General features: G+C 39.6%; 14 protein-coding genes and 1 pseudogene across 14 annotated transcripts; 10 read left to right on the forward strand and 5 right to left on the reverse strand.

Annotated features, from left to right (window-relative positions):
* The first annotated feature begins 6,952 nt into the window (after positions 1–6,952).
* On the forward strand, positions 6,953–8,090 carry LOC121054786. The gene has a single exon (XM_040525491.1). It carries the CDS (start codon positions 7,013–7,015, stop codon positions 7,871–7,873), a length of 861 nt encoding a protein of 286 aa, XP_040381425.1. The 5' UTR covers positions 6,953–7,012; the 3' UTR covers positions 7,874–8,090.
* A 2,557-nt stretch (positions 8,091–10,647) lies between these two features.
* On the forward strand, positions 10,648–11,726 carry LOC102709373. Its single transcript, XM_015838529.1, has one exon. The coding sequence runs from the start codon at positions 10,990–10,992 to the stop codon at positions 11,314–11,316; it is 327 nt and encodes a 108-aa protein (XP_015694015.1). The 5' UTR covers positions 10,648–10,989; the 3' UTR covers positions 11,317–11,726.
* A 9,440-nt stretch (positions 11,727–21,166) lies between these two features.
* LOC121054677 lies at positions 21,167–22,571 on the forward strand. Its single transcript, XM_040524877.1, has 2 exons — positions 21,167–21,836; positions 22,543–22,571. The coding sequence occupies exons 1-2, from the start codon at positions 21,167–21,169 to the stop codon at positions 22,569–22,571; spliced, it is 699 nt and encodes a 232-aa protein (XP_040380811.1).
* Positions 22,572–24,851: 2,280 nt separating this feature from the next.
* On the forward strand, positions 24,852–25,614 carry LOC102709091. Its single transcript, XM_006656679.3, has one exon. The coding sequence runs from the start codon at positions 24,854–24,856 to the stop codon at positions 25,424–25,426; it is 573 nt and encodes a 190-aa protein (XP_006656742.3). The 5' UTR covers positions 24,852–24,853; the 3' UTR covers positions 25,427–25,614.
* A 6,814-nt stretch (positions 25,615–32,428) lies between these two features.
* Positions 32,429–33,307, forward strand: LOC102709653. The gene has a single exon (XM_006655827.3). The coding sequence runs from the start codon at positions 32,466–32,468 to the stop codon at positions 33,057–33,059; it is 594 nt and encodes a 197-aa protein (XP_006655890.2). The 5' UTR covers positions 32,429–32,465; the 3' UTR covers positions 33,060–33,307.
* A 3,503-nt stretch (positions 33,308–36,810) lies between these two features.
* On the reverse strand, positions 36,811–39,627 carry LOC102709934 (serine/threonine-protein kinase RIPK-like). The gene is made up of 4 exons (XM_006655828.3): positions 39,015–39,627; positions 38,727–38,862; positions 38,491–38,627; positions 36,811–37,781 (listed from the first exon to the last, which is right to left on the reverse strand). Exons 1-4 carry the CDS (start codon positions 39,366–39,368, stop codon positions 37,125–37,127), a joined length of 1,284 nt encoding a protein of 427 aa, XP_006655891.2. The 5' UTR covers positions 39,369–39,627; the 3' UTR covers positions 36,811–37,124.
* A 9,821-nt stretch (positions 39,628–49,448) lies between these two features.
* On the reverse strand, positions 49,449–51,612 carry LOC102710212 (annotated as a pseudogene).
* Positions 51,613–55,105: 3,493 nt separating this feature from the next.
* LOC107304328 (putative flavin-containing monooxygenase 2) lies at positions 55,106–55,760 on the reverse strand. The gene is made up of 2 exons (XM_015837999.1): positions 55,600–55,760; positions 55,106–55,427 (listed from the first exon to the last, which is right to left on the reverse strand). Exons 1-2 carry the CDS (start codon positions 55,758–55,760, stop codon positions 55,106–55,108), a joined length of 483 nt encoding a protein of 160 aa, XP_015693485.1.
* Positions 55,761–58,917: 3,157 nt separating this feature from the next.
* Positions 58,918–63,156, forward strand: LOC102710501 (fatty-acid-binding protein 2-like). The gene is made up of 11 exons (XM_006655829.3): positions 58,918–59,249; positions 59,875–60,486; positions 60,590–60,800; positions 61,217–61,292; positions 61,403–61,505; positions 61,917–61,985; positions 62,143–62,179; positions 62,267–62,341; positions 62,418–62,469; positions 62,567–62,611; positions 62,719–63,156. The coding sequence occupies exons 2-11, from the start codon at positions 59,966–59,968 to the stop codon at positions 62,811–62,813; spliced, it is 1,284 nt and encodes a 427-aa protein (XP_006655892.1). The 5' UTR covers positions 58,918–59,249; positions 59,875–59,965; the 3' UTR covers positions 62,814–63,156.
* Positions 63,157–70,759: 7,603 nt separating this feature from the next.
* On the forward strand, positions 70,760–74,059 carry LOC107304419. Its single transcript, XM_015838476.2, has 2 exons — positions 70,760–71,060; positions 73,100–74,059. Exons 1-2 carry the CDS (start codon positions 70,798–70,800, stop codon positions 73,563–73,565), a joined length of 729 nt encoding a protein of 242 aa, XP_015693962.2. The 5' UTR covers positions 70,760–70,797; the 3' UTR covers positions 73,566–74,059.
* Positions 74,060–76,164: 2,105 nt separating this feature from the next.
* LOC102709377 (LRR receptor-like serine/threonine-protein kinase ER1) lies at positions 76,165–83,793 on the reverse strand. The gene is made up of 27 exons (XM_006656680.3): positions 83,416–83,793; positions 82,468–82,597; positions 82,302–82,373; positions 82,125–82,196; positions 81,972–82,043; positions 81,801–81,872; positions 81,647–81,718; positions 81,316–81,387; positions 81,161–81,232; positions 80,985–81,053; positions 80,814–80,885; positions 80,649–80,720; positions 80,356–80,427; positions 80,206–80,277; positions 80,044–80,115; positions 79,892–79,963; positions 79,679–79,750; positions 79,527–79,598; positions 79,379–79,450; positions 79,225–79,296; positions 79,066–79,134; positions 78,913–78,984; positions 78,753–78,826; positions 78,543–78,671; positions 78,015–78,362; positions 77,445–77,818; positions 76,165–76,936 (listed from the first exon to the last, which is right to left on the reverse strand). The coding sequence occupies exons 1-27, from the start codon at positions 83,495–83,497 to the stop codon at positions 76,568–76,570; spliced, it is 2,940 nt and encodes a 979-aa protein (XP_006656743.1). The 5' UTR covers positions 83,498–83,793; the 3' UTR covers positions 76,165–76,567.
* Positions 83,794–105,687: 21,894 nt separating this feature from the next.
* On the reverse strand, positions 105,688–114,535 carry LOC102710791 (choline/ethanolaminephosphotransferase 1-like). Its single transcript, XM_006655830.3, has 18 exons — positions 114,162–114,535; positions 113,295–113,304; positions 113,168–113,218; positions 112,925–113,002; positions 112,655–112,730; positions 112,550–112,572; positions 112,346–112,446; positions 111,297–111,391; positions 111,108–111,182; positions 110,865–110,934; positions 110,458–110,521; positions 109,012–109,052; positions 108,592–108,676; positions 107,212–107,274; positions 107,054–107,112; positions 106,903–106,955; positions 106,263–106,335; positions 105,688–106,189 (listed from the first exon to the last, which is right to left on the reverse strand). Exons 1-18 carry the CDS (start codon positions 114,296–114,298, stop codon positions 106,168–106,170), a joined length of 1,176 nt encoding a protein of 391 aa, XP_006655893.1. The 5' UTR covers positions 114,299–114,535; the 3' UTR covers positions 105,688–106,167.
* A 7,473-nt stretch (positions 114,536–122,008) lies between these two features.
* Positions 122,009–123,061, forward strand: LOC121054678 (growth-regulating factor 2-like). The gene is made up of 2 exons (XM_040524878.1): positions 122,009–122,302; positions 122,394–123,061. The coding sequence occupies exons 1-2, from the start codon at positions 122,098–122,100 to the stop codon at positions 123,059–123,061; spliced, it is 873 nt and encodes a 290-aa protein (XP_040380812.1). The 5' UTR covers positions 122,009–122,097.
* An 8,196-nt stretch (positions 123,062–131,257) lies between these two features.
* LOC102711073 (ubiquitin-like protein ATG12) lies at positions 131,258–133,155 on the forward strand. The gene is made up of 5 exons (XM_006655831.3): positions 131,258–131,536; positions 131,649–131,707; positions 132,368–132,436; positions 132,512–132,574; positions 132,821–133,155. The coding sequence occupies exons 1-5, from the start codon at positions 131,512–131,514 to the stop codon at positions 132,878–132,880; spliced, it is 276 nt and encodes a 91-aa protein (XP_006655894.1). The 5' UTR covers positions 131,258–131,511; the 3' UTR covers positions 132,881–133,155.
* Positions 133,156–138,009: 4,854 nt separating this feature from the next.
* Positions 138,010–139,483, forward strand: LOC102711354 (anthocyanin regulatory C1 protein-like). The gene is made up of 2 exons (XM_006655832.3): positions 138,010–138,383; positions 138,507–139,483. The coding sequence occupies exons 1-2, from the start codon at positions 138,121–138,123 to the stop codon at positions 139,054–139,056; spliced, it is 813 nt and encodes a 270-aa protein (XP_006655895.2). The 5' UTR covers positions 138,010–138,120; the 3' UTR covers positions 139,057–139,483.
* The last annotated feature ends 3,966 nt before the right edge of the window (positions 139,484–143,449 follow it).

The following is a 143,449-nucleotide window of genomic DNA, read 5'->3' on the forward strand; positions in this document are numbered from 1 at the left end:
CTCTTACAAAGATCTAGCAACACCCTCTTGGCACCTACTGTAGTTCCAAGTTCAATTGAAACCCACTGGAAGTAGTATATTCGATGTATATTCTAACAAATATTATAAGTTCTGGTAACTATTATTATCTGAGATACACCGCTGTGCTTGCATTATGCATCTAAAGTTTGTAATTTTGGTACATATATGTATTTTTCAAAGACCATAAATTTTTTCTAGGTTGTGGTGCAATTGGATTTAATATACATCATTTGGTATTTGCTTCCACAAGTATAATTATACTTTACATACAATTGTATTGATCGATCTTCACGTTATAAATTTGGAACATCAATTGTATTGATCCAACCGTCAACCATATCTTGGAAGAGAAATTTGTGAATGGATCTTATTCTACATTTACCTAGGCTAAATGATGCACATCAACTTATTGTACAAACATGGATCAACGCTTTATAACCTGATTTTTTTGGTCTTCTGACCCTTTTATTTATAAAATCTCTTTACCGTGGGGGCTTCCCCCACTGTCTTCCGATAAAAAAAAAAAGAGAACTTGTAAGCCTATAAAGCAGATCTGGTGTCTTCATTTTTGAATATACGCTGTTGTTGGTTTTTGTATATCATTTGATCATTAGTCTTACTAGAAAAATTGTCCGTGTGTTGTAACGGGTAGAGATAATTTTAATTATATATAATTAGAAATGATCTCCTCGTCACTTACATCGGAGCAGAGGTTTGATGTGATTTGGCTTTGATTTTATACTTTCCACAACAAAAAAAAAACAATTCAAGAAAAAAAATCAGGTATCATCTATTAAAAACCAATTAAAATCTAAAGTGAGGCTGCGTTCTGGTAAGTTTTCCACGCCTTGGAAAGTGCACGTTACATTGGGAAGTTTATAAATAATATAAAAATGAGAATGAATGTGTAAATAAATAAAAATCTACACAAAAAATGATAATGTGTAAAAGAAATAAAAAAAATCTTTGTTTACAAGACTCGAGCGTACGACCTGTGAGTTATTAGGGTTATTAGAGCCTTAGAGGTGCTTGGTTCGTGTACGAGTTGGTTTGGGTTAGATCTATCCTAGATTGTATGATGGGTTGGTTCTATTTTTCTATTTAGTTAAATAGATGGGTTGGACCATATTTTTTGTTTGGTGGGAGGGATGAGATGGGATAGGTTGGACCTGTTTTTTTGGTTCAAAGGGATGAGATGGGATAAATGTTACCTCTTGTATCAAAAAAAATATTAAATACTAGGATTAATATATGAATAACCTAAATTACTTGGATGTATATTTATACAAGTAATATATTTTAAATAAATTTAATAAATAAAATAAACACCCCTCTGTGCGTCATGGTCGTCCTAGAACGGATTCGTCTCACCGTTTTGGTGAGATGGATTGGACCTGGATCTGAGAGGAATATTTCTCTGCTAAATCCAACCCATCCCACCCATCCACCAACCAAACAGACTTAGGGATATGTCGGCTCTATCCTAACCGTTCCATCCCTGAAACCAAACGCATCCTCGCTTTGGTTTGAGCTATCGACAACTAAGGCACAAGTATTTTCTCATGGATTAGGACACGACCCAGGAGGTGGCAGGCGGGGCGGCCCAGCACGAGAGGCCGAGACTGGCCTGCCGTGGACGGCCCACACGGAGGTGGCGGCGTGGGGGGAGCAGAGCGGCCCAGGCGCTCGGTCGAAGAATTGGCCCACGACCGCAGTGAGGCACGAACGTAGCAGGCCCGAACGGACGAAATTTGTTTGGTGGGCTGACGTACCATAACTTGGCAGATTCGTTACTGATTTTCTATAATATAGATATAGATTAGGAAAATTATATTGGTATCATTTCCTTATATTTTCATATTTTCACCAGCCGGCCAATAAAAAATATTTTCACCAAAATTATTAATAAGATAAATGGTCTAAAATCATGTCCAAAAGTTACATTCAGAAAATGGAGGAGGTAATAGATAAGATTGTATTTTGATTCTAAATGTCTAAATGTATTTATTAAGGGATCGAGATGACTAACCACCTCATCTTTTCACTTATATTTATTATAATCAAAATAACTTATTAGCAATTAAAAAATAATTTATGGATAAGACTTTCATATATATGTTCTTGAATATCTAAACACAAATGCACTAAGATGAACTACAATTAAAAAAAATCTAAAATCAACTCCAAAATTAAGGTTTAAAATTCTTTTTTCAATGCTTATAGGTTATAACCATTTGACAAAACAAAGAGTAAATATCAAATCTCAGCACAACTTCCCCCTCTAAACTCTTGATCATCTTCTCTCAAGTTCCAAGATGTTATACATATACTGCAAAGTTTTGATCCTGATCATGCTAAAAAGAAGCATGTAATTGTACGGACAAATCCACAAAGTTTTGTTAAGCACCCGTTCGTATATATAATTTCTAAAGGACTGTACTTAAATCCTCGAACAGGCCTACTCTAGTGATGCCCAAAACAGCCTATCTTGGACCCAATAAAGCCCATAAACATCCTGCACGATAAACCTTATCATTTGTGCTGCCCACATTGCTGGCCGAGGATCGCCTGCATTATAAAGCCCATAAAGGTTCTGCACAATAATAATTTTGCACAAATTTCAACCCATAATAACAGTAGAAGTGAGTTAATAGAAATACATGTCTACATCAATATATAATAATCATTTTAAGAGGTTTGAGTGGATGATAATTTTTTAATATGTTTTCTCTTCGAGACGAGAATTTCCTTTGATTTTTCTATATTATATTTCTATAAACAAAATGTTATCCATAAGAATAAATACATGCAAATCCAAATTGTTCTTTTTTTCTCAAACTGAGTAGTAGGCCCCAAGCCAATCTTTATTTGCGAGAGAAGGTCGTTGATGGCGAGGACGGGGGGTCGTTCTCGTCGCCACCAATACCTTCCTTTGAGATCGCTCGCCAGTTTGGGTGGTGCCTTATCCTAAAAGTGTCTTAACAGATCGTTTAAATTTGGTTATTCATATATTTATTCAGATGATATATAAAACACTTTTTTATATCTCTGGTACCAGATCATTCATATATGATATCCTCTGGAGGATAAAGAGAACATCCAAATATAGAGTTTCTCTCATGATATCTAAACATAGAGAATGAGATGGCTGCTGGAGTTTAATATTTATCTTTTATTCTCTATATAGAAATAGAAATATTCTACTGGAGTTTAATCTTTATCTTTTATTCTCTTTTTCCAGAGGACGGAAAGATGAATCATTTGGAATGCTCTAGGGGCCGGTGCCAGTGATATCTCTTTTATTTCTCTCGTACCGATTACCGAAACAAAACTCTATACTACAGATGCTCCAATAATCTAGTACTAGTACAAATGTCTCAAATGTAATTATTTCTAGGTTATTTAAGAGAGGTTAAGATTATAAAGAAAAAATAATCTTATGAGAAATTAATATGAGAAAAAGAGTAGTTGGGGGACAAAATGAGAAGAATTTTGAATGATAGGTGATCAATGAGACTAGTACCATAAATAATATTAGAAATATTTATATTTTGGTATGAAATTTTATAATTTTATAAAAAAACACTTATGTGTTAAAACGAAGTGGTACTCCGTTAGTTCGGTCCAGCTCTTCCCATCATGTGAACGTTGAGATTTTTATTTTGATCGATTGATTCCGCCTTGAAAATAAACAAATAACATCCTCATATTTAGCGGCAAACACGGCTTGTGAAATCACTGTAACTATTCTAACTTCCGAAGTGATAAGCATGAACTGGAGTGTGAACTTGCTTCCCTGAGTGCTCTCTCTCTCTCTCTCTCTTCTCTCTCTCTCTGTCTCTGCCACAGAATGGTCGGCTCCCAGAAGGAAGGCACAACAAAGCTTGGCTATTTGGCACATTATTGAGTTTTCCCGTGCAACCTTGATGTGAGTGGGGGCAAGTTTGCAATTACTTTCATAACTTAATTCGATTACATAACAAATTCGGTTATCAAACAGTTATAATCTAAATTAATTTTAAAAAACTAGGTTTCAGTCGTGACTGAAATTTAATTGATAAATTGAGATAGCAACACAAAGTATCATGAATTGAGAAAAGTGACAATATATCTCCTCTTTTATATCTTTCTTAATAGCATAGGCAGATAAACATCACTAATCAATTATATATTCAGTTCATAGAGACCAAAACACAAGCAAATGAACATTAGTAATTACTAATCATGGCCTATGTCCAGATATGCACGACTGTACTTTGTTTATACTAGTTTGCCTATTTTGGTTTCATATTCGACTATAGCAAAATTAACCGAATTTATTTTTTGAAGTCTCAAATGTCGACGGAAATATTTGAACGAATAATTCGATTTCGGCTAATTAATCCAGTTTTAGTTCTAATTTCATTCGATCCTATTTTTCCGTTTGGGTTTTTTTTTCTGCACACCGCTATCAGTGAGACTCGGGCATAGGAGGGTGTTAACGTCAGATTTTAGCAAATTGCCATTACAGATTGAAACGTAGCTAAAATACCGGATCAGACAAGAAAAGGGGAATGTTGTTATTTTCAGCATCAACAGAGGGGTGATAAGTTAACTTACCTGAGACGAAAAACATAGTAATAGATTAGTACATGATTAATTAATAATTAATTAATAAAAATATAAAATTGATTAATATGATTTTTAAAACAACGTTCATATAAAATTTTTTTGCAAAAAATAAACCATTTAGCAGTTTGAAAAGCGTGCACGCGGAAAACGAGGGAGTTGAGTTAAAAGCCCCGTTTAGTTCCTAAAAACTTTCTCAAAAACATCGCATTGAATATTTAGACACCTAAATAAAACATGAAATATGCATGAACATTAAAACTAATTACATACTCATGGGGGAAATCCTGAGACGAATCTTTTGAGCCTAATTAGTACGTGGTTAGTCATAAGTACTACAGTAACCAATATTTGGTAATGACGGATTAATTAGACTCAAGATTCATCTCGCGGTTTTTATGTAGAATCTAAAATTTATTTTATAATTAGACTGTGTAATATTTCAAATGTGTGACCAAATGTGTGACCTTTTATGTGTTGACGTAACCTCCCTCCGAATTTTTTTTCGCAACTGAACCGGGCCGGCGAACTCGGCCTCGTTCTTCCTCCGAGAAATGAAAGCGCAGCAAGCAATCAGGGACCTAAAAGCTTGCTTATGTCAACTGGATATGTATGCAGTATGGCCACAAAAGTCCATGCTTGTTTAGACCAAAAAGTGGTGGATTCCACCCTCCACCGAGCTCGGCATTGGACCGGACCCACATGGATCACATAAACTTTGGTATCTTGTCTTGGGTGAAAAGAAAAAAGCGGCCAAAAGGTCATCCATATCCGACACAGTAGCGCACATATTTGATGCAATAGATCGATTTGAAGAGAGTTCAAGCCGTCAATCTGGTAGAAATACTGGTAAAAGTAAAACTATGGGACGATGATGCCGCGTAAAGTACGACGGTAATAACGGTAGCAACCATCCAGTTATCCCCTGGATATTTAACAATTTATCACGGTTAGATTTTGCGACTCTCTAAATGACAATTTGTCACGGTTAGATTTTGCGACTCTCTAAATGACACTGTTAGTTTTGCTTTCATATTTTTACCATTGAAGACACAAAGTACTTGTTTATATTTTACCATTTTTATGACACGTTGGCCTTCCAGCTTGGCAACACTTGTTGAGCCCACCTGTCAGATATCTTCTTCCTCACGGCGCTTCATCTTCATGAGCGCACGCACGCACCGAGGGCGGCAGGGTCGACACAGCTTCTACGAGGGACACGCGTTGGCGACCATGGCCAGTGCGGCGTCAGCGTGCGCGGTGGGCGTGGTCGTCGGAGATGAAAATAATTAGTAAAAACAATTGAGGTGAAAATGAATAAATGATTAGCTCATTAACATGTGTCTTGGGCAAACCAGCAAGTAATTGGTTGCTTACATGAACGAGACAATGCTGCCGATGAAGCCATGAAGGAGATCTAGACCGTGGCGTCCCATGCGGTGGTGAAGCTGAGGACACCAGCCATGGGGCTGGCGCTGAAGCGGACTAAAATGCTGGCAAGGAACGCACATGTTAATTAGCTAATCATTTTCAACTCCGACGGCGATGCCCGCCATGCACGCTGACGTTGTGCTGGCCATGGTCGCAAACGCCTGTCCCTCGCAGACGCCATGTCGACCCTGCCGCTTGCGGTGCATGCGTGCGCTCGTGGAGCTGAAGCGGCGTGAGGAAGAAACGTTCGACAGGTGGGTTCCACAAGTGTTGCCAAGCTGAAAGACCAACGTGTCATACCATATGGGAAAATGTGGCAAAATCTAAATAAGTGCTCTCTCTCCAGTGACAAAAATATCCCGTTATCCCCCACCATCCCACCATCCGCACGTATGTGCACCGATTCGTTATTACGACTCAACACGTTCCAGCTGGGGAGCATGCGTCACGGAGCGGAACGGGGGCTAAACGTTTATCCTTTTTATAAAAAAAATAAACAAAAAATAATCTATGAGTAATTTAACTACGGAGTATCTAAGAATAAAGACTGATACAAAATAACTATATAAAATTTAAAAAGTCTAAAATTAACCTTAAATTAGAGGTTTTTAATTTTAGTATAAAATTATGAGATACATTATAACTAACTTAAGGTATTAAATTTTTATACTAAAAATATAATATTTCAGATATTTTTTGAAAATGATAGATAAGCTCTTAAATTTGTTAAACATTTTTGTACTGTTGGAGCCAGGATACGTGGGTACACCACGCAACGGATCGCATCGCACCGGACGGAGGCATCACCGGAACGGGAACGCGCGAGGCGCGACCGGCTCCCTACAAATCGCCCCGCGGCCGCCACAGAAGCAAATCACTCGAGGGAAGAAGAGCTAGCAAGAAACAGGGGAGGGAGTGTGCGCGGGGTGCTTGATCTCCAATCGATTCCCCAATGGCCGGTCTTGTTCCGATGATCGTCGCCGTGGCAATCGGCGGCGGGGCGGTGGGCGGGCCCGAGGCGCTGCGGCTCCTGCTCACCGTCGCCGGCAGGAGCCCTCTCCTCGACATCGGCATCGTCCTCTTCGTTGTCGCCGCGGTCACCGCGCCCGCGCTCGGCACCATGCTTCTGGCCCGCTTCTTCCGCAAGCCGCCGGGCGCTCGTCGGGCCAGCGGACGCGGCGCAGTGGCTGCGGACGGCTTCGCTATGGTGACCCTGGTGATCTCCCTGGCCGTCGTGTTCACCGTCACCGCGTGCCTCCTCGTCGAACAGTTCGTCGTGGCTGGCGGATTCGGCCCGTTCCCCCTCGTCGCAGTGGCTCTCGCCGCCGTCGTTGTCGTCGCCGGCGCTGTCCCAGGCCCGGTACGCGACGCCGTGCAGCTGTCCCGCTTCTTCCGAGGTGTCTCTGGCGCCGCCCCTGCCCCTGCCCCTGCCACGCCCGCCACGAATCGCGTCGCCGACGCGGCCATGCTGGTGTCTTGCGCCGTCGTCTCCTTCGCTGCCGCCTGCCTCCTGCTCGTCCCTCACGTCGCGGCCGGCGGCCTCGACGCGCAGGGCCTCCTCTTCGCCTTCACCGGACAGAGCCGGCCCGTCCACGCCAACGTGCTCGTCGGCTTCGCCACAGTCATCGTCAGCGCGCTTCTCGCCCTCCTCTCCCACAGGGGACATAATGCCACCGCCGCCCAGCCGCCGGCGATGGGGCGCTTCCCCAGCATGATCTCGGTGACGATTACAACCCACGCCGTCGTCCTCTTCCTCTCTGCCTGCCTCCTCGCCATCCCCTGGACCAATCGCGCAGGCGCTGGTGCTGCCTGATGCCGTGATGCCATGCTCCTACAATTCGTAGATGGAAGAGCGATTCATGTCCTCAGCTAGGTTGATGATGTTGAACTGATGATTCTTATGTATTCAGATGAGATTATTAACGCCATGAAATTTGAAAAAAAATTTGAAAAAACTGAGTGAAATGGCTAAATTTGAAGGAACAATTCATTGTTGCGGTGCTAAATTGCTTATAGAGTGTAAATTTTGCTGGTGATCTTTGTGCAATTTTTGTCCTGTTCCAAACATGACATCTGGAAATTATGGATAGCTACTAAAAGAGTGCAGACTAGACCAGGACAGCATTGCCCAAGTGGTCCACAGCCCTTCGAACGATTATTTAGCAATGAAAAGGCCCAGAGCCTTTTGATTTGTCACTCGTTTCCTCGGTCTTTTGCTAGACAGTGCTGTGGAAAAAAAATTGGTGGGCTCATGGTGCAGCGGGTATGCGGTACGTCTCCATCCTAATTTTGGACGTGTGTGCCCACAATGGATTGGACGAAGAACAAAGTGCGGAGCCGTACAGAGACGCGTCTTCCGTCCAGTCGAGCGGAGAACGAATCGTGGAGCTGTGCAGTCGAGTGGACCCGAGAATTCTTCCATCCGATCCATTGTGGGGACACGTCCAAAATCAGGATAGGGTGCATGGCGAGTCCGCTGCACCCCGCCCCCACCAAACTTTTTTCCGTATCTTTTTATGTTAATCTGTGGACTTTTGGTGGTTTCGGGTCACCAGTGTGATTCTATCAGCACCACTTTTCAGTTATAGGTTCAACTTGTCGTGCCGGCCTGGCCCCAGGCGCGAGCTTAGTTGGTACGATGCGATTGTTGGAGAGCGGATCCAGCACACGTTCGTTTTCAGTATCATGTGATGGTAATGTTTTGTTTTCCTGTAGCATGTTGCAGCCGGGCAGTCAAAATTTTCTTCAGACATGCCAATTTTTGAAATAATGACAACATTCATACCAGTCTTTGCTTCAAAGAAGCCACACTCAATTATTACGAAGTTTACTGTTCAACTGACTATAAATTACAAATGATAACCAGAAAATTCATTAACTAATAGTTAATTAGCATACACATATGCAAATGTAAAACCATATATGTTTTTACACTTAACAATAGCTGTATTCAATAAACATTAATCAACATGCTGATCATATAAGTAAATAATTTGCCTATGTTACCGTGGAATGCGCGGCATATCATCCAATGATTTTATATTGGAGAGGTAGCAGCAGCAATACAAATAAACTTGGCAAGGAAGGAATAAAATGATGATGCCATGATGCGACACGGAACATGAAAAAATATATAAATTGGCGTATGATTATTATGTATTAGTTATTAAAAACTTAAAAATAATTTTATTCAAATTTTTAAAAATATTTTGCACAAACTTACCGCCCAACCGTTTAATGAACGAGTTTTTTTTCCCATCCTTAAGAAGTTACCATGAGGTACTGTTTTTTTCTATGTAAAATTTAATATCTTCTAGTACTTTTACATAGAAAACCGTGATACCTCTTGTTACCTACTTAAGGATGATAAAATTGCTTATAATGAACTGAGTAGCTGCCGAAAAGAATGGGCAGACTTCACTCGTTTGCACATGGTAGGCTGGTCACAGGTGGCTAGGGTGAATGGGATGGTTTGTTCCTTCGAATTGAAACCAAAATTGACAGAATGGATCTCTGCAGCAGCATGTGCTATTTAGGAGGTGGACATTATCGTGGATTTGGACTGATTTTTAATCGTTGGCTCAAAAGTAGATGGACCAGGTTTAAGTGCTAAAGAAATACTACAGTGTCAAAACTTTAGTATTTGTGTCACTGTTTATGATTTTTTTTACTGTTGTACTCACGTGAACAACATTTATGTGCCGTAATGGAGAGGATCTGGACCCAAAATTGACGGTTCGACAGGTACTGTGCTACTGCCCTCTTTGCTCGTCCATGAGTTGCAAGTTCTCACTTGCTCTCACGCATCTTCGCGGTTTTCGCCGAAAAAACGGGTCCCGCTCCCGTGTCGGGGACAGGATGAACACAAATCGCCCACCTGCGCACTCATCTTATCTCGGCTAATCTGTACGCCTTTTTCTGACCACGACGAGATTCGACTGATCTAATCCTGGGCTAAACCTTATTTTAACAAAGAGCAAAATCCTGGGCTGTAATCAGGCCACGTCCACGCCGGACGTAAGGTGTTCATCATGTGGGTCAGAGGCGACGACATTTGTTCCGTCCAGGCGGCGATGATCGAGCGACAGCGTCCGCCGGCAGATTAGCACGTTGGCCGTGGCGCCGCAGCGAGAAGCGTGGCGTCCATGCGTGTGTGCATCAGTGCCCCGATGGCGGAGGCGGTCATAAAATGTAACTTAATTAAAGTAAATATTTATTTATTATATTTTAATAAAAAATCATGATCAAATATAGGTTTAAAAGACCATGTTGTTACCTAAAAGCGGAGAGAATATGAGGTGGATGGAGAGAATACATCTCTACTAAAGTTTTATAATGTTTGGCCTGAAAAGTCGTATAGTGGATCGAGTTAACTTTAATACAGTATTGTTGAAAACTTATCCGATATAACTTTATGGCTAACGCGGCCGTCGCTTTCATTGTGGAAAGTGGGCAAGTGGTCACGAACACAACGATTCCGTCTCGCCGTGTGGCAACATGCTCTCTCATCCGTTCATTACTGCACCACTATACACAAATGCACACTGTGTGGACCATGGACTAATCGTACTCACCATGACACTGTCACTGAGGGCGAAAATTCCTTATGTTCTGGACGTTGTCTTGGACTCACCGTCAAAATACGCACGAGTGCTCTGCACTACTCCTACCCCGTTCAAGATAAACGACAGGCCGCTGACTCTGTCGCTGTCCCAACAAATCTATGCTGCGATGTGATCATGCCCTATCCATGATCGAACATTCAATCCACTAATCCAGTCGGACAATCATCTTCGATCTGTTCATGCTGAATAGCTGAAGAGGGAAGAGAGGAGGCGAGCTTGGTCAGAGCGAAGGCGGAAGAAAGGGCTCTCGATCCTTGTTCTTGCAGCCACGAGAGGTTCTCTTCTCTGTTACGTGCTGATTCCCATGGCAGGAGATCTTGTGACGGCCATTGTTTTCGCCCTGGCCGCCACCGCGCTGGGCGGCCCGGAGGCGCTCCGCCTCTTGCGCGATCTTGCCGGGAGGAACCCCGTCGCCGACGTCGCCATGTTGGTCGGCGTCATGTGCGCCGCCACCGCCCCCGTGCTCGGCGCCATGCTGCTGGTGCGCTACATCCGCGTCGCCGGCAACGCCCCTGACCCGTTCACCCGGCTCTTCGCGCGGGTCACTCTGACAGTGGCCGCCGCTGCCATCTTCCTCGTCGCCGTCTGGCTCGTCGCCGTCCCCGACGCCAAGTTCGCCTGCTCGGCCTGACGCGGCGCGGGGACGCACAGCTCGGCGTCGCGCGCCGGCGGATGGATGCTGCGGCTGCCACCACGATGCTGCCCGCGCCGCCGCTGGTGCTACTCAGTGATTCTCGGTGAAATAACGAATCGGCGATTCCGTGTGAGGATGCGTTGTTTGTGACTTGTGATTGCCGGATCCGCTCTTACTGCTTTTTAGTTTTCACTCGATTGATGGAGGCGATTTCAGTTTCCAATCCATCAGCTGTGTGTTTTTTTTTACCGTTTCTGAGCAGTTATGCGACAGTTAATTTCGAAAGTGCGTGATCTTTTGTTGCATCATTAGCGTTGAATGTGTCGAAACAGTTCGAACAGAGCCTATTGGTCTTTCTTGCCTGTCCGATTAACTTAGTTGGAAATGTCAAGAGTAACTGAAACGGTGTTTTTGCCATTTTTACCTCTTCCTCTTTTTTTTTCGTTGTTGGGGATCTGAATCGATGCTTCGGATGTTTAGATTGCCAGATACTCTTGTTTAGATTGGTTGTATTGCCAGATACTCTTGTTTAGATTGGTTGTATTGCCAGATACTCTTGTTTACATCCCCTCTTAGGTTTAGTATTTAGAGAATTAGAGGACGAAAATAGTACATCATAAGTACATTCTTGGATGATTCAGAAGAACGATGTTCCGTTCTCGTATCTGGTTTGTCCTCCCCTTCATATCTTAATGTTATCATAGGTTGGGGTTTGGAGTGGCCGATTCTCTCTCTATATTTTTATACCTATGCTTCAGCCATTTGTATATGCTAATTTGACAGTGACATATCACCAGTTAACCACCGTGTGGAAGGATTAGGGATTAGTAAAACAAAAGAGTTGGACAAACCGTCTCGTGTTCTTTCAAAGCTGCCCAACCTCCCAGTCTTTTTTTTGGCCAGGGTTACAAAAAATTAAAGAATGGGTTAGTAGAGGTTCCTGTTGGAAGCTGTCTATTGGTAAGCATATTTGGTCCTGGAAAGATGTTTGGATTGGAGATGTTCCTTTAAAAATTTCTTTTCTCTATCTTTTTTAGAGCTGCCAACAACAAGATATTTTAGTTCAAGAGGTGAGAGAGGGAGAGAGAGGGGTATTGTTTGTTTAACTTTTAGGAGATCATTCTGTCAAATAGTGTTGCAAAACTGGATTGGGCTTTGTGATATTGTTGCCCCTCTCTTTGAAACTATTAGGGGTGATGGAGCTGACGAGTTAGTTTGGACAATAGAAAATACACGAATTTTTTCTACTAATTCTATGTACAGAATGCTGACGTTTAGAGGAATTGAGGATAAAGAGTTGCAACTTCTATGGAGGTCGCCCATACCTCTCCAACTCAAACATTTTCTTTGTTTGATATGGAAAAACAAAATTTAATCAGCTAGTCAGCTGAGAAAAATAGTTTGGGATGATTCAGAGAGCTGTCAATTATGTGGAGAGTGTGAAGATGCAATCCACATCTTTTTCTCTTTCCCTGTTGCGAACTTCACCTGGAACTTGTGTAAAGATGCTTGGAATAGAGTTCCAACTTCTTTTGCTGACTTTGTTGATTGTACTTTATGGCCATACCGTTCTAATTTTCCAAAAGTTCGCTTTTGTATTCTAGCTGCTAGTTGTTAGCAATTGTGGTCAGTGAGGAATGATATGATTTTTAGAGATATTCTTTTCAAGTCTCCTGTTAACATTATATATCGTATGGTTTGTTGTCTTATGCAGTGGAGAGTACCGGTGAAAAGTGAGAAAACATGTATTCTGAACATGTAGGTTCAAAATCTACAACCTATGGCAAAAGTTTTTTTTAGAATGCAAGATCTGGAATAGCCTTAAGTTTATCTTCTAGCAGTAGTTTATTGAGGCTGTCTGATATTTTCTCTCCTCGTTGTTTTCTATCGTAGCTATGTTTCAATCTCTCTGGTGCCTTTCTGGGCTGGCACAACTTGTATAGTTGCTTTGGCTGGCATTTTTTGTCGTTCTAGCTCTATTTGTTTACTTGTAAAACCGATATCCCAGTATTTTCAAACTTTTGGCTTTAATGAAAAGCGGGACAATCTGACTGTTGTAAAAGAAAGAAAAAAAAAAAAGACGTCTCGTGCACACACGTGCAAGTCTCACACCCAATCGGTGCCCGGTGCACTAAAAATAGTACTGTACGCCACTCTGGCTTTTCAGCCTCCCTGATTTGCATGCCGCTGTTGCCACGGAGCACTTCTCTGTAGTAGATGAGAGGTGGATGCGTTTGTGCTGCTGCGTGGTCCCACTGCAAAAAAAAGGACAGCTTCGCAGACAATTTTTGCGAAGTTGCAGTTTTGCAGATGACGGCGAATAGCACCACGCGTATATGGAAAGAGTGAAACGATCTGTTTGTAAAAAAAATAATCAAGTTATAGGTAAAACTTTGTAAGATGTGTTCAAAGTGATTCAAAACTAAAAAGGTTTATATGGTGAAAATATTTCCATCGAGATTTAGTAATAAAATTATTTATTAAAAATGTTTAGAAAATAAAAATATCTCTTTTCATTTATACTTATGTCTATACATTAAAATTTAAATTTAGAAATAATTTTAAATTTTTTTCGTCTTTGCTTTAAATCACCAAGAACACACGTATAAAACAATAGGTTATTTTATTTATGCTTAATGCAAGACTAAAGATGAGGCTTGGCATCAATAAGCCATTTTTAACTCTCTTTTTCTTCTCTTTTTTCCCTCCATTCTTAACATAGGGCATCGGCGTCATGAGTCATCTCTTACGTCATACTGAGTTTTCTTTCACACAAGATGATGAAAAGGTTAATGGAATCCCAAAAGTCAGGATCGACCCATTAATCTAATATATCGCCCACGGAGAGAATTATAGCGGTACTGCAGCGATGGTCAAGTCTTCCTCAGTTCCGGGCCGTTCCGGCCATGTGGATTATTGTAGATAGACCCGCGAGAAAACCACCTGCTTGGACAACGACCACAAGAGTCCACTTCTTCTGTCCACACTTCACTACAGTTCGAGAGCCAAGCTATTGTACTGTAGACTGCAGTAGTTTTGTACTACTATCTCCGTTCCATAATAAACTTATTTTTTGTTTTTCCGTGTCCAATGTTTGACCATTTGTCTTATTTAAAAAATTTATACAAAAACTTAAAAAAATTAGTCACGTATAAATTGCTATTCATATTTTATAATCTAGTAATAATAAAAATATTAATCGCAAAAAAATTTCAAATAAGACGAATGGTCAAACGTTGGACACGAAAAAAACGAAAATTGAGGTTATTATGGGACAGAGTTAGTATGTCTTTAAGTAGCTATTATCTCATCCAGATAGATATTCTCCTCGTCCCACAATAAGTATACTTTTACACTGATGTTTTACGTTTGATCGACCATCTTATTTTTTAAAAAATTATGATTAGTATTTTTCATTGTTATTAGGTGATAAACATAAATAGTATTTTATTTGTGACTATTTCTAAAAAATTAAATTTTTTAAATTAAGATGAACGGTTAAACGTTGGACACGAAAATCCACAAATGCAGTTATATTAGAACGGAGGTAGTCTATTTTGGATGAAAAAAGTACTATTTAGTTTTCTCATAAGATCCTAGAGCATAGACAGGATAATTGGTTAAATCTCATCCTAGATAACCACATGTTGGATTAAGGGAGTAGTATTAATTTTTGTCTTGAAAAGCCTATTTGATTTGGAGTAACTTTAGCATATAAAAATAGGAAAAGTAGAGCAAAAGAATTGCATGCCCACATCAATCTATATGATTCTTTTTGAGTTGTTTGAGTGGATGAAAATTTTCTTACATTTTCTCTTCACAGCTTGTAGGAAATGATTTTTTTTTCTTTAGTATTTCATATACCTCATTCCTACCAACCTTATTTCCCTACAAACCGAATGTGCTGTAATGGACTTCTAGCGATATTAACTGATACAATGACATAATCAACTGTACTTATCAATACTGCACACAAATGGCAGGAAACTCAACTGAAAGATTGAGGAAGTTAAGACAAGGATGACAGTCCACTGAACAATCAGTTGTCCATCGGCTCGAGACTCGTAGTAGGTGTGGGCAGTAGGGCAATGGAATGTGAGAAAATGAATACAGTAGTCCAATGCAACAGTTGTCTGTTCATTCAGTGCCACTGTTTCTATAATCATATGCCGGCAAACTGGCAAAATTTACTGTAGTCAGTACGGTCTGACTGCTGATCAGATGCCGAGGGAATTTCAACTGGATTCAGAGCAGATTCAGAGCAGTGTTGGTAGCGGGATCCTAACTGATATCAAATGTTGGTGATTTCATACAAATCCATTAAGCATGGCATGAGATGGCTGCTTTCAAAAAAAATAAAAAATTACGGCCACACGATAAGGAATCTCTTTCATTTTAACTACCACAATTGATGGAAACGGGACTCTACAGATGGTTTTCCTTGCTTCATTAGCTGCTATTTTCCCTTATGTTTAATACTTATCTTCAGCGGTGGAATCAAGGGTAGCACAATTAGGGCTTAAGCTCTACTCTTAGCTATATAATCTCCCATTTATATCTTATCAATTCACTATGTAAATTTTACAAATGATAAAGTGCATCATAAGTTAGCTCTATACCTGATTAGTTTTTGGTGTTGCCCCATGCTTATCTTTGCTGAGTCTTTTGGGTTGGGATCGTGGAATCGTTGTGTGTTACCATTACACTACCACTGCCTTTTTTATACACGTTTAACTATTCGTCTTATTTAAAAGAAAATTTAAAATATGTAAAGCTATATATGCATCAAAGTATATTTGACAATAAATAAAATGATATAAAAATAATTAATAATTATGTAAATTTTTCGAATAAAATGGATAGTCAAACGTGCATAAAAAAGTCAACGTCGTCAAATATTTAGAGACGGAGGGAGTACCTTTTTATAGGATTGAGCAGTGTACATCATTGTGGGAGTTCACCCGAGCGGTAAGTGCCCGCAGCCGGTTCACACATAGTACGGTCTTTTTTTAAGAGTACAACTCAGGACGCACATGGACACACCACAACACACGTAGACACATTATTAGAATTTTAAGGTGAGTACGTGTGTAAGAGAAAAAATTCTCGGGTTAGCTCGCGCGCCCGCGTGGCTATCCAACCGAGCACCGCTTGGTCCTCAACGTACCCTCAACCCCAGCCACTCACCCCAACAGAAGATTGCTACGACTGTCGTTCGAGCCATACGAAAGAGAGGGGAAAAAAAAACTAAAGGGACCGGCCAGCCCCCACAGACGCCGCCCCAACTTGGACCTGGTCGGCAAGAATCCAGGTGCGCCAGTAATTCGCATAAAAACCCGGAGAAAACGGGGCCATTTGCATCACATCCGCCGCTCTGCTTTTCGTTACCACATGGGAGAAGTTGGGTGCACGGATTGCCAGAGTGGACGCAGGCTAGCGAAACCGGCCTGCCGGGAGTGAACATCATCGGCATTCGCAAGCCACCCGACCGGTCGGAATTGCTCTGACATGCGTGTTCATATCCGTGCATACACACAAGTTGGCAAAGGTACTAGACACGGCAGCACGAACTGGGCAACCGTTGATTCATACTGCTTCCGTCCCATAATAATTTTATTATTTATTTTTCCGTATCTAATATTTGATCATTCGTCTTATTTAAAAATTTTGTTAAAAAACTTATAAAAATTAGTCACGCATTATTTATGTTTTATTATCTAGTAAGAATAAAAATATTAAACACAAAAATTTTTTAAATAAGACGAAGAATCAAAACATTGTATAAAAATAGAAAAACGATCTTATTTCCACGGAGGTAGTATATTTCTATATTGTCGGTTCTTTTCGGTGATAGAATCGGAAAGAACTGGGCATGACAGTACTGTTCTTTTCAGTTGGAGATTCCTTCCTATTTTAGGTTCTTTTCGATGATGGATCGGAAGTTCTGAATTATACCGGCCGTCTCCAGTTCCAGCCAGGCCGTGGCTGTCCAACACTAGCCAACGGGGTTATTGTATTGAAAAAAAATGATCAAACAATATATTTATAAATAAAAATTGTGAATAAAAACTTTTATATACTTATTCTAAGTGATCTAGAAACCAATTCTTGGAAATAAAAAACTCAAAATTAACTCTAAGTTAAAGATTAAAAATTTAAATTTTGGCTTATAAAGATAAGCATAAGTGAAAAGATAGAATTTTTTGTCTGTAAATATTCCTCGCTCCTTTTTTTTCCCTACGCACCGACCGACTAACATCCACGCCTTGCACCAGGCAGGCACTGCCACACTGTTGGTTTACGAATCGTCGGTCACCGTGGTCTCCATGAGCTCTAGCTCCCTCCATCTTAAAATAAACTATTTTTTTATTTTTTACATATAATTTTTGACTCTTCGTCTTATTCAAAAATTTTTACGATTGATATTTTTGTTTTATTAGATGATAAATCATAAATAGTACTTTACGTGTGATTAATTTTTTTTCTAATTTTTTGAAATTTTTTTAAATAAAACGGATGATAACACGGAAATCGGGAATTAATTTTGTTTTTTTTGACTAGTAGAGACGTTGTCGTCGTACAGCGACGTACGTGTGCCTACCGACACGCGAGACAAGGTGGACCAGATTGATCATCTGTTAACGTCGCTCGCTATCGGCGCCTGGCGGGCGGCCGGCGGCTCGCGACGTACGTGGGGGACCACACGCGACTACGCGAGCACAATCACAAAAATTGGCAGGGCCATCCAAGCCAACCACAGACGTCAGTGGGACAAGGATCGTTTGCAGCAGCACGTGAAGGAAAAAATCCAGTTTTTTTGATAAAAGATATTATCCTATTTTTATAGTTATTTAACGATATAAATGATAAAATTAGTTATCATAAATTTAAAAATCTATTTAGAAATGTGAAATAATAAACTTCTATACAGAAACAACACAGTCATACAACTGCTTAAAAAAGTTAGACTATGGTCTCGTTCGTTTGGAGGGGTTACTGGACAGATTCACTCGTTTTTCACGTGCACATTTTCTGAGTGGTTAAACGGTTTGTGTTTTGTAAAGAAATTCTATAGAAAGTTGTTTTAAAAATTCTTATCAATCATTTTTCAAATTTTTATAGATGTAATTAATTAATTAATCATATGGCCATAATCAATTAATCATATAGCCAAAAAAGCAGGGCCTACATCTCAGTAGTGGACGAAAAGGAGCTAGATAGACCGGAAGATATGCATAGGAGATATAGATAGGGATAAAGTGTTTTGCTTTCTTATTCAGCCGACTCACCAAATAACTATTAATCGTCTATTTTGTATTATAAAATATTTTGACTATATTAAGATTTCCCTGTTGATCATGTATTCAGCATATGCATGAATCAAAACAAATTTATAAAGTCTTATGCAGTAAAAAAGAATTAGCATATTTGTTTTGCTAGGCCATATATATATATGTATATATATGTATATATATGTATATGTATGCATTGATCTAGAACATAGTGAGTAACCTCTAGAAAGATGGCAATTGGCAAGCCAAAGTGCCAAACTTAATTACAGATGATTTCCTTCTTTCCTATGTGGGGTTACAAATAAAGCGGACGTGTCCAAAATGTTATAAGTGATTAAATGCATGTATGATATCCGCAGATACGGGCTTGCAAAGAATCGACAAAGCAACAACATTTTTCTTTTCTGCCGAGTGGGCGCGCGGGCGTGTCTTGCCCGTTGGCACTTGTGTGGTGACGGCCACGGAAAGCGGCGGCAAAGACTGCGCTTCAGTTCTGTCCGATCTGTGGATGATAGCTTGGGACCGAAGCTGGCTGCAACGCAATCAGTACGTGGTTGTTCAATTCGTGCCGCCGTGACATGCCTGGTGGTCAGCAGCGAGTTATGCTATCACTCTACCATTTTGATGATCAGCAACGAGTTGTGCGATCATTTTGATGATCCTGCGGACAGATCAAACTTTGGGAACCAAAGAAAAAAAAGTGTCTTAAGTCTCTCTTTCTATATGATAATATGACACTGGTAAGTCATCTTTTCTTTGTTTGAAAAAAAGTCAAACAATATATTTACAAACAGAAAATGATTTACGAATAAAACATTTATATACATGTTAATAGTGAGCTAAACGCCAAGGCTAAAAATAAAATACGATGAAAAAATCTCAAAATTAACTGTAAATTTAAGATTAAAATTCAGAATTTAGCTTATAAACATAAACGAAGCAAAAAGATGGGTGTAATTAATTTATCCAAATATATCCTCCGTGCTTTAATATATAACATTGAGTTTTTGTCATACATTTGATCATTCATCTAATTTAAAATTTGTGTACAAATATATGAAAATATAAGTTATAATTATAATATATTTAGTGTTAAATCCAATCACAATACCTAACAACTTATACGCTGAGCGAACGAGCTTAAGTAAAGAATGCACATATATTTTCAAAAAGAGTAAATTTCATTAAACTCCACATACTTTGAGTAAATTATTATAAAACTACAGTTTAGCTCGTATATCACAAAATTATATATTTAGCAGTAAATTTCTCATAAAACTACATGTTTATGTTTAAGGTATTGTATTACAAAACTAGATATTTAGCAGTACAACTAAAAAAACTCTTAAGTTTTAGAGTTCCACGGTTATCCTTTATAAATTATAAAAATTATATATTTTTTTGATAAAATTGACGTTACATTATAATTTTGGGATACAATGTCTTAATTATCTAGTTTTGTGAAAAAAAAAATAATGTTACATAGGTAGTTTTATTATATACACCATTAAAAACTGTTAAACGGCTCTGGAAGGCGCGAGGCCTGCAAGCGGCGACGATGACCGACGAGACGTGCGTGCAGTGGCGTCACTGCGAGCGGAAGGTGGGGCAGCGTTGCGCTGCGCCGATGTCTGCGAGAGCCAACAGGGAGGGGCGGCGGGCGAAGGACGGCAGCGTGCGACGTGCGGCGGGCGGCGCTGGGGTAAAGTTGTGAGTGAGACGGTGAGATGCAAAGAACGTGACAGGAGAATCAGAGGCAGAGGCTCAGGGTTGAGAGAGATGGAAACCACGGTTTACCGTTCAAATGGACCAAAGTCCCAATAGAGTTTGTATCAGCAAGACAGCAATGACAAAAATATTTTTTTCTTTAAAATTGCAAGGACCCATGGAGATTTTCATGGATAAATTTTGTCCCTCGTCCCGTCCCCAAAAAACGAGGACCCAACCCTAAATTCCTATGGAAACGGTTTTGGCCCGGCCGTGTTGGGGCGGGTTCTCGTCGGGTCGCGTCACCGGCAGAGATTTGGGCAAGCCTAGCCAGTGGGGATTAAGCGAATCTTTCAGTTAGCACACGGTGGAAAATGAACGATTTGTTTAATTGCTCAATTAAGACAAGTTTACTTCCAAAAACTTTTTATAAAAACATCAAACCGAATATTTAAAAACCTAAATAAAGTATTAAATATATATAAACATTAAAACTAATTACACAGTTATGAAGAAAATCATGAGATGAATTTTCTAAGCCTAATTAGTATATGATTAGCCATAAGTATTATAGTAAACAATATGTGCTAATGACAGATTAATTAGTCTCAAAAAAATCATCTTACGGTTTTCAAGCGAAATTTGTTTTGTAATTAGATTAATGTACGACCGTACGTGTGGATACGACGTTCCACCCAAAAATTTTTGGGATCTAAACGCTGCCTAAGCGATTTAATTTAACACCAATTGCTGACCGCACGGCGCACCTGGCGTCCTCGCCGGTGAGAATCGCAAATAAAACGAGGCTACGGCAGGGTGAGACAGAGGCGTTGTCAATTCTGAGCTTCATGGCGGGAATTCTTCGGAATACCATCGTCGTGGCCATGGGCGCGGGGGCGCTAGGCGGGCCGGACGCGTTGCGGCTCTTGGTCGCCTTCGCCGGGCGGAGCCCCGCCGTCGATATCGCCATCGTCGTCTTCGTAATCGCGGCGGTCACCGCGCCCGCCCTCGGCACCGTGCTTCTCGCCCGCTTCTTCCGCAAGGCGCGCGCTGGGGGCGGCGCGGGACGCCGCGCGACGTGGCCGACGGTCGCTGACCCCTTCGCCAAGATGACGCAGGCGGTGTCCCTGGCCGTGGCCGTCCTCGTCTCCGACTCCCTGCTCCTCCTGCCGCCGTTCCAGTCCGGTGACCTCGGCCCCCTCCGCTTCCTTCTCGCCTTCGCTGGAGCCGCGCTCGTCTTCGGCGCCAGCGCCGCGCGCGTCCGCACCGTGCTTCTCCCGAATGGGCACGGCGCCGCCCACGCCACGGAGCGCTCCATCAAGGCGACCCTGCTAGTGTCCCCTGCCGGCGTCTGCTTCCTCCTCGTCCCTTCCGTTGCAGTTGGCATCCTCGACGCGCCGGCGCAGCGCCTCCTCGCCTTCACCTCCAAGAACCCACTCGCCACCGTGCCCGTCGGCGTCGCTGCCGCCACCGTCATCAGCGCCACGCTTCTGGCCCTTTTCTTCTGCAAGGCGCAAAGTGCCCCGCCCCCCCCCCCCCCCCCCCCCCCCCCCGCTTCTGACCCGTTGCCGGCCACGGAGCGAATCACTTCTTCCTCGCCGCCGCACCCGTCGCCTGATGTCCGAGTACCGAGCCGTGCCAGCGCCTGAAGATTCACACTAGCAGTACTTTCTTTTTTTTCTTCCCTTTTTCTTTTTCTGTTTTCTCGAGGGATACGTAGTAATAATAGAAGGATTAAACGACTAACCAAGTTGCAATACTTTTGTATTTCAATCGTTAGCTAATTAGCTTATACTATACGTTAATCGTGAGCTGAACTAGTACATCATCGTTGAAGTAATCGACTAGTAATTAGTACTCCAATAATAACAGAAGTAGTAACCATTATTGGACTACTAGTGCAGTCTGCCATTACGTTTATAGAAGGACAACGCAAATGAACGGAAATCTTTGTACTTTAAAAAAATTATGAATAAAAAATTTATATACATATTTTTAAGTCAAGGCATGAAAATAAATGAAGAAAAATCCTAAATCAATTTTAATTTTAAGATTAAAATATTTAAATTTTAACTTAAATATAAACACAATCGAATTGTATGTTGGCTCCGACGGTTACGTGATCCGACATACTACTATCAATTTTCAACGGGAAAAAGGGAGGCGGTCGATCGACACCATGCAAACCTTATAAGCGCACGCATTCCAAACCTTTCAACCACAGTTCCACTCCAGTACAACTCTAAAGAATAGCCAGCCACAGGAGTGACGTAACGTCGACAGGGCTAAACTTTGGGTCGGACCGACCGAAAGCCACACGTCCCACCAAGGCACCAAATCGTGCACCACCCCACCGCTGGCTGGTTTGCTTCCAAATCGTCGATCACCGTCGTCTCGATGAGCTAGCCAAGCATGTCGCGCGGCCGTGCACGCGGGAGCCAGCCACGGATTACCGATATGTCCATCCCTAGTGGTGCGCACGTCAACGACACGTGCAGGTGTACGGCAAGTACGTCAGATAGCACAGTACACGACGAACCAACCATTGTCACACCATGCAGGGGGAAGCACGTGAAAATAGAGGACGCGATCGATTCGTGCCGAAAAGCCGGTGCGTGTATGCATACGTATACTGGAGTTAGTACAATACAAGTGGCCGAAGTGCGTCTTCGCTTTACACGTCAGCCTTAGTGGCGCCTAGCTGGGTCTGAAATCTGCAACGCGATCTATCTCTGTTCAACACTTCGTTCCAAACAGCCAAAGTGCCATCTGTTGGCCCTCCGTTTTTGTCTTCCGTTTACGTGGTGGCACCGAGGAGCTGTGCGATCCGGCGATCATTTCGATTGATCCGAGATTTCAGTAACAATTCTAAATTATTTTTTTTTGAGAGGAAGAGCACAGGTTTACAGTAGAATTAAATAATATTTCCTAACCGTCACTCCAAATTAAATATTTAATGTAATAATATTTATAGAGGGTTAACTAAGATGTTTGCGGGTTTTATTAACGGTGTGTGCTCGGGCGCATTTGCAACTACAATGTACAATTTAGTTAATTAGCATACACAAAACGAGTAAAATCATTAATGTATAATTAATTAAGTATTAGTTATTATAAACTTATGAAATGAATTGATCTGATTTTTAAATAACTTATATATATATATATTTAGAAAAATATAGTGTTTAATATTTGAGGAAACCTGTACGGTGAAGGGGAAAAAAAGAAAAATTAGCCTCGGTTGGCATTTGCGAACGGCGCCCTGCGTAGTGATATTTCCCTCCATATATCCATTCGCTTTACTAAAATCTCAATTTGGGAGGCGACTTCAGGTCAACTCCCTGGCAGCTCAACTGCTCAAGAAAGCAATAGAGCTTCCCCTAGCTAAGCTGTAACCTCCATTTCAGATCTGCAGGGGAGCGGCCGGCTTCCATGGCCGGATCAGCTGCTCTAACCTCCATTTCAGATTTGCAGGGCTCAGCCGTCTTCCATGGCCGGATTAGCTGAGCTGAGCGTTCGTGCCCAGCTGCCCGAACGTGTGCAGCCATGTCAGGTCAGCTCAGTGTCGTTTTTCTCTTTGCTCTGAATTTCTGTACTCCGTTTTCCTCTGCATCTCCTGCTCCTTTTTTTTTTCTTTGGCTTCCGATAGCTTGCTCTTTCTGTTTTGGCACCGATTTGCCTTTCCTTTCTGCCGTGTAACACAATTCAGCCGAGGAAACCTGTTTCCTCAGACCTGGCCATTTGCTTTGACAAAACTGTGCTCTTTTAGTGCTGCTTCCATTATACGAACACAATGGTTTCCCTACTTTCTGTAGTTGCATATGTTTATAAGCCAAAAGTTAAATTTTAAAACATAATTTTGGTATTCATTTTGTGTTTTTTCATCATGATTTATTTTTACATGTTTTGTTTTTAATCTATATGTACACATATAAAAATTACTCAAAATTACTTCTTATTTGTAAAAACGTTGTTTCGCTCTTCCTTCAAAAATGCAAAACAATGAGAGCCAACCGTGTATCTGCAGGAGTAATGTTCTGTTCATGGACAAGAAAAAAAAGGAGGGGGGGGGGGGGGGGGGGCGGGGGAGCATGACTACATGAGCCGTCCGGATTTGGTAAATAAGTACTATAAAAACCCAGTCCAACGAAACTCAAGTTTGGATGGGTTTCAAACCGGTCCAGCCCATATGCTTAACCACAAAATTTGGACAAAAAACCTAAAAACACACAAATGTGTTCCAAAAGATGCCGAAGAGAAACTTCCGCTAAATTTGTGTACGTCAACTTTCGTAGAAACTCCAGCAGAAATCTTAACCATTTTTTCACTATCCCCCCCCCCCCCCCTCTCCCCCCAGGCCCCCACCCCGCCCATCTTCTAGATGATCACCCGTTGTATATATGCTCTGATTGCTTTCTCGCGTGTGCTTGCTTCAACATCCCCGATTCATTCCACCGCCCTCCCCACCCACCCCTCCTTCCTCCCCTCTCCCCCGAGAAAGCAAACCCAAACCACACATGGAGTCGAGCGCCGCCATGGCCACCGCCTTCTTCGGGCTGCTGGTGGCGACGGGAGCCACCGTGTTCGTCTCCTTCTGCGTCGACCAGTTGGGTGCCGTGAGCTCCGCTCGAGCTCTGCGGCCACTCGATCACGTCGCTAAGGTAGTCATGGCGGTGGCTGCGATGGGTGCCCTCAATACGGCCATGGCATTCATCCACGTCCGTGTCTATAACGGCCGCGCCGCTGCTTCGAGCAGGCGGACGATGGAGGCCGTCAGCCTGATCTTGTGCGCCTCGACCGGCGTCCTCTTCCACCTCATCTTCTTCGTCCAGCCAGTCGCCGGCGACGGCGCTCATGATCTGCTACCTCTCGCCGTCGTCGTTGTCCGCGCACTCCTTCCAGCTTCTGCAGCGGCGACGTTCTTCGCCTCCGTCGTACTCATCTACGCGCGTCTCCGTGCCGGCCTCGCAAGGGGAGCTGCCAGCGCCGGGAGCATGGCGACCACGACCTCCGTCAAGCTCCTCACCATGATGATTCACGCGGTTGCACTTGTCACGGTTGTTCTTAGCCCCATCGCTGCCATCATTGTCTTGTGCTACTCCGAGTAAATCTCCCAAAGTGTGTCCAATCATCGAGAGCCAATCCTATACTGCACTGCTGCTGTCCGGGTAACAGAATTTTCCGTCGTTCGAGTTCATGGCTTCATCATGCATGTCTTGTGTTGTAATAAGAACAGATTTTGCTGTCAATCGTATATACTACTGTATTCGAATGCACCCGACTCTTTCCTGCCTATTTTCTTCTGTGGGTTTGATGCAAAAAGATGTTCAATTACGTGAAGTTGTGAACTCATGTGGTAGAATAGCAGTACGAGTTCGTGCGAGAGTGGTTGTGCCAAGGTGCCGGTCGGAGTTGGAGAAGACGAGGGTTTGGCGCGGCAGTCGAGCTGTTGCGCGCGCGCCTATCGTGGCGGCTAAGGTGTACGCGCGGAAGAAGACGACGGTGGATGTGGCCGTCGTGCAAGTGCAGTCAGTACCGGCGCGCCCGTGGCGCGACGTCGCTGGGCCTAGGAAGCGGCGGCGGCATCCACTGCTAGCTCTCCGTCCGTGGGGATGGGGGTGATGGCCTGGGATGTGCCTCGATCAGTTCCTGATGCTTATTTTGGGTTGGTTGACGATGGCGTCGGTACTTAGCACAGAGGAGGGCGATGGCCGGCGGCGGCGAGGTCGCCTGAGGAACCGGCTCATTCCAGCTTCTGATCGAGGACTACACCCGCCCGTCACCCGCGTCGACGGCACGTACGTGTGCTTTCGTCTTGTTCTGGAGTAATCGTCAGTGCTTGTCTGATTGATCATGAGTATGCTTGAGTCTCGAGGTTGGGTTGTCACTACTGTGTATGCCTTTAATTGATCCGTGTTACTTACTGTACATGCCGTTGCGATTTGAATATTTTGGAGATGGATTTTCGTCCCCGTGGATATCCATCCTCTCCTTTCTTACGTGCCCTATTCTCTTTCGGTTTCATAATATAAGATTTTTTAGTTCTATCTATATTAATATAAATGCTAATAGATTTATATATATATAAATTACATACATTTAACGATAGATGAATCTAGGATATGTTAGAAAATCTTACAATATAAAACATAGGTACGAGACAATTATTAGAAATTTAAAAATGATTAAATAGATTAATATAAGATAATCCCTCTGTTTTTTTATTTGTCGTCATTAACTTTTTTAGATCTACGTTTGACAGTGATTCTTATTCAAAAATTTATGATAATTTGTAAAATTATAAGTCACTCTCAAAGTTTTTTTTAGTAATAAATAAAATCATAAAAAAATAATTAATACTTATTTATTTTTAATAAGACAAATGCTTGAACGTACAATCAAAATTCAATTGCGTTATATAAAATAACATGAGGGAGTATACTACTGTACAAACATGAAATTTTGAAATTTTGAATAAGATGAACAAATATGCATGCATTAAATTGGAACTTTTATACGTTTATTCACATATAAATATGTTGTTTTTTCCAAAACTTATATAAGTTAAATTTAAACTTGTTTGCACAGTTTCTTATATTAATATATCTTATTAATTTCTTTTAAATCTTTTTATAAATATTTAGATGATAAGTAAGAAATGAGTGAGTATATAACTGACTGATGAATACTATCCCAAATATTTCCTATTTCACACACGCACACGCCCAAGTGGTATCCGCCACGAATGAGGCTACACCCGTAGCCGCCAGAGAAGATGGTGTTCACTGTTCAGGCGGCAAAAACACGTGGTGATAGTTGGAACCTGGAAAGTGGTAGCTACCATGCAACCACAACGAGAGTCTCACCTAGAGCAACTCGGCCAGTTTTACCCATGAATTTATCATCGAAAGCTCAGCAAGCATTGAGCCACCTATAGTAGCCTCTAAATCCGTTGCATGCTTTGATCCCAACTATCTATCTATATATGCTAGTTAATCTAATCTTAAATAGCCATTAATACTAGTAATTTTGGATAAGACTTATCATTTCATTTGTCGAATTCAATTTTATATTCATAAACCAATAAGATATATATATGTTTTTACCTTTATTATAGTTGCATTCATCAAACAGTAGTAATCAGCGTACTAATTTATAGTAGTAAGCAAGTTATTTATGTTATATGATTGTAGATTTTCGCAGCAATGGGTGAGGCATCATCTAGTTTCCGTATGATTGCAACGTTATGCTTCAGTACGATTGGATGAGGATGATGGACGGTTGCAGCTGGGAAAAGCGCCAGCCAGAAGTGAAGTGAAATTTTCCGTCAAAGTTTTGTCCTATGCGGGACTAGCAGTTCGTGTGTTCTGTTCACTGAAAACTACTACCCAAATCTGCAGGGAATACGACACAACAAGAATCTTAAAACACGGGATTGAAATATCACGATATGTTGAATTTTGCAGAAAATACATTGACAGGAATTGCTTAAAACATTTGTTTTAGATTATGTGTCACCTATATTCTCAAAGGAAATAAAATCCATCAGGTTGAAGCTCATTTGAAATCCTACGGAATTGATGTATTATGTATAGGATTTATTCCATAGAAATTTTGGGCATTCATATTTTTCCATCCAAACCACCTTAATTCGTACGAAAAACTCCTTATAACTAAATTCCTTTATTATTCTTGTGAAATTCAATAACCCTACACCTTAATTATGTTGTCTTCAGCTGCAATGTTCTTGCTGTATGTTGTCCTTAAATATATTGTATCAGGATCAGAGATAGACAACGAGCCAACTCAGGTGGTTAGCTTAGCTCATTTGGGTTCGTCATCTTAACGAGTTAGCTCGACTCGGCTCTTTAACCTTAACGAGTTAAAAGACTGTATTCTTAAGCTCATTAACGATATTGTTAGAGTATGTGTCGACGTAGTTGGTTATTGTTTTGGATTTAGACTTGTAATAGGTGTTAGGGTAGTAGTGTAATTGAACTCTACCCTAGTTTTTCTCTTAAATAATTAACGTGACATATATGTCGTAACCGCGCAACAATAAACAATTGTAGCATAGGTGAGGGTGTTATTGGTCAGCGGTGATGTTGGTAGGTTGGAAAGGATCATCCATAATTAGTCGGGGATTAGACTATAGCTAAGAATTATTAACAAATATCAAATTTCGGTGCCATCGTCAGTTTTGAGTATCTACCCGTGCTTCCATGTTACATTTCCATATATGTCCTTATGTTTGCCATTTGCAATGGTTAAGTCAATCACCTAGGAGTATTGTTTTCTTTGTCTATTGATCTCTTTGTGTATTGGTCACACTGTCACTCTATACAGCGGGTTGATCCATGTTCACATAACATCCTACTTCTACTTAAACTTTTGTTCTCACTTCTGTAAGAGGGTTAACTTGGAGATTCTATGCTTTGGATGAATTAAGTATATAAGTTGACACACATCTATCTAATCCAACCAACCAAACACTTGGGTCTAACGGACCGCAACTGACACTAAAACACAAAAATAGAACCAAACACTACTAATGAGTTGGGATATTATAGTTTCTTTGTCTTATGTTGTACTTACACAAGAATGTACCTTGATTACATCAGGCAACAAAATGCACATGTTCATGAGCTAAATGGTCAAATGTTTTATACTACTCCCTCTACTTTCCCCTATGTTCTCAACTTTCCCCTCTCCTCACAAGCATCGAATGAGGCATGACTCCTGAAGACATAGAGCAAGGCGTGGTGGGATTGGTGAGCTCTCAGTGATGCCTTCCCTGCGGTTTCCATCTCTTAGCTGATGACACCTCCCGTTCCTCCCTCCACAAGCAACACCTCCTCTCCCCTTCCCTCCCGTCTCCAGCATTGTCGTTTCATATTTGCCGACAAACCCTTTATGTGGATTCAGGTTTAGAGCGCACCACCCCTCCCCAGCTCGACAACGAGGACCAGGGTGAGGTCTGAATCCCATATCCTTGTCGGCATCTCTCACTCGCCCCCACCCTACTCTGGCCGACATCGGTGCATGTCTCTTCTCCCCGCTCAAGTCCCTTGTGGGGTCACACCTCCCTCTATTGAGTAGATCAAGTTATGCATTTTTAATATACCTAGCAGCTATATCACATTATGCAGAGGGCACGAAGATCCCTCTAAAACCATTTGGGACCACCCTCTCTTCTCTATGGTAGTCTGTCTTTTATACAGTGAGTTAAAACCACTTATCACACAGGAGCACCGTGAATACCCTTATATGTCCAGCGAAACTTGATGCATGATTGTCTCTGCTCCCAGCACGTCCAACATGCTTGCCTACAACTCGAGTGACACTAAGCGTGTTTCACCCAAATGAGATCGTTCTAGGTTCCAAACTTAATGACAGACTACTTAGGCCAGACCTAGGTCGCGTTCGCCCCTAGGGGTAAGTTAACTAAACTCTCTCGTTTTTCGCGCGCACACTTCCCGAACTGCTAAACGGTGTGTTTTTGCAAAAATTTTCTATAGGAAAGTTGTTTTTAAAAAATCATATTAATCTATTTTATATTTTTTAATATTTAATAATTAATAATTAATTAATTATATATTAACCTATTACTGTGTTTTTCGTACCGGATAAATTAACTTATCACCTCCTCGCCGAACGACGGTCATGGTGTACTACTTGGGACCTCTGTAACAAACAAGCACATCCGTTGTCACAGTTGTTTTCTGAGCTGTCTGCGTCCTCGATGGTGCCATGGTAGTATGGTACAGTGGGGTGTGTTTGTGGTGGGGACTAGGGAGTGATGCGGCCGATCTCTTCCTGTCCATTTGCTTTACTAAATACCTTAATCTTGGGAGGAGACTCCACTCCTTCAGGTCAACCACTGGGCGCTCAATTGAGCTTTCTCCAAGCTCTCGCCTCCGGCGGTGTGCAGCGTTGCAGATTTGGAGCAGAGCTTTCCATGGCCGGAGCTGAGCTGAGCTGAGCTGAGCGTGCGTGCCCTGCAGCAGCACGTACGTGTGGAGCTGCAGACATGTAAGGTCAGTCCACTGTCCTTTTCTCTGCTTTCTGGATTTCAGTGTTCTTGCTCTGCATATCTTGCTCTACCCTTGTGTTGAGATTTGATGAATACCGATTTGCCCTGCCTTTCTGGTTTTCTGTCGCTCTTTCCATGCGGCATGATTCGATGGTGAAATGGAGAGTTCTTGCCTTAGAACCGGTAGTTTGTTCTGAGAAAAATATCAAATCAAATACTTGTAAATAGTGCATACTGCGTCATTTCTCGGCGCATCAATTGATTTTTTCACACGTGGGAAAAAAAATGCTACAGCCATTGGAATTTAGCCTATATTGAATATCAGATTCCCCACGGGGAGAGGTGGAGACAGAGAGCCCTCAAGCCCTCGACCTTCAGGATGGGCATGTTCTTCAACAGGCCTGCCTGTATACATCTGAATAAGCCTATGTACTAGTAGAAAAAGATTTAGCTCTATAAGATTAACTGTTACTGTCAAATTTGGTTAATAAGTGGTTACTTAAAAAAGAACAATTTTATAGTGCTTAAAAAGTTATCAGGAGATACTATTTTTTTCTATGTAATTTTGACACCTTAGATACTAAAAGATATCAAATTTACACTAAAATTTTAATACCTCTTGGTATCTATTCAAATACTATAAAATTGCTTAAAAAATGTTGGTCAAAGATAGCAAAGCACAACTTAATCAACCATGAAAGATTCTAATAGAGTAACAGTAGTACTCCTAAGGTTTTAATAGAGCAACAATAGTACTCCCTAAATTTATCTTTTCGTTTATATTTAAGTTTATAAGTCAAAATTTAATTTTTTAAACCTTAAATTTGGAGTTGATTTTATTATTTTTATTATCATTTATTTTTTAGCCTTAGCTTTTAGATCGCTGAGAACACATATATAAGTTTTTTATTTACAAATATTTTTTGTTTGTAAATATGTTGCTTGGTTTTTTCTACAAAACAAAAAACCAACCCCTATGATTCTTGTTGTCGTAGATTGGTGCGAGTCAAACATTTAAAATTATTTATTTATTTTTACATATATTTTAGTATAAAGTTATAGTCAAAGTTAAATTTAAAGATCGTGTGATATCCAAAGCTATAAAAACTTCGAATTGGTGGGAGGATTCCATAACCTTTTTTCTTTTCAAAGAACATACTACTACTACTCCAGCAGAGTAAAGTAGTACAGACTAACAGACGGACACTCTGCACGGCCACATCGGTTGAGTGACTTACATGCGGGCCCTACCTTACCTGCTGTGCAGTTGCGTCAGCGATGGTTCCTCGGCATGATGCAAAGCTGAACACACACCAACTGGACGTAGCTTTTTAACACGTGAGTGGATATACGTACGTATGTTATCTAAATAGTCATAAACGAGTGTAGATATATTTGTTGCTTGTATGTTATCTAAATAGTCTAAAAAATAAAAAATATAAAAAAATTTAACAAGATAGTTTAATATGAGTTATATCACTCCAACAACATGCAAGTTTAAATTCAACTTGTACAAATTATAGCAAAAATAACAAAAAATAATTATGAATATGCGTATACTTGGTTTCAGTTTTGTTTGTTTTTTTGCTACAACTTGTATAAGTTGAATTTAAACTTGCATGTTTATAGAGTGATATAAATCATATTAATCTATCTTGTCAATTTTTTTATATTTCTTGATAATTATTTAGATGATATATAAGAACACAAATATACCTGCTTCCCCGCACCGCCTGCCTTGGCACATCCCTTTCCTGGCTTCAGGTCAATTGGCCAAGCCCACCACAATGCCAAAAATATTACTCGCCACCACGGAGGTAGTGCCATGATAGTAGCTGAGGTGTGGGTCCCATTATATGTGGGACCCGTGTGTCGGTAACTATAATGGTGAGTGACACGGCTGGTGCTTGGAAACTTGCCGTCTCGCGCGATTCCATCGCGAGAGTTTCCTCTTCGTCCATGAACCCATGAACCCAACCCCTCCTTCTCCGTCCTCGGCGGCCTCGTGCATCAACCCAGCCCCTCCCCTCCCCCACAAATCCACCCCCCCCCCCCCCGCCCACCTTCACCCCTATCTACAGTGTTCGATCCTCCCAACAAACCAAGCTCTCCCAATGGCGAGCATCCCCTCGGTCGCCGCCTTCTTCGGGCTGCTGGCCTCGACGTACGCCACCGGATTCTTCCCCAACCTCGACGTGCAGGCGGGCGCCGCCAAGAACATCGTCGTTCAAGCTCCGCCGCTCGACGCCGCTGTCCAGACGATGCTGCTGGTGGCTGCGGCGTTGGGCGCCTTCAACGCCGCCGTCCGGCTCATCTATGCTCGCCTCTACAACGCCGCCGCCGCCACCGCCTTGGACAGGAGGATCCCGCAGGTAGTTTACCTCACCCTGTTCGCTTCTTCCGGGCTGCTGGTGGTGGTCCCTCAGCCAGGCGCCATCGACGGCGGCCATGATCTTCTTCCTCTCGCCGTCCCAGTTGTCGGTGCACTCCGTCCAGCTGCTGCCGCAGCCACGTTCTTCCTCTCCGTGACGCTCATCTACGCCCACGTCCGTGCCGTCGGTGAAGGTGGAGCCGACGCCGTCGCCGCCGGCAACGTACCAATCCTCCCGATCATCGTGAGCCTCCTCACCAAGCTGGTCCTCGCTGCCGCGCTTCTCACGGTCGTTCTCACCCTCACCTCTACCGTCCTTGCCTCCTACGCCGGCTGATCAGCATGCCTCCATCCATGAGGACATGAACACACACACTGCGTGCTGGTAAGGGATCTCACCATGTTCTCAGGAGTTATACTTGGAGTCTGTGTTCATGGCCGGTTTGTTGAAACAATAGCAGATTGATTATGCTGTACGTGAGTTGTTTCTGGCATATTTGTGTGTGGCCAGCTAGATGCAACTCCTTAATACTTGCTAATGGTTCTGGATTTGATGGCGAACTGAGATTAATTATGGTATATTTGCACGCACTTTAGCTATGACTGTATTACTTGCATTGCGTGTTTTGGGATGCGACACTCTTGTTAATTCATTAGCCCCGCGCGACATGTGAGCTAAGTGGTGCTCTTGAGTCGATGGCAGCGGGACGACGAGTTAACGGAGACGAACTGGACCGAGGAATTAAGCAGCCTCGCCTGCTTATTCGTGTTCGTCTGTTTGATGCCCTTGTGTTGTTTGATTTGTTGCTTCATCGATCTTTTGGCCAGCGTACAGAGTCTCTCCTAAAGCAACTTGGCTGGTTTTATTTCCGAGAAGTTTTACGATTTCTAAGGGCTCAATCGTTTGGATGTTACCGGTGAGAAACCCGGGGAAATAGCTCCTCACGGGGAATATTTATGTGAATAGTAGGTTGTAGAACACTATAAAAAAACCATCAGATTTTATTACTAGATATAAACTCCTGATCGGGGCCTAGGATGTGAACCCGGTCCACGTGCAAATGATTGTAATTATATGGTTGCTATGGGTAAACAAGGAGTTAGCTCGGGTCTATTGTGAAACTTGGTTTATAAACGTGGTATAAAGAAAACATTACTCAAAAATAAATTTAAAATAGTTTTCTAAAAAACTTCATATAAGGAAGATTTATTAAACTTGTATCATTTAGGAGTTTAGAAGTATGTGCATAAATCCAACGACAAGTTCGTTCAAAAAGAATATGGCTTGAGCCTTGATATACATGAAAGATCAAAGCTTCCTGAAATGGACTTTTACTTAAGAGAACCCAATTACCGACGTAAAAGGGAGAGGGTCAATATATTGGGAAGAAATAACAAATTTATATAGTCATGCCTTGTTATAGCGTTATTTCTCAATGCATCAATCGATTTTTCCACAAATGGAGAAAAATGCCACAACTAATGTAGTTTTTTAGTCAAACTTTCAGCACAGTGCTTATATGAGTTTTTCTTTTATCTTTAAACCTTTTAAACTAATATTTTAATAATGGATTCTGCCAACTTTTATTTTCAAATCTTAATATTTTGACCACACCATGGTTCCAAAATGTTCAGATTTAAAAATAAAAGCTGGAAAAATCTATTATTAAAATATTAATCTAAAAAGGTTGTTAAACTAAAAGAAAACAGCACATTCCCCACGGGAGAGGGGGAGACTTGGAGTGTGAGCCAGTGAGGTAGAGATAGAGGCCTCAACCCTCAGGGGCAGGGAGCATGTTGTGTAACTCTCTGCCTGTATACAACTCAAATCTATGCCCTACCATCTTATATTTTTTTCTTATTCTTAAAAATTTAAAATTTAAATTATCAAAGCTATTTTAAGTCTTAATTTTAGATCGCTAAGAGTACATATATAAAATTTTTATTTATAAATTATTTTTTATTTTTAAATATATCTTTTGGTTTTTTTACATGAAACAACCAGTAGAAAAAAAATAGCTCTGCAATATTGTCTATTGCTGTCAAATTTGGTTTAAATCAAAAGGTGGATCCGTGGATATTACAAAAGTGTGGTCAAAGATAACACTATAACAGTAGTAGTATTCTATTTTTTCCCCCTTTTTACAGAAACCACTAGAGGTAGAGTAGCGCAGTTGGCTGCTGGCCTGACGGGCAACCTGCACGGCCGCACAGACGCACGGTCAACGGAAACCTGCACGTCCCTTTGGTGGTTCTCTTTTAACCTTAGAGAAAAATGCTCGTATATGTCTTAAATTTCAGCTCATTCTTTGTATGTTTAATTTTGCTTATTTTTTATATATCTAAAATTTATTTTTATCCTTTTCATGCCTAACGAAACCACATAATCTATTATAATATAAAAAGAACCATGAAAGAATGTTTCACGTTCGCTCTGAAGACTAGAAATTATCATATTAATTAGATAAAAGGAAAAAATATATCATTAGATCGTGGTGAGCCTATATTATAACAGTTGAGACTAATTGAATATATATAACTAAAGGAAAAAATAGACAGAAAAAAAGCAGTACATGGATACTACTGTGGCTAACCAGCATGCATGCACGTTATGTGAATATGGATTCGGTGACATTGTCCCGTAATATTTTCGGTGATATTAAATCACTGACGTGTGGAATCCATATATATTCAATCCACATGTGATTCTAACTCAATGTCACCGAGAATATCACGGGCTAATGTCACCGGCATCGTGTATATGTACCTGATGTTGTGCTAGCATAGTAGCATACCATGCACTTGCATGGGTCGTGGTGGCCAGTGCTCGGCCGACAACGAGGCCAGGCCTAGCTGGCCCGTTAGCCTGGCTGCGCAGCCACGTGAACGCAGAAGGCCGATGGCCCGGTCAGATGCGAGCCCACGCTGGCGTGTGCGGCCCATCTCGGCTAGGCCGGCCCAGGCGGCATGCGGTTGACCCCACACGCTTTTGCTATTTATCTTTGTCTAGGGCCGTGTTCTTACCCAATCAAGGTAATTTATCTCTCTCGTTTTCCATGCGCTTTCCGAACTGCTAAACAGTGTTTTTTATAAAAAAATAAAAAAGTTGTTTGAAAAAATCATATTAATTTATATTATATTTTTTTAATAATTAATAATTTATTTTTGTGTACTAATCTATTACTATGTTTTTCGTGCCGAGGATAAATTAACTTACCCCCTCCATCCGAACGCGGCCTATGTATTAAAAAATGCCGCTTTTGCTATTTATCAAATTTTGACACTGTCAGTCGATTTTTATTAGCCGCTGCCGCGTCGGACGATGTTGCGCAGCAGGTGGGTCTGGCCCACGCAGGAACGATGCGTGAGCGAACTCCCACCGGTCCAGATCGACCTTGCGGAAGCCCTGGCAGCAATCGATCGACAAATCCAAGCAGAATCAAGGCCACAGATCCAAATTACTTCACACTTTTCTGATTTTTTTTAGTCGATCACTTTGATTGTTTGATCTGAGTAGCTCGATCTATGCTCGTAGCAGACTTTGGCGTGTTACTAATCAAATCACACTGTATATTAAAATTGCACAAACGGTAATCTATAGTTGCACAATATAAAAAATAAGCAACTTTAGCATAGCCGATGTGTAACTTCAGTATAAACTAAGTGTAACCATAGTTTATATATATTTGGTAGAATCGATAGCAATTTTCAAAAATTTCAGTGGACTGACTCCTAGCGGACCCATAATGAGATTGTCTAGATTTCAGTTACTTGAAATCTTTAATTTTTTCGATCATTTTTTGGGATGACAATCCAATGGTTATCATAACTCTGCTATTACTTATTTAAACAAAGCCCTTTCTCCTTTGTAGATAAAAAGTTGGACTCTAAATTATTCTAGCCACGAGAAATAAACTTACAATTTAGAAACGTTTACAAAACTACGAGCAAAAGCATTTAAATATACTCCTTGTACGTACAAGTTTATCTAAGTTTAGAGAAAAGATAGCAACATGTATAACACTAAATTAAATTTTATTAAATCCACCATTTAATATAACTATATAATATATTTACTTTGTGCTGAAATAGCTACTATACTTTTTCTATAAATTCAGTCAAATTAAAGCAGTTTGACTTGAAACAAGTCCATACACGCCGTAGAATTGTCTTTGGTCAAATTGGACATTGCATAGGTGAAACGTACAAAACACTAATTTTCTTTCATGCAAGGGGAGTTTAAACAACTATGATTAATCAACATTTCTCTTAGCAAATTCTTTAGACAAAAAAAAAGGTCACGAACAGACGTAGCACAAAAGAATTAAGGAATATAGGGTATGTACAAATTCGGTTTGTGTGTTCTATGTACTCAAGCGCCGCCGTGCGCCGGCTCAGATTGTCAGATCACGCTGGGGGGGCTCTCCGGCCGCTTCACTCTGCTCGCGTACCGGCCGTCGCGCAGCGGGCTCTCCGCGTGCACCGGCGACGTGACGTGCTTCTTTCCCCGGCGGCTCACCGGCGCCGTCGCAGGCTCGTCGTCCCCGGCGCTGCTCCCCGCCGCCGCCGCATCGTCAGCGGCGGCGCCGGCGACCGTGAACACGAACGGGCCCATGGGCACGTCGTCGTCGACGGCGAGCAGCGGCTCGAGCGCGTCCACGACGTCGCGCATGCAGGGCCGCGACTTGGGCACGGCCTGCAGGCACTGGTGCGCCACCTTCGCCGCCGCGTGCGCGGCGCGCGCCGAGTACTGCGCGTCCAGGCCCGGGTCCATGATGCGGTGCAGCTTGTCGGCTCGCCGAAGGTAGGGCCGCGCCCAGTCCACCAGGTTCTGCTCGCGGCCGCGCCGCCGCTTGTCGACGGAGCGCCGCCCGGTGAGCAGCTCCAGCAGCACCACGCCGAAGCTGTACACGTCGCTCCTCGCCGTGAGGTGGCCCGTCAGGATGTACTCCGGCGCCGCGTACCCGTGCGTGCCCATCACCCGCGTCGTCACGTGCGTCGCGTCGCCCTGGGGCCCCTCCTTCGCCAGCCCGAAGTCCGACAGCTTCGCCGTATAATCCTGAAAAAAAAAACACAAACAAGGTCAGCAAATTATGATCGCCAAAGATTCTAATCGCTTGCAACTTAATCAAACTGTGAGCCAAAAAAGTTATGATTTTGTTGTGCATTTTGACTTCATCATCAAATCAATGTTGCGGTAGTGGTTGGCATGTACCGTACTGACACGACAAAACCAGTTTGGCAGTTTGGATCGTTGAATGATAAGAACTGTGGGGGTTTCCTAACGAACCCAGACAGAACTAACCAATTAATCATTATACGCCCAACGCCCCATTTCTGTAGTAAACAATGGAGGTTTGGCTGCTAATTTGTCGCGTTATCTCAACACAGAATCAGATTTGAGCACGGGTGTCTTCGTTTAGTTAATCTTATTGATAGAAGCTACGATTTGACCAGGCTGGAAACAGTTGACAAAAACGTGCGATCCATTCGCCTCACTGGCGTGTCGCGTACAAATTAAACTACTACAGTTTACAAGGATCCAGCTCTTAAATTGCGTTCTCAAATCGTAATTACCCCTAACAGCAAGCAAATTAAGTGGTCGGCACTATCGAATTCTGCTGTAAATTAAAAATTTAAAATTCATGCGTGATACTGCTTGCTGTTGATCGATCATGGCCGGGTGAGATGGGAGACCGATGACGTGCAAATCTTTTACGCGTTCGAGAAAAAAGACGGGAGACTGGAGCTGGACAGCCGAAGGTTACCTTGTCGAGGAGAATGTTGGAGGCCTTGAAGTCGCGGTAGATCACCGGCGTCTCGGACTCGTGAAGGAAGGCCAGCCCCTTCGCCGCGCCGACGGCGATCTTCAGCCGTGTCGACCATGGCAACGACGCGAGCAGATCTGCAGATTAGCCAAACCCTCAGTTAGCTAGCTATTCAACACGAGAAGAATTAAGCCCAAATCATGTGGTAATTAGTGCTCCCGAGCTACTGTACTTACTCTTGAACAGGTGGTTCTCGAGGCTACCCCTGGGCATGTACTCGTACACCAGCATCCGGTGGTCGTCTTGGTTGCAGAACCCGACCAGGTTCACCAGATGAGGATGGCTCAGCATCCCGAGATACACCACCTCAGCCTGAATCACGAATCGACAGCGCAACAAACACTCGATCAGAGCGGGATCAAAACGAATTATGAACTGGTACAAGTGATTAATTAGAACATCATCATCAGACGAGTTTGAAGGTGATTCGCCATGATCAGTTCATCGACAGTATAACGACGTACCAGCCACTCGCGGTGTCCCTGGACGCCGTCGCTGTCGAGGTACTTGACGGCGACGTGCTGCGCCTCGAGGCCGGGGCGGAGGCTGCCGTCGATGAAGCCCTTGTAGACCGGGCCGAACCCGCCCTCGCCGAGGAAGTTGCTGGTGGAGAAGTTCTTGGTCGCCGCCTTCAGCTCGTCCAGGGTGAAGGCGTGCAGGTTCGTCTTCGCCAGCGTCCGGGACAGGTCCTCCAGCGACAGCGACCGGAGGTTCACCGTCCTCCGCCGCCGCAGCACCGGCTTCTGCCTCTGCTCCTTCCTCGCTTCCGCCTCCTCCTCGCCGCCCCGCCCGAAGCACGCAAACATGCGCCTCGCCATGTCTTACGACCAAGCTGCTAGCTTTATCAATCAATCAAAGAAGCCAAGAATCGTCGCCGGAGTCGGGTTGGTGGTCCGTCCCGAGCTGGGAGAAGAAGACGAAGAAGAAGGCAAGAATCGTCGGCGGCCGGAGTTGGAGCCGATCGAGCTGGGACTGGGAGAAGAAGGCGAGACGACGCGGGAGTATATAAAGAAGTGTGTGGCCTTGGATCATTAGGCTTAATCCAATCAGCTTGTGAGGTGTGCGAGTGGCTTCCGGGTGGGTGCACGGGTTAATTCCAGCAGGTGATGCAATTGGAAAAGGTTACTAATTCACCATGCTAATCATTGCATCTATCGATCGGTGATGATGTGTTGTTCTTAATTTTTTTTCCAGTTAGTTAGTGGGCGAAAGCTACGTGAAATGGCTGCGTGATGGGGGCCGGGCGATCGATGTGATGCATTGGATGGAAGGCTTTGGCTTGCAATGGATGGTGACACACCAACACCACACTGAAACTTCCTTGGTGTAAAGGAACAAGCTAGCTAGACTACAAGAGTAGTGGTTTGTTTGCTCCTATCGGTTTACTGGAGTTAATTGCATTGGTGTGTTTTAGGTTGCTCCTGTCTGGCCCTTCTCCTTAATATACATGGATAAGATCATATTAGGTGATCCACTACTGATGTTACAAGTTCCAACAGGCAAGCTTGATTGGATGTGTTTATAGAATTGCAGGCCTCACCAATATTTCGTACATTTTGTTCTCTTTTTTTTTCCCTCGTGGACTGAAGTCTTTCTATTAAAAGAAAAACTAGTTGCAACTTATTTCTTAACATTGCTAGTTTTTCCCTGAGTAAATTGCAATATGGACGGTTAAATGTGTTCGAAATATAAATATTCCCTTAGGTCATGAATATACGATATTTTGGGCCAGATATAGTCAAATTTTTTGACTTAATTTGCCTATCAATGTGTTTCAAAATAGTTAGTTTGGAGACACAAAAAATGTGGTGTGTAAATTTGTCTTAAAAAGTACTCCCATAATGTCATATACTACATTCGTTTTATATTATAACTCATTTTGATTTATCATAAATCAAACATCTTAAGTTTTTACAGTGTGCAACCACTTATGGATATAAACCCCTGTCTTTCTTTTCGCTTATGCTTATAAACGAAAATATAAATTTTTAACCTTAAATTTGGAGTTTATTTTGGGGGTTTTCATCGTGATTATTCCAACATTGGCTTTTGGCTCACTATGAACACATAATTAAATGTTTTATTGATGAATTATTTTTAGTTTGATATGTACAATCACCCCCATAGAGACTCCCCCATGAAGACCAAATTTTTATCCAATATCTAAAAAACATCTTTAAGTTTAACCAAATTGCTAGAAAATATACTAATATTTACACCATCAAATTAGTTTCCTCACATTCACAATTGAATATGTTTTACTATATTTTTTGGTTTTGAAAATCTTATTGTATTTTTATAAGCTTAAAATATTTAATTTATGATAAACCTAAAGTGACTTATAATATAAAAATAGAGTACTTATTGTATCTTATATGCTTACTTTAAAAAAAGTGTGATCAAAATCGCACCGCCAAGATAATTGAGAGTCAATAACCATATATTTTCTTTGAGAGAGAAACTCATGAAACTCCCAAACTGCAAATTTATAATGAAATTATGGCTGCAATATGTCTTCGTATGAATTCTTTCACGACCAGTTCAAACGGATCACAAAGAATGTCCAGATAACTTAATTTAAGAAACAACGTGCAGTTGTTTTTTCTGTCAGAACCATGACAACTTGACGCACTGCACTAACACGTTCCATTCCACGACTCAACCCAGAGGCCGAGAGAGTTTCTTTCACATGCCTCTGTTCCATACTTCCGGCCATACGTGCTTTACTTTCACATATCTTTACTCATAAATATGTTATATGTAGACGGTTAGAAAGTGGTTTCCCACAAATAATAACAACGGTATGGAAATTTCCGTGCAAACGGTATGGAAATCTAGGACCCTACAGATCAAGAAAGTAACATAAATAATATGATTTTTCTTTTCGGATATTTTTCATTCCTAATTTTCTTTAATTTATGTCAGTGTCGTATTGAAGTCACAATCAAAAATAATTAAATTCATAATTGTAAATAATTCCTAAACATATTTGAGTTTAAGGTGTTGTTTTTTAGCCCTCGAACTAAGCCCAAAGTCCATGTATTTTCACTCTGAACTACAAAATCGGTTATTCTTTACTCTTAATTTTCAGAACGGGAAAAAACAGCTTACAATATATTTTAATGGTTTGTTTGAAATATTGGTGGTTTTTCTATTCACACCTGTAGTATACATAATTTGTTGGTGCAAATGTCATTTGATCAAGTCTAAAACAATGAAGTTTACCTAATTTAAGTTCATGCTAACAAAAACTACTATCAAATCATTTAAAACCACCAGAGAGTATGGTTTGTGGGGTTGTGCATGCGTTTTAAAAGTTGATGGTGAAAAATTACCGGTTCATATAGTTCAAGGTGAAAATTTTATCTGGAGCAATGTTTATGTACCAGACATAGACTCTTCTTATTTCGTTTATGCAACTGCTAAAGCCAATATTTGAATCTTAAAACGTAATTTTGGAGTCAAATTTATGTTTTTTCATCACAATTTATTCTACGATATTTGTTTTTTTTTTGTCACTATGGGCATATCTATAAAAACTTTTACACATATATTATTTTTCACTTGCAAGTAAGTTGTAGTTCGGTTATGTAAAGTTTGACACATGATAACTTATTCATAACTGAATTACAATTTCAATATGTTGTTTTTTTATTTTGGCACAGTCCTAATATTTAAAATGTGACGCGACAGTCTATTGCATCTTGCTTACAGTTTCTTTCCACCAGTCACAGTAAAGAACACATGAATTCTTCCACGACCGGGTCATACGGATCGTAGGAATATACAGTTTGCATTGCAGCTCTTTTTTTAAGAACAACAAGCGTGCAGTTTTTATTTCCTGACAGAGAAGTACGCACGACACGTTCCGTTCCATGACACAGACCAGCCAGAGTGTTTCTCACATGCCAAATATACCATGCCTCTCTGCAGCCTCCGTACTAATTTCACTTTCACGTTTTTCTTATCTGAATTCATTTATGAATCATATAATATATTATATATGTATTTAAATTTATAAGATAAGAAAACCTTATAACGTAAAACAAATGGAATAACTACCAGTAACATAGTCAGTAATATAATATGTTTCCGGTAGAAAGTGGTTTCCCACAAACAAGAAGAACAGAGGCGACCGGCTTGCTGTATTACGAGTTTTTGGCCACATCGTATTACATAGAAATAGCCTGGCAAGTGTATATGCTAACCCGTAAAGTTATGAAAAGCATGGTAGATTGGTACTATGTTTATAATATGAAACGGAGGGAACATGTTGTAAACTCTGATTGAAATGTCAAATTGTTCCACTCATGATTATTCTAATCTAGATTATTGTAAGCTAAATTATGATAAAATATATTAGAATAATATGCGAGCTATTTATTTTTTAATTATTGTAGATCTGGATTACTAGGTTTACAAGGCTCAATTCTCAAATATCCTCAAGTATTCTAGGGAATATATTTTAATGTGTGTAATCACTTTGAAGTACCTAAGTGTAATGAGGTTCTTTACATCTAATAACCTTGAAAAAGTATTCTTGATGAGTTTTTCATATTATAGTAAGATATCATAATAATATTTATTATTTCAAATTACTTTTACTCCCTCTATTCCATATTATAAGATGTTCTGAGTTCATTTATATTCATACATGTATCCATTTATATGTTTTACGTATGCGTCTGAATTTATTATCATATATATAAAGGGACCCCTTATATATGATATAAACACGATCAAAAAGTCTTATATCATGGAGCAGAAGGAATAATAATTTAGGTGGAAAAGAATATCCGAATCTTCTTGTCCTAGCAATTTATTATGCTGGCAGTAAAGTGTATGGTAGGAGCATATGCGGACGACAAACAGATCTTCCAAAGTGCAATTGAAGCGTGGACCGGTCGAGTTTTCGCCCCTTTTCAGGATGATAATCTTGAACGAATGCCTGTTCGATTCGAGACACGTGCGACCTGGCCGGCCGGTCCACAACGGATAATAAGCTTCGAGGCATGCATGCGACAGCATTCGTTTCGTTTTCGAAAGGGTTTTATTAAGAAACTCGTAAATTCGAAAAACCGATCGAGAAAGTGAAGTGCTCGATCGGCAGTAACCTGCTGCCCGGCCTACGCACGTGGTGGAAACTCGAAAACGAACGCCGTTCACACCTCGCAGTCACCGAGGAGGGGGACCACCCGTCGGTGATGTCGCCGAGAGCCGGCCGGCGCCGCACGCGTCGGCGTCGTGGTCCCCCCCGAATAGAAAGATCAAAAAAAAAAAAAGTGTGGTGTGGCTCCCCACGCGCAACGCAGCTGACGCCCACGCGGTCAATCCAGGCAGCCCAGACCTGCGACGCACACGCGGCGCTTATGATTATGATGAAAATTTAAATTTTAAATATTGATTTTAAAGTTTTTTATCTCAGTTTATATTTTACACGCAGTTACGTGAATGTTTTATATGTAAAGTAGTTTTAATTGTTAATAAATTGTTTTACTTACGCTGGTAAAAAGCAAAACTGATAAGCAACTAAATTAAGGTTATTTTATTTAAATTTTTAAGATAAAATATGAAGCTAATTTTAAATTTTCTTCAGCATAAATTATTTTTGACATATACTTTTAAGATTGCAAGAGACAAATATATATAAAAATTTTATTTATAAATTATTTTTATTAATAAATATCCCACCGCACCATCACCCGCGGGCATGCAGCCATGCAGGAGGACGGTGGCACCATGAGACAACACCAGGACCGGCCATAGAGGGGGCCGAGAGACGGTAGTTCTATACTCCCAAATAACAGGGACTCTTACACCGAAATTACTGTGGTAATGAGTACAATGTTTATATATAAATATTGTCTATAAATGTAATTTAAATATTTACAACAGTAATTTTTATATATAAGTATATATCTATTAATTATTATTATATATTTCATTTGTTCATGTTATGAGACTTTGGGAGTATAGTCTTGTTTAGATTATTTGTGTGCTAATAAATCTAGACATATATATACAAAACATATATATTACTACATCCGTCCCTAAATGTTGACGCCGTTGATTTTTTTTATGCACGTTTTCGTCTTTTTCAAAAAATTTACATAATTATTAATTATTTTTATATCGTTTTATTTATTGTTAAGTATATTTTTATGTATATATATAACTTAACCTATTTTATAGATTTTTTAATAAGACAAATGGTCAAATGTGTATAAAAAGATCAACGGTGTCAAATATTTTAGGACGGAAGGAGTATTATACGGATGAATATAGTTAAATAAAAAATTTATAATATGAAATGGAAAAAGTAGCGTTGTTTAGTTTTGTAGTATCAGGTAGTGAAAAGTCATATCTGTATCTGGACAACACGTACGTGGCCGGTGCTCTCCTCCGCGCCGGCGCCGCGCGCTGGGCCTCTCTCTCGCTTGACGACTTGACCGGCCGCACGGGCGGCGGGCGAGACCTTTGTTTAGCCCGGTCAGGCACCTCGCTGCTGCGGCTACGCGCAGGTGCAGGTGCTCCCGTCGCGTTTGTCGTGGTGTCCGGACGAACGCTTCGGTCGCATGCGCACGCCCGCACGCAGATTCAGAGCGGCGCTAGGACACGGAAGCGTTGGGGTTGGTTGACTTGCGCAAATGCCACGTTTTCTGCGTCGCTTCGACCGTGTTTTCAGAGCATTAGAGCAAGTGCAACATGAGAATACAAGCCATCTATAAATATATTTAAAAAAAATAAGAAAAGAGAGAAGATAAGTAGGCTATAAGTTTATAATAACTACAGCACAAACTCAACACAATATATATATAATAGGTGGAACATAAGGACAGTCCTAATGAAAGAAGCTCCCAATGAAAGAAGCTGACACATTTACCATAGTATAAAAAATCATCTATACAAACTATTGTTCACAATAGAGATGTCTTTAAGTAATAATTATTTTTTCTTTCTCTCTCCTAATCCTATATCTTACACATGAGGATGACACATGCTCCCTAGAAATTAGTGGTTTCCCCCCAATGGTGAATTCATGGTTTTTTGGTGCATTGGGTGAAGAGAAAACTTGGTTTCTCTATGAGGAAACTATTTCTAAGTTTTTTCCTCTCTTCCTTCATTAATTAGGCTGCCATGTCATCATTTTACTTATATGACAAGCTATTTAATGAGGATAGAAACCACCATTAATACATCATTGGGACTGCCCTAACCGTATATGTACAGCATAAACTCCAAGACACACAATATATGTATGATAGGTGAGATATAACCGTATATGTTTTGTAGGTAGTTATTGTATAAGTTAGCTATTAATTTAAATATAGATGAATTGGAGACCTTAGTTAGAACTCGCACCTAGTAGTTTCTTTTTTCCCTGAGCAAGGACAACGTGCGTTTGCTGTTGACAGAGGAAATAGCTTTTAAAAATTGGGGAGATTACGTGCTGAATTTAACACTGGGCGGGTGGGTTACGGTTGGTTGACTTCATGTGTTGCTGCTTTCCATCCAAACTCGCTTTGCTTCTTTCTGCTACCCGTTTTACATGTCTCTGCTTTCGCAAGCAGTGTTGTGTGCAGCTATTGAAACGATGACGAGCGGTTTTTTATGCGGTCAATCACGTACGGACATTCGGCAGCCCCTCTCCCTGGTTGCTTCGTACTCCCTCTCCCCTTTAGATCAATTTAAAGTTTAAATTTTATCCAAATATAAATTATCTTTTAGGGGTGATCATTTGTTTTTTACAGAAACCAAATAATATATTTACAAACAAAAAATATTTATAAATAAAAATTGTATATATGTGTTCCTACCAATCTAAACACTAAGACTGAAAAGTAGTAATCTGCAACGAGAAATCATAAAATCAACTACAAATTTTAGTTTAAAATATTTAAATTTTGACTTATAAGCATTGAAAAAAAAGTAGGCTATTATACTCTTATCCATCGTCGATTTGCGTATCAAGAAATTTTTAATTAATATGGGTGTTTTGGTTTTTTTTCCTTCTCTTCACGGTTGCATTGGAAATCTAGGAAGTAACCTTTTATTATGGGACAGAGAGTAATTTCTTACTGCCTCATCCCATGATAAGCACATTTGTTGAATTTAAATTCATTCATAAAAAAATACATTTCTAAAGAACCAGTTGTCTGATCAATCACTTTATATTTAAATTTCTTCTCATTTTACCTCTTTATATAATAAGGAACACTGAAGTTAGTTTTCTTCCTAACTAATTTGTCTCTAACGTACTGTAAATGTAATTATATTTGGACAGAGAGACTACAATTGGCCGGTACTTTTATAAATTTGACCACTAACAATTTTTAGATGATTAGACTATGATGAAAGAAAATTTAACATATGTTTAGTATGTAATACAACTAAATACTATGCCATCTATTTAAGTATCTAGGAAAGTCTTAGAAAATGTAAATTGTCAAAGTTGAAGTATATGGATTTTTTATAAAAAAACAAACGGAATATTTACAAACGGAAAATAATTTGTAAACAAAATTTTACATACGTATTCTCATTGATCTAAAAACTAAGGCTGAAAAATATACTCTAAAATCAACTCAAAATTTAAGGTTAAAAATTCTAATCTATTATATATATAAAGTAATAGAAAAAGGAGCCACCACGTTTACTCTCACGGGCTAGAAAATTTTAAGTTAATCGAAGAGAAATAAGAGAAAAAGGAAAAGATATTTTTTTGGAAACGGCCAAGGAGTTTTATAAGAGGAAGAAAAAAAAGAAAAGAACTGTTTTTTTGAATCGGACTATGGGAGGCCTGGAATTCCATGCTGCGGAGAGACTTTTTTTTTTACGGACAAGGAGTTTTATAAGAGAAAAAAAAGAAAGAATTATTTTTTTCTGGAACCGGACACTGTGAGAGCTTGAGGAGAGGTGGTGGCCCCAGGGTGCACAGACATATGGACGGCTACGCGTTTGAGGGTGCCCAAAATAAATTTAATTTTCAGTTTTTAATATTCTTAGTCTTATTTAAATTTTATATAATTAATATTTTTATTATTATTAGATAATAAAACATAAAATTACTATACGCATACTAATTATTTAATAAAATTTTTAAATAAGACAGATGATCAAACATCTAACGTAGAAACCAGACAAACAAAGTTTTAAAGTATGTCTTATCCCTACTCCAGTAAAGTAATTAATATTGCTGGTAGATCATATTATAATTAGATTTTAATGACCTAGATTAACATGGAGTCGTCCCCTACTCATGACGTTACGCGCATTTATCCGAGTATGGATACGTCTTCATCCGCGTACCAGCACAGGACTGGGTCCACACCAAGCAACTACATGTTACTCAGGAAAGAAAGGATTATTGGATCATCGCTGGCAGGGAAAAGAAGAAGAAAATCATTGATCGTTGCCAATCACATACTACTAGAAAAATAAAAAACAACTAGAAATAAAATTTTGAAAAATAAAGAAAAATGAAAAATAGTACAGGTAGAAATAATTTAAAAACATCTAAAAACAGATTAAAAATAAGTGTGGTTAAAGAAAGAATCCATATGGAAATATAATTTAGAAGTGTCTAAATTTTAATTAAAAATAAATCTTAAGAGCTTATCAAGGAGTACAATTAGAAATATTTAAATTTGAATTAAAAATAAATAACATAAAGAGGAAATTTCATGTGGACATATATAATTTATAAGTATCTTAGATTCAGGTTAGAAATAATTAATGAGAAAAGAGTTTATAAGAAATATTTCAAATCTAGATAAAAGTAGATAATATTGAGATAAGAGTAAATATTTTAATTATATTAATTGAGGACTCTTATAGGAACCACATACTAATCCTACAAAATAAAATTAGTAGAAATTCTCACGCCAAGTGAAAATTGTTAGAATTAGCGCCTTACTCGAAGAAAAATAAAATAACTAGATCATCTTATCCACATAAAAAAATTATAACTAACTAACTAACTAACTAACTAGATTGGATCTTCAAACCTATACCACTGCAATAACAGAATTACTGGCTAAAGTCCAAACCGGGAGAAACAATAACGAAATAAAATATAAGAAACCTGGTAATAAAATAATATTGATTACGATGGGCATCGTTTTATTCAGATCGAATTATAAGCTATCATGGATAAACTATATAATATGTCATCTTGGTGTCATTGGGACAGGGAGAGTAACTACTGTTATATTGTGAAGATAATTATGGAGAGAAAAAGATAAATAAATATACCATAATAAATATATATATATATCTCTTAACTTACGGTATTATTAAGAGAAATAGTAAAGCAGTCATCATATTTGTTTTATGCACATACGAATTACTATATTAATTAAAATATCATACATATTATATTACCGTGTAACATATTTTTTCATAAAAAATAAAAAAGAGTTAATGTGAAAGAATTTTATGTCGATGCTAGCCACGCAATCTGCACGGACCACTATGTTATATTTAACTTAAACAAGTATAAATATTAGCGAAAAGACGGTGTAGTATATACATTGGACGGATGTTTCCGTCGCCCCTAATACCGATCGACGTCACCAGAATTGGGGCACATCAGCGCCGCCTCTGCCGTTATCGACGCTGGCGACGGGAGAGCCAATGGTACGCCGCTGCCCACGGCGACGGGTTCGCCTGCACCCGAGCGACCGGACATGTCCGATTGGCCACCGTCGCCAGCGGCCACCCTCGCCGATGTCAAAAACCGGCAGCGCCGGCCCTGCCGTCGCCTCCACAAAGTCCCCGCTGCCACGCGCCAGCACAGCCTTGCCATGCCGCCATTCGTCGCGGCTCGGTCACGTTCGATTGCAGAATTCTAAAAGTTTCATCAAATCTTATTCTAAACGATAAATATGTTTAACCGGAGGGAGTACAATGTTTTGCAAACAAATGATGCGTGCTACACAATGTTTTAGATTCACCGTGAATCTACTTATTTCTGCAGTCTGTGCAACTTATTTTCTGAAAGTGTCACTGCACAATTTCTAGTGCTACACAATGCTCTAAGGAGTACATTTGAAACACATCAGTGAATGTGATCACTGATCAGTTCATTCCAAGCTCAGCGGATGGCAGCGTAGTCAGCTGATCCATGCGGCTTCAGCCACTCTGCAAGAATCGCCTGCTTCCTCCTCGGCTCGTAGCCCATGTCGCGGCACAGCTCGTCGTTGTACCAGGTGCTGACGGCGCCGAAGCACGGCGCCTCGACACGGCCGCCTCCGCGCTTCTTCACCACGGCGTGCTCGCCCCACTCCGACGCGCTCGCTTCCATGCGCCGGAACGCGCCGGCGAGGAGGTGCGCCACCCACTTGGCCATCATCTCGTAGGTGTAGATGCTCGTCAGGCTCTCGGTGTAGCCGATCACCGCCATCTGAGGGATCCGCGGGTGTATGATCTGCCTGCGCCACGCTCAGCTCAGCGACGGCGAGAGGCTCGGTGAATGGAGGAGCACGGCAGCTCGCCGGCGAACAGATCATTGGAAATGTAGTACCTGTACAGAGGAGCAGGGGTACCTGCGACCATCTGCTTGAACGTTGCCGAGACGAACATGTTCTTCAGCCTCCCGTCTCCACGGAAGCCGGTGGCGAGCACGACGACGTCCGCGTCGAACTGCTCGCCGGTGTCGTCGAGCACCAAGCCGTCCGTTCAGAAGCCGAAGGATTTGGTCCTCTTGATCAAGATGCTGCCCTCCTCCACCCTGTCGTAGAACCTGTCGGGGAGAACTCCGAGCCGGCAAGCCGACATTGATCCCGCGAAGCTCTCCTCCGGCACCATCCCGTGCTTCTCCATCGGGATCTGCATCTTGTAGTACGTCTCTGTCAGCTTCGACAGTAGCCACCTCTGAAAAAAGGACACATTTTCAGTATCAAATTTGGCACTTGATTCATCTCAAACGATGTCTCTGAACCTGCATATATACTCATCAGAATTCAGAAATTCAGAGCTAATCTCGTTGGTGTGGCGCGCACCAAAGGGGTAAGCAGCATTGCCAAGAGCGTCAGCGCGAGCCCCTCGCCGGGCTTGCGGACCATCAGCTCGGCGAGCCGGTTGGTGAAGAGGTGCCCAAGGCTGACGCCCCACACGAACCCGCCGTTCACCATCCACCTCCCGCTCCTGCAGATCATGGCACACGGGTACCTGGCACCTGATCGATCGATCGATCGATGATGCATGATCAGTATATACATCGTCAGAAAAAATTCCCTCGCAGCGAAATGCAGAAGGCGACGCGTTCCGGCCTCACCGTTTGCAGCGGCGCACTCCGCCGCCGTGTCGAAGGCCGACTTGCCGGAGCCGACGACGGCGACGCGCTTGCCAGCCCGGCGGCGGCCGCGTGGTCCATGTTGGTGTAGTCCATGGAGTGGAGCACCTGGCCATGGAACACCTGGGGACCTCGATTGGGTGGAAATGTCGGGGTGTTGGGAACTCCACCGAATCTCCCAATGCAGAGAGTATCAAGAAATCAAACCTGCAAATCTATGCACAAAACTACTCTGATTAAATTTCTAATTGCTTCTGTAATGTCGTGAGAAACCATTTGGAGTGGTAGGTAGCTAGCATAGGAATTTACCTGGGTCGCTTCTGATCCACGGTGCTGCACCGTGAGAAGCCACTGGCCGGAGCCATCGCCGAAGGTCTCGCCGTTTGCCGGCCACAGCTCCCACGCCGCCGCCTGCTCAGCCGGCGCTCCGGCGTACTCGACGGCGATCACCTTGCGGCCGAACCGGACGCACTCCAGGACGCCGTAGCGCCGCGCGTAGGCGGCGAGGTACTCGACCACCTGGTCGTGCCGCGGGAACACCTCGGCCACCTCCGGCGGCCACGGGAAGTCGGAGAACCGGTAGCTGAACGCCGGGGTCTGCAGGCTCGTCGAGGCCAGCGTGTGCCTCCACACGCCGCCGATGCCATCGTCGGCCTCGAAGACCACCGGCCGGAAGCCCTTCGCCAGCGCGTGCTTGGCTGATTGCACGCCGTCAGGCCGCTAGCACCGGCGCCGACGATCGCCACGGTCTTCTTGGTCGCATCCATTGATGTGGGGAAAGCACTGCCAGTGCTAAGTATACTTAGAGCAAGTTTAACAGCAGAGTTAACTGCTAGCTAGAGAGCTAGCATGTATAATTTACTAGCATAAATATATGCTAATACTTCGAGGAAATATTCTCTTGTTTTTACATATCATTTAAAAAAACAAAGGCTATACGTACAACCTGGACATACGATTCATATACAACCGAGACAAACACAGCGGATGGAAGCAACTGTGCCTACGCGCAACACAATGCCACCGACGAAAGCAGCTGGCCTTCCATCCCGATCATACATGGATCGTACGCGAAGCATTTTCGAAAAAAATGTGTGATGTATCACTCCATAATAGACAATGGTACTATGCTTATCCATATCATACATCGATGTTTTTATTTATGACCGCTAGCTCCATCCAATCGTTGAGAATGGATTCATGGGTGCACTTTTGAATTTTAAAAATATGATGTTATCTTGATTAAAGGCACCAATAGTTTATTTATACTTTGGGGCCGTAAACCAGTCATTCCTTTTGTTTTAGAGAACTGCTACAGTACGGAATGTAGCTACAATAACAGGGTACTTTAATGAGCAAAGCAGCAAAGGGCAACCGTCCAGAATGCAAGCAGCAAAGCAGAGAAGCTAAGCGCACATCATCAATTTAATTAATGATTTCGTCGAGAACGGGATACCGTTCTCTATACTTTCTGTTTGTTTTATGGCCCTAGGAAAATTCTTGCCACTCTTTTACCACAGTATGATATGAGTCACCTGAAAACCAGTCGATTTTATAGCCATAGGATCGCTTCAAGATTGATGCACTGATCAAGCTCAAACAAGCTGTTTCTTTTGTTTGGTGACGGGCCACATTTGCCCAGCCTGTTAAGTAGTTGGAGTGGCTCTCGTAGTTAGCGGGGCCATCGATTTCTCTACCGAATCAGCGGCGATTTGTCTACTCGGCGGTTCACCGGCGAAGGCGATGGCGGCGGCGGCGGCGGCGGCGGCTCCAAACGATGACGGTAACTGTGTTGTTTCTGTGGGACCCAATGGTGAGCCTTTTCGATTTCTACGTCTGTGCGTGCTCCCGATTGCTTTGATTTATATTTTTACGACCCATCTAGGGTTTTGTTTGGTTTGCACTATCGATTATCAATTTAATAATAATGTCTATTGGGGGACTACCACAAGCGATGTGTTTGGTTCAGTATGATATGAATACACTATATATGCTGTGTGTATTTGAATCTGATTTTTTTTTAGCTGTTGCTCACACAAATGCTATGATATGATAACTATCTCGTATCCGTGATAATAGGATTGGTTGATTTTTGTAGGAATATCTATATCTAACCATGCTTTTGCTAATCTTTATTATCAATTGCTTAGTTTTGGGAATAAATGTACAACTCAAGCATAGCTCTAACATAACTAAATACATAGTTGTAATGGAAAATATTGTCACCTTATATGGTTAATTAGCTTTTTAGGAGACATCGTAGAATCTCCAACAACCTCTCTAAATTTGGACTATCCAAACACCCGTATAGTCAACTCTCTATCTGATTTGGCTAATCAAACTAGATGGTCACTCCAACAGATGTGTGAATATGGAACATATGTGTGAATACGGTGTACGTAGTTCATGCCGTGTGTGTCGTGCGTCCTCCATGTAACAAAAATACTCTAGCAACGTTTTCTAGCATTTCTTAGTATTTAACTATTTATCAAAACATCCAAACATTCCTAATTTTGATGGAACGATATTTTAGCTAACATGACTGTTTTTCTAGTAAAATAGAAGCCACACTCTAGCTAGCATGAGATAAACTTGTCATACTTTTCTATGGTGTTGACAATATGACCTACGTGATGAAGAAGAAATCTTGTCACAAATATAGCATAAAACAAACTGGCATCTAATTTGATCAAACTCATCTAATATAAAGAGTGCTATGTTAGCCTTCGCTTCAATCAAGGAGGGGAGGGAAGACGGTATGTTAGACCATATTTCAAATGAGAGATATTCGTGAGGAGGATTTTACACCATATTTAAATTGGGACAATATACCATTTTTTTAACAACATGCTGTATAATTACAGTAAAAGTAATGAGTGGTATGTCATATATATTCCGATCCATCGATCCCTCTAAAACATGTGGATGATGCTCTGTTTAACTTATTCATGATATTCCTTGTTCCATGTTTCCAAAAATACATTTCCTCAAAAAAACATTATTCTACCACAATATTTATACAATTTTGTATTAATCTATTTGTTAAGTTTATTTCTTAAAATATGTAATTAGAGTATTTTTAAGACCATCGAGAATTTATTTGGATGTACCATATTTTCTATAGTAAAACTTGATAACTCCATTTACTTGTGTCCTATCAGAATTTAATACTAAAAAATGGTAGGTACTTTCTCAACGATCGTAAAATTGTTTAATTAAGAAACCAATTATAACTTCACATAATGCCATGCCGAGGTACAATTCCATGCATAGAGACTAAACATGTTCAAGTGCACCAGCTATAGAAAAATTAACACGTAGTGTCATAGCTAGCCTTATCAGCAAAAATTGGCTCAATCTCTTTTATGCATATAAATTTTACTCGGTTTCTTATGTGCCCTTCAGTTTTCACTTGGATCCCTTCCATATCCTCGTGTTAGGCTTCTGTTAGATCCGCGAGTACACGTCACTGTTAGCTTGTTAGTGTTTTCTAAAAGGATAAAAATGCCCATCTAAATGAAGAAGCGCCTAAGCTTCATTCGTCTTCCTGATTTCTCTAATTCTTGCTTGATTTCCTCCCTTCGTACTATGTGAATGATGCTAGCATTATTCCAGATTGATTGGTATAATTCAGTTAATTTGAGTAAGGAAAAATTGCATGAAGCTAGTATTTTGGTACTTTTTTAAACAGCATTTTTTTACCCACAGTTCAATGTTTTAAATTTGCTTTCCGAAAGTAATTGTACATTTGATATCCACTAGTAATTATTCAGTATCATAAAACAAACATACGATGCACTCTAGAATATTGAAATCTGTATCATGATTTCTACCTATACGGCCATCAAATTTCAGTTCTTCCATATTCTCAAGGGCATAACGGATACTATGGAGATCTAACTGGAGGGACATGAAAAGGACCCTGACTAAAGTTGGAAAACCTACAACGCATTGAGTAAAATTCAGGTATACGCAAGGGTTTAGGTAATATTTTAAGTGTACATAAGGAATTTTCTCCTTTATCAACCGTGTTAAAAAATCAAGATAATACACCGGTTTTAAAACAATTTCACATATTAACCTCTTTATATTATACTCAAAATTCCGTCATCGTTGCCACATGTTTGTCACCATCATAATTAATTCTCCAATTATTATTTTTGTTATTATTGGTTGTTATAGTATAACTAGATGTTCCACAACTTATAACATTATCACTTGATATCAGCGTAGTCAGCGGGTCCATAGGGCTAGCTACACTCACTCAACAAGGAGCTCTTTCTTCGTCCTTGGGACATACCCCATATCCTGACATAGTGGTCGTTTGTACCACGTCGTGATAGTGCCAACACATGACTTATGGAAGTAGTTGCCGCTACACCTCCTCATGTCCTGCCCCCAGCTTGTCCACTCCGCCACGCTCCTTTCCGTGCGCGTGACGGCGGGCAGGTAGAACGTGCTGTCAAGTAGGTAAGCCACCCACTTGGCCATCATCTCGTAGGGGTAGATGTTCGTCGTTTTCTCCGTGTAGCCGATGATCGCCATCTGTGGTATCTGTGGTATCCGTGGGTACACACACTGCCTAACAATGCACACAAGAAAAAAGATAGTAACGCTGGCTTTTCTATATGCTATGATACACCGTTATTATTGGTGAAGTACATCATCACCTGTATAGAAGCACGGTGGCAGCATCCAGAGATTCTGCGACGATCTTGCTAACACGTGGTGACCTGAATATGTCCCTTAGCTACCGATTCGCTTGGAAGCCGGTGGAGAGGATGACCACATCGGCATCGACACGATCATCGGTGTCGTCCAACACCAGCCCGGCGGCACAGAAGCTGAAAGACGGGTCACACCTCTTGAGCACGAGCACGACACTACCGTTGTCCACCCGGTCGTAGAATCTCATCGTGAGGATGCTGAGCCGGCAAGCTAGGATTGATGCAAGAAGGTATAGCGTGGCACCATGAGCCGGCAAGCTAGGATTGATGCAAGAAGGTATAGCGTAGCACCATGCCATACCTCTGCATCGCGGTGTGCCTCTTGTAGTTTTTGTTTAAAAATATGTTGTTTGATTATTTAGAAGTAAAAAACGAAAGATGACTCCATAGTCTTCTCCTAAGAATAAATTTAGGAGTTTCCAGTGAATATAATATTGTAATGCTAATGACATAATTTCCATTTGGATGTTGGAGAATGGGCGTCGGGAGCCTACTGATTGATGGGACCACCATGGATGAGTCCTTATAGTCTGCAACCTTCCAATGTTTTTCTTGGGACTGGTCTTCCAATGATACATGGGCATGTTGCATGTAAGGCCTTGTTTAGCTTCCAAAAAATTTCTCCAAAAACATCACATCGAATATTTAGACATCTAAATAAAGCATTAAACATAGATGAATAAAAAAACTAATTACACGGTTACGTAAGAAATCACGAGATGAATTTTTTAAGACTAATTAGTGCATAATTAGCCATAAGTGCTACAGTAACCAACATGTCCTAATGACAGATTAATTAGACTTAAAAGATTCGTCTCGTGGTTTCTAGGCGGAATCTGAAATTTGTTTTGTAATTAGATTACGTTTAATACTTTAAATGTGTGTTTAAAAACTTATACGATGTTTTTGCAAAAAAAATTTGTAAACTAAACAACCCCTGAGTAATCAAATGGAGCCCAAAAAAAAAAGAGCATGGTCCACTGGAATTCTGGAACTTCTGTTGTTCTTGTGTCATCTGGAACATCATCCCTGCTGTAGCCGCACTTGTAAGTTGTGATAGAGAGTACCTTCGATGCTAGTCGGTAGGTGTCAGCTGCAAAGCCTGGTCAGCATGTCAGTACGTACACGTTCAGACAAGCAGGAATGGGGTGATTGCATAGAGAAAGACAAATGTATATTTTTAAATGGAAACTAATTTATAAATAAAAAAATTATATATATATATATATATTGATCTGAAAACCAAGGCTAAAAATAAACTTTAGTAAAAAAATCTTTAAAATTAACCCTAAATTTAGAGTTAAAAATTTAAATTTTAGCTTATAAACAAAAGCGAAAAGATAGGGTCGAATCACTTATGCTCCACAGAGAAAAAGACAAGAACAATGATGCGCTTAACAATCAAAGCTAATATAGGAGGCTGTATTATATAGAGACTAATAATATACTAAATGATGAAACTAATGGTATAAAAATTATTACTACTAAGATGATAAATTTATATAGAAACTTTTTTAAAACATATTCTTTAGTAGTTCAAAAGTATAAGATAAAAGCCAAGAAATATTATATCCAAAAGAAAGTAGCCATCGTAATATACATGTTTTATTTTTTTTAATTCTACCCGTCTTATAAAGCCACCCTATCTAAATAGCTACTAGCATTTAAGTCTCCTTTGTTTTAACATAAATTTACTGGCTTCGGCTTTTAAACTTGTCTGTAAGACCACGTTCAATAGTATAGCCAACTGATAGAGCATCCTCAAAGTTTATCTATCCTATTCTCTATAGATGATAAAAGTTAAAGATTGAGCTCCAGTAGAATATTTATCGCATCAACTATTTTAGATGTCATCCATGTTTAGAGAGAAACTCTATATTTAAATGTTCTCTCTCTATCCTCCAAAGAAATATGGACGATGTCATATATGGATGATCTGCTAGAGTACAAAGACATATAGAGGATGAAATTGTTTTAGATGATCATCCAAATGAAGATATGGATGACCAAATTTAAATAATCTGTTGGGATGCTCTCATGAGTCCGTGCCGCAGCACAAATCTGTAGCTTACTACTTTTCTCTCTTCTCTCATATCGTCTCAAAATATATTTATAGCTAGTTTATAGTCTGCTATTGTACCTACTATAAGCCGCCTCAAGTTCATAGCTGGAATCATAACTTCAATGCACAAGAGAGAAAAACTAATACCTCTAGCTTTTTATTTAACATTTGGATTTACATTTGGTCATTTATCTTATTCAAAATATTTATGTATATCATGTTTAAAGTAATTTTAATGATAAAAAAAATCAAGATAATTTATAATTATATTTTTTAATAAGATGAATGGTCAAACTTACATCCAAAAATTAATTGTGTATAAAAATATAAATTTGCAACCGTGATATTATAATTTTGTAAAGTTGAAGATATGTAATTGGTATCTCACTAACACATAGGGTCAGGATAGCATATCTCTAGTTTAGCAAAATTATAATAACGTAATTTTTCTATAAAAAAAAAGATGCAGTGCTATTCAATTCAAGCTTTCGACTCAACGGTACCAAAGTGGCTTATATATAGCTTTAAAAAAACAGTCCAGCCAAAAAAATCGGTTCTTTGTTTAGGCTTTAACATTTTAGCTTATATAAGCTGGCTCGTCTAAACACAGATGGCCTAAGAAATCAGTAAAAATCAAACTAATAATAGTGATATATTAAATCGTAACAAAACAATCAATAATTACATACTCTTTTTAAATTAGATGAATGATTAAACGTAAATACAAAAGTCAACGACATCAATTAAAAAAATCGAATATCACATAAAATATATATTAATAGAGTAATATTCAATCGAACTCGACAAAATACACGGTCCACGAAAGGGAGAATACGTAAAATCGGATTACTGGTAGAAAGTCAACACGTGTCCGCGAGGAAGAGCCCAAAATAACGGTCCATTTTAAACGTGATTTAATTCAGCCGCTTCCCCGTCCACCTCCGTCCCCGCGGTCCACGCGGATCCACTCCCCCGCAGCCCTTCACATCGACGGCCGCCGTCCACCGTCGCCTCCCCACCGGCCGTCCGATCGCCGGAATATTCCCCCAGCTCCCCGCACCGCTCCTTCTCCGTAACCCTCGGCGAACACTTACTCCTAACCCCCTCAACTTCCCACAAACAACACCCCCACCCCTCGGTGCCGTTCGGTGCGCACGTGAGGAGGACCTATATGTAAATAAGTTTATGTTCTGGTACCCATGTGTAAAGTGGAAAGGGAGGGAACTTTTTATGGGGAGCTCTCTTGTCGCGCTCGCCTCGAATTAGGAAGAGCAAGGCAAAGAGAAGAGAAGCCTTCGCCTCTCGCCTTCACGGGAGGAGAGGAGGAGGAGGAGGAGGGGGGCGATCCGGGGAGGAGGCTGATCGAGCAAGAGGAGTGCGAGGCGGTTGCTGCTTGCCTGCTTGCTTGCTTGCCTGCCTTCGGTCCCGTTCGTCGCCTCCCCCCGCAGCTTCTCCTGCACTCCGTGTTGGTTGGTTCGGAATCGGCCGGTCGGTTGGTTGGTTGGTCCGAGCAATCGCGAGCGAGGTCGGGGATCGGATCGCCGCCGGGGATCGTCTCTTCTCCCGCTCCCCCCCGTGCGTTGATCTGGACGCGGCGCGATTTATAGTCGCCCAGGTTTGGGGATCGTTTCCCCTTAGCTTTCCTTTCTGCGTCATTCTATTGGAATTTTTTTGTTTTGCCCCAATTTGTTTGTTGTGAGAGTGCTTTTTGTTGTACGGGGATTGCGGGGGACGTAGATTTGTGCCTAATCTGCCGTAGTTACAGGCTCCAACTAGAATTGTGATTGAACGATACTGTTAATCACTATTTATTTGTGAATTATATGCATTTGATGTCATAGGGCCAACTTTTTTTTGTGTGTGTTGTTGTCATAGTTCTGTTTGATTCGTTTATCTACTTGTATGAACAGATGCAGTTTTGGTTTGGGTTGAATTGTTCCTGGTATCCCGATACCAACAAAATAAAAAGGAATTGTTCTTGCTGAAATAAGAACTAAAAGATCGATGTTTTCCTTTATGGTGAATGTAATCCAACTAATCATAAGCCAAAACTACAAAGTATCAAGGGTCATTTGAATGATAACTCATTCCTAGGTCTATTTTTAATAGATGGTGTGAAATTCATTTCTTTTATGTCACAAAATATGTACTATCTCCTTGTTAGATGCTGTTTCTACTATTTCATAGTGTGAAAGAAGCTGTATAGCTGACTTACCATATTTTTGTTCACATTTTTACAGATCACAAATTTTTCCTCGTCAAACATTCACAAGCTTTCTCAGAAGACTTTCTGAAACATTCCGAAGGCTGCATTAGGAGTAACATTTTAACATGAAGACCGACCGTTTAATTTTGTCCAATATGGATCATGATTTGGGATACCTACACAAGTTCCCATCAGATTTTCCAATGTCTCACGATCTTGGGTTGAGTTTGTTTACACATGTCGGTTCATTGGTGGGGAGCTCTTTGCGACAGCATAGGCAGATGTGTTCTTCAGGAAATTTGATGGTTCAGGAAGCATTCGGTCGCCTCAACAAGTTTGCCAGAGCTTTCTGCTACTGGCTTTATAGAGCGTATAATACCAAGAATTTACGTAGGCTGATTAGTACGGAAGGCCCTAGCTCTAGAGCTTGCCAATCACATATCAATCAAGTGAACTCCCGTTTGCAAAATTTGGCTGTATTGCAGTTTGGCTCTCTAGTAAGAGAAGAGCATGCTGTACAACTGCTTTTAGCTAACTTTGCAAGCACAACGCTTGGGCGATTCTGGAATGATTTTCAGCAGCAACATGCCTGCAATTTTCTTACTCTGGCTGGGACCATGGCAATCGTGCCACCTCTTGAAAATATGTAAGGCACATACTAATACACTTCATTTGCGCTTCTGTTGCTCTCTTTTGTGCTGTATGCTTATATCTCACTGACTGTTCATTTCATTCTATGAAATGAAAAGATCACTGAAGATGCTTGCAGAGTCGATGGCACTGGGAAATATTAAGGACTATCTGAGCAGGCCTATGGATCAGCCTTATCTGGAGGGAAAGTGCTTAAAAAGTAGATCCGTTGCAGTGCCAAGCACAATATTTCAAGAAGATGCAATTGAACCAAAAACTGGAATCAAGTTTCCTGCATTTCTTGAAGATGACTCCAGTCCATCTACAACGGTATTTGTGTTACTTCCCCGACTGCCTTTTGATACACTTGTTTATAATGTCGTAAAATTTATTATTATGAATATATTCTGTGTGTACCTGTCCTTTAATAGATGTGACAGGCTAGTCGTGTAACATCCATATACTTGTATTATGAGCTGGAAATGGAATCTTCTTGATTAATTCATCTGTGACAATTTTGAATGAAACTGCAGGCTTAGTTCCATTTTACATGTGTTGATTCACTATATGTAGAGTACACTTTATATTCCTTCATGATCTGTGGACAATTGAATTGTGTTAATTTAGTTTAATCTTCATGTTTAATTTAATGTGATAGTTCTCAACTCTCGACATATGTTTTTGCTCTGAATTCTTGGTTTTGACATCCCCATTGTAACAGTATTTATCGATAATTAAATTTGCAGGTCCTTGTTGGGATGGGTTTCAAAGGTGTGAAAGTAATGAGGGTCAAAAATTTGGATCTGTATGCTTTTGGTTTATGTGAGTAAACATTTTTAATACTTTTACTCTGGTGTTTACCTGTATATTCAACAGTGAAAATGTTACTCTGATGTTCCATCATTTTTATTGGTGCATTTTTTTCTCCATAGATCTACAACCAAATACAATTTCTGAGAAGTTGGGTCCTAAGTATGCTTCGGTTCCAACCATCAGACTGAAGGACCATCCAGAGTTCTATGATGACCTTCTGAGGTAGGACGTCAGTTGATATATATCACCCCTCTCGTCTTCTTGTTAGAGCTGTGTTTTTATTAGTCCTCAAAATTGCTTGTTATGCATATGTTAGCGCACATTAATGTGGTATAGTGGGTTAGTGGTTGCACCTTCCTTTTAGCAACTGTTTGCGCAAGTGTTAGTTTCCCTATCAAGTAAGATCCAGGGTGTATAAGGATTGTTCAATGAACTGTATATGTTATTATGCTACTTTGTTTGAGTGGTACCACAAACCTTCTATTTGTTGATGTGTCCAAGTTTATATCAATCTGCTTGTTATGAAAAGTGATTATTAACTTGATACTTCTTTTACACATGTCTCTTCTTTCCAAGAAGAAAAAAAAAACACTTGTCATGTAGGGCTAAAAAGGTTGTATCATCAATTTCCAGGGAAAACCTTCCTATGAGAGTCAGATTGGTACTTCACTACAACGGCCTTAGCATTGGTGCAGTGCGAGAGTAAGTAGTATGATTTTTCGTTTTTATAGAGATTTGATTGAATGTTTCTTTGATTGTTCGTGTATACAGAGATCTGTTTGAATGTTTCTTTCTCATAAAAGAATTTGTCTATAGTCTATTCAAGACTTGTTTCATTTTACCTTTTTGTTCTTTTCAGTGTATTTGAGAAGTCACTTGGCCTGCGCTTGCAGAAGGTATTTGGTTGTTGCTGCTTCAGCTGATAGTTTACTTCTTTTACGAGTTTTCCATACTGATATGTCTTATATTTGCATTATCAACAGATGAATCCTAACACTGATTATCGTTGCTTGAAGACATTTGGTTCATACTTCAAAGAAGACATTCCTATTCCTGCGGTAAGCCGAACACATCATTTGGTGATCCTAAGTTGCAACTGTTAATTTGAGTAAAAATATAATTGTATAACTGCAGGGTACAAAGATCGACTTCTGCCAAACTTCTGATGGCCAGCTAATTACAGAAAGTAAGTACTGTAAGGCGTAGCTGAATCTTCTGTATATCTTGTGGGGTGAGTTTTTACTGTCACGTCCACATTTTTGACAAAAAGCACTTCTCTGCAGTTGATGGCCGACAAATTGGTGCTGTTAAGAGCAAAGACCTTTGCAGTAAGTGTATACTTGTCACCCAATGGGCATTTTCTTGCCTAGTGCATCTTTATGGTCTGAAACAGTTCATTGTCTGTTACTGTACTTAACTCTTGCTTGGTTAACAGGGGCTCTGTTCGGCATGTACATTGGCGATTCACCAGTGTCACTGGAAGCCAAAAAAGATATTGCCCAAAACGTGGCTGGGCTCATGGGAAAATGATGAAAAATATCGAAAGCATAGTGCAGCTAGTCGGCGAATTGTTTCATTCTTCTATACAGTAAGAAGAGGAAGCTGACATTCAGGAAATTAGGCGAGGATCATAGTATGTATATACATTGAGTGATCTGTAAAATGTAAAGAGAGAAAAAAATACAAAATCGTAATGTACATATGGAGGATCAGCATCTGCCTACGGCGCAAGGGCACCCATTCCTTTTTTTTTTCTGTGGATGGATGGACCCTTTGCCATTTCATACACGAGTCACAAGTCAAGTTGTAATACATGAGGAAGTCAGATGCCTCTTCCATGAGTATAATATAAGATCTTAAATCTTTTTGCCGATGGAGATGACAAGTGAGTGGTTTTACTATGTGTGAAACCCAAGAGTGGTTTGAATTAATTGTGATAGAAAATTAGCAAGTGTTAGTAAAGCGTGTGTGTTGACTAACGAGGGTCAGGTCATGAAATCTGTGCCCGTAAAACGATGGTTCGGATTGTTTGTGTGCAGGTGCTTGGGGTTAATCTTGGTCAACGACAGACCGGGATCAAACTCAGGGAGAGTTAGGGTCTAGCACGGTCGAAGATGTCGGGTGACAAGGTGGGATACAGGCGCGTACATAAAAACGAACGTCATGTGGAAGCATTGCATATTCGTGAAGAAAATAGAAAAGGAGAAGGAGTATGTACATGGATGCATGCATGCACAAGTGTATATGGCTGCATGCATACCTACGTGCAAAGAATGGATGACTAGGTAGCTGGTTGGTGCAAGGCATGGATGGCTTGGATTGCTCGGTCTAACGTGCATGGCCTGGTCAACCTGCATGCATGCATGTACCGGTGCTAGCTAGCTTTTGGGCGGATGGCAAGCAATCGGCAGAGAAGTCGGAAGTGCGAGTGCACGCATGTGTTTTTGCTCACGGGAGGAAGCGGCGTCAACCGTTCGGTCCGTGGAGGAAGCGTCACTGGCAGGCGGGCCTAGCGAGGCATCAGGACGCGCGTGGTGCGACCGCGAGCGGTGTGCTCGGCCGCTGACGAGCGGGCCCAGGCCGCAGGTGCGAGGCGTGTTTGGCTTTCAGGTGGGAGGAGCTCTCCCGCACGGGACACGCGGCCTATTCTGCTTCGGCGCTCGCGAGCGTTCCAAACGGAGGGCGACGCGTGGCGGGATTGCTCTCCCGTGCGCGTGGGCTGGAGGCTGGATCTTCTACGGTTCAACGGATCAAGATGTGGCGAGCTATGTGGTGCATTCTGGAGCGCTGATTCTCAGTTCGACGGCTGTGAGGACCTAGAAGTAGCCGCCAAGTTTTGGGGGTATTTGTCTTTTTCAATGGAGGATCTGCCCTATAAATAGGGGTGAGATGGTTGCTTGAGTTTGTAACTTTGTAATGGAATGAAAAATATTTTTCGAGAGTGGTTTGTTACTCTAGCTTGTGTTGGCTAGATGTGACAATAACTCTCATGAATTGTTATTGTTAAGCTTGTGAATCAAGCTTTGTAAACTTCAAATGAAATTTGATTTACTTGTGAAATGAAATTTTATTTACCGTATTTAAATTTTACGCTTTCCGCATTTAAATTTCTGTCGATATTTACTGCTCTGTTTTATTTTTAATATCTCCATTCCTGTCCTTCTATTTTCACGGAGATATTTTTTGGAGTTTTGCGATCGAGTTGGAATTTTGTTCTTTTCGGGGATAGTTACACTTTAGCTATATTCACCCCCCTCTATAGCCAAATCCGATTTCACACTATACCTAAGGCCCTCATTTTTTGGATTTTTGCATCAAAAGGTCCATCGATATATGTATAAATGAAAATAATTTGTAAATGAAACTTTTACATACCAATTCTTAATTATCTAAAAGTAAAGGCTGAAAATAAACTACGATCTCAACTTCAAATTTGAAGTTGGAAATTAAATTTGGGTTTACAAGCACAAAGAATTTGAAGTTGGAAATTAAATTTGGGTTTACAAGCACAAACAGAAAAATGAAAAGATAAGATTGTAAATGCTTATTTTGACTAATGCACTTCCATTCAGAACCGCTCACACTATGACAACATAACCAAGGATACATTTTTAAGTTTTTCGTGATAGATATGTGTTAATGATTTGGATCGGTAATATATATGGGGTAGCTAGCGAGGTGTAAAGATCAATGGTTAGGATAAAGACATAGGGTTACTCAGATTCAGACTCTCGGTATACGAGATAATACCCTACACTTGTTTCGCGATTGTATTCGATTGTGTATAGGCCAACTACAGACTGGCCGATCTGAATATGATGTGCCCCATGAGAGGTGTCCATGTCCCCTTATATAGTGGAGGAATGCTCATGTTCCTCTTATATAGTGGGGGATAAGACTTATAGATATGGTAGAGTCTTAATCTAATAAGACTATAATCTATCCTATGGATATGGTTAGATCCGGTGTAGACGGCATGCAATTCGGATATTACCAAACTTCTAACTGATCCGATACAGATATAATTACTTTCCTATTCGGTAACCCCCACCATACGTATATGTATAGTCAATGGATATCCCTAGTACAAGTATTCTACGGTACATTTTAATTTTAATGAATGATACTTTTATCTTTTAGACTTGACGTTTGACCACTTATTTATTTAAAAAGTTATGTAAATATTCAAAAATATATATTGTGCTTAAAGTATTTATAGGGATAAAATGAGTCACCATAAAATAAATGTTTTTTCTATTTTTTTAATAAGATAAATAGTCAAACTTCATATCAAAAGTCAAAACGCCATGCGTTGAAATGTGAAAAAGAGTATTAACAATCTGTAACGAAGCATATGGCTATCACGAGCATGAGAGCATCGAGCAAGCTCGTCTTTTGTTTTATTTTTTTATTATTCGCCAACTCGAGCAACCTCGTAATTAAGTACAGCATTAATCTGAAAACAAGGACACTGGCATAAATAAGCATGTGCAGCTCGATCGTGTACATTGTACCTGCTCGTACGTCGCAAGGCGATTGATTGACGAAGTGACAAAAAATTTGGTTCAGCATCAACTGGATCAATCACCTGGTAGTCATTGCTTCCCCAGCATCTGTCGGCGGCAGAGGCGACGTGATCCGGGCTACCCGGCCACGATATACTCAGCAGTGTACTCCTCTGTTTTATTATTATTATTATTTTACGAGTTGATTTTTAGATAAATGTTTGTCTCATTTAAAATATTTTTATGAATATATAAAATTATAAGTCATGTTCAAAATATCTTTAGTAATAAATTAAATAAAAAGATAATTATATATTTTTTAAATAATACGAATGGTCAAAAGTAGACATAGAAGTTAATAATGCCAAATAAAAAATAGAGAGAGTACTCTTTAAGTTTTAAAACAGATTACGTCACTAACTTTAATATATATAATATATATGTTTGATTATTTGTAACCTGATGTAATATGACTTGATTCATTATTGAAGGTACCGTAAACTTAACTTACTTCTTTATGCATTTGCACACTTTCTTTAAATAAAATAAATTGTTAAGTTTGTGTTTAAAAATCATCGACATCATCGATTAGAAAAAAACAGAGTTAGTACCTACATAGATCGTCTTGGCTTGAGCAAATTAAATCCTCTTCGGTAAACGCTACAGTAGTATTTATGTTTGCATTCATTCAAAAAAAAGTATTTATGTTTGCATCGGTGCACGGCTGCACGTACGTGCGTACGGATCATCACATGGTCCTTGATAGTTTTTGTCCATGCAAAAGCTACACCTTTGTAATTTACTCGATATGTATGTGGCATGTGGACCTGAGGTCATCTCATCTGTCCAGGCAAAAGTTTTGAATGTGCAATCCTTGTGTGGGTCATCTGTCAGATGTGTGTTTGTTCTCATTTTTTTGGCCTCATCAGCCACTGCAAGATTATGGGTGAGTAGAAAAGGTCCGACTGAAAAATACCGAGACCAAGAAAAAAAATTCAATCCTAGATACTGAAAGACCGAATTTTATTCCGTCAATTCGGTTAGTATACCTGGTTAACCAAAAATACTAATTAACAATAAAATCTAAATACAACATACAATCCACTAAGTTCATCAGGATTAAACACCAATTTTCACATCCCTATTTCTTCTATTTATGCAACCCAACAAAAATCTTCGCTCAGACATGCTTAAGATTCTTTTTATGATTTTTGTTAGATTTTTTTAATAATTTATTTGTATATATGAAAATGTTGCTGAACTTTGGTCATGGCCGAGACGAGAACAAACTGCTCACTCCTCACTTTTTTTAAAGACCGGTCGATTATGAGTTTCTAATGACCAAATTTTACTTGAAGATCGAAGAACAAGACTGAATTAACCGAAATAACTGAATGTCCACCCTAGCCACAGATCTACCCACTTTGTTTCTAAAAATAATTATTCTGATTTAAAATATATACAATCTAATTAATTTTACATATTCAGATCAATGTACGGGAAACCAAGCATTTGTAGGTAGCCAATCAGGTATTTACGAGGATAATTAAGTAATTTAAAATTTAACTAATGAGGTGACTGAAAGAATATATGTCCCCTTAACCTTTTGCTAAACGCCGTACAAATACTGTACTTTTAAAATCCATCAGACAAGCCGGAAAAAATAGGTAGTGAGGTCTCATCTACAATAAATACTTTTAGAAAAAGAACGACTAGGGAACGGGATCCGTTTGGACGGAATAATTAAAACAAATCACGTACAGGCATTCGCGCGTCGTCTGCCTCCACACGTCGCATCTGTCCCGCCTCCGATGGACGTCCGTTACACAGTATTTCTGTTTTAGAAATAATTTTGTACGAATTAAATTATTTTTGTTGAAAATCCTGTAAATTTCCTAATTAGCTTCCGAAGCAGCCCGGCTGTCATGTCGATTCCCAAACGATGAAAATACCCATCAAAGTAGGATTACGTGATGAACAACGAATACCAAATGGGTTGGCTGCAAGAATAAGCTCATAATGTATTTTTCTTAGGATTTTTTGAGATAAAAGAGTATATTTACTCTACCTCTGCATAATATATACACTTAATCATTCATTTGACCAGTCTCAATGCATATTTCATGGCATAGTTATCAAGACGGTAAATTAAGTAACCGAGCCAGATAAGTTTCATGGGAATAAAATTCCTTTCTCATCTCATGAAATTCCATCGTTTAATGATCCTGCTAAGTCAGTAACTTTGCTAATATGATATACTATTTACGGAGTAATATGTATGACACCCTTATGAAACATATATTACTAGTATCGAATAATTTATTTTGGGATGCAGGATCCATGAAAGTGTCAGCTGATTTATCATGCACTGGTCTCCTCATTAACCACTCGAAGGATCGATGTTCTATCGTTGGTAGTTAGGTAGGTTAGTTAGTTGGTCGGTGGGTGTTTGGTCGATCGATGGGCCCATGGGAGACACGTTGATCGCTGATAGGCGACTATAAATGGACGAATTTAATATCTAATTATTTATTATCTTTAGAATTTGCTAGCTTATTTACTTATTTGTCACCCAATATGTGTAAGGCGGTGTTCGGCCACCCTATAAGATAACTTATCCTCTCGTTTTCTGCGTGTACATAGGCTTGCTAATGGGTTGGATGAAAATGGATTAAATGGGTTGGATTTTAATTTAGATTGTCTTTTGTTAGGTATAAATGAATTGTTCCTTCAAATGAATTGGATTGGGTTGAGTTATAGAGATAAATGGATTGGTATGGACTGTGTTTGGTTAGATGATTTTAGGTTTTAAATGGATTTAACCCGTGGAGAGCAAATGGATCCTTTAATTGGATAGCTAATGGATAAGAGAATAGACATACGTGGGACCCACATGTAGAATTGATCAAAATTTGCACAAAGTTGCTCTTACACATATTAAATCATCCCACCAAATTTTAGTTAAATTTGATAATTTTTTATAGTGTGAACGCGAGTTTTAAAATTTTAGATCCGAGTTTATACATAACAAATGGGCGCATCCATTCTAATAGAGTGGATTGGATCCATTTTAACTAAATGGTTTGGTGCGAGTTGGACTAAAATTGAAGTTGGATTGGTTTAGATTGGATCCTAATGAAAAATAATTAGGGTGGTTGGTTTGGTAGACTAGCTAGTAAAGAGATGGATTGCAGTGGATTTGGATTGGATCCAAATCCATTAGCAGGCCTACATGCAGGCTTTTCGAACCGCTAAACGGTATATTTTTTAAAAAAATTCTATAGGAAATTTGTTTAAAAAATCATATTAATCTATTTTATATTTTTTTTCAATAATTAATAATTAATTAATCATGTATTAATTTATTACTATGTTTTCCGCACCGAGATAATAAGTTACTTAGAGCATCCCCAACAGCTCATCTAAATTTGATCATCCATATCTTCATTTAGATGATCATCTAAAATACTTTCATCTTTCATATCTATTTGTACTCCAGCAGTCATCTATATATGACATCCTCCATATCTATTTGGAGGATTAAAGAGAGAACATCTAAATATAGAGTTTCTCTCTCCTAATATAGACATCTAAAAATAGATGATGGGATAGATGTTCTGCTGAAGCTCAACTTTTACTCTTCATCCTCTATTTTTATGATGGAGGATATGATGGATGAGCTGTTGGGATGCTCTTACTAGCCTTGAAACGAACCCGGCCTAAGATGAATTAGACGTGCCTGCGCGCACCGAAATGTATGAAGTAGTTTTTTTCTTTTATTTTTACTGCTTGGAAATGAATAAAATGAAGGTTCCAAAACTTAAAATTATTTAGTCATATCACTCTCGATGTTACATCGTAAAATGCCACAATATTATGCATTTTTCTTATATTTTGCCATTTGGGGGTCTTAAGCATATCTGTTTTTCAATTTTTAGTGATAATCGTTAGTTGATGTACACGTTACAATCACTTATCGAAGGGAACATATCCTAGACACAAGAATTCGTGCACGCCAGATAATAAATATCACCGATATTTTATTTAAAAAATCTTAAATCCACTCCCAATGTTATTACACATAGGTATGAAATCTCATCTTCGAATTTATCATATTTTAGCCATAACCAAAAATTAAAAGATTCAACGGTTTTAAAAGTACAAATATGTCAGGATTTTCTTTTGTGTTGCTCCCTATTTATAAAAAAATTGAAGATTGCTCTTTGTATACAAGTGTAAAACTATTGGAAGTGGATGTATAATTTTTCCGAAAATCACTCGAAGCTTGTGTGTTTCATTTGCCAAAGAGTACATCTACAGGGTTATTGTCCAACAACATATTTGAAAACAAAAAATAATTTGTGACCGAAACTTTTATATATGTATTATTAGCGATTTAAAAGCTAATGTTAAAAAATAAACTTTAGTGAAAAACATTAAAATTAACTATTTAAACATTTAAATTTTGCCTTACAACCATAAATATAAACAAGAGCGAAAAGATAGATTGTATTTGTGCTATACTTCCTGTATACTAAAATAAATAAACCTAGGAACCTACAACGTACATTATCGCAGTATTACAAATCTAAACAGGCCATAGGTATGCTTGTTTTAGATAAGAACGGTCGTAAAAAATAATTTTGGGCAATTTTTTATTTTATATATATAGTTTTCATTTTATTATATTATATATTTTTTTATACTTCTCAAATAAATATTTGAAAGTTATCTATCTTTAAAGTTTAATAAATTTGACCATTCTGATCCAAAACAACCAGCATTATCAAAGCGAAGAAAATAAGTATAGCCAGCCCTAGGTCCCACACGTCGGTGTGCCCCCCAAACGAAACGACCTGGCGCAAAGCCCCACGCGACTCGAGCCCCACCCCACCCCCCGTCTCCTTCTCTTCTCCCTCTCCCGCCGCGCGCGCGCGCGTGCGTGAGTGCGTGCGACTAGGGCAGGGCTAGCTCGCGCTCGCGAGAGGGGGGCCAGTGGCGGAGCCGCAATGCCGATCGCCATGGAGAGCGGGCGTGGGCACGGCGACCTGTTCGGCGGCGGCCGCGGGGTCGGAGGAGCTCTCTGCCCCGCGGCGCGCGGCGGCGGCGGCTCCTCGTCGTCGGCGGGGTGGGGAAGCGACAGCCGGGTGGGGATGGCGCTCTGCGAGGACGCGGCGGAGGAGAGCAGCGACGGCGAGGTGCAGAGCTCGTACAGGGGCCCCTTGGACGCCATGGACGCGCTCCAGCAGGCGCTGCCCCGCACCCGCGGCAGGTCAGCCCCCCATCCAATGCGGGCTTCCCCCATTTGGTTTTCGTTACGATCTGCGGGACGTTGAGAGTGCCTTCACTGCTCGAGTCTTTTGGAGCATTGCAGATGGAAAACCCTTTTCTTGATCGGCTGATATTTCTGTTCGGATTTTTTTTTCTGATTTATCATGTCGTTGATCCTGTGCTTCTGCCGATAGAAAGTTTGGGGATTTCGGGTGATTTTCTACTGTGTGGTAGTATATATATTTGGGAATTAAGTCCTGATGGTGTTGCTCCTAATTGGGAATTTGTTGGGAAATTCCTGTCAGTGCGGCATGATCACTTTGATGATGAGTGAAAAATAGTATGTGGATTGTTGTTCTGTGCTTAATTAACTAGTTTTCGATTGGGCATTGGGCAGGTGTTATTTATTTATTTTTGCTTACGTCTTACAAATTGGTTGGAAAATTGAATTCCTGAACAGCGCGAAAGTTTGACCTTTTGAAACTCGTGGTTGCCGATAGGAGCTGTTTAGCTGTGCAAGCTTGATGTTAGGTTGTTTCTTAGGTGCTTGCTAACTTTTATTTCCATCGATCCAGAGGATCACCACACGTCTGATTGTCAGGAATAACTGTAAAGCAGGGTATGCTTTGAGTGCTCAAGAATACAAAAACTTCTGTTGATGATGGTGATGAGTCCCAAATCTGTTGATATTGCCATAATTAGAATGTATATCTTTTTATCTTTGAACAATTTATTGTGTACAATTAGCTGGCCCTTCAGAACTCTGTAATGCTGCTTTTACGCATTGTTAGCTCAAAAGGTAATGTTTCCGAAACACGTCTTTGTTTATCAACAAATATGCAAAACTCTTGAACTGTGAATTAACAATTCAGTGTGTTGTGATTCAAATTTACAAACTTTATCGTTCAAAAAAAATTATAATTTTTCGAAATTAGGAACTGAAGAGAATGCATATGTCAGATGTAATCAGGTGCAACTGCGATGGATTATTGCTAGTTAGAACAAATCAAAATTGATATTTTCTTGGTTTTCTAATTAATCTTTCCTTGGTTTTCCATCTGTCAGTTTGTAGAGCTCGCTTGATTATTTTTCCTTTGACGTGCCACTCTGCAGTTTCCTATAATTTTTCAGTACCATTACTAATTGTCCCAGTCTTCCAGATGATATGATCGTGCTATTATTCCGTTGACATGTTACAGGAAACACAAGCCGTTCTACAATTCATTCAACATAAAAGCTCAAGTTTGCTAAATTTGGTACCCAACATATAAAATGGAATGCATGCAGTAATGAAAAAATATTGTCCAGGCGGAACTAGAAATTTATTAAGCCTAGGTTTAACAACGAAATATAAATTTTTTGCATAAATTTTAATTAAAAATAGTAGTTTCGCAATGGAATTTTTTGGCCAACGTGGGGCTCTAGCCCAAGCTGCCCCACGCCTGGTACCGCTCCGTCCATTACACATGTACAATATTATGGTAAAAAGTTTAATATAATCTATACGCATCACAATGAGCTTATTTCTTGATTCCAAGGATGCATACAGTAATGCTTCTTTGGTATTTTTACAGTGACATGAATTATCTATTGCTATTTTATATACATGCAGTTTTGTTTCCGCAGTTGGCACTAACACTAGCACTAGCGCCTTATAGGCTAAATACCTGCCAACAATTTTGTTGGCATGAAATTTTAATAGATCTTATTATGGCATTTTAATTATAAGCAGGAGTTCATCATGTGCTGCTGAACATGATCATGTGTATTTAGCTCGTAATTAGTGCGAGCACAGGATCAAACAGACAAAACCAACTTTCTTTCACATGCATTTGTTGGCCAGCTGGCAAAATATTGTTGATCAGCATCACTAAGTACTTAGAATTTTGGATGCTTGTGTTACGTTTTTTTTTTCCATTTCTTACAGCTGACTGAAAGCTTGTTTATCTCGGTCTAATAGCAATTACTGGCAGATCCTTTGTCATGTCTTGATAGAAGATATATGTACTTCATTCTACTGACTTGTTTTATTGTTGATAGGAGAGAGGGGACCAAATTTTCTTTGGTGGGTGCTGAGGACGCTGTGTTCTCATCTCAGCATACTAAAGAACTTGCCAGTCCTGATGATCCATCCCCTAGGAAGCGCAAGGGTTTTCTTGCATGCAGTGTCGACCAGAACAATTCACATAGTAAAGAACTGAGCCTTGTTGACGATGCCACCAGCAGACCATCAAGCTGCAGGAAGCTATTGTATCCAGTTGTTACAGGCAGTTCTCCAGTTAAGAACAGGGGCTACGCTGAACAGGCGAGAACAGAGTGCTGTAAAAACCTGCCTGGCTGTTGCCTGCAGAAGAGCCTTGATGCAACGGATGCCTTAGCTTCTCCACCTGCTGCAGTTCTACCTGAACTGACATCAGTTCAGACGAAATTTGTGGCGATTAGTCTCAGTGATGTGGCTGAGTTGACTGATGTGATTTCTCCTAGCGAAAAGCGGAGGAAGAATTAGCTCAACCAGTGTAACAACATTTTGATCAGTTGCAACTTCAACCACTGGTGTCCATTTTAGACTGCGGCATCCAGTGGTGCAAATTCAGAGAAGCTTCCGTCATGTATAGTTTTTTCAGGATTATACTCCTTATAATATATAATGATATTATGTAGAGATACGAATTTGAAGGGCTAGGGTGGTTCATGCCTCGATCTCCAGTCAGATGCCGTCAGCTGTGGCTACAGTCCTACAGATATTCTGAATCATCTTTTATTTGAAGATAGACTGGAGATTCTGACAGGTGAAGCACAAGACTTGGTCTATGCCAAGGTGCATAAGAGCCAGACAATTCCTTGACATGAGTACTTTCCTTTACAGGATTTGGAGAGTATCTGTGATGGATGAACAAAATGTTAATTAACATTGTCCTGAATCCTGTGATTTGTTTGCGATGGTCCTGAATCAAAATTGCAGTTTTTAGTCGTCTTGTCATGTTCTGAACTTCTGATTAGCTGAATCCAAACTGCAATTTTCAATCATCTTTGTCTTGTGCTGAGTTTGTTCTGTGTTCTAAACTGACGCTATTATCTCATCACTTGCTAGGCTTTGACGATGGCTCTTGTTAACTGTTTGGTCGTTGCTGTTCAAACTTGTTTTATTAAATGAGGACAGTAGATATGGCTACAATCCTGACAAGAACCGCTACGAGGACATGATCACTACTGGATTGCTGGAATGTTGGAAAATGCTCGTACTAGATGTCTGAAACAGTATTGATTACCTTTTTAAATTTCAGCAGGTTGTGACTCGTAATATGTTGCATAGAGAGCATGCTGCTGTAGTTGCCCCCAAGTCCTTCTCACATCTGGTGTATGGTGTCTGATGGTCTCACGAATCCCCTGGATCGATGCAGGAGCAGTTTAATAAGAGCAAGTTCAATAGTATAGCCAACTGCTAGCTTTAATTCATCTACGATCAATCTAATAGTCAATTTATACAATAGTTATCTACAAAACATTAATATATAGTCTTACATGTCATACATACTAAACGTCTTGGAGTCCGTGCTTGCTTTAACTAGCTATAAATTAATAGCTCGCTACTCTCTCTCCTCTTTTTTCTCTTTAAAATATATTTACAGCTGGCTTATAGTTTACTATTGTATCTGCCCTAAGGTCATCTTCAATGGCTATCTATAAGGCATGTTATATAATTTTTTAATAGAGGATAGATAAAAGCTATCTCTTAGCTAAGAGATAGTCTATTGCACATTTTCAATGTCATGTGAGAATGATTTGTGGGGCCATTTATAATACTAGCTTTTTGCTAAGAGCTATATCATAAAAAAATTATTTTTTAAGTGTGTTTATATATAGCAAACTATCTATATTGTTGAAGATGGCCTAAGGGTGTCATTCATATGATTGGATTAATTTTCTCAAAAAAAATTATGGTGGCTGCTAGAATGAATGTGATTGGATAATTCATACTTAGGAAGATTTTCTTTTTTTTTTGGCGGGAAAAGGGAAGACCAAGTAGCAAAGGAAAAAGGCTATGGCTATCAGCCTATAACAGTTTTGTGGACCAAGAACAAGCTCTTCTGTTGTGGGCCAAATTGGCCGATCATAGTTTCTTGGGCCAAGAAGTCGTGAGCTTATGAATTGTGATAGTGTCATGTGTGAGAATGTTAATAATTCTATAGTGTTAGCACTACCTGAAAAAAGGATAGCCTTTGGATGAGATTGTGGAGATGTGTTGGTCCTGCATTTTCACATGGCCGTTGTTATGGTAATTGTTTCTTTAGCAGCCGTATTGTGTTGTGGGAAAATATATGGTGAAAATCACAAGTGTAGGTTCGATATAAATAAATAATCTTCGAAGCTTTTCTATAAAGGCTCTTTAAAAAAACATTAAAAATCACAAATGTATGGAAGATATAATAAATAACCATATAAGGTTTCAAGAACGAACTCAAACTTAATCTGTTAGGTATCAAATTAACAGATGGCAACGAAAAAACACAATTACAAATTATGTTTCTCAATTTCACATTGTTGTTGCCTTTGCATGTAGAGCCATCAGCCATACATAATCTTGAGCCATTTAGGCTCAAGTCACAACTCACAAGTACTCACAGCAATCCTACAGTAGTAATTTCCCCATGTTGTTCATCACTCCATTAATCAACCTTCATTTCTTCCCGCTCTGACCCTACCTCTGGTCTACCACCTCCATTGCCATGACTCTTTTGAGCCCTGCACCCTACATACCCAGGCCCCAGCTGGGTTCAGTTCGGTACTTCAGTACCCTGAGTTCACGAGGACTGCATTGCATTGCATTGCACCTCACCTCTCTGCCCATCCTCATTGGCCCACTCATCAATCAATCATCTCAGCCATGGCAGGACACCTTCATCTCCTTCTGAATTCTGATCCCAGCTACTGTTCCTCCCACATCCGGTCCCAGCAAAGCTGCAACCTCGCATCATTTAAACCGTCCCTGACAGATGATGCATCCATGGGCTTGGCGACAATGGTACAATACATGCACATGGCAATGCCAGGCAGTGGGAAACCCAAAAGAAAATACTCCTACTAGATGTCACACTCACCAATTATACTTGCTCTCGATACCATATGATATTGCAACTGTATTAGATGCCATTACAGAAGTCAGTGAAGTGGAAAACAGATATGCTGAAACTGAAACTCCACCCTGCTAATTTGGCCAAACCGAGATACTATTCAGATTAGTACAGTTCCAGCATTCCAGCCCCAGAAATGTTACAGATTGTTCGGAGAGATTCATCACCACCACCTAAGTTAAACAAAAAGGAGATGGAGGAAAAGAAAGAAGTTCGTGGCATTTTTTACAGTAAAGAACAGCAGCCACACCCTTTGAGAATCCCATATTAATTTCTGGGTACCCAACATGTGGACAAAACGTGAGCTCGCTTCACTACCAGTCTTAGCTGCAGCTGCCGCCTGAATCCCAGATCGGATGACTATTTCTGCAATTCTCTACTCTGTGTTCTGAGATATTACCTCGCCAAACTTCAGAAAGAGCTCAGCATCCGATGTGCACGACGAGTTGGCGCAAGACAGCACACTGGTTCCTCTTAAGCTGACATACTCGTTGATGTAGCTCGGGACAGTAGGTGCCTGTGGCATGGCCAGCTGCTGTGCAGACTTAAGTGGCGGATCGGGGTGTACTAGGCAGTCCAGGACGCGCACAACCTCGTGCATTGTCGGCCGATCTGATGGTTGTCTCTTGGTGCAAAGAAGTGCAAGCTGGAACACCTTCTTGACCTCACCAAGATCCTTGCATGTGTCTGCGATGTCTGGATCAACTGTCTCCATGACGGCGTTGTTAGCCGTTTTTGATAAGATCTGCATTAACAGTAGGCCAAGGATTGTAGCAATCTCTTCAGTACAAGGAAAACCAATAATAAATGAAAATTCAGCATATATATATATATATATATATATAATCAAACAAAATTAAGGTTGATACTCCGAATCAGTGGTCAGTTAGATGTCACACAAAAGTGTAAAAATGTTAATTCCTGCAAGATAATTTTCAAGACACTAATCTGTAGCTTTCCATCTACATAATTGATGACACGGGACAAAAGTGGCAGGCTTTAGGGGACTTAAACACTGCAACTAATAATGGAGCTTTCAAGAGCCATATGCAATGGATCAGTCCACCACACGTACACAGTGCAAATAGATCTACCCACAGGAATGGTTTCATGTTGTTGGTCCCCATGTAGGAACACAGGCTAATGAACATCATTCAGCAATTATTGAGGACTACCAGAATCCAAAGCAAAATAAGCTGAAGAAAATGACAAATTAACAATAGAATCACAAGAGCATGGCTTATACTAGTTACCAGGTGATGGAGATTGCACTCGTTGTCCACTGGCTTTTTGCCGGTCAACAGTTCAAGAAGAACAATGCCATAGCTGTAGACATCAGACTTTTCATTGAGACGGGATGTGCGAGCATACTCAGGATCAATATAGCCAATAGTTCCCATGACATATGTCGATGTGTGAGTTTTTGACACACATAAACTCTTAGCAATGCCAAAGTCTGTAAGATGTGCCTCATAATCCATATCAAGGAGTATATTTTTTGATTTCACATCCCTGTGTATTATCCGTGGACTACAGTCATGGTGAAGATAAGCAAGACCTTGGGCTGCACCTAGAGCAATCCGTAGCCGAGTTGCCCAATCAAGTTTTTTCTTCTTGGTTGGACCTTCTACAATAAAAAAAAGGTTTTCCATTATGGTATGGAAATAGAGTTTCATTAACTATTTGGGTAATACAACCAACAGTTAAGCAGATATACAATCATGTTTGGAGAATGGCATGCCTGTGCTTGTGTCTGTGCTTGTGTGACAGATTGAACAGACAAGATACCAAACTGTGTCAATGAGTTGGCGGTCGGTACTTACCATGTAAAACATCCCAGAGGCTGCCATTTTCCATGTAATCATAGAAGAGAAGATTCCCAACAGGAGATAAAGAATATCCTTGAAGGCTGACTAGATTCCGGTGTTTGATGCTACCAACAGTCTCAAGCTCAGTTTCAAATTCCTTGAAACTATGTGGATAGTGTGCATACAGCTTTTTTATTGCCACTGGTTTGCGGTTCTTCGAAATACATTTGTAGACTGTGCTGGATGCTCCATACCCAATTATGTACTTTTCACTCAGGTTTTCAGTCATCGTCATTATGTCCTCGTAGACCATAAGGGAAAGGTTCATATGGAGGATAACCAGCTTAGGGGGAGCATTGCTCACTGTAACAGCAAATAATCAACCCATTAGTGATGCTCTGCCATTCAGTCAGATATCAGGTAAAAATAAATTGTTGATCAAATAGAATAATTACTACATGGGTGACATAACATTGAGCATGACAGGAAAGATATCAGTTGTTTTGTTGATCACAATTTCACAACTCGTTGCAGATGCATTACCTGGCTTACTAATAGAGACATCCTTGAAAACAGGTGGACTGTGAGGCCTGCAGACAGCTGCTAAGATCATCAGGAGGATAACAAGCCCACCGACAGCAATTCCAAGTATTGCAGCCTTCGAGATTAGTGCTGCAAAGAAAGTGTAGGGGGCAAAAAGGTGATTTGTCTGTTAGGTGTCAAAAAATTATGTTTGAAGAACAATTTTATTACGTTTCTGTTGATGGCCAGAGGAACGGCATGAAGAACCAATCCAATATCCACAAAGTTCAGGATTACCCAAGAAGCTAAGGAAAGGACAGTATGGTTAAACTGATGTATCAATGTCTGAGCAAATGAACATCATAGTGATGGAAATGATGGAGCACACTACCTGTCAGGCAAAAACCGCGAGAAGTTGTTCTCAGTAGGTACAACACCTGCCAGACTATTATAGGATACATTTCTGGTCACAAAACAGATGGACAATGTCAGCAAAATACAGATATGAGAGCATTCTTAAAAATTTTCGTGTTATTCAACTTACAAAATATTAAGGCTGAAGCAGTTCATCAGTGAAGAGACATCCCCAGTTATGTTATTATTTTCCAGTTTTCTGAAAGAACAATATACAGCTGTCTGATTACAGATTCAATGTTCTTATGGGTTATATATAAAGAAGGCTGACATGGAAGGTACTACTCACAACAATATCAGATTTTGCAGCATTCCAAGTTCTTGAGGAATCAAACCGCCAAGATGGTTTCTAGACATATCACTGAAAAACCACGTGTATGGGATATAGTATCTATGGCACTTAACAGTTAAATCCACACATAATTACATAAGAAAATACTTACATCTCCATGATACTCCTCAAGTTCCCAACTTCTGCAGGTATGAATCCTACTAGACCATTCTTGCTCAAGTTACTGAAGAAACAAAGTTGATAACATCAAAACAAGACATTATACTAGACATATACAAAATGGTGAAACCAAAGCTTACAGTCTTAATAGATGCTCCAAACTCCCAATGGCTGAGGGAATTGGACCAGTAATCATGTTACAGGATAAATCCCTGAAGCAGGTATCTTCATTAGATACATTAGCATAAAATAGATATGTTAAGAATTCATGCATGAAGCTAACAAGACTTACAGCGTGTCCAAATTGTTGATTCTTGATAGCTCAATCGGAATAGTACCACGTAGAAAATTTGATGACAGGTTCCTAAAAACAGATGAAAAAAATAGTACTAATCAAACATGGGAAGCAAGGAAAATTTTCAATGTGTAACATGAGAATTAAACAAGCAAGTAGGAAAGGAAAAATAATGAAAGACGTTTTAGGAATTAAAATAGCACAACTCACAAGTAGGTCATGCTCTCAAGTTTATGCAATGAAGGAGGAATGGTCCCATTTAATCTGTTGCCATATGCATTGCTGCAATGAAAACCCACATTAGATACATGTACCTGAAAATGCAAATGCCACCATAACGATGATAATTAACTCATGCTTACAAGCTGTTGAGATTCACACATGAGCTTATGTTTTCAGGAATTGGACCTTCAAGTTGGTTGTTTGCAAGGTTCCTGTGAAGTAAAAGTAAAATAAGCTGCTTGTTTTATTGGCGCCTTGTTGAAAACATAAGGAATTTTGAAAAGTTCCAGAAAAGTGCTTACAAGTCAAATAAGCCTGTTAACTTTCCAAGCTCTGGAGGAATGAATCCACTGAGTTGATTATCATTAAGTTCTCTGAAAAATTAGCCGACAATGACATAATTCAGGTTACACCGAATTAGAATATGCAATGGAAAAAATGTGGCTACTTACAAGTAATGAAGGGTTGACATATTTCCAAGCTCTGGTGGTATAGGTCCTGTTAAGTTATTGCCTTGCATATACCTATTGAAACAATTGTATGCCATTAAATTACACAAGAAATATATCTAAGTTGAACCTTCTATGGTTTTTTATCATTTAACTTTGAACTACCAGTAGAAAACCGATTAGTAAAATTTTCACAGCTTCAGTGTACGTTAAGTTGCCAAGTAGATTGTAACTCAGATCCCTGGAAGAGAAATAACATTGCATACATATTCCTAGTAGAAGAAAAGAGAACTTACAGCTTCTCAGTGTATGTTAAGTTGCCTAGTATTGACGGAATAGAACCAGACAATTGATTGTAACTCAGATCCCTGGAAGAGAAAAATAACAATGATGATTTGTCCTTGTGAGTTTCGTTTATCAATAAACAATTATATAATGCGTATCCACATCATTGTACTTACAATACAGCGAGAGCCTGCATAAGACCAATAACCGACGGAATAGGTCCAGTGAACATGTTCCCCTGCAAAGATCTAATCCAAAAACAATATGTCTAATTATGCGGATCAGCATGAATTCTATCAAGCAACTAAATTGAGTAGATTAGTTTTATCAAGAAAATCACCACATACAGTGTAGCAACTTGTAGGAAACCGATATTGAATGGAATTGAACCAGAAAATTTATTGTAAGACAAATCCCTATCATGAAAGAAATGTTAGAAAAGCATCACAAGCAGAGCAGAAAAAAACTTAGAGGGGTAAGCTGCATATACGTATTTATAGAGGGGTAAGCTGCATATACGTACAAAACCTGAAAACTCGTACAGTTTCCAATTGTTTCTGGTATTGGCCCTGTCAGGCTATTGTTCTTGACATCACTGGCCCAAATGATTCAGGTGTAAGAACAAGATTGAGGATGTGTGGCAAATTTTACCGAATAATGTTAATCATATGTACTCACAAGTACCAAAGACCAGTCAACTGGCATATATCAGGGGAGAGGCTTCCTTCTAAATTATTGCCACGTAATCCCCTGGGTACAATATTAAGCCACAATTAATAAAAACAAGAGAATTTTACATGTTATTATAAATTTAATAACATGCTTGAAAAATCATATATAGAAATTTTCATTAATTTGTCATGCCTTTGACAAGCTCTTAAATAATACGTTTAAATGATCTCAAGAATATGCATTCAAATAGGTACTACATAACTAAAGTAAAATAATACAAATACACTAGCAGTGCAGCAAATCTGTGAACTTGCGGCACTAAATAAGGATGACGTACAAGTATTGAAGAACCTCATTCCAATAGATCAGTCTTGGTATTTCTCCACTGAGTTTGTTCTGTGCCAAGTCCCTGTAGTGCACATAACAATTAGAAAAGTTGGAGTACGGTGATTAAATATACCTACCACAAAAGAAACCATTGAGCAACTTACAAAATTTTCAAATTTGGGAGCTGTGAGAGCGTTGATGGGATCACACCGATCAGCTCGTTGTTCTTCAATATCCTAGAAAATCACAAATATCGGTTTTAGATAACAGCACCAACATGTAGATGACGCGCATATATATTCAATAAATGAATTCCAACAGGACTAGGCACATACAAGCTCTCCAGATGCTTTAGCTTCGATACCGAGAATGGTATGTCACCATCTAAGCTATTGAAAGACAAATCCCTGAACCAAGAACACCATATCAACACACATTCTCTCTGCAGAGTTTGAATGAATAGCATCATCTACACCCACTCCTCTTACACAGTTTTAAGTGATGAACAATCGCCAATCTCATCAGGGATCTGCCCAGACAGCCCATTCAACTCTAAGTCCCTGCCAGCATGAACGCAAGCTCACAAGTTACTCAGAGTCAAGCTACCAGGGAGCTACATTCCAAAGAACACAAGAGGAACAGCGGCAACAGCACATCTACCATACATTGAAACGAGGTTCTTCAACCTGCCGACGGCCGGAGAGATCTCGCCTCCCAGGTTGAGCCCGGAAAGGTTGCTGATTTGCATCAACAGCCATGGTCAGTGACCAAGCAGTGGATTCGACAGCACGAAAAAAGGAGAGCACTTTGGAAGGGTGGTGTGCTTCTTACAGCGCGGCGACGGCGAAGGTGACGTTGTCGCAGAGGACGCCGCGCCACGAGCAGTAGTCGGCGCCGGCCCAATCGTACAGTACGTTGTCGACATTGCGGAATGATTTCTTGATCTCGAGCAGCGTCGACCCTGAATGTAACGCACCCACATTAGCACAAAGATGAAACGGCAACAACAGATTGCGGTATAGATTAGAACAAACTGCAGAGACGATTAAACTCCCAGAAAAATTTAGACGTTGGTTATGTAGTGTAGTATAAATGATTGTTTCCCTAGCCTTCAAGACGATGGAGGGTAAGAAAAAACAAACAGAGTTCAAGCACATCAGATTGGAAAGCACAAAAAAATCAGCACAACAGTAAAGTAAAAGGTTGCGACTGAGATTCCTGACGCGGTAGCAGCATTCGGATCATCAGATTGGTACTCAAAATACAACATGAAAATAAAGCTCCGTCCTTGAACAATGAGCGCAAGATTCAAAAAATGTCAGACGATTTCTTTCCATGGGGAGCGTTTGCACCGATTAGTAACAGATTAACAGGACAGAACAGAACCAGTCATAGAACAAAATAGTAGTAGAAACTAAAAAAAAGGAGAGAAAAAACACATTTTTCAAACATTGGTGGATTACCTAGTGGCTACCATCATAAACAAAATGCAAGTAACTGTGCACAAGGAAGAATGGAAGAGAAGAAGAGAGCTGGAGTGGCACTGAAGGATTAGTTAAGTATTAGACTCTTCTTAGGGAGATCTTAGGCCAATAAAAAATAGGGCATTCAACACAAGAGAATCACCATGCCTCCAAAAAGGGAAGTACTTGCAGCACTAATAAAATACTAATCCCATCAAACCAAACACCCCTGAATCTTTGCTCCCCAGTACACAAACCACACCCCCCCTCTCCAGCAAGAAACCAGCCGAAAACGAAAAGGCTAGGAACCACCAACCATCGTCGGCGACGACGACGGCGACGAGAACAAGCACGACGAGAGCACGGGAAGCGGCCGCCAGCGCCGCCGCCGCCGTCATGGCCGCTCCTGCTGCTTCGCTGCTGCTGCTGCTGCGAGTGCGAGACACCACCGCCGGGGCGGCGATGACATTACAGGGAGAGGAGAGCCAGGAGCAAGTATGGACGGAGGATGGGAGCAGCAAAGGATTGAAGCGGCCGCGCCTTTATGGGACGCAGTTCTTGGTTGGTTTCTTGGGTTCTCGCGCTCCTCCTCCCGCTTTGCGCACTCGCTGCGGGCTACTGCCGCGGCCGCTGGCGCAGTGTGACAGCGAGTAGCTGTATGGCTGGGTCGATAGAGTGGCAGAGGCTACGTGGGGGGACGAAGCGAGTAGGAGTAGGGAGGTACTAGTAGGCTATAAACTTGGGATTAAGCTTTATACTAGAGAGAGAGTGATTTCTGTAGGGAAGACGATGGAGAGAGAGCGCGATGGACACTGAGATGTCACATCAGTGTCCTTGTTTTTTTTTCTCACTACCTTTCTGGTTGGCCTAGAGTTTGGTGTAGAACTCGAGTCGGGCATGGTCACGAACCTATGACATCTCTGGTCCACGGGGGTTTCAATGGTGGAGTTGCTCACAGGTGTGTTTAGAGCAATTTGAGTACTGAGACAGCCGGTTCCAATTTATCTATAATCAATTTAATAATTAATTTATATAATAACTACCTACAAAACATGTACTACTATATCTCAACTGTCATACACATATTATATTTAAATTCCGTGCTATATCTGGATATAAATCTATAACTCACTGCTATTCTCGCTTCTCTCTTATTTTCTTAAAATATGTTTATAACTAGCTTGGTCTACACCTTAGGCTGCATTTGGCACTAAGACCTCTCACCCTAAAATAACTTAGTTTTTCACGTACACGCTTCCCGAACCGCTAAATAATGGATTTTTTAAAAATTTTGATAGAATGGTTGTTTTAAAATATTGTATTAATTTGTTTTTCATTTTTATAATAATTAATTATTTGTGTACTAATTTATTACGATATTTTTTCGTCGGCTAACTCACCCCATCTTCCCATATGCCGAACGCGGCCTTACTACCGTAGGAGATTGGTCTTTGCCTTTTTTTTTATTTTCAGGTCATCTTTTGGCACATTAAAAGAAAAACAAAATGATATATCTATAAATGTAAATAATTTATAAATAAAATTTTTATGTATATGCATTTACAGTGATTTAAAAGTCAAAACTGAAACATAAACTTCGGTGAAAAGCACTCAAAATCAACTCCAAATTTAAAGTTGAAAAATTGAATTTTGGATTATAAGCACAACGCAGAGCCAGATGAGGTGTTTGCATTTTTTTTTGTTCAGCAAGTAGGATATACTGGGCATATATAATTTTTTCTTTAAAATATGCGTAATGAATCTATTTTTAAATTTAATATTGAACTCAATCATTTTTGTCTTCGATGTTATCACAAAATCATAATAATCCACCATCTACTACCCAACCTTATAACCAAACCTTGCCACTTTATTTTCTTGTAGAGGTTGTAGATTATTTCCTTAGTATGCAAATCGTGCAAGTTTTACATAAAATTATGTAAAAGTTTCTCAGGATATTGTTTTAAGTACCAATTTTGTTCTTACCCTTATTTTTATTTTGATCTATAGTATTGATTTTACCCCTTTTTAGGGCTTTTATTTTTATCTCTGTTTTTAAACTTAATCTACAGTCCCCTCTTGTGAATAGAGTACACTGTGTTGTGTTAAGTTAGTTGTTAAAGTATCATTTTACCATTTATCAGAAATTTTGTTTTTATCTTTGTATTTTTAATAGTGTTTCTGTTGATGTATAAATACTGCTGTGATTTAGAACGAATGGCAAAACCGCAAATGATAAAAAAATACATGAATAAAAATGAAATTTTCGACAAAGACTAAAATGGTACTTTAACGGCTGACTTAACACCGTTAGTCTCTCTATCCAAAAGACGGGCAGACTGTTGACTGAGTTCAAAAAACAATGTTAAAAATAAAAACCCTAAAAAAGAGAGGTAAAACCAATATTATATTGATCAAAACAAATGTAAGAATGAAATTGTCGCGGTTTTAAAGGTAATTTTTCTTTTTTCCACTTGGAAGAGTTACGTTCTCTCTTCCACCATCAAAATATGTGTTTATCACTTTTCCTAGTAGTGCTCATTATCTTTTCCCATGTTTTTTTACAACATCAATTGACCATCAAAGCTATCCTTAAATGATTATTATACCCTTATGAAGCATTAAAAAACATAACAAAATATAAAAATCTAGAGAAGTACAATTTATATCTTAAGCTTGTAAAGGTTGTGTGAAAAAATTAGGGTAGAATAATTTGAAATATTCCCAAATGTAGCTTAAAAATGAAATGTTTATAGATTTTTTCCATATTCATATATATATATATATATATATATATATATACAGCATAACTACCAATATTACAAAACATATTTAGTAAATAACTACCAATATTACAAAATATATTTAGTAAATAACCATACATAATTTTGTGCTATAAATTATTTCATAAAACATTTAAGAACCACATCATTACAATAGTGCATTGAAAACACAAGTATAATAAAATAGTTCCCAAATTTATGTTTTATTGAAAATCTATTGTTGGTAATTTTATGCTATTTTTCAAAAGTGCAAGTGCTATAATATTTTGAAACATCTACAACGGCAGTATGATCTTCTCGGATTAAATTTGACGGTCATCTGACATTGACTGATGGTAATGGAAAGACAAAAATTGACTGATTTAATTTAGTGCTTGGAATATCGAATTAGACAGGAAGTACTGGATCCCTGGCTATAGATATTTTTTTTAAAAAAAAGAGTAATTTTATTGTTGATTTTGGGAATATTTTGTTTTTAGTTTTCAACGTTTGCCTTAAGACCATTGAAATTCAGGAAATTAAAGTCTTATAATAAAGGATTGTTTGGTTTATTACCTTATTTTACGAAACTGCACCTGAGCTTCTACATCGCACACTATAAGGACATGTTCGAAGGTTAGATTATCATAAGATAATTCTTATCTGATTCATATCAGCAAGAAGAATCTATTTTATAATTATATACTGTGGCAGAGCCATGTATGATTTTTCTTCACTAATACAATAAAATATTTTTATTACATTAGTTTTATTTTTATCCAACCTTATATAAGAAAATTTTCTTTAATAAATACTAAGAGTCGAATTTTTTCTTTCTCCTTTCATATCTTTCCTCCACATCACCAAATTTTCTCACGTGGCGATTGAGAGAGTTGACTAATAAGCAACTTGTACGTGCCCTAATAGCATTTGAACCTATACATTAATGTCGCTACCTTTACCATACTTGTTACTAACAAATAAGCAAGACATAAAAATTGGTAAGATGTGATGTTACTAAGAAATTCGTTTCAGTGGATTTTCACTGGAAATTTGTAGGATTACCTATTTGGAACTATTCATGTATTCGTTTCATAGGAATGATATGTAGGAATTCCAAAGTAATAGTGTACAAATCCTATGAAAACGTAGGAATTTCATAGGATTAAAACATCCACTCCTACCTCATTTATTTTGGTTGTCATAGGATGCATGCTAATTCATGTGGTTTATATTACTGTGTTCCGAATGCTCCATACCATCATATTCCTTTGTTTTTTATCCTCTGTTTTGCATATGCAAAATCATGATATTCCTATATTTTTCCTATTCCTACGTTTTTTCTATCATTTGAAACGAATAAACCCTTAAAGTGTTTTTCATTCTGCCGGTTGCGTATATTTACCTTATAGTTGGTGGATAAAAGAAAATGCCTTGCATAACCTACTGTTGTCGTGTGTCTATGGAACATATGCAAATATGTTTATTTCACAGTATCATAAGATTACAGATCATTAGTTGTCTTTTGTCGAGGATTTATATTAGGACTTCTTGTTAGTTTAACTGACCTCTCTCGCTATGGTATACCATCCAGGTAGTATCTTTTCCTTCTGCCTCTATAGAGTCTCCCATGTGTTTAAGAGACGGCTATTACATTTTCTTGAAGATATATATTATGTCCTGCTAGCGGCTTCGGCTAAGCGTTGATTATTGAGGTTATGTGTGAATGATCTGGTTTTTATAAGAAAAGGTATTTTCTTCTCTGCAGGTTATCTATTCAACTATTCATTGGCTCCATATATAGGCTATTATATGTAGGATCGTAAAGGGTATTTTTTACCTCAAAAGCTAGCTATTGAGGTGAGGGGCTCCTCCACTTATATACTAGGTTCTTTGCCCCTCCATAACCAATGTGGGACTATTCAACAATTTCCCCTTCACACATTGGTGTCTCTCAGCCCTTCACCGCCTCTTCGGCGTATCCGGGCTACCACCAGCCTACGGTCCATCAGGTATACAGGCCCTGCATCCCCGCAGACACCCTACGGCCCATCAGGTCTTCACACACTGGGTCCATCGGACCAAAGACATTAATCTAGTCAGGCTCTGATACCACTTGTAGGATCGTAAAGGATCTTTCCCATCTCAAAAGCTAGCTATTGAGGTAAGGAGCCCCCACTTATATCTTATGTCCTTTGTCACTTCACAACCAATATGAGACTATTCAACATTATCTAGGAGAGAGAGACGAGGTTCTATTGTAGCGGTGTATTGTGATTTAGGTGGTGGTTAGTTACACCCTAATCTTTCGCTTTTGTTTATATGCAAGAATTTAAAATTTCAACCTTAAGTTTGGAGTTATTTTTTAGATTTTTTTCACCAAAGTTTATTGTTCACCTTTAGCTTTTAGATCACTAAGAGTACGTATAGAAAAGTTTTCTTCACAAATTATACCGTTTAATTTTTCCATGAAAAACCAAAACAATGACTCTATAAATGTTTTATCTCAGAGCCTGAGCGATGGTCTATTCTTTAGATTGATGGTAAACATTTCGTGTCCATCTTTATTTTATTTAAGGAAAATATAGTATGGGTATAAGTTTATCACTATGTACAACTAGTGTCTACAGGTTATATGTGTTCTCGGTTTCGGGGAGGGCCCCGAAACTGTGCTTCCAACTTCTAGTCCATCAAGCATAAAAAGAAACATCATCGTACTCCATATAAAAATGTGTTCTTTAAACCTCGTAAATCTATTCAAACCATTGGAAGTTGAGAGGATCGCTGTGGCCGCTTGGTTGCAGAGACTTTTTTTTGTTCTTATCATATTAATGTTTAAACGTTAATTAGAAGTATTAAATATAGACTGGTAACGAAAATAATTGTATAAATAAAGACTATTTCATTAGATAAATTTTTCAAGCCTAATTAATTCACGATTAGTAAATATTTACTGTAGCATCATATTCGCTAATCATGGACTAATTAGGCTCAGTAGATTCGTCTCGCGAAACAGTTCAGAGTATGGGGTGAATTTTATTAATACTCTATATTTAATAGTTCTAATTAGTGTCCAAATATTCGATGTGGTAGGATCTCAAATTCATGGAAAATAAACACCCCTAACTTAAGATCCTCTCAGACAGCTCAACATATCCAACCTAAACCAGCTTCTCACCAAGGTTACTCTCACTCCTCGCCTAACTCAGCCATATTTCCGAATAAAAATATTTTATTATTGGGTTAATTAGATTCATGCCACTATAAATTTGCTAGTTTTGAAATATGCCATTATATTTCGCTAAATTTTAAGGATGCCATTATGATTTTAGAACTATTACAAATATGTCATTTTTTGACCATATTGCCCTTTGCACATATAAGGGTGCACTGAACATTATAAGGACATTATGGTCTAATTTTTTAAAAATACACCAAAGAGATATGGAGTGTCATATTTCGAATAGTTCTGAAATTATAATGATATTTTTATAATTAGTTAAATAGTAATGACGTATTTCTAAACTAGCAAATTTATAATGGTATGGTTCTAATTAACCCTTTATTAATTATATATATGCGTGTTTTCTATAGATCTAAAAACCAAGGATGAAAATAAATTATCATAAAAACTCTAAAAATTAACCTAACCGCTTTTGCATCTCTCTAAAAATTAACCTAACCGCTTTCGCATCTCTCCCTCCCACCTATATGAAAACAATTAAAAAAATCCAACTACTTCGGCACACGCATTAAAAATAAATTAATTAAAAAACCTACTTCTTCCATCCTACAACATACCCTTCACTTGATTAAAGCAATTGTCTCGTATTTATCTAGTTTCAACGTATTTGTTTTCACTTTCACAAACTCTGATAGGATGAATATTCAAATATGAACATATTTTGAAACAGAAAAAACGGCAACTATGTTATTATTTGGGACGGACGTGGTAAACACTTTCCTCACCCTTAGCAGAAGAAAATCACAATAAATAAACAGCTTTAGTTTTTCCATCTACTTTGTCCATTTCCAGTGAACACACAAAACAACCAATAGCACATTATATCCCATCGTCCTACGGTAAACACATGGGTAACTTATTAGTTACGAAAAAATGTGTTTTTTCTTTCTTTCGGTTTATCACTACAGATATACCATAATGTCTTAAAGGTTCCTGCTAAACTCAAGTATCCAGTTTAAACTAATACCGACATGTGGGGCCACGGTTCACTATACCCCCACATGTCAGCACACCATGATTGATCCAACACGAAACGTGATGTTTATCAGGCTCCTGCAGGAAATGTCAGGGCCGCGCTTTTCTTTATCTTCAGCTTTTGCCTCCTTTTCTCCTCCTTTTATTTATTCTCCTCAATTTACTCTCATCTTTGAAGGTCCAGGTTAACGAGAACTGCTGAAACTCTTCAGAGATTAGTTGCTGAAACTTTTTAATTAAATCAATATAATAGTAGTCATCACTTGTACTAATGTCTTTCTACTACGTATCCAGGGTAATAGGTAGGTGTGGGCGTTTGGTTTTTCCGGTTTTTTTTCCTCGGTTATTCAGGTTTGGATAAGATCGGTTTTGAAGATATAAGAACCACATTTATCTAAAAAATTTGAAACCGAAACCGACTAAACCGAACACCGATACATGCAAAATAAAAAATCATAGCTCTTCACGACGCACTAAAAAACCGCTTATTTGGTTCTCCGAGTGATCGGTTTTTAGGAAATATTTGTGCACCCCTAGTAATTGGGTATCTTATAATACGAATTCAATGCAAAAAATCGAAAGAAGAATCATGCCACGTGGCAACACCACGAAACGATCTCGCGTCTGTGCGTGCAGCATCGATAAAACGATCTCGCGTGCGGGCGTGCACCAGTCCTTAGAAATTTCTTGGCGATCAGGCCCAAATGGGCCGTGGCAAACACCCGCGCCGTACGGCGGGCAAAGCCTAGGCAAGCAGGCAGCTATTGCTTCTTTTCACCACCAGATCTTGAGGATCAAAGAAGTAATAATACCTACTTAAGTTAGGGATTAAAATAGGATTAGCCGGATGTAATTAATTCATCCACTAAAAATTCTTACTTTCCAAACATCAATCTTTCTGAACTTTCTATGTTTTTTTTATTTCCATGCTTTACACCGTATTTATGTGCCTATTCCATATGTTCTCTTTCATATATTTTGTTTTCCTGGATTCCAAACATGCCTTAGGCTATGTTTGAGATGAGAGGAAAAAAAATGAGATATGTAGAAATAAGTGAGCCATTATCGCTGGATTAATTGAGTATTAATTGAAAATAAAGAAATATGATTATTTTAAAAAGTAACTTCTCTACATATTTTTTATGTAAAAAATACTCCAACATAAAGAGTGAAAAGTGGTGTGTGTTTTCTTTGTGCCTTTGTCAAATGCAGCCTTATAATAAGTATAATATAAAGCAATAAGCTAGCTATAAAATAACGAAGAAGAGTGAAGAAAAGTCATTTTAGAGCAAAAATAATAGTGGGCTATAAACTTATGTATATGATAGAGATTAAAAATATATATAGTATGGGCTTTCGAGTAAAATCTAGCTCTACATATGCTTCAATGTAAATACATTAAATTCTTATAAGATAAAGAGAGAGGAAAAAGAAATATAGAGACAATCTTGTAGCTAGCCAACTTATAAGCTCTAATATAAACTTAGTTATCTCTGCTATTAATTAATCTGGCTCTTTTATATATGTGTATTAATTTGTTGCCTGTTCACTAGGCCCAATGCCCAGGCTCACTGTACCATGCGTGGCAAAGCCGCGCGCGTTTTCTTCTAGTAAAAATGCAAGCCACGGCTGTTTGTCCCGGTAGAAAAAACAACAAACAGAGGCTACAGTGTGAGGCTGTTGCAGTAGGGATGCAGTGTACAGTGAAGGCAAATGTGCACTGTGGATATGATTAACAGTTGGAGAGGCTGGGGTTTTTTTTGGCCATGGGGAGCCCTAGCGAGATGGCAACGATGTCCATGCCACGTGACACTGTCACCCTTCTGGTGTTTGGGAATGGAGGAGTTCCCAGCTGCCTACTGTTGCAGCTCTGCATGGCGTGGTATGATGCTACAGTGCAGCGAGTGCTTCTCATTTAAGGCCTTGCATAAATTTGGAAATTCCGATCGATCTAGTACTGTACATGTTTCAGCTATTGCCAACTTATTTAGGCTTTGGTTAGTTCTCAAGATTTTTCCTAAAAATATCACATCAAATCTTTAAACATTTAAATTGAGCATTAAATATAGATGAAAATAAAAACTAATTGCACGGTTACGAGGGAAATCGTCAGACGAATTTTTTGTGCCTAATTAGTCATTTCTATGCGAGATGTAAAATTCGTTTTTTTATTCATGTCCAAAAACCCTTTCAATATTCGGTTAAACGTTCGACGTGATCATTTTGCCAAAAAAATTAGCAACTAAATAAGGCCTTAGATACAGGCGTAAGCGATGAATTATGGTCTTGGAGTTTTGGTCATACACCAATCCAAATTATCATCAGAGGCTAATATGAAAAAATTTGCAGGACCTGCCACTCAGTAATTGATCTTTACGGTGTTTTCTCTATCTCTTGATTTGAGACTCTTGATTTGAGATTCTCTTGATATGAGAACTTTATTCATAGAGCAGTGGAAAATAGGGATGTCTCCTGCTCCCTATTTCATTAGGAGTACTTCACTCGTAATATGTAATATGTAAAAGTATCGAAGGAATTTGGTAGCCATTCAATCCAGACGTTACAATTTTTAGACCTAACATATTAAAAAAATTCTTGCCAATGCAATAAATAGATTTGGTCAACAATCATCTAATTTTTATGATAGTTATTGGAGCCAGTAAATAATTAAATCAACTACTACATAATTAAAATATTGCACTAAAAAGTCACGTAGACAGCATTTTTATATTTCTTCTATACAAATCATATCGTTGATGGCGCCAAAAAAAAATAAAAAATCCATAGAACTAGAGCAGCGAACATATAGACTCGTACACTTCTTATTTTCTGATTACATGTTCCGTATATTTTTCCTGTAATCCGAGAAACAACTCTATAAGCCTATTTCGGAGATTCTACCAGCTCAGTTTTTCTTTAAAGTTTTATGTCACAGGTTGTTCTAAACGGTTTTATGAGAATCTATGGCTACAAATTCTAGAAAATAAACTAAAAAGTCAGAAGCTGAAGAAACTGAGTTTCAGAGATTTTCCAGATTCTTAGAAGCTGGCTACCAAATAGTTATTTCTCAAAATCTAAAGCTCTCCAAACATACCCTATAACTTACTCCACTCCTCAAGAAGGTACACGTTGGTACTCTTATCGTGCATGTTTAGTTCCTAATTTTTTTAAAAAAAAACATCGCATCAAATCTTTAAATGTCTAAATAGAGCATTAAATATAAATGAAAAAACTAATTACACAATTACGAGGGAAATCCTGAAACGAATCTTTTGAGCCTAATTAGTCTATGATTAGCCATAAGTGATACAGTAACTTATATGTGGTAATATCAGATTAATTAGGCTCGAAATATTCGTCTCACGTGGTTTCTAGGCGAGCTATGAAATTTAATTTTTTATTCGTATCTGAAAATCTCTTTCGATATCCGATCAAACGTCTTACTTTACACCAAAAATTTTTCTTTTGACGAAATAAACGGGGCGACGCAAATACTCCAATGATCTACGGTGGTGTTTGGACAATGGGCTAAAGTCCCATCGGATGTTTGGACACGTATTATAAATAGTAAACGTAGACTATTAATAAAACCCATCCATAATCTTGGACTAATTTGCGAGACGAATCTAATGAGCCTAATTAATCCATGACTAGGCTATATGATGCTACAACAAACATGCTCTAATTATGGATTAATTAGGTTTAAAAAATTCATCTCGCAGATTACCACTCATTTATGAAATTAGTTTTTTTATTAGTCTATGTTTAATACTAAATTAGTGTCCAAACATTCGATGTGATATAGGGCTAAAAATTTTAGCCCATCTAATCAACCCCTAAGCGTACGGTCCTGCATTTTGTTCTCCCTGATGAAAAGACATATAGTAGTAGAATCGATGCATCAGAAGTGGTACTGCCACTCCAAAGGATCAGCAGCAATAAAAAAACGTCCCCGGAAGGCACTGCCGTCTCTTACCTCCACATGCCACATTTATTCCAAGAGGCTGTGAGCGTGATCTCCAAAATAGCACAGTAATCCCAGAGGCCGGAGCTCCTATCTCTCGTCGCAGCCGTGGCGTCTCGCCGGCCGAAACGAAGCCTCGGCCTCGGCGCACCGTTCGGCTCGGCGAGCTCGACCGGGTTGGTGTTGCCAGCAGAAGCAACAGCAACAGCATGCAGCAGATCCAGCAGAGGCGCATGGGCCTCTCTCGCTAGCTAGGGCCACTGTTGCCCTTCGCTGCATTTGGGAGCGGATTCTGCGGATGCTTTCGTCAGTTTTAGAACTTGTTTGCTGCAAATGATACTCTACCAGCTGAGCTGCTGCTGGCCTTTTCTACTGGTTCATGCTGTGAGCTTTTCTACTGACGAGTGACGACGACTCCCTTGCTGATGCTGCAAAAAATGCAAAGCGTGTATCTTTGCAATACAGGGTACTGTTTCTGAAAGCGAGAGGACGGCCTGATCTTTTCCCCTTCGGAACACGATCAGTGTTGTTTGGATCCAGTGTGACTTTTTAAGTCTCTTGTCACATCAGATGTTTAAATAAAAATTAAAAGTATTAAATATAGACTGATAACAAAACTAAGGGGGTGTTTGGTTCCAACCAAATTTTTTAGTCTCTTTCACATCGAATGTACTCTGGACTATTTCACGAGGTGAATCTATTGAGCCTAATTAGTTTATAATTAGCGAATGTGATGCTATAGTAAACATTTACTAATCGTGACTTAATTAGGCTTAAAAAATTTGTCTAATGAAATAACCTTTATTTATGTAATTAGTTCTGTTATTAGTCTATATTTAATACTCCTAATTAAAGTCTAAACATTCGATATGACAAGGGACTAAAAAGTCCCTGAATCCAAACACCATCTAATTGCATAAATCAAGGCTATTTCATTAGACAAATTTTTTAAGCCTAATTAAGCCATGATTAGCAAATGTTTACTGTAACATCATATTCGCTAATTATGAACTAATTAGGCTCAATAGATTCGTCTCGTAAAATATTCCAGAATGTAAGATGAGTTTTATTAATAGTCTATATTTAATACTTCTAATTAGTATCAAAATATTCGATGGGACAGGGATTTAAAAAAATTTGGTGGGAACTACTAGTAATTGTTTCTGCATTGGATTAGAAATAATGAAATGAGCTCTCCGTCAAGATTGCGCCGCCCGTGCGTACTGACGTACTGTGCTGCTGATAAGAGAGAAATGCCAACTGCGTGGCTAGCTTTACCGGCCAGGGCATGCATGCCACTCTCTGCCAATCACTCCTCTCTGCATCCAATCTCTCTCCACGTGATGATCTCTCCCTTTCGCCATAGCCAGTAGCTGCATGCATGCCCAGATGGAGATAGAGAGAGAGAGAGACGTGAGTGATGGATTGCTTGGGAGAAGAGAGAGAGAGAGAGTAGAGAGAGTGTGTGTATGCACCTGTGCGGTGCGTCTGCAAGGACAGGCCCTTTTCAGGGGTGGCAGCGGCCTCCATTGATTACCAGTACCCTCACCCTCACCCTCACCCTCTCCTTTCTTTCTTTCTTTTCTTTCTTTCCTGGAGTGAAGTACGTACACTAGTTAACTGGGGTCAGCTCTGCTCATCTCCTCTCTCGTTAACTGGGGTCACTGCTGCTCGTTAATTGGAGCTAGCTGGAGTATGGACGCATGGAGCGTACATCCATCCATCCGGCCCCTGGCGTCTCCTCGGCGCAAAGGCACTGCTCCCGGCACCGGGGCGGGCATGGCGATCGACTTCTCTTCTCTGTCTGACACGAGACATGGGGCGAGCAACGGCCAACAGCTGAGCCGATGAATCATCGCATCCTCCTTCACATGCCTGCTACTACTACTTGATCGCACAGCTGTTCTCCCAAGTACAATGTTATGCGGTAAGACTGTAACAACAATGTCAATAAAACAGCTACTAGTAACAGCTAACATACTCCAATATCATAGTTAGCAGAGAGATAATATACAATAGTGACATATAAATCTAAATTGTATCATCAATATATATTCATATTTCATACACATTCAATGTTTTAGAGCATGTGTCATAGCTGGTCGTAAATCTATAACTCATTTTTTTTATTTTTTTTTCTTCCACGTAATTATAAATATAACGTGACAATTTTAAAGTTCGCATGTATATCACTTATTCTACTTGGTTTAAGAACAGGTATAATAGTAGATTATAAGCCAGCTATAAATATTTTTTAAAGAGATAAGAGGGGAGATTGAAGAGAGTATGCTACTAATTTGTAGCTACCTACAGCACGGACTCTAAGACGCCGTGTGTATATGACATGTGAGATCTTGTATTAATGTTTTATAGACAACTATTGTATGAATTGACTATAGATAAATTAGAGCTAGAAGTTGCTATAGTATTAAACTTGCTCTAAGTGTAGCCATGCATCTCCCTGAGTCTTAGCGACTTAATAGCCCTGTTTAGTCCCAAAAATATCATATCGAATCTTTGGACATCTAAATAAAACATTAAATATACATGAATACTAAAACTAATTACATAGTTATGGGGAAAATCGTAAATCGTAAGACGAATCTTTTAAGTCTAATTAGGATGTGATTAGCCATAAGTGCTACAGTACCAATATGTGCTAATGACAGATTAATTAGACTCAAAAGATTCGTCTCGCGGTTTTCAGGCGGAATCTGAAATTTATTTTGTAATTAGACACGTTTAATACTTTAAATGTATGTCTAAAAATTTGATACGATGTTTTTTTTTAAAAAAAATGTAAACTAAACAAGGCCTATCCATCGCCAATGACTACTCCCTTCGTTCCAAAATAAATAAATTTTTCACTTTTTATCTATAATCTTTAACTCTTCGTCTTATTTACATTTTTTTGTGATTGATATTTTTGTTTTTATTAGATGATAAATCATGAATAATATTTTACGTGTGACTAATTTTTTTTTAATTTCTTAAATATTTTTTAAATAAGACGGATGGTGAAATGCTGGTCACAAAGACCAAAAAAATTGGTTTTTTTAACCGTACAGATTTTTGCGGAATGACTCGTGACTCGTAAGTGTATAGCTTCTCTAGTACAGTACTCGTGGCTCGTTGAGAGCCAACGAGACGAGTCTATTGGACGGGCAGGCTGTACTTTGAGAAGTTAATGCGTTGCTGGCGGTCAGCTTTGCATTGGAACATACGGCCAAGAACCGGAGTGGATTTTTCATCGGGTTTCTGTTCGGATAAGTGCAAAGTTACCGGGGCTTGCTATTATACTTGCTCTCAGAGCACGTGAATCTCTTCGTGAGAAACGAACGAATGATCGATCGAGTACTGTCTACATCATATTTTTCTCGTCTTTCGCACATATTTTCCAGATAACTAAATGACATGTTTTTTGGTGAGGATTTCATATTGAAAAAGATCATTTAAAAAACACATCAACTCACATTTTATGTTTTTTTATAAATAATAGTAAATTCTCTTACTATGTTTTTTTTTCCCTGGTTACTAGCTCGTACCACCAAAGAAGACGGGCGGAGTACCATTTTTGAACGAGACTCGTCATGGGGGACACGTACGGCGAGAATACGTACGTACAGGGCATACTACAGATGCAGGGTTTCACAGGCTAGCTGTCATTGTGCCGCTTTTGGTGCAACCAAACGTACTATACTACGCTGCACGAGTGAACGTAGGAGTATGGACTAAACGGTCTCTTCGCTGCAACGGCAGCCTCAGCCGGCCTGATCGGAAGCTCAGAGCAGATCCAGTACGGAATGGGCGTTATACATTGAAGGTGTATGCTAAGTTAATTTTTTTAAGTAACTATGGTTTATTTAGACCATTAGTACTTAGATAAAAATATTTTAGCTAAATATTTAATGTTGCATAATGGAGAAATGTGAGAAGCATGACACTGAGCTATATATGTCTAAACGTTAAAATACATTTGACAAAACTAAAATATACACTAAAAATGCCATACTAAGAAAATATACGCTATAGCGGCTAAGCCATATGGGCTGTTACGGTCATGGTGTTTCCGAAATGGAAGCGTCCACCATCGCACGTTCGGGCACAGTAGAGAACCTCTGCTTCTAACGTGGGTAAGAAAATGAATACTACCTCCGTCCCGTTTTCCAATTTTTTTATACAATGAATGTTTTGACTCTTTGTTTTATTTGAATTTTTTTATGATTAATATTTTTATTCTTACTAGATGATAAAACATGAATAATATTTTATGTGTGACTAATTTTTTAAGTTTTTTTATAAAATTTTTAAATAAGACAAATGATAAAACATTGAACACGTAAAAACAAAAAATAGAGTTATTATGGGACGGAGGTAGTATAAAATCTGCGAGGGTTGGACCATTTGACAACAATCAACAACGGGCTTGCTTTTCTTAGATACTGAAATTAATTTCAGCTTTTGCTTAAGAAAAGTACTACATCCATTATTACAGGTACTAATATAGGTCAAACAACTCTCGAATTATGAAATCGTATTGATTATTAGCCTAAAGACCTGTGTGATTTGGTTGATGAGCACATCGAAGATCTATGTTTCTGTTGCGTTTAAATTAAATTAGTCTATTTGGCCTGTCGGCCCAACTATGTTCTATGACCGTCACATCATTAAGAGCAGATATAATATTTTAAGAAGATAAGAGGAAAGAGAGAATAGACAGAAGGTACAATAGCATGCTATAAGCCAGCAAATTTTAAAGAGATAAGAGAAGAGACAGAAGGGAGGTGAGCTATTGATTTGTAGCCAGTTATACACGGACTCTAAAATAAAATATGTATATGACATGTAGGACTATATATTGATATTTTATAGGTAACTATTATATGAATTGTCTATTAGATAGACTATAGATGAATTAGAGCCAGTAGTTTGACTATAACGTTTAACTGCTCTTATAACTCTTTTGATGCATGGGCGTGATTTTCATGGTTATGAATGCCACTGCTAGCCACCAGGGTTCCACACCGCGACGGATTAATTTCAAAGGAAGGAAGAAAAACGCGATGACGAAACAGTTTTTCTCTCTAGTATTGTTGTAGAGTGGGGTGTGCTCGTGTTCACAGGTGTACTCCTACTGCAGGCGCGTGCAAGCGTTGCGTTGGAGCGACCGGGGCGGACGCGCGTACGAGAGGAGTATAATCCAATAGAAAAGGTCGTAATCATCACGACGGCCGGACTCGCGTCGTACTGTCACGCCACCCCACCCATCCATCCACGCCCATCCGGCACGGTTCCGGTTGCCTCCCCGCGCCGCGCACTGCAGTCGCGTTGCATATTTGCATTGGTACTTGCACACCCGCCGGGCTATCGCAGCCAGCCTAGCTAGTAGCACCCCGGCCACACGCGACAGGGATAAGTCAACTCACAGCCACAGCCCGGCCTCCGCTTTGCGTAATGTAGTGGGATCGCACGTACACGTTATATTTATAAATAAAATATAATTTACATGTAAAACTTTATATACTAATTATTAATTAACTTAAAGACATAAATTTAAATAAAAAATTAAAATTAACTTTAAATTTAAATTCTATCGTAAGCTAAAAAGAAAAGATGGAGGTGACAGATTTTACAGGACGATCTGCTCGCCTCCCTCCTGATTGATCCGCACGTCGCGTCACGCCCGAAAGAGGGGTACTAGTATCAGGGAATGGGGCGCTGCCTGCCGAAGCGAAGCGCAACCACCTGGCAAAAAGGATGTCGCTGCCACGATCCACCTGCGATTTTCTGCATGCATGGACGTTAAGGCCTTGTTTAGTTCAAAAAAAATTTTATACGGTTGTTGTAGTACTCATGTTTTGCCCGTGACAACCGTGGTTAATTGTGGTCAAATCGGCCACGAAATCTACTCATCTTCATCCCAAAATTAGCAATTAAACACAACACGATCGTACGTACGATACTCACGACGTACTGTAGATGCGGAGATCTGCGACGACGCCCGCCTACGATCGAGTAACCATTGCCCATTGCCGGAAGTCGTACACGGCTACGGCGGGGAGCTCAGACGTTCCTCGTGCCGGCGTGAATTCAATGGTGGTGGTGGTTATTACCGGGTATTGTCTCAGGCAGGGGCAGGGGGCAGGCAGCTGTTTGCGGGAGTACTACGGGTCTATTTGAGACTCTAGATTTTGAAAAACAATAATTTGGTAGTGAGAATTCAGAAAAGCTCTTAAACCTAGTTTTTATTTTCTTAGTTTATTTTTAGAATCTTTAATTACAGATTAAGAAGTTGTGAAACTGTAAAACGAAACAGCTTTTGAGATAAAGTACGCCCGGAAGAAACTACTCCCTCCGTCCCGTATTATAAGGGATTTTGACTTTTTGTTTGTGATGTTTGACCACTCGTCTTATTTAAAAAAGTTTAAACATATTATTTATTTTGTTCATTATTTTCTTTATTATTAAAAGTAGTTTAATTATTACTTATAAATTTTTATATTTTGTACTAAATTTTTAAATAAGACGAATAGTTAAAAGTTATAAGTGAATAGTCAGAATACCATATATACATATATACTGGTACGGAGGTAGTACTCAAACATGCCTTATAGCTTTGCCCGTGCGAACGCATAATGGCACGTCTCATAAATGCACTCTGTCTCGTCCTCCTCACGTTTGCTCGCAGGCACGCACTTTTGACGTATACTGTACACACGAACGTAGTATGAGCGTACAGGTACGTGCTGGACTACGATTCGATCTGATCTTGCACCTGGACGTATACCCGTATAGATGTGTACTCTCGTGGACGTGTTGGTTTGGTGGTTTTATGGGCAGCAATTTGTAGAATTGTAGCTCCGGCACGAGGATACGGCCGCCAAGGCGCGATAAAAGGTTTTGGATTTATAGATTATCCCGTTCTTTTATAGCATAAATAACTGAATTAACTAGTAAAAAGTGAAAATTTTGAAAAGTCGGACGAGAAACTTTTGTATAAAATTGTTTAACACAAAAATATATTGTTATGACTTTGAAAACTGCACCGACAAAAAAGGGCCTACCCCTCCAATCCAAATAGAAATGGATAGTGTACCTCCTCCATTTGTTTTACGGTAGAAGGATGCGTACCATCCGATATTTGTTTGTTTATTTTGGAATGTAAAAGTAACGTAATCTACCATGTCTTTCGCTGTTCAAAATGTTTATAAGATAAAATATAAATTTTAGTGAATTAATTTTATGACTATTTTTATCATAATTTATTTTTCTGTTTTCGCTTTTACTGGTCACCGTGTACAGGTTTTAACCCTAAATTGTTTGATGTGTTCGAAAACACCGTTTCGCTCTTTTGTTTCCGCAGCAGAAAGCCAAAACGATGACAGCTTATGTGAAGTGAAACGCGGGCAGGGAGCAGGGCGGTGCGTGCCGATACGGAGTGGGGGAGTGTCGTGGCGTGGCCCGGGCAGCGGGGGATGGAGATGGAGATGGAGACGTTCACGCGGCGCGCGGCTCGGGGGGGAGCTCCATGCACCCCCGGTGGCTCGATCACGCGGGCGATGCAGGAGGCGAGCGCGATTCCTCCCCCGCGCGCGGCTCCACCGGAACCCGGGGGCGCGTTGCCGTGCAACGGACGCCAACGCCACGCCACGCCACGCCGCGACCGCGACGAGACCGTGGCGTGGGTTGCGCGGTAGCTCAGGCGGGCGTCGGGTAATCTTTTCTTTGGCTCCGTCGCTTGCCGGCGGTGGCGCGGTGCGGCAGGGCCTTTCTTTCACCTTTGGCATGGGACTATGGGAGTGCTGTACTACACTACTACTACTCCAACACAAATAAATAACGTTTAGGACTAAAAAATTATAAAGAAACATGACCGGAGATGACAGTAGTAGTGTAGTACGTTCATTTTTCTGATTTTTTAAAAATTCTTTCGCCGACATGTCGCCGTGACGACGATTTATCGGCCCTCCTGGCTTGTGTGGCAGTTTGGTACATGTGTCTGTGCCTTCAGTTTGATGTTAGAAATTTCAAAGGTTCCTTAAAAGAGACGAGACTGCTAAAAGTTTGAAATGTACTACCTCTGTCAAAAAAACGAATTCTCCAGTTTCTGTGTCCAACATTTGACCATCTGTCTTATTTGAAAATTTTTTAGAAAATTAGAAAAAAAATTAGTTACACGTAAAATACTATTCATGATTTATCATCTAATAAAAACAAAAATATCAATCGCAAAAAAATTTAAATACGACGAAGAGTAAAAAATTGAAGGTAAAAAGTAAAAAATTGGTTTATTTTAGGACGGACGAGTATTGCTCTATCTGTTCTAAAATATAAATAAATATTTACGTAGTTTAAATGTTTTTATAGCATCTAGTTTACATTTTAAACACAATTTATAAAATTATCCTCATGCACTTTTCATTCAAATTTCCTCCTTCCTGCCCACCTATCATTTCATGTTCATTTATCCACGGTATCGATGACACAAGCATTTTCTATTAATAATCTCTGTTATACAATTTGGAAATGCTTATATTATGAGAAATAATTGCGAAACCATTCAAATACCACCATAAGTTTGAGATTCTCCACCATAAGATAATATAATATGTTACAAATTCCACCTCCTAATACACTTTGGTTTTATTTAAATCCCTTTCCACCAGTGTTATATGAGCTAACATATTTTCTTGGTCGACATGGCGTTGAAGCTCATGCAAATCACTCAACAACACGTTCATGACATCCTTGCTCATGGTGCCCAGCGTGTCATTGAACACCTATATATAGACACAAGCTTTCGTTCGACATTAGAGTCATCATAACATGAGCGGTTGCATCTGGCTTATGGAGTCGGCGGCCAGTTCTTTCGGAAGTTCAAGATTAAGAAAACATGCTCCGTTTGGCCCTCCGTTAGTCGAGAAAAAGATAGGTTTGAGGCCACAAATTCAGCAGGCCAAACATGGATCAATATTGCCCAATACCATGTGTTGAAAGGGGCAAAATTAAACTAAATTGAATTAGGATGGGGAAAGGGAATTTGTAATAAATCATTCTAAAAGGAGGAATTTCAAATCCAGTATGATATTCAGAGTGTTTTTTTTATTTTTAAATTCTTCACTCGTTTTTTTCTATGAAAGGATGCTGCTAGAATGATAATTCCAATGGTATTTTTACTATTTTACAGTAGCAAGTTCTTACCATAACTATTTAAATTGTGATAAATTTATAATTATTATTTTTACATATATACTCCCTCCGTTCCAATAAAATTACATTTCTAGCATCATAAAGACAAATTAGCTGCAAGACAAAATGAGTTAAATGTCCCCATTAAATAAGGGAACCAATAGTTATGGGTAAAATGGATAGAGATATTAATATAAGATGATCCATGAAACAATTAGTAGTCTACAAATATACTTTTTATGAAATAAATTTAAATTTACAAATACAGTTATCTTGGGATGGAAGCACTGTGAGTAGGGATGGCAATGGGTAAATAATCATCGGGTATTGCTATCTCATACCCATACCCACTAGTAAAATTTTATACAATTAAAATACCCATACCCGTCACGGGTAAGAAAACCTCCCTATACCCATGCCCGCTTAGGTAAACCTTACCCGTCAGGTCACCCATATACCCGTAAAAGTTCAAAACAATCTAAATATCACAGTTTCTATATAGTATATTGCATAGACGCTAGATACTTAGGACATCACACATTCATATAGTGTGGTGGAAAATATATAGATGGTTTAAATACCTATGGTTTTGGTTAATTAGGCTATGCTAATTTGATATTAGACGATGACATGCATTTAAACTTTGCGGGTATTTATTACCCATGAGTAAACGGATATAGGGATTATAAGAACATTTCCATACCCGCGTACTCATTGGGTGAAAGTATTTATCCAATTACTTATCCACGGATAATATATTTAGCTTATACTCATATCTTAACGGAGTAAATACCTACCGGGTCTCGGGTCACCGGTCCCCATCGCAATCTCTAACTGCGAGGGAGGGAGCAGAAATACGGTTTCCCGCTGCTAGCCGGCGAGGGGAAACACAGCGGTGTGGGAGCTGGGCGTATGGATCATGGAAATAGCAATGCTGCATAGTAGTGCTGTTCTTCTCTTCCAGTGGGAGCTCGCCAACGCCCACTTCATGCAGATGCAGATGCAAGCCGGCCCGTCCAGAAAGGATGGCGAGCACGACTCGCGGTCGATCGATTCCGTGGCGCTCGCCGGCAGCCGCTGCTCCGGCGTCACCTGCCTCGCCGAGCGACCTCTCGCCGTCGCGCTAGCGATAGCGACGGCATGCATCGGTACTTGCAGCGCGAGCGCTTTGCCGTTGGCAGGGCAGCTGCTCGTCTCTCAGGGATGAGTCAACTCAAGACTCGCACAGATTCTTCACAGGAAACCGCGGCTGTGCCGGCCACACTCGATCGAACAGTGCAGTCCTGTTTGATCCTCGTGTCAGTTCAGAGAAAAGGATTATCTGTGATTTTGTACTCCAATCAGAAACAACGAAATCATTGTCCAAAATGGATATACTGGTAGTACTACTGCTGTAGCATTTTTCAAGCAGGATTCAATAGGCTCATCATTTCGCTTTTGATTATACTTAAAAATAAACCACGATGAACTATAGTATTTTCTAGCCAGGATTCCATGGTCTTCGCCATTGTGCTTCTGATTGTGCTTATAAGTAAAAATTTAAATTTTAATCTTAAATTTAGACTTATTTTAGAGTTTGTTCATCATAGTTTATTTTTATTATTTAATTTTAAATCACTAAGAACATAATACATATATAAAAATGTCATCATAAATTATTTTTACCTTTGTAAATATGGGGTTCCTCTTTTCAGCCAAACAATGAACCCCCCTAAACTGAAGCAGCAGTCATCCTGGCAGGCTCATGCTAAACCAATATTCACCACTGCAGTCTCCGCTCTCACTGTTCCCACTCCTCACCTGCTGCCAGTGCTGTACTGTCGATAGCGAGGTCGTGCTTGTAATTCTGCAAGACAGCGAAGAACTGAACTGTCGATATGCGAGGTCGTGCTTGTAAAATTCATAGATTTGGTGGCATTAATTTTTTCGGTCTGCCTGTCTGTTCTGTGATTTATTGGGGTGATTATTTGAGTTGAGCAAAACTTTTATATATGTATTCCTAGTGATTTAAAAGCAAATGAAAAATAAAATTTGGTAAAAAACCTCAAATCAACTCCAAATCTAAACTTGAAAATTCAAATTTTGGCTTATAAACATAAACAAAAGTGAAAAGATATGCATGACTATCTCCGTCCAAAAACACCAGTATTTTTAGATGGTTTCGTGTAAATTAAGGTTGAGAAAAAATATGTTATCTTTTAATAAATAAGGAAGGTACGAGGGTGGAAGGATATATAAAAATAAAATGGGAAGAATATTGAATGAGAAGTAATTTGTAAGATAAGTAGTATTATGAATAATGCTAGAAATAGTTATACTTTGAGAGGAAGGAGAAGTAATTTGCTCTTGCTGTTGGAACCTTGCTGCAATCTGTCTGTGATGATTCCTGGGCGGTTGCATCCAACTATGCTCTTGTCTGAGTCCTGGAGTCTCAACCAGACAAGGGGAAAAACATAACAGAAACACATACATTAATGTGGCGCCGAAACAACGGATGATGCATCATGCTAGACTTGCACCAGAGTAACAAGTCGAGAAAAGAAAATGTCGAGTTAGTAATACAAGCTACAATCATGGAATCCTTCTGTTTGCACAAGGCACTCCACAGCTTTTGATAGATCATCCTGTCATCTAAAAATACATAACCCATTGATTCCATATATATGGAACCAAGTAACCAACGCAGTACATCACGCTGGGTGCATAACAATAAACATGTACATATATGCTAGTTCTAAAGATATTTCTGCTACACTCTCCAAAAGTATCTATCTGCATCGAACAGATCAAATAAACAACTGCTTGTTGCGGTGTTCAAGGGGCAGGATCCCCGTATGCACACCGATGAGACTAAGTATGTGCCAAAGGCAAAAATATCTGGAATGAAACAAGGTGACAGAATGCCTCCTATGCTGTGTAAAAATTCACACATGTTTAAGCCTCTTTTCTAGTTATCCTGACAAAAAGCAAAAAGAAATTGATGAGAAATGGTAACCTCCATATTATAGTAAGATAACAGACTTACATACCTGAAGCAATAGATTCCAAGAGCATCCTTGATTTCATGCACAACAGAAACTGCAAGATGCAGGTAAAGGCCCACTGCACAAATAAATAAAACACTCAGATCTAAATTGATCGTAGAACAAATAACAAGCTGCAAGAAGAAGGTAAACTTAAAAAAACAGATAATAGTATACTGTGGATCATGGTCACACAATAAATGAAAATAGGGCATGGATTATGGGGCATGCATCGTATATCCTAATTTTGACATCCAGTATCAGTGTGTTACATATATATAAATGTGAGGACGAGTCAAATGTCTGCTCGTGAATCACACAGATCATACTGAATTTTCTATTGTAACAGACGAGGAAGAATAAAAATAGCTATTGAGCTTGTGTGCGTAGGAATGTAGGAGCAGACTGGGCCAGCACTAGCCATTAATCTGAAATCAGTCTATCAGAATATAACTTGGGCATATCTAAATGATACTTTACATTCTGGACTTTGCAATACATACAATGATAAAGGGGACGAGCAGAAGATTAATGTCAACCAAGCCAACATGTTTCCCAAAAATGGAGTGACCAGACAAGAAAACTGAGTTCTGTGAGTCTCAGCAATATAACACGAAACATAAATGATTAAGGAAAATCAGCTCACCTGTGTAGGCGCAATACAGAAAAAGAACCAGCAGCTCGTCAACTAAAGGAATCCTAGAAATAGTACAATGATATATCATTTAATGGCACTGCACAAATGGTTCACCTGAAATATTGGTGGTACTAGGGGCAACAGAGATATAAGAAATTACCCAGCATTGATCTTTGCTGTGAGAGCATTTGCAATAGCGAAAGGAAGAAACACCAGAGACTGAAATAAGATATATTTAGTATTTTACTTCAAGCAAAACTCATGTACACATGTTATGTGCAGATAGAAGGAAGACTGCGCTATGGAGTACAGACATACCATGCACATTCCAGTTTTCAGACCTTTGGGTTCATCACATAAATGGGCAAGTATCATCCTTCCCTGTCCATGCATGGCGAAAACTTGGAATATCAGCAGTAATCCCAGGAGGAAAAACAAGGATGATAGCAGATTACTATTGTGCCTTATGTTTGCAAATATCACTCCACAGAAAAATACTGCATGCTTGCATCACTATTCACTAAAGAACAACGGGCAGTGGCACAACAGGTGAACCAAGTGTCATTAGATGCTTCTTGACCAATATAGGGCTGCTGAGGGCAGTATATCAGTACAATAAGTTGTTCATGTTAACCATAAGTACTTTTCATAAGCTATGGATTCCATATACAGGCACATGATGGGAGAAGTATTTAATTGTAGCCATATGACTTGGATGGTTCGATATAATGTAATTAGTGATTTGTGAGACTCAGTGTAGAGTTAAAAGTCTCTGACTTAGAAACTGTCGTATTGAAGTAAATCATAAGAAAGTTTGGCAAAGGTAAATAAACTACATGGGAATATTATGCTGGCTTAAGACAATAAGTAAGGAACTGCAAATAGATGAAATACTGATCCACTTTAATGAACACAGGATACCCAATATGATGTACCATCCACAAAACAAGCTAAGCAGCATTCAGTTTATCAACCTTTCCAGACGAAAAGCAAGGTTCTGTATAACTAATTGCTGCCCCAGGACAACGATGATACATATGAGCAAATACCATTGGCTTGATTTGTCTGCATGTGGACACCCTTTGCAATTTTGTTGCACAGTTGTCAAAAGTTTGGTCATTATTTCATATAGCTATAGTACTTTTATATGTTAGATAAGTTAATCATAACCTGATTGAAGCAGCGTATTGGTTTTCTGGTAATCTATTTAACAAAGATCTATTTAAACAAAGTAGGAACTCTACTTTCAACAAGGCTGGTTTCAAACTTTTATATGTTAGATGAGTTAATCATAACCTGATTGAAGCAGCGTATTGGTTTTCTGGTAATCTATTTAACAAAGATCCATTTCAACAAAGTAGGAACTCTACCTTCAACAAGGCTGGTTTCAAAAATGATTTTTGTCCTTGTTGGTTCTCTGTCAATAATTTGAGCATGAAGAATGGTGAAATATAGCATGGAGCGTCCCTAATAGCTTTGAACTCATAGCAGATAGCTATTTTTAATGATAGATAAGGCCTAGCAAAAACAATGTGGTTTAGATCTGATAAGCATGACCATTGGGAATGGCAGATTGGCAGTGGCTGTTCCAGTGAATGGGTGATAGAGCGGTGAGGAAGCAGGGGAAAATCAAGTGTTACGCCACTTTGAACCATCAATGATCATCCATGCTAGGGGCACAGCACATTAAAAACTTACCACCAAATATCCAAAAGCAAAACCAGTTCCGATCACAAGCAGATGTGGCTGATTCCTCATAATATCTGAAGGAGAGAGGTAAGACCTACAAATAATATTAAGAATCCTAAGTATTCCAGTCACAGCATTGCGTCATATAAGACTAGCATACTACCTCCGTCCCCAAAAGACTTCATTTTTAGCCCATATTGATTGTTCCAAAATACATCATTTTTGAGTAATTATTGCATTGGAGTTTGGTAAAATAGGAGACAAACGCATTGAGATTTGAAAAGGTAGGAGACAAATGCACTGGGGTTTGAAAAGTAAAGGGTATTTTAGTCTTTGTAGCTTGTATAGGTATATGTGAGGTAGGCTAAAAATGAACTCTTTTGAGATGGAGGGAGTAATAAACAACAAGAAGATTACTGATACCCATACCAGACAGCAACTCCAATTAACAGTGCAATGAAAGGAAGCAGCTGCAAGTGAAATATAAAAAGAAATGTAAGAATACAATGCTATATGTTGAGATAAAAGCAAAAATCACATGGTTTATTATTGTTGGAACTGTGCAGATGCTATACTTCCAATTCTTTTTGAGTAAATTGCACTTTGGACCATGTTTTATTACCTAAGCTTCACTTTGGACCACCCTTAAATCTATCTTTTCATTTTTGACCAGGTAAAATTGTCATTATTGCAATTTGGACCAACCAAATGTTTTGTAGTACACATAAACGATCTCAAACACATCGGCTTCGGTACACCGGCAAACTCCTATCGATATGCAGTCCATATATTTGCCAAAAGAGAGGTTAGATATTGCGAGAAAAGTTTTTCAGGATGATCCAAACTGCAACAATATCAAACTTATCCGGTCCAAAGTGAAAACATAGGTTTAAGGGTGATCCAAAGTAAAACTTGTGTAATAAAAGGTGGGCTAAAGTGCTTTTTTTTTTTTCAAAATTAGGTTATGTAGGATTCTTTTTTTAAGAAAATGCTTATTGTTCTGTACATCCAGATTTTATATATGTTGACTGAAAACAAACTTTGTAATATCAATATAAGGGATTCTACCATTTGAATAAGAAAAAATCTAACAAATGTCATTGGCAAACACTTAATTCTAAAAAATGACATCGACGAGTGCGAGCTCTATAAAATACCATTGTGCAAACGAATTTGTCTAAGAAATGTCATCATCATTAGGGTTCCGTCAGCATTTCTCTGTTAAGTTCTATAGTGTGAATGGTATATTTAATGGCAAGAATGGATGGAACCCCAACGACGATGGCATTTTTCAGACAAATTCGTCTGTACAATGACATTACCTAGAACTTGCACTCGTCAATGGCATTTCTTAGACTTAGATGTTTATCAATGTCATTTTTTAGATTCTCTTTTGAATTTTGTTCCCAAATGTAAGGGATTTTGGTACACTACTTGTCACATCAATCATCTCTAACTCAAATTTCTCCTCACCTTACCCCAACTATTTTCCACTTCCTATATTAGTGAGGGACATTAGAATCTTTACTCACTATCCTTAATATCTCCAAAACTTACAATACCTTATATTGGGGGACGGAGGGAGTATCCAATAGCACATTGTTAAGAACTTTGGGCACTTGTTTAACATGAAGCAATGATGCAACAAAACTGAAACTAACAGAGACATTTTACAATAACCCAGGACCAATTCCGTTTTCAGTCAAAAGTTGTTTATCATTTTTTATGCATAAGATATACAAACCTAATGGGGAAAAATGTCCATAAACATAGATAGCTTAGATTTCCAAAAACATGCAGGACTATCACAGTTCCTACAGCTCAAAAGCTTCCAGCTTCTAGTCCTCTACATACGAAAAAATGCAATAAGCGTACCATTGCCAATGCCAATACCATGCTTCCTTTTCTCGCGTCAACTACTTTCTGGACATTGCTGACACTGCAACAGGAGAATGAATCTTAGTAAGTAATGATAGATAAGAAGACACTGTAGAATAGTGCTGCTTATTGCTCTTGCATCTTATGAAAAGTGTCACAGAAAATAACTTAAGGTACCTATTCATGCAACAAGAAATAATAGCCATTCATAAGATGAAATCAACATTATGGGTATCAATATGGAATACGTTGAACAGTTATGCAATGCAAGAATCAATTGTTTGTAAGAAAAGATGATTCAAAAGATATATGGTACATGAGTGATATTTGTTAGTCTTATTTCATGCTGCGGAGATGCTGCAAAAGTTACTTCAGAAAGAATAAGAAAGAGAATTTACACTCACTTGGATCCAATGGTGGGGATTACAGCAAAAAGGATCATAAGAATTATCACAATGATGTATAAGGGGATATCTGATACAATTGAAAGAAAGAAAATCAGAAATAGTTCTAGTAGCAGTTGTGTTGAGTTTTTGTGCACTTCATTGGCTAACACGGTGCCAGTTGATGTCGAAGCTGATTGGAAATATGTGATTATGTTAATAGAAAATGGAAATAAGTACTTCCTCGTGATTGAAACAATATACCTGAAATGAAGGGAAGGGGTACCCAATTTAAAAGGGGTATTGACTTCCGAAAATCTTGTGCCCACCATTCAGCACCTATATTGGGAAATAGAAAGTTTTCATAACACAAGTATTTGTGCCAGAACATTGCATTGCAACAAAGATTCATAGAAGAAAAGTCCACAATTGTTAGTTTATTACAGAAATTACCAGTAAGAAAGGTAAAAAGGTGGGATAGATATATCAGCATCAGACCCTCCGTTGGTCCATTTATTAATGGAAGAATAAGTGTATTCGTAAAAAAGCTGGTGGCATGAGTAACAAATGTCAATAAACAAATTAACGAATGTAATGAAAGCTGAAGATAAAGAATTGTTACCAGACAATTAAGTAATCACTAGTAAGTTTAGTTACGTATCCATGTAAACAAAAATCATTAGTTAAAAACTTTTTTTTGACAGAAATAGAACAGGAACCCAAGATGTTACACAAACTGGACATGTAACGGTTAACATCATGGAACCAGGATAACTGGATAAGGCAGAATAGTCATATACAGTACAAAAATGGAGACAATAGGTTTGCCAATTTTTTTCCTCGAAGTATGAACCTGTCAGAGCAAATGGGAGCAGTTCTCTTGCATTTTGTCATATCAACTTACTTTAAAGCAAAGTGAGAAAACAGTTTACCAACATAAACATTACAGATCTAGTTTCTCGAAGCTTTAGGCATTATTCTTTTGTGCCATTGAACCATTCTGAAACAATGGATTGCGAGGTTTACATGATAGGTCCAGACTCCAGATCCACATATATACATCCAGTGACATATAATACAAGGACTTGCAGAAAAGATTGGTATTTTATCACTAAATCAATCTTCATCAAGAACTTGAAGATTACTACAGAATGCAGTAGGTCTAAAGGCTAAGACCGCATTCTTTACCCCTTCTTTCCAATCCATATTCTCTCATTTTCCGTGTGTACACTTTCTGAACTGCTAAATGGTGTGTTTTCTAAGAAAAATTTCTATAGAAAAATTGTTTTAAAAAATCAGATAAATCATTTTTCAATTTTTTATAGCTAATAAATAATAAATCTTAATCCACTGCTACATTTTCTGAGTGAGTTACTAAGCCAACCACCGAACATAGCCTAAGTGGTGCTACAATAAGCAATATCCTTCTTGGAAAAAAATGAGAGGATTTTTTTGAGGAAATATACAGTAAGCACAGGGTAATTGACTTCCAAATTTCTTACTGTTCCCATGTAGCGAGATAGAACGGGACAGCAGCAATCACCCAGAAACAGAAAGTAAACCTTCCACACATCAAGGTGCTTCCAAGGGCTAATGCTTCAAACTAACCAAGGATGAAATCAGTCAATACAGAACTGAGTGATTTTTAATCAGTCAATACAGAACTGAGTGATTTTTATAGGCGAAATGGCTTAGAAAATCCTTACAGCACAAGCAAGAGCATCACATCCTGTAAAATGAAACATTTTCATGTTGTGAGTATAAAGCAGACACGCGGGTGTGGAAGAGAGCATTAAGCCTTAAAACATTACCATGATCAAAAAGTTCTCCTAGAGGACTTGATGAGCTAGTACGCCTTGCTTGTTTACCATCAACAGCATCAAAAGTCTAGCAAAGGTATAATATAGTACCATTAAAGCACATGCAAGAAAGGGAAATAGTTAATAAAATCAAATTGACGCACAAGCTGGATTATAATTTCCAATTTACTTGGATATATTGAGACACACGATTCATATACATAAAGAAATACAGGGGGGGGGGGGAAAAATCAGAACTCTACTCAGATTAGTTTCACAAACCTGGTATAAGAAGAGAAGTAATCCATGGGCAAGATGAACCCACCTAGGGGGAGCTGTGTCGAGGCGGGGTGAATAGATCTGCAAAATTAGTATTCTATTAAGTAAAGAATAGAAAGGGTGCAACAAGACATGAAGAATGAAAGAGCATATGTTACATAGCATGCAACATGGGATGGATCGAAAGACATAGTTAGGGGATTGGCAGCTCATATTTGTAATAGTAAATCAAGTGAATACACTTACATAGCCAAGAAGCGCTGATACGACTAGAAACATGAATCCAGTGAGTGTGATCTGAAATTTCAGAAAGCATCATAACCTTTCTATCAAAGCCAAGGAAAAACTGAGAATATGTTAGCCATATTCTTACCATATTAGGTCTGAGTGTGGATCCATACATGCAAGTGAAAAAGAAGAAGAAGAAAGGAATCAGCATAGATGGTTTTTGTACAAAAAGTCTAAATATACATGAGTATCTTTGGAAGTTATTATCACACAACAGGAAAGCTACAATTATCACACAGCAGGAAAGCTGCAATCATAGGCATACTACTTTTCTTCTTTTACATACAGTTAGAGAGTCATGACTGCTTAACTCCCTGCAAACTTGACCATTTGTCAGGCATGTACTTGTGAATCATCAAAAAAATATAGCTCACAGAGTCACAGGTTAAAACAAAACAAGAAGCAAAACTAAGCAGATCTACAAGCCGACTTGATAGGATTGCAAAAGTATGAAAACAAAACACATAGATGCCTACATTGATCCTCCACAAGAGTGCAAATGCCTCTTCAGAGAGGTTTGAGTCTATTCTTACAGTGTCCAGATGAAATGGCATGGCATAAAACTAATGAGTACTCACTAACTGGAAATAAACACAAATTCAAATTAAAGGAAACAAGCAAATAAAAAAAGGGTTAACTTCCAATATGTATAAAGTGCAAGTGCAACTAGATGCTACTTTTCTTAACCAGTTCAATTAGATGTTCCTACCATCAATTTCAACCTTTTCCCAGTCAAATGTTGAAATACAGTGTCAGTACTGAGTCACTACCCCAACATAGTATAACCAAATTCAGTCGCTTGCCACTCCGGCACCCCCTACTCTCCCATGATCAAACACACAAACACCCCTACTCGCCGAACCGTAAGCTAATCTAACAAATCACGAGCTAGAGAGCAGAGCGCATCAAAGCGAGGAGAGGAGCCGAGTGGAAGGGGGGAGGAGGAGCTCACGGCATCCAGAGCGGGAAGAGGGTGACGCATCGGCTCCAGAAGGGCTGGAGCACGTACTTGGCCACCACCGAGTGGTCCTGCCCGCTGTACCTGTACCGCTTCAGCGTCTCCACGCCGTGCGCGCCGATGTACCCCATCCCCCCCGCCGCTCGCTCGCTCGGCCGGAAGCTTCTGGTCGGGGGGCAGGTGGACTGGGGTGGGGAGTAGCGGGAGGCTGGATCGCGAGGTCGGAGAGCGGCGGCGGCGAGATCGCGGCTTCGGTGAGGCGGAGAGGAGAGGGGAGGAGGAGGGGAGCGGCGGATCAGTGATGGCGGCGGCGGCGGCGGCGGCGGTATATTCGAGTATCGAAACGGTTGCCCCGTGCGCGTGGGGGTGCACGTCACGGCTCGGCGGGGAGCCTTTTTTTTCTTTTTCTGATGAAGGGGTGGCTGACACCTGTCCGGTTGTCTGGAATTCTTTTTATTTCTCTCTCACTTTTAGTACCAACCAGAAAAATAGCGCGCTGGACGTTAAATTATTGGCCAAGAGGCATAGCAAAGATATAATAAAAAAAATTTCTGCCCATTTAGAACGTAGTAATAGTCTAGGATGGGTATATGTCACCTCGCGGATAATTTAGGATCCGCTGTAACTCAACAAAATAAATTAAATTTTATCATAAAATAAAATTTAGTTCATTTAGTTTAACTAAAACCGATATTAAAACACCCGCATGTTCACCCATGACCATCCCTAGTAATAGTATAGAGCTAGAGAAGCTCGGTGCTGAAGACAATTGTATCCAGCCCATCTCATTCTCCATTATAACACATTTATTCTTTTTTCCAATTGCCAGGATATAAAAAAACTATTGGTTGTTAAATTTCACAATTACATAGTTGTCCAAAGATAATGTTGATCACATAACATGTATGCTATGGTTGCTTCAATGCCAGTTTCCCAACACGTATTGAATGTCAATTGACAATTAAACTAAAATGGTAAATTTTGAGTTAGCGAGGAAATTTTGGATGATCCAATGAAGTATTACCGATAGAAAGATCAAGAAGAAAAAGATGGTTCATGTAATCTACACTCATTATAAATTAAATGAAAAGTACGTTCGTGGAGTTAAAAATTATCTACTATTGTACTGCTCGAGCTCCACTCTGACTTGAACAAACCAACCACTTATTATGATCAGTAACGACAAGTGCATAAGTGATTGAGAAAATATAATGATGCTATATTTAGAGTATCTATAATCCGATGGAAAGTCCAGAAAATATATATTGCCAGGCATGGCCATGTTGGAAGAAAAGATTTCGTGGCAATATTATATTTTCTAGACTTTCAATATAGTATGATAATAGGTACTCCAATTTAACATCATTATATTTCTCAATCACTTATTTACTCGTCGTTACTAATCATAATATCAATATCAATATCAATATAAATTTGTATCAACACAGCGTGGCGTCGTTGCTGTCCCTGGGCAGAGTTGTGGTGGCATGCGGAGAACAGGTGGCCGCCGGGGAAGGGCGGCAGATTTTTTTTTCCCTTTTTCTTTTCCTTTTATGAATGGATGGCGCAGGACGAGGGCACGATCGATCAGAGCTGAGTTTGCAGCGCAACGCGGCCACGTGGCCCAATCATACGGAGGAGACAGGACCCGAAATTCGTATTTAAGAGATATATTTAGGCCATGTTTATTTCTTAAAAAGTTTTCAAAAAAATCACATTGAATCATATAAATGAATCATTAAATATACATAAACATTAAAACTAATTACATAGTTATTGGGGAAATCGTGAGACGAATCTTTTGAGCTAATTAGTACATGATTAGCCATAGATGCTACAGTAACCAATATGTGCTAATAATGGATTAATTAGACTCAAAAGATTCGTCTCACGGTTTTCAGGCATAATCTAAAATTTGCTTTATAATTAGACTACGTTTAATACTTTAAATATGTGACCGTACGCGTCATGTCACTCATCTCCTAAAAACTTTTAGAAACTGAACACAGGCTCAGTACTTCTTAAAAACAAACCGTGCCGAAATTTGTATTTAAATCTGCACCGAGCCAGCTAGAGATGGCCGCGGGTCGAACTACGGTAATTTGTGCAGGTTGTCACTAGTTTAAATAAATATATTAAGTTTTCTTAATGTCTTAGCGCCCAGACTGGGACCAAACCAAACACTCCTAGGGATAATTGTTTGGTTATTTCATGGAAAAAACTAAATAATATATTTGTAAATAAAAAATAATTTATGAATAAAAATTTTATATATGTATTTTTAGTGATCTAAAAGTCAAGTGAAAAACCAAAAATTAAGTGTAAATTTAAGGTTGAAAATTTAAATTTTAGCTCGTAAGCATAAGAAAAAACATGATAGTGGTAATGTATCTATTTGATAGGGTAGCAGTCTTATCACATCAGTTAAATTGATGTAGCTAAAAACACGGCCACGCTAAAATATTATGCCGTAATGGTCTTTTTTTAGTACGCCAAGCGAAAACGAAATTGTGTGATCAAATAGTGCAAACTTAAAATTAAGTTTTTATTAATGTTTTTTTAAAAAATAGTATAAAGGTGTTAGAGATGAAAACAAAATCAGTTGTCGCATACTCCAGCAAAATCATTTGTGCCTATATTGTTTATAAGATTATTACATTATTGTATATACGAACCATATTTGCCAAAAAATATATCAAAACTTTCTTTGAAAAATCAAAATAATTGAATTTGGTTCAAAAACAGTCGACTCACCGCTTGGGACTAGACAGCATTAGCCTCAAGCCTTATCTACACTTAATATTTTTTTTATGTCCTAAAATATTAACTTGCAGCTAGTGATGTCAAACGACAAGATTCACCGGTGTTATTCATGGAAAAATATAAGAGGATATATGGTGGATCGACCAGCAGTAGGAGTCATGACCGTATCGTTTGTGCTCTCATTCTTGTCGACAATTGCTTTTTTTACCTCATTCGTGTCGACTATGCGCCTAGTACTTGACTAAAGTGTTATTAATTATTAATCATAGCTTGAATTCCTTTTAACTTGGCTAGTATATCAAGTGTTTCTTTTTTAAAAAAACAAACAAACCGTCTCCGTACCTTCGATGGTAACGACAACCAAGTAGATATCGCTGCATTTTTAAATTGTCTTATGCACATTTGAAGTAAGAAGAAAAAAAGAATATGGATTTTTAAATTGTCTTATGCCCTCTTTATTTGGATTTATAAACTGATTTTTAACCGTAAAACTTAACCTTAAACAAACAAACCGTTTTTTCATTGTGTTCTTCTTTTAAACCCTAAGCTACCCTTTAGACCCTCTTTGTTTAGGCTCAAAAGCTGATGTTTAAGAAAAGAATATAAGTCTAAACAAACAAATAATTTTTTATTAGGTTTTTAAGTGATAAGGTACTCTTATATTGTTAAGCTAAAAGCTATTTTAATTTTTTTTAGTTTATTTGAAGTATAGGTAGCATCACACCATTAAACTTGAAATGTTTAAGCCACCCATTTACAAACCATATAAGCCAAAAGTCAATTTTAAAGCTCGAGTCAATAGACCGAAGCCGAATGAAAAAAAGTCTATATTGTTAAGAAAAAACTAGTTTTGAGTACCTTTTGGCTTATTTAGAGTAGAAGTAGCACCCCAATTAGTTTCTCTTTGTTTATGAGATTTGCTCCGGTCCAATAAAAAGTACCTCAAGGTACTGATATCTCATGGAAATAAATTATTTCTCACTATTAGATCTAATTGAGTAGGAAGGACATTGTTAGATCCAACGATCAGAAACGATTTAATATCGTAAGATACTGATATGAGGTGTTTTTTGTTGGACTGAACTTTTATGAGATTTAGTTATACTTATAAGCCAACTCATAAGCATAAAAAATAATTTGCAAACTAAAAATAATTTGTAAATAAAACTTTTATATATGTATTCTTAGTGATCTAAAACCAAAGACTAGGAAAAAAACATTGGTGAAAAAACTCCCAAAATCAACAACAAATTTAAGGTTAAAAATTTAAATTTTGACTTATAAATATAAGTGGAAGCGAAAAGATAAGGGGCACCACCCAGATTAGAAGCTTTTCAGTTATGTGTCTTCAACATTTATTTGTCAGCGCACTACACTATCAGTGTTTTCAGCAAAAATAGGATTCATGTAGGGTGAACCAATCTTCCATTAGGAAAAGACGACTATTAAAAATTATCAAGATCACTGTCTTTGCATTTTTATTACCAGAAATTAAAAGGAGAATTGATAATGTGATCGTTTGCAGGAGGAAGGAAAGTGATCGCCATCCCAAACGAATCCGCAAGCCGGGGACAAAAGAGGTTCGATTTGAAGATCTTCCTGAGGTATATCTGATTTCCCTGCTCAGTTGATTTGTCAACAGGTCTACACCATTAAATTGGCATACATGATTGTTATCTATGATGCTGGTGCTACTTGATTGCAGGATATGCAAAACGTATACTTTCAAATTGCCGCAGAAACAGACCGTAAGGACTAGTGCTCTGTCTAGTAAATGGAGAAATCTTGGAAAATTTGCCAAAAACTAACAAGGTCATTGGTGGGCTTTTTGGTGGAAAAAGTCAGAACGATATATTTGCAAATGAACAATAATATATGAATAAAATATTTATATGTGTTCTTAATAATCTAAAAAGTAATTGTTGATAAATAAACTATGACAAAAAACTCTTAAAATGAACTCTAAATTTAAGGTTGAAAATTCAAATTTTAACTTATAACAAACTCGTAGAAAGCACCAACACTGGTAGAAAGAAACTGTAAAACGTTATTTGTGCCAAGCTTCATCACACCCAAACAACGAGGCATCTCTGACTAAACCTAGTAGCAACAATCTCGAGAGTTGGTCGTCCACTATGAGCAAGGAAGGAACTAGGACACGAGAGTCTTGCCATACAGACGATGCGAGCCTTGCAAAGGCCATCGCTGCATAGGTAAAACTTCTCCAAAGCAGTGCCCACAGTGTGAATGCCACCATCGCTTGCCGAAAATGGAACAGAGTTTTCTCAAGCACACGCTTAAGAGGAGCTATGAAATTTGTTTTTTTATTTGTGTCCAAAAAATCCTTTCGATATCTGATCAAACGTCCAAACGTAATATCTAAAATTTTTCCTTTCACGAACTGAACTAAACGGGCCTAAGATATAGTATAGACACTATGGGGTTGTTTACATGGGGCTAAACTTTTTAGCCCCATGACATATTGGATGTTTGGATACTAATTTGAAATATTAAACATAGACTAATAAAAAAACTAATTTTATAAATGAGTGGTAATCCGCGAGATAAATTTTTTAAACCTAACTAATCCATAACTAGAGCATGTTTACTATAGCATCACATAGGCTAATCATGAATTAATTAGGCTAAATAGATTCGTCTCGTGAATTAGTCCAAGATTATAGATGAATTTTATTAATAGTTTACGTTTAATATTATAATAAGCGTCCAAAGATTTGATGAGAAAAGAAATAAAAAATAAATCCCTCGTACCAAACCCCACCGTCATTGTGATTTTTGGACGCTCCATCCTCTGGGCTGCCTGTGTCATCCGAACATGCGTACGGAAATCGACACCCTTTGACATGTGGGAAATTTTGCGTGCTCCGTTTGCATCTTTTGCATGTCCCGAACTCGTGATGTTCATTGTGCAACGCCATCACCTTCTACTCTATGTACTCTAAGGTCTTACTCCCTGTACTAAAATAAACCAATATTTTATTTTTTAGCTACAATATTTGACGCTTTATTTTATTAAAAAAATTATGATTAATATTTTTGTTTTTATTAGATGATAAATCAAGAATAATACTTTACGTGTGACTATTTTTTAAAAATTTCTTGAAAAATTTTCAAATAAAACGGATGGTCAGACGTTGGTATAAATGATCAAAAGTTTGCCTTACTTTAGGACGAACTGAGTAAGCTATATTTTGCACGCTCTTTAGGGCATATTCAGTTTAAAGAAATTCTATTAGAATTTTAAACAAATTGAACGGTTTTATGTAAAAATCTTATAACATTTACGTGTTCAAAGAAAAGTCCTCAAATGTGATTTTGGTAGACATATGGTGCCACTCAACCTGATGCGCTTCGCATGACATTGGCACATTGAAAACTTGTGTAGAGTAAGGTCTGTCTTATTTTACTACAATCTTAAATTTTTTCTCAGCTGTTGTATGCAAGCTTTCTAAACTGCTAAATAATTTTTTATAAAGAAATGATCATATATAGAAGTTCCTAAAGTGCTAAATGATTTTAGAACGGTTTTATGTAAAAATCTCATAACATTTACGTGTTCAAAGAAAAGCCCTCAAATGTGATTTCGGTAGACATATGGTGCCACTCGACCTGATGCGCTTCGCATGACATTGTCACATTGAAAACTTGTGTAGAGTAAGGTTGTCTTATTTTACCATATTTTTCTTAAATCTTTTCTCAGTTGTTGTGCACACGCTTTCTAAGCTACTAAATGATTTGTTATAAAAGAAAATGATCATATATAGAAGTTTCTAAAGTGCTAAATGATTTTAGAGTAGAATTTTTAACTTTGTAGGATTTAATTTCATCATTTATACTATTAACTAGCATTTACAAAAATTAAAACAAAGTTAAAATTCTAGGTGGGATGAAAAATAATTTTTTTAAAAGAAAACACGGTTTAGTATTTTAGTAAAGGTATGCTTGTAAGAGGACAGAATAAACTGGGTAGAAAAAGACAATACCATTTAATATTTCGAGAAATACGTGCATAAAAAGGACAGAATAAACGTTTAACATCAGAGTAACGTGGTGTTGCACCTGGCTCGGCATCACATCGATCAGCATCCCACGGGTGATGACTGATGAGCACGCGCAGGCCGAGTGATATACTGATACCCCTCCCCATCCCTTATTATTAGACCCCCTTTGATTCAAAGGATTTTTATAGAAATTTTAGAGAATTTCATTTCTATAGGAAATTTTTCTATAAAGCTCTTTGAATCAAAGAAATGAATCCTACGAAATCCTATGAAATTTCTATGGAATACATCTTTCTATACAAGTTTTGGAGGAAATTTAGCAAGAGGTTCAACCTCATAGAAAAAATCCTTTGAGTCTATATCTCCCTTTAAATTCTTGTGTTTTTTCTGTGTTCCAATCAAAAAGTCATTCCTACGTTTTTCCTATATTTACGATCCTCTATTTTACACCTATATTCCTATCAAAATCTTATGTTTTTTCTATTTCTTTATTTTTTTTCATTCCTACGATGCAAAGAGGCCCCTATTATTTAATCTTTTTATATAAATAATTTTATATTAAAGTTTAAACAATATTTTCATCGTATAAACATTTTTCGCGCGGGCAAAAGGAGCTGGCAAGACATCAGTATTGTCTTACCGTGCCCAGTGGCAGTCAAAAATTCAATCGGCGAAAACATCTTTTTTAGGTTTAATAACAGAATTATTTAGTAAAAATATTTAAAAAAATAAAAAAATCACCCCATCTCCGGTCGCGAGCGAGCGAGAGGCAGGCGGTCACCGGTCAGGATCAGGGCTGGCTGGCACCTGCGACGTCGCTGACGCCGGTTGCTGCACTGCAGGGACTCTGCACCGCGCACTCTGCCTGCACCTGACACTCTGCACTCTGCACTGCACGCACCTGGCCCTGAACACTGGCCGAAGTGACCCATCCTCTGCTCCTGCCACCACCCAGCTCATCCTTGCCTTTGCCTCCTGACACCACCACAATGCCACGATTCATACCCGCATTCAACTCCCCCCGTAGTACTCCTACTTACCACCGGCACCACTCGAGAGTGAGCGACAACTTGTTCTTGCGCTCGATCGTGTCGTGAGTGACAGCTTAATCTTCGTGCTTGTGTTTGAGACGACGGTCGACGGAGATGATGATGGCCGGACGGCACGGCGGCGGGTCAGGGAGGTGCCTGTTCACGGCGACGCAGTGGCAGGAGCTGGAGCACCAGGCGCTCATCTACAAGTACATGGCCGCCGGCGCGCCGGTGCCACCCGACCTCCTCCTCCACCTCCGCCACCACCGCGACGTCGACACCGCCCCATCCCTCGCCTTCCCGCCCCACCACCCCTCCCGTACGTCCATGCCTCTCCTTCCAATGCAAAATGCTACTACTAGTACGTCTTTCTTTGAACTCACCGGTGGAGGTCGCCATTGTCGTCGTAGTGGGGTGGGGATGCTACGGGGCGGCGGCGGCGCAGTACGGGCGGCGGGTGGAGGACCCGGAGCCGGGGCGGTGCCGGCGGACGGACGGCAAGAAGTGGCGGTGCTCCAGGGAGGCGTACGGCGACTCCAAGTACTGCGAGAAGCACATGCACCGCGGCAAGAACCGTTCAAGAAAGCCTGTGGAAATGGCGCCCTCCGCCGCCGCCGCCGCGGGCGTCTACCGCCCGTCCGCGCTCTCCATCTCGCCGCCGGCGCCCGACGCGCCAAGCTACGGCGGCGGCTGCGGCGGCGGCCACTACCATCTCCGTCTTCCCGACGCCGCCTCCGCTCGCGCGCCGGCCGATCACGCCGGCGCTCCCCTCCAGCTCCACCTCGACTCCTTCCACGCGTCCACGTCGCCGCCGCCGTCCTACCACAGGTACCAGCACAGCACCCCTCTCTTCCCGACGTCCGTCTACGGCGGCAGCGGCGGCGGCAAATGGTCGCCGTCCAAGGAGCACTGCCTCACCCTCGGCGGTGCCGCCGACCACGAAGCAACGTCGGCGACCACCACGACGGAGAAACCCCTGCGTCGATTCTTCGACGACGGGAGGCCGCCGTGGGACGGGACGCAGCTCTCCATCTCCATCCCCACCGCCGCCGCCGCCCGCTACAGCAACGGTACGTGAGCTGCACATATACGTTCCACCATTCATCGATCCATGCACACGCGCCAATGCGCCATGCACGTCTCACACCACACTGATCGATCAATCGATCGATCCATTGATTCTCCCGTGCTTTTTTTTTTCTCTTGCATGATGAAACGACCAGGCGACCACCTGCAGACGAGCGAGTGATAATCTGAAGCATCTTGCGGCGACGCAACGGCATTCACAGTCTCGCACTCTCAGTTTCAGCTCAAGTAGAGTATCGATCAGTGCCTCCTGCTGGCTAAGATTGATCATCTGTTGTAGTAGTACGAGTAGCTTGTAGTAGTATCATGTTCTATTGCTCCGTGACATCTTCGTTTAACCAAGAACGACTGAACGAGGCGTGTCGTGTTTAATTGTAACGAACAAGGTGTGGGATTAGTACTGTACTCTTTGTTTCACTCTGTGAGCACATTTCTCTCTCGTTGTCTTGTTCGTCAGATGCCTCGGAGGATTATTGTCACATCTGCCCGATTCATTCGTACTCGTACTAGTACTACCGCTAGTAACGTCGAGGGCAGAATAGGCTCCACCCGGGACATCTAGTCAAGCGTGTCAGCCTCTGTCAGGATACTACTAATTAACACGCCTGCCCTGTCATACACGGGCAATGATGCTAGCATTTGGACGATCGTGACACCGTCCGTCTTGCACTCTTTTTTTCACAAGAGTTAAAGGTGGTGTTTAGGGGTGTTTAGAGTGAGAAAATTTTTGGAAGAATTGTCACGTTAAATGGTTGATCGGATGCTGGAAGGGGTTTTTGGACACGAATAAAAAAACGAATTTTACGGCTAGCCTGGAAACCGCGACACGAATTTTTTGAGCCTAATTAATCCGGCATTAGCACATGTTGGTTACTGTAGCACTTATGGCTAATCATGGACTAATTATGCTTAAAAGATCCATCTCAAGATTTCTTCAATAACTGTACAATTAGTTTTTTGGTTCATCTATATTTAATGTTTTATTTAGGTGTTCAAAAATTCGATGTGATGTTTTTGGAAAAAAAATTTGGAAACTAAACAAGGCCTAAGGCCATGTTTCTTTCGCAAAATGAGTGTCTTTTCGTTTTATAGGAATTTTACAGAAATTTCAGAGGAAACAGTTCAATCCTTTCTGTTTTTCTGTAAAAATCCTTTGAAATGAAGAGGCTCTGAAAGTTTTTTGGTGATGCGCCAGAAGTTTGATCGGATGTTTGAAAAACTTTTTAGATATGAATAAAAAAACAAATTTTATAGCTTGTCTGGAAACCTATTTAGTTTGCAAAATAAAAATTTGTGGGTGTCACGTCGGACCCGGATATTGGAAGAGATTTTTGATACAAATGAAAATAACAAATTTTATAGCTCGTCTGGATACCTTGAGACAAATCTTTTAAGCCTAATTAATTCGTCATTAGCACATGTGGGTCACTATAGCACTTATGGCTAATCATGGTCTAATTAGGCTCATGATTTCCCCTCTAACTGTACAATTAGTTTTTTATCTATGTTTAATGCTCTATTTAGGTATTCAAAGATTTGATGTGATGTTTTTTGGAAATAAATGGACCCTCAGGTATTCAAAGATTTGATGTGATGTTTTTTTGGAAATAAACGGACCCTTAGAGCATTCCAGAAAAGCTCTTGAATTTGAAATAGGGCTTGAGTATTATAAATTTGTGTCACGACACGACTCATCTTGATTACAGAGCCTTTGCCAATCGAGTTCTAAGCAACAAACTGGATTTTTTTGGGATGATGCTAGTTAAAAAATGTTAAAAATAACTATTCAAAGCTTAGAGCTCCTCCATTTGGTCTTTTTAGACATTCACATTGGGATGAGGTAGTGTGTGATCTAACCTTGCCAACTTAGAGATTTTAGTTCTGTTGGCGCTGGTCATGCCCCTGCCGAACCACTCATCGGGTATGCGAGCCTTGTCCAAACTCGTTAGACCAAGGCCACATGGAACCTAGGGTGACAGGTCAAAGTCGTGTCGAGAAGACGTGACCCCATGACTTAGGTTAAACCTCTCACACTGGTGTCACCCTGAGCTCCGTTGGCTAGAGAACAAGCATGACAAGGAGGAGAAAGGAAGCTTGAGCTCCATGACTGTCTCTACTGTCATGTGGATCTGATGAGCTCGAGGATCAATTTGGCAAGCTCCGCGACACGGAGCGGCTTCCGTGGCTTCTTCAAGCAACAAGGACTAGATAAGAACATATGGCGATACCTGATCTGTTGTGTGTGGAGGGGGTCCAATGGATGAAGAGAGGGAGAACAGTGCTAGGGAGAAGGGGGTGACAAAGTCTTTTCTTCTCTTGGATGGGAGTGGAAAAACAACGCTGATGAATGGGAGGAGGTGGCGACAATGCCTTCTCTTCTCCTATGGAGGAGGATGGGAAGGTGACAGTTTTGATGGGCAGGGCAGACTATCATGATTTTTATGATAGTTACTTGAGGATATAAACATAAAAATTGTAGCAATAACTCCTATAAGTTGGAAGATTTGAAGTTATATATTTTTTAAAGAAAAATCTACATATAAAATTTGCACAAAACACACCACTTATAAGATTGGGAAGCGAGCAAATAAAAATCCGAAACTAGAAAAAATAAGCCTAAATTTAGTAAATTTAACCACAAAAGGTGTCTCAATATATTTAGGTGGACAAGCTCCATCCCTTACCCACTCACGTGCTGATTTTCCTAAATACCGGCCTTTAGCTACCTTTTTTCTATGTTGGCCTTTCCTGTTGCCATGTTTATTCTCTAAGGACATTTAGAATGTATTTTACTCTCATCTGGATCCTCATTCTTTAACTAGGATGAAATCATCATTCATCCTAAAAAAAACATCCCACACAATGCATGTGGCTCCAATTGGTGTAATTATTTTTTATGTCAGCACTATACTTTTCTATTTAGTCCTCATACTTTTCTTATTAACATACCAGTCCAAATCTTTACAATAAACATCCTAAAACTGACAGGTGCTACTAAATATATCATTCCCCTCTCTTTCTCTCCATCACTTTCTTTCTCCTTCACCCATCTCCCCTTTGGATCTGAAAACTAACTCTTTCCTCTTGATCGGTGACCTCTCCTCCTTACCCGCTTATCTCGTTGCAGCTAGTCTCTCCCCCCGCTTATCTCGTCACAGCTAGTCTCTCCCCTCTCGCCACTGGCTCACCTTGCCAAATTGAGCTAGGCGGTGAGGACGCTGGTTGCGGGGTTGGCGAGCTCCCATAGACGCATCAGCACCGATGAGCTCTCGAGACACTGATTGAGACATGTCGATACCAATGACCTCCGAGAAGCGCGGATTGAGTCGGGGTGACTCCAACCGTCATCATTATCGCTTTAGATCTGGTGGCGATGGGGTGTGGAAGCTACGACAATGAGAGCTCATAATCCCTCCTCCCTCGGTTGGTCCAGGTGTAAGCTCGTCACCCCTCCCAACTTGACAACGACAACCAAGAACGGGAACTCACCAGTGCAGATAGAGGTGGTGTGACCCAGTGAGTTTCGAATGTTGTCCCTACTATCTTCTCTCACTTATCCTCACTCCACTCTGTCTGATGTTGGCATTTGTCTCCTCTTCCTTCTCTACTATTGACAGCCATTGCTTTGGGGCTATCCAACGACATGGCTATGACCACGGTTCTCCTAATGCAACTCTCCATGAGTGGCTCCATGCATTGAACTGACGAGGCTATCGTCTCCTATAGAGGATGCAAGCATCCTGATGAAGCCATAGTCCACACCTCATTTCCCCTCCACGGGCACAGTCTACATTCATAGCGAGATAAGACTACTCACCACGTATCCAACGTGAATACACTAACATGCACTTTCGTAGCAGCTCTCATGGCTCACCCATTACGAGAAGCATGCGGTTTCGTAGCAGCTCTCATGGCTCACCCATTACGAGAAGCATGTGGTCGTAGCAGCATGAAGCCGATGACCGACGAGGTGACATTCGTTGCTCCCACGCCACTGTCACATTAAATCTCAATGTTTTTCTTTACACTTACAGTCCAATTATTTTGCTATGTTTTTTCATACGGTATTAACAAGTTACTTTAATAAATCATATTAATCTATTTTATAATTTTATTATAATTAATTATATTATATACTAATCTATTTTTTCACATAATAACTAACCCTATTCTATTTTCAGCCGGACGCGGTGTAAGGGAGATTGTCCGCAGATAAAAGACGGGGGAGCCTACCTGTGAGCCCGTGGACTGTGAGCGAAAGAACGGCTTTTACCGAATCTCGCCGGCAAACTGGTCCAAAACCCGCACGTATCCTGGCGTAATGCACGTGAGGTGTGAGGAGGAGGATGGACAAGCTACCCAAGCCGCCCGCGGTGTGCTGTCGGGGTGTGGCCTCGGGGTGGGCTGCCTCTGCCGTCTCCGCTGAGAAAAAGGCTATGCTCTTGCCGTGCACAGGTGAGGCATTATTCTACTGTCACTGGCAGTCTCACTGGCCTGAGACACAAAGCCATGACCTGCTTGCTTGCTTGTTTGTTCGGACATATGCTACGTCCGGTAAAACTGTAAATCTATAGGAGTAGACAAATTGAAATGGTTTTGTCGATATTTCATTTTTAGTGTCACCATCCTAAAATGATTTTATTTTTTATCTTATTTTCTTTATCACACAGAGACTTCTTAAGTAATTATTGTATTTAAGTTTGGTAAACAACAGACAAATGCATTGACGTTTAAAATGCGAATGACATTCTAGTCTTTGCAGCCTTATATAGGGATATGTGATGAATGTTAAAAATAATGTCTTTAAGATAGAGAGAACATTCACAGTGCAATGACTATGATAATGTCTATATAATTAAATAAGTTGTAATATAGAATAGAAAATAAGGCCTCGTTTAGTTGCTAAAAAAATTTGGCAAAAAGTCACGTCGAATGTTTGACCGGATGTCGGAAGGGGTTTTCGGACATGAATGAAAAACGAATTTTACAACTCACCTGGAAACCGCGAGACGAATCTTTTGAGCCTAATTAATCCGTCATTAGCACATGTTGGTTACTGTAGCACTTATGGCTAATCATGCACTAGTTATGCTCAAAAGATTCGTCTCACGATTTTCCATAACTATGTAATTAGTTTTTATTTTTATCTATATTTAATGCTTCATTTAAGTGTCCAAAGATTTGATGTGATGTTTTTGGAAAAAGTTTTGGGAACTGAACAAGGCCTAACATGGCAAATATGTAAATGAAGAAAGAGAAAGAGACAATGATGTCGTACAAGATATATGATTTCTACGTAACACCCAAGACATAATAAAAGATATGTAACATTAAATTCTATGAATTAGTGGTGCTTGTATTATAAGAATAATATCTAATACTAGTTTCTTGATAACATGAAAAATACAGAAATCATGACTACTTGTATTATGTTTGCTTTAACGTACTTCACATGTACATATACAAAACGAAGGCAGTAATGCTTTTGGTTCGAGGGACAAGATGGAATGTGATGAATCTATTGTTTTTATGAGTAATTTTATAGTTCTTAAGTAGATATGGAGAGGTACTAAATTTCAGTGTAAAATTTTGGTACATCTTGGTACCTACACTAAAATTTTGGTACCTTACGATACCTTCTCAAAGACTATAAAATTGCTCATTTAGTTTAGGGACAAGTGGTATGGAATGATCCCTGAAGAGAAATAATACTCACATTCGAGTCTAAGCCGTCCCTCTAATTCAGGTGGACAAGTTCATCCAAGGTGGGACAAGTGCACAATGTGAGGGTTCTGCAGGTCACACCACTCCTCCGTTGTTGACATCTCTTCTTGCCATTGATCTTTTGCGCTCACTGGTCGCCGTCGAGCTCTCCGCTCGCCTCCAGATGGTTGTCATTGAGCTCTTGCATCCACCTTCTGCCTGTCCGCACCCGTTGTTGAGCCCTTCACCTATGCCTCTAGCCCCATGTCTTCAAGCTCCTGCCACCTTCTCCAGCCACACAATCAAGGGTGTGTTTAGATTCTAAAAATTTTTAGAACAAATATCACGTTAGACGTTTAACTAGATGTTAGAAGGGATTTTTGGACACAAATGAAAAGACAATTACAGATTCCGCCAAAAACCACGAGACGAATCTTTTAAGACTAATTAATCCGTTATTAGCACATATTGGTTACTGTAGCAATTATGGCTATCGATGACCTAATTAGGTTCAAAAGATTTGTTTCACGATTTCTCCATAACTATGCAATTAGTTTTTTGTTCCATCAATATTTAATGCTCTATTTATGTGTCTAAAGATTCGATGTGATATTTCTGAGAAAACTTTTTGGGAACTAAACACGTCCAACCACTTGCAATCGAGTTCCCACTTAGGGATGATAACGGGGCTGCACCTGTCGGGTTTTATCACCCCACCTCCGTCTCCATAGAAATTTCATTTCCCCATCCCCATCCCCGCAAACGGGGGAGGATTTCTCCCCATCCCCAGGTGGGTATTGGTTACCCGATGGGTGCCCATACTCGACAACCGACAAAGCGGCGACGACCCGCGCGGCGGCAGCGGCGACGCGATGAACTAGGGTGACGGCGACGGCGATGACACAATGAACTAGGGTGGTGCGGAGAGCAACACGGCGAATTAGGGCGAGGGTGGTGGCGCGGAGAGCCGCTGCACCCGCCGGTGGCTAGCGGCCTCGCTTCTCCGTGCTCCGACTGTTTGGATTCCGACGATGAAGAGAGACGAAGAGAACGAGAACACGAGAGAAAGAAAGAACGAGAGAAGGATAGAAAGCGGCGGAGGGGCGGAGTGGTGTCTCGCCCGCTCGGCTTGGGTCGAGTTGCTGTGAGAGCTAAGTTTCTATTTGCTATATGGGTCTAATGGGTTGTTTTTATTGGGCTACATGCTGAGTTAGGTGTATATTCACAACTTATACGGGTACCCACGGGTACACGGGGCCGAGGGGCTAGGGAACGTACCCGTCGCCACCTTACCTGATGGGAGGACTTTTAAGCCAATATTATCCCTATGGGTACCGATTTCACTCTATTTTTAAACCTTATAGAGTTTTTCCTTATGTGGGATCGGGGTTCAGGCCCATTGCCATCCCTATTCCCACTACTTGTCATCTCCCCTCTTCATCTCTGCCATCCGATCACTATTGAGCTTCCTGCCTCTAGCTGACCTGCAACTCGCCGCGTGGAAGCAGATGAGCTAATAGTTGATGCAAACGCCATTCATCCCTTCCCTATCCTATCTTCTAAAAAAAAAAACTAGGATCATTTTATCCAATAAACCAAATAGACATGTGAGATCACCCTATTTAAAAAAACAATGATAATCTTACGCTGTCTCAGCTTGTGTCCCAACCAAACACACCCCTTTCTAATTTTTTTTGTCTAATCCAATAAACCGCCACACTAACATGATCTGTGTCAATGGCCTCGTTAACTCTTAACTACCCCACCAATTTAACATTAGTATAACTTTTCTTTTTGTCTTTTCTTCTTTAACTCCTTGTTAGGACATCTCCAATTACTTAGTGAGGTGCTTAACGACATAATTAAGCTAAGCACTATACATAGCTTTTATATATAGTGCTTAGCTTAATCATGTTGTTAAGCACCTCACTAAGCATGGTGCCCTTAGGATCCTAGGATATGTTTTTTTTCGAGATGGAGGGGTAAAAGTATTTTTATATAAAAAACAATTGGATTTCCATTGGTAACATGTAAAAATAAAATCTTTTTTGTTCTAAATTTTGGCAATGCTAAATATTTACCTATCTTACCATGCCAATATTTGGTAATTAATTTATTATAAACCTTTTGTGAACGGTTTATATGAGTTTAGGGGTACACATTTCTGTTTTTAGGGTCAAGAGACCTCAGGTAAGTTGAGGGACCAATAATGAACTTATTCCAAACATCAATTCACCCACAACTCCTCCCTGTTCCAAATGGGCCACGGCCCACACCTCACTAGCCCATCTCCCCGGATACAATTCTCTTCATACGTGCATGCGAGTGGGCTTGGGCTGAGCCCCCTTTCGGCCCACCCACACCCCGGCCCATCAGCTGCGTATCCGCTCTCACGCTGCGACGCCTCGTCTTCTTCCTGGTGATCGATCCAACCCTCCCTCATCTTGCTGCGGTCTGCTTCTTCCACCCACACCCCCCCCCCCCTTCTCCGAAGTCCTCGTCGGAGGGTTCGAGGAGCGGTGCGCCTCCGGTGGGCTGGGCGGGTAGGTGTGGTGTTTTTCCGGCGGTTTACCAATCGGGAGCAGTCCGGTGTCGGATTTCGAGTCGGGATCCGCAAAGATCAGTCCGTCCCGGTCTCCCCCGATCGGGGGAGAAAAAGTCCAGCGAAGTCTCTCCTCCGTTCCAATCTGACGGGGGGAAGCAAACTCGTCGCGGCTTTCTCTGTTTCCCCCTTCGGCGATGGCCGCCGCCGAGCAAAAGAAAGGTTCGATCTTCTCTCTCTCTCTCTCCGTCGCATCACGTCTCCTTCCTCCTCCGCCGCCGCCACCACTGCGGTTCCTTGTGCTTAATCCTCTCTCGTGGCTCCGCGATCGCAGTCGTGGTGCACTTCAGGTCGACCGGCAACGCGCCGCAGCTGAAGCAGTCCAAGTTCAAGGTGCGGACTTTTCTTGCCCCTCTTTATTCTTCTTGGTTCTTGCTCTATGCCCGCACGACATGTTGGATCATCTGACGCCGATTAATTGTAACTGTAATTTTGCGAGGACCTTGTGTTACTTGTGTTAAAGTGAATGTATAGCCTGGGCCGATTAAATCGGCAGAATAATCCAGTAGTTAAGACAGCCACGGGATACCACACTTAGTGCTTTGATGTAGAGATGGAAGAACTCGTGTTTTGGGGGACTACGCGACAATGTTGTGTTGGTTGAGGCGTCCTGCATCAACGTGGCCCTAATTATAGCCATGAGGAGAAAAAGTGATTGATTGCCTCATTCAGGTTTTGATTTCAATATATGTCAATTTCAGACATGTACCAAACTGTGGCATGTACCACAAATAAACGTGTTAATTCAGAAGATTTTTTTTGATATGATACTTGGAATATTGAATCAGGTTATTTCTGGGGATTCATTAGTATTTGTAGTTCTACAGGGTACAAACAATTTTCTGCTAAGGTTGTCGAAGGTCCTTGTTTAGAGTAGATAAATTCCTCTGGAGCTCATTAATCGTTATGTAGTGAAATTACTTGTAACTTATTGTGGTTCAAGCAATTGGAAGCTGGAATTGTTATATACATAGGTTTGTTTTTGCATTTCAGATTGGTGGAAACGAGAAGTTTCTGAAGATCATTGACTTTCTTCGCCGACAAATTCACCAGGATACAGTGGTAATTGCAGATTCATCTGGAGAAGCATCAACATGCTTAGAAATTTGCTGATAATATTCTTTGTTTTACCTGCAGTTTCTCTACGTCAACAGTGCATTTTCACCAAACCCAGATGAGTTGATAATCGATTTATACAATGTAAGCTTTGATGTTCATGTGATTCATTCTTGCACATCAATGTATTGCTTAGTGCTTGAGTGCATTTACCATTCTGAATAGAAATTTGAAACCATTATGACCTTTGTAGCCATTCAATTTTTTTCTATAAACAAATTACTGAATGGTAGTATGAGTAATTATGTAACCTAACGTTATTCTGGTAGCAATGTCACATTTGGCTTATGATTAAAAGACAGACACTAAAATTTGTGTTTTGCATCACAGAACTTTGGAATCGATGGGCAGCTGGTGGTTAACTATGCGTCATCGATGGCATGGGGCTGAAAGATTTTCCTTCTAGAGAGGAGACTTGAATTAACAGGGAGAAACCTTTTCCTTTTTTGTACAAAACTTATTACTTACTGAAACACTCGTCATGTAAAGCGCTGAGATTTGAACATCAAAGCAAAGCACTTCCGTATTTGGTACACGTTGATGTCAATAGCAACAGTAGCAGCAGTTTTCCCTGGCTTTCAGCCCCACTGTAAAACTGAGACGTCGTGCATTGAACACCCCAGTGTTTCGTACATCGAATGGATTCCAGATTTGCAGTGCTCAAAGAGAATCTTTCTGTGTGTGTACGCATCAACTGCTACTGGAAAATACTCTGCTACAGCGAGATGCTTGCTTTGAATTTCTCTCGGTACCATGGGCCCCTTCAGATTGCCATTAAGCTCGTGCTATTAAGGGAGCCAACGATCAGTGTCACTTGAATACTTGGTGTCACTTGAATACATTTTCTTTTCGAGGGGTCACCACGGGGCCAAGTGCCCACCTGAATAGCCGATCGCGAGCAATTCGCACAGGGGTCAACACAAAGCTCGAAGCTCATAACAAATGAGTCTAGCTGAGCTTGGTTTTCAGCTCGTGAGTTTAATGAGACAGCTTGCGAGTTACTTGTTTATCTTGTTAGTACCAGAGATCACTATATTTTTTATATTTAAAATTTACTCTCTCCATTTTGTATTAACACCTTTTAGCTACGCCTAAATTTATATTGATTTTATATATGTCTAAATTCATTTACATTCATTTAAATCTAAATAATGCTTGAAAGTCTCGTAGTATGAAACGGAAGTAGCATTAACTTGTGCTTATTCCTGTAATATGTAGTGAGTTGTTTGTTAGTTTGTGTCTATTCTTATATTAAGATATAATAAAATGATAAATTTATAATTTATAGAGATGATTTAAATAAGATATAGCTCATTGACGGGCCAACTTATGAGCCAAGCCAAATTAGGATTTTAACTCGTTAACCCGAGCTAATTCATTAATATAATGAGCCCAAACGAACTGAGCCTTAACAAGCTGAGCTAGCTTGTTATCCACTCCTGCTCGTATGTACTACCTCCATCCCTAAATATTTGATTTTTTTATAAACTTTTGACTATTCGTCTTATTTAATTTTTTAACAAATATGTAAAGCTATATATATGCATAAAAGTATATTTAACAATAAATGAAATAATATAAAAAATAATTAATAACTATATAAATTTTTTGAACAAAATAAATAGTGTCAAACGTATATAAAAAATCAACTACTACGTTAAACGTTTAGTGAACGAGGGAGTATTTACGCAGCTGGTAAATCAAGCGAGCAAATTGCGGCTGATTAGTCCTCCACGTTCATGCCGTTCCGTCCATGAAAACGCAAGAAAAAAGAGCGGTATGTATTGTCAGTGCACAGTGCCACTTTCGTACCAGCAAACGTCATGCCTCTGGAAATGGAACGAATCCGTGTCGCTATGTTAAGTTGGCATCAACGCAGCACTGTTTGATAGTCGATACACAGAGAAAGAGGATTTCAGTAACGTTAGGAACATATAGATTCAGATGAAAAAGAGTCACCCTGACTCCCTGAGTATCTTAAATATGAATGATGAGTTTGATTATTTTTTTTTATCCTGCAGCGGTGCTATGCGTACTTAAGTTTTCTAGACAAGTCTCAATGCATATTTTATGAGGATGTCATGGATATTAAATAGGGTGTCATATCAGCAAAATTGCTGACTTGGCAGAGTCATTAAATAAGTGAGTTTCATGATATGAGAGAAGAGTTTCATTCACATAAAACTCATCTGACTCGGTTACCTAGTTTACAATCTTGATAAATATACCATAAAATTATACATTGAGATTGGTCTTATAAAACTCTAATACAAAGATCTCAATTGTTTAATTTACCCGATTGGTAGTTATGACAAATCAATGTATAATCACTTGGTACCAACATCAAACTTCCGAAAATTTTGTAAGGAATCTCCGTTTCAAATTACCTTGTCGTTCCGAGGACAAAACTAGAACTGAAATAATTTGGAACAGCGAGGATACTTTGATTTTCTTTTGCACGTGTATCATTTTGTGTTTTTCTCGTGGGAAGGACTACGGTACTCCAAGCGTTTATGTAGCACGGAAATTTTAGAAAAGAAGAGGTTTATTAATGCCCGTCGGATGAGAATTCGCAGGTGTAAAATAAGATTCTTTTTTCTACATAGGTCAGATGACGTACACATGTACCCGCCTTTCCGCGTATGCATATGTTTATAAGATAAATTTTGAATTTTCTAACTTAAATTTGAATTACATTTTTTTATCGTAGTTTATTTTTCAGTATTGACTTTTATATCGCTACAAATATATATAATATATATATATAATTTCTATTTATAAATTATGTTTTATTTATAAATATATTATGCCCCACTCATGCTCATACATGGGTGGGTTTAACATAGGGGTGGTGGGGATTCGAGCCTCCGCTACCTTCGTTAAAGTTATTGGAGTCCCCACGACGACTCTCTCTAAAATTTTATGGCAAAGATCAATAGAAGGTGGCTAAAACTCTAATTTGTTCAGACTTCTCTAATATCGCTGGTTAGATCCGTCACTGTGCTCATACACATCCACGTGATGTGATAGCTATATTAGTTGCCACAAAAGGAATACTGTGCATATATAGTACGATATTAACTAAGCTAATACGATTATTAATTTGCATCGACTTTTCGTTTAGTTTTCTCTCTCTATCGATCGGCCATCGCTCTGTTGGATTTGAACCGGCCACATGATCATCAGCCGGCGATTGGATCTAAAACCTGTACGTGATGAAGGACCAACTTAGCTAGCTGCACGATAAATATAGTCATCACCCAAGAATGCCAAAACAGTAGTACAAGCTAACCACACATTGGACAGTAGTAGTACCACACATGCTAATACCATTAAAGCATTTAAGCACCTGTCTCTCTATGAGTAGCTCGATATATCATGCATGGTGTTATGTATGTTACCACCCAGTCACCCACCCACTGGATGGTATGCCCATTTCAATGTAGACAATGACTTTATTTTGCTGCACTCCGTTCTGCGTTTCACAATTAATTTAAAGCTGTAGCCTAGTGATGAACCGATCGGTCGACGGTGATGCTGACGCTGAGCAGAAAAAAAAAGAAATATTCTTCTCTTGTTTAAGATGTGGTATATATGCAGAATTCTACATGACTAAAAGTTCTGGCTAAATAAGAAAAATATTGGTGGTTTGACGATGGCGTAATGGGTGTAGGACTCTATATATCTAGCTAGACTCTATATATCTAGCTATTTGGTTTAGATCCTAGTGCTGATCATAAATATTATGAACATGGAATGGGTGTAGGACTCTATATATCTAGCTATTTGGTTTAGATCCTAGTGCTGATCATAAATATTATGAACATGTAGATGTATTTTTAATTTAAACATATGTTATCACTGGTTTCATCTTGCTAATTTAAATGTGTATCAGAGGTTACATTCAGTGGTTATGAGTGTTGGTACCTATGTGTATTGGGTTTGTGCATGAATCTTTAGTGTAGTCAGAAAATACTGCCTTACTTGTAAACAACGTATATGACTTTTGGGGACCTCTTTGGTTTGAAGAATTTTCAAAGAAAAATTAAACCATTTCCTATAAAAACCCTGTATTCCGAAGAGACCCTAGATGTTGACTTGTCCTCACTTGCTACCTCTTGTGGCCTTTTTAGTCGCTGGAGAAAATAAGTGCTTATTATTTGGCAAACTATGTATGTTATCCTACCTCCCAACTCTAGCAAAATGATACATGTGTCCCTATTTTAGTAGTATATAATATAGGTGGTCATCGGTTGGCTTTTGAAGGGAAAAAATAAAACACCATATTTACAAAAGAAAAATAGTTTGTGAATAAAACTTTTATGTACATGTTCTTAGTAACTAAAAATAAAGTCTAGAAATAGACTATGATAAAAAAAATCCTAAAATCAACTTCAAATTTTAAGATTAGAACTAAAATTTTGTCTTATAAGCATAAATAGAAGCGAAAAGATGAAACTTGTACACTTTTTAAAAATTTTAACCGTAAAATACATGTGATTTTTTATATTACACTTGATCTCTTCAGTAGACTATTGCACTAGTGTTGGCTACCAGATTACCGCACCATCCTTCTGTCAATTAGTATCATGCACATGCATTGTGATGATTCATACCACCGGATTGCATAGGTCCTTCCTAGAGATAGCATGGTGGGAGCTTTTCTATCAGTTATCTTTTGATTTTCGTCTCTCGCATTGTGAACGGGTGGGTGACATAAGTGGATGGAAGGAAAACAATCCATTTTTACAATAGTGAAAAATATGTTTGTTGATATAAAGCCGACTAAATTATGTCTCCCTTATCCGTCCCTCCCATTTGTATATGAATTAACTTATCAATATACCGGTAAATCTATGGGCACTTAAGAGGAAGAAGAAGAAGGGTAAAATAGGTAGAACATGAGGCTGACTCCGGTACATTTTACTGATAGTAGAATTTAATTCATACCGTTGATCTATTTTTATCGGACGGCTGTGATTAAATTATACTACGAACAATATTAGGTGTAGTAGAAATTTAAAGGGGTAATATCGTTCTTTTTATTATGATTTTTATTGTAAAAAACTACAAAATATTGGTAATCAAGTAATTAACGAAGTACAAAAATACATTTTTTCTACTGGTAGTATAATACTATCAGTAAAATGCACCAAAGAGTCGTCCGTAGAACATGTACCTAAAGCTAAAAGCTACTGTAGGCTAAAAATGTTAGAACATGTACCTAAAGCTAAAAGCTACTGTAGGCTAAAAATGTTGGCTATGGCTGGTCCGAACAAACAATACTGACTGCAGTGGTACGTGGTAAATCGCAAAAGAATGACCAAAGGCAGGGAGGGGCATACAGGTAAACACCATTAATCCTCTCCATGTAACTTCCCAAACTGTAGCCGCCATGTCCCGTGCATGAGAATGAAATGACCACATCGATCGTACAGGGGCTAGCTAGAGGTGGTAATCATGGCCGGCCGGCCACATATCGCATGTATAAATACGGCAGGAAATGGTAGAACGAGAGGCTCTGCTGCACACAGATCACTCACACTCTCGCACCACACAGATCGATCGATAGAAATACAAAGAGAGAGAGGAGAGAGAGAGAGGGGAGGAGATAGAGAGAGATCGAATTAATGGGGAGGAGAGCTTGCTGCGCAAAGGAAGGTATGAAGAGAGGGGCGTGGACGAGCAAGGAAGACAACATGCTGGCGTCGTACATCAAGGCCCATGGGGAGGGGAAGTGGAGGGAGGTGCCCCAGCGAGCTGGCCTGCGGCGGTGCGGCAAGAGCTGCCGGCTGCGGTGGCTCAACTACCTCCGCCCGAACATCAAGCGCGGCAACATCTCCGACGACGAGGAGGAGCTCATCGTCAGGCTCCACACCCTCCTCGGCAACAGGTCAAATTTGATGACCATGACCATGATCAATAATCGCTTCACGTTTGTGTGTCGAATGATTTGATCGATCGAGCTGAAGCTAGCTAGGTGAAGTGGTTCTGATCGTGTGATGTGCTTTGGCAGGTGGTCTCTCATTGCAGGCAGGCTGCCGGGCCGAACAGACAATGAAATCAAGAACTACTGGAACAGCACGCTCAGCCGGAAGGTCGGATCCGCCGCCGCCGGCGTCGGTGGCAGCACCCGCGGCAGCGGCACGGCGGACAGCGCCGGGGCCAGAGCGACGGACGCGGCGTCGTCCAGCTCCGTCGTCCCGGGCCAGCAGCAGGCCGCCGCTTCCGGCGCGGACACCGACAACGCGACGGCGACGACGACGACGACCACCGTGTGGGCACCCAAGGCCGTGCGGTGCACCCGCGGCTTCTTCTTCCACCGGGAAACGTTAACGGCGCCGACCCCGCCGCTCGCCGAGGCGGCGCCGACCGGGGAAGGAGACGGAGACGGAGACGGAGACGGAGATGACTGCAGCGGGAGCAGCTCGGTGGCGACGACGACGTCGAGTACGTTCCCAGCGGTCGAGCCGTGCTCCATCTACGCCGGCGACGACTGGATGGACGACGTGAGAGCCTTGGCGTCGTTTCTTGACTCCGACGACGCCTGGAACTTGTGTGCGTGACATTGGTCTACTATACGTACGTACATACGTACGTGTACGCATGTTTACGTACGTCTCACGAAGGAATATATATACAAAGTGCTCGATCGTACGGTATTGTGGGTATGCATCAACACTTTTCTCAAGGAAAAAATTGCACGAACCTATAACGGTGTATTTTAATTTCACAAGAAAAAATGAGGTGTCTCTGACTCCTGCAATCGCACGCCTATGATCATGTTGGTGTATTTTAATTTATATACAAAGTCTAACTATAAAGTCAAGCTATAAGTAAATCTTGGATATAACAAAGGGGCTGCTATAATTACATGATCCTCCTTTAAAATAGAACGATTTTTATGAGGTACCAAATACGATATCTTAGTGATATCGAATATGATACTGCGATACTAGTTGATAATAAGATCGTACCATGTAATATTTGATTGGTACCAATAAATACTAGAACAGTATCAATTGATACCACTATCAGTAATGACTAATACGTCATCCCAACATACACTAGCGCCATTAGTAGCCAGCATATTGAGCTCACCAATCTATGGAAATTCCAGCAAATGATTTCTCAGTTCAGCATGCATCAACTAGAAAGGCAGGACAAGAATTACGGCGGCAATAGAGGTCAATGAAGTCGAGGGTTGGCCTCGCAGCAGGCGTGCATGTACCTACTCCGGGCGGCTAAAAATGGAGCGCGAAAGCGTAAGAGGAGGCGGGCAACGGGGTTAGCTCCTCTTATCATCCGACCTACCACTAACTAGACGACGCGAGAGGAGGTCACAAGGGACGAGTCAGATGACCATGCCGAAGAGGATTTCACAGGTGAAATCGGCACAACGCCCGACGTGTGGAAGGCTGTACCCCTTCCCAAAACAAAAACTTTTCAGACTTTAACTTTTCGTCTTATTTTTTAAAAAAAAGATTCGATTAATAATTTTATTTTTATTAGATGATAAAACACTAATTCTTTTAAAATTTCTTAACAGTTTTTAAATAAGACGGATGGTCAAATGCTCGACACAAAAATCGAAAATTTGATTTTTTGGAACGGAAGGAGTACATTTGAAACGGTATATTATAGTTTAGCATCTCCGTACGTATAACAAACTGTAACAATGCAAAATCCCGGTGATGTACTTTTGCACAGTATTGTTTAATTCCAAAGCTATTATTAATGCATATATTTTTAAAAGTAGTGGTCAAGGTTTTCTAAAGACCTTTCAAGGGCTCCTTTAGGATGACAAGAGCATGAAAACACAGGAATATGATGTCACGACTTATTGCTTCCTATAGGAAGAAAATCGAAAGAAGTTTGTAGAAAATGTTGTTTGGTATCACTGTCGCAAGTCTCTTTATTTTTTATTATGCCATTGACTTTTTACATTTGATCATTCATCTTATTCAAACAATTTACATTGTTATTAATTATTTATTGTGATTTGACCTATTACTAAAGACACCCCAAGCATTACTTATAATTTTGCATATTTAATTTGCACAAACATTTTTAATAAAACAAATGGTCCAACGCAGATTCAAAAGTCAACGGCATAAAACACGGAGTGTGAATCTTGAGACACGGAAAGAAAAGACATAAGGCCTTACATCTTGTTAATTATCCTCCATAATCTCTATGAAAGTGAGCTATCCATTGAAATTTCTATGGATTTTAATTATAGATATTATTCTTTGTTCAACCTTGTAAGAATTCTTTCCAATGGATTTCAATCATGTAAAATGCCTCCATTTTTCTTTTGTTCCAAAGGAACTTTAAAATTAAACCACTTGAAAAGGTGGACAACTGTTTTTTTCAAAAAAAAGAAAGAGAAAATTCTACTGAGCCAAATATATACATGCCAAATTTAAGAGAATTGTAGGGGATTTCAATTAATTAAATTCCACGTCGTAACCCCAAAGTTGTTTTGAGGATTCATGTCCTCACCCTTTTCCAACTTTACCAAACATGTCTCCTCTCTACAAATATGACATATGAATGTCATAAAGTTTGAATCCCAAACAACTTTACTAGTAATGATTAATGACTCTTAGCTTAATTATAGGGAAGACAAGGATGCAGTGATATGACTCATTGATGGAAAACTGCGGTAGTTAGTAGTACCACTGGATAGCCATAGGAGAGAGGCGATAGGTGGATCCATATTGCGATCAGAGACATCAGATAAGGAATCAAGGAGTGACTTATTAGCAGGTGAGTATATTGTATTGGAGGCGCGAAACGTGGGTATAATTTGGTACGTAAACTTTTTGATGCACAAACTTGTATAGTGTGTGCGAACGAAGACCAAAACATGACACAGGCCATGGCCACTCTAGCAGGATCATCTTTTGGCATATTAAAAGAAAACGTCAAACGATATATTTGTAAACAAAAAATAATTTATAAATAAAAAAATTATATGTGTTTTTAGCTATCTAAAATGCATAGGCTGAAAAATAAAATACGATGTAAAGATCTTGTAATTAATTCTAAACTTAAGATTAAGATCTAATTCAAATTTAAAACTATAAGTATAATCTGAAGCGAAAAAAAAATGAGCCTCACTAACTGGCCAGTGATTAGGATGTCCCGTCAGCACACCGATTATGTTCATTCATTTCTATTTGGAGCCCGCGATGTTGATCGGTTTCACGATAGTTGATATTTGAAAGAGATGGAGATAAATCACGCGATTCCGTGATTAGTGCTGAATTATATTAAGGTGGAAGTTTGTGAGAATTGGATCCAAGCAGAAGGGCTTTGCTTGGAGACCCTGGCAGCGAAGCGTGATTAGGGTAGCGGTGGCAAGACACTGTCGTCAGAGAAATATGGTGCCAGGGCTGCGTACGTGTTTAAGGTGCACTGCCTCCTATCCCTGCTACAAAACTGATTTTACACGACACCCCATAATTTTTGCAAACAGACGATAATTGTGGCGTCTACAAAAATCGAGGGTCATTTTTTCATACGACATGCGGCTCACTAATTAAACGCCCTCATGGAAAAATGGATTTTTCCATATGGGCCACTTAAGCAACCTTATACAAAAATAAAATTTGAAAAATTTAAAACTAGTGTATCTCAATCATGTGAACTTCAAATTAGATGATTTTTCCCTAAATGTTTCTAAAATCATGCTTTTATCATGTTATTGTGTTCTTACTAGTATTATATTAGCTTTTTTTTCTTTGTGACTTTGTTTTATCAATTAAAAATTAAAATTTCAAAACTTCAAATAATATTTTGAAGCAGTAAATGATTTCAACCGAAGAAGTCATCAATAACAAAGTTGTATAGCTCATCAAGATCTATAACTTTTATTTTGGTCATTTATCCTTCCGACAAAGTAATTGGTAAGATTGTTCACAAAATGTATATCTCTTTTAAAACTATATAAGAGATGTACATTTTGTGAGTAATCTTACAAATCACTTTGTCGGATGAAGAAATGATCAAAACAGAAGTTATATATCTTGCTGAGTTATACAGTTTTGTTATTGATGACTTTTTTAGATGAAATCATTTAGTATTTGAAAATATTATTTGAAGTTTTCATAATTTGAAATTCATATTCAAACTGTTCAAACAAAGTCATATAGAAAAATGACCAGTACAAAAGTTATAGATCTTCATAAATTATATAACTTTATTTCTGACAACTTTTCCATTTGAAATCATTTATTACCTGAAAAATTATTTAAATTTTTTATATTTTAAAATTCAAATTTTATATAGTTCAATCAAACTCGGATGAAGAAATGAACAAAAGAAAAGATCTCAACGAGTTCTACAACTTTCTTTTTGGCAACTTTTTTATACAAGTTCATTTAATATCATAAAATTTGATTTGAAGTTCTCGCATTTTTCAATCAATTTTTCAATAACTATTTTCGCATGCGGTTCACCTAAGAAGCCACATGTAAAAATCTATTTTTGCATGCGGCTCCTTTAAGTAGACCACATGTAATTTTTTCCCTCCTCAGCACTTCAAAAATGTTCATATCTTCTCTCCTTTCCTCTCCTCTTTCGGATATCTCACCCTTATCTTTTTCTTTCTCATACTCTCTCTCACTCTCTTTCTCTTTCTCTCTTTCTCTCCTTGATCTGCGCCCGGCCGAGGAGGAGGCGGCGAGAGCGAGCGGCACGGCCGAGGAGGAGACTTTACTTAAAAAGTCTCCATGTGATAAAGAAAATAATAGTTGACTTATAGCCTATTATCATACTGGCTCTTAGGAGAAGATGATACTGAGACAATTTCTAATCTTAGTGTAATGGTTGCTTTCAAATTGTCTACAGATGATGCGGAGGATAATAACAGTTTGACGCTTAGTGTATTTTTGTCCTTGCCCTAAATTCCAATCCCAAACAACTTTATCAGTAATGATTAATGACTCTTAG

This window comes from Oryza brachyantha, chromosome 6 (assembly GCF_000231095.2).
Source record: "Oryza brachyantha chromosome 6, ObraRS2, whole genome shotgun sequence".
Taxonomy (NCBI): Eukaryota; Viridiplantae; Streptophyta; class Magnoliopsida; order Poales; family Poaceae; genus Oryza; species Oryza brachyantha.

Bases quoted from the DNA above. Each gene is read 5' to 3' on its own strand.
- LOC121054786 (XM_040525491.1), top strand. From the start codon at position 7,013: ATGGCCGGTCTTGTTCCGATGATCGTCGCCGTGGCAATCGGCGGCGGG.
- LOC102710501 (XM_006655829.3), top strand. From the start codon at position 59,966: ATGAAGACCGACCGTTTAATTTTGTCCAATATGGATCATGATTTGGGA. The intron at 60,801-61,216 runs GTATTTGTGTTA...TTAAATTTGCAG, and splicing joins ACTCCAGTCCATCTACAACG to GTCCTTGTTGGGATGGGTTT. The intron at 61,506-61,916 runs GTAGGACGTCAG...ATCAATTTCCAG, and splicing joins TTCTATGATGACCTTCTGAG to GGAAAACCTTCCTATGAGAG.
- LOC102711354 (XM_006655832.3), top strand. From the start codon at position 138,121: ATGGGGAGGAGAGCTTGCTGCGCAAAGGAAGGTATGAAGAGAGGGGCG. The intron at 138,384-138,506 runs GTCAAATTTGAT...GTGCTTTGGCAG, and splicing joins CACACCCTCCTCGGCAACAG to GTGGTCTCTCATTGCAGGCA.
- LOC102709653 (XM_006655827.3), top strand. From the start codon at position 32,466: ATGGCGAGCATCCCCTCGGTCGCCGCCTTCTTCGGGCTGCTGGCCTCG.
- LOC107304419 (XM_015838476.2), top strand. From the start codon at position 70,798: ATGCCGATCGCCATGGAGAGCGGGCGTGGGCACGGCGACCTGTTCGGC. The intron at 71,061-73,099 runs GTCAGCCCCCCA...TATTGTTGATAG, and splicing joins CTGCCCCGCACCCGCGGCAG to GAGAGAGGGGACCAAATTTT.
- LOC102709091 (XM_006656679.3), top strand. From the start codon at position 24,854: ATGGCCACCGCCTTCTTCGGGCTGCTGGTGGCGACGGGAGCCACCGTG.
- LOC102709377 (XM_006656680.3), bottom strand. From the start codon at position 83,497: ATGACGGCGGCGGCGGCGCTGGCGGCCGCTTCCCGTGCTCTCGTCGTG. The intron at 81,873-81,971 runs GTATGTGCCTAG...GTGATTTTCTAG, and splicing joins CTAAAGCATCTGGAGAGCTT to GATATTGAAGAACAACGAGC. The intron at 80,116-80,205 runs GTAAGCACTTTT...TTTACTTCACAG, and splicing joins TTAACAGGCTTATTTGACTT to GAACCTTGCAAACAACCAAC.
- LOC102711073 (XM_006655831.3), top strand. From the start codon at position 131,512: ATGGCCGCCGCCGAGCAAAAGAAAG. The intron at 131,537-131,648 runs GTTCGATCTTCT...CCGCGATCGCAG, and splicing joins CGCCGCCGAGCAAAAGAAAG to TCGTGGTGCACTTCAGGTCG. The intron at 131,708-132,367 runs GTGCGGACTTTT...TTTGCATTTCAG, and splicing joins TGAAGCAGTCCAAGTTCAAG to ATTGGTGGAAACGAGAAGTT.
- LOC102710791 (XM_006655830.3), bottom strand. From the start codon at position 114,298: ATGGGGTACATCGGCGCGCACGGCGTGGAGACGCTGAAGCGGTACAGG. The intron at 112,731-112,924 runs GTTTGTGAAACT...TACCTTTGCTAG, and splicing joins TACTTCTCTTCTTATACCAG to ACTTTTGATGCTGTTGATGG. The intron at 110,935-111,107 runs GTATATTGTTTC...CAATTGTATCAG, and splicing joins ACCCCTTCCCTTCATTTCAG to ATATCCCCTTATACATCATT.
- LOC121054678 (XM_040524878.1), top strand. From the start codon at position 122,098: ATGATGATGGCCGGACGGCACGGCGGCGGGTCAGGGAGGTGCCTGTTC. The intron at 122,303-122,393 runs GTACGTCCATGC...TTGTCGTCGTAG, and splicing joins CCCGCCCCACCACCCCTCCC to TGGGGTGGGGATGCTACGGG.
- LOC102709373 (XM_015838529.1), top strand. From the start codon at position 10,990: ATGGCAGGAGATCTTGTGACGGCCATTGTTTTCGCCCTGGCCGCCACC.
- LOC102709934 (XM_006655828.3), bottom strand. From the start codon at position 39,368: ATGGCGAGGCGCATGTTTGCGTGCTTCGGGCGGGGCGGCGAGGAGGAG. The intron at 38,863-39,014 runs GTACGTCGTTAT...TTCGTGATTCAG, and splicing joins AGGGACACCGCGAGTGGCTG to GCTGAGGTGGTGTATCTCGG. The intron at 38,628-38,726 runs GTAAGTACAGTA...GCTAATCTGCAG, and splicing joins CGAGAACCACCTGTTCAAGA to ATCTGCTCGCGTCGTTGCCA.
- LOC107304328 (XM_015837999.1), bottom strand. From the start codon at position 55,760: ATGAGATTCTACGACCGGGTGGACAACGGTAGTGTCGTGCTCGTGCTC. The intron at 55,428-55,599 runs GTAGCTAAGGGA...GTGCATTGTTAG, and splicing joins ACCGGCTTCCAAGCGAATCG to GCAGTGTGTGTACCCACGGA.
- LOC121054677 (XM_040524877.1), top strand. From the start codon at position 21,167: ATGGCGGGAATTCTTCGGAATACCATCGTCGTGGCCATGGGCGCGGGG. The intron at 21,837-22,542 runs GTGCCCCGCCCC...TTTCAACCACAG, and splicing joins TTTCTTCTGCAAGGCGCAAA to TTCCACTCCAGTACAACTCT.